The sequence below is a fragment of the Chionomys nivalis genome, chromosome 18 (genome assembly GCF_950005125.1).
Source record: "Chionomys nivalis chromosome 18, mChiNiv1.1, whole genome shotgun sequence".
NCBI lineage: Eukaryota > Metazoa > Chordata > Mammalia > Rodentia > Cricetidae > Chionomys > Chionomys nivalis.
Window position 1 is genome coordinate 9,763,508 of NC_080103.1, and position 130,399 is coordinate 9,893,906.

Genomic DNA, 130,399 nt, shown 5'->3' on the forward strand with positions numbered 1-130,399 from the left:
CGTCGCCGCTGCCGCTGCCACCGCCGCTGCTGTTGCTGTACAGCTCCAGCGCAGCCCTCACAAGAGGAGGGTGCCGTGGGTCTGGTTCCTTACAGGCTGATTCTACAAATGAAATCTTTTCACAGGGCAAAGCCTAAGTCACACACTTGAGCCTGAACTGCAGTGGAGCTTAGACGAAAGAGTTTTGACCCCAACAGGGAGGAGAAAAATTTGTAAAGTGAGGAATTCTCCAAATGGAGGCAGGAGGACCAGGGATTCACGGTCAGACTGTGCTACAGGAGGTTCTGTGTTCAAGGGGCAGGAAGGACAGCGATTATAGGAGCACACGCAGCTCCTTTTCAGGGTCTAAGATCAGCTTCCAGCCCAGGTCAGGTAGATAATAGCCACCTATAACTTCAACTCCAGGGGATCGGACGGGATGCCCTCTCCTGGTCTCCAAGGACACCTGGACTCATATGAACATAACTCACAGAGACACTCACATATACACAATTAAAGTAAAATAAATCTTTTTTTTTTTTTTTTTTTTTTTTTTTGGTTTTTCGAGACAGGGTTTCTCTGTGGTTTGGAGCCTGTCCTGGAACTAGCTCTTGTAGACCAGGCTGGTCTCGAACTCACAGAGATCCGCCTGCCTCTGCCCCTCCCCCCAGTGCTGGGATTAAAGGTGTGCGCCACCACCGCCTGGCCAGTAAAATAAATCTTTAAGAAAAAATATATATATTCATATTTAAATATGATGGTCAGTTTAGATGTCCTCATGGTTTGTGTTTGTATTTCTTTAATGTATCTCTTTCAAAAATATATACACGATAGTCCTCAAGATGGCTGAGCAGGCAAAGGCGCTTGCCGCTGCATCTAAACTCAGTCTCTAGAGCCCACATGGGTACAGGAGAGAATCTTCAAATTATCCTCTGACCTCCACATGCACACTAGGACACAGATTCACCCACCACACACACACACACACACACACACACACACGAGCTTGGTTAGTTACTGACGATTGCTGAAACAACCTAGGAGTTCCAAGGGGCACCTCATCTTATTACTTTCTTGTCTTATATTTCAAGGACAAGGTTTCATTTAACTCAGGCGGGCCTGGGACTGGCAATGCAGTAAGGCAAGCCTTGAACTCTTGATCTTCTTGCCTCTGCCTTCAAAACTGCTGGGATTATAGGCGTATCACGCCATCTCTGCATAAATTAAAGTCATTGCTTGAGATAGGTCGTCCCCAAATGCGCTCTAGGCCCAGGCTCAGTCGATCCGTGACGATCCTGCCGCTGAGCCTCCTGTGAGCCTTCACATAAATAGTTTGTTTGCTTTTATATTTACTTTTTAAGTTTTGTGTTATGTGTTAGTGCCAGAATGTATGTCTGTGTGCCGGGTGCATACCGGATGTGTGAGCAGACCAGAAGGCATGGGATCCCCTAGAACCAAAGTTACAGATGGTTGTGAGTCACCACGTGGGTGCTGGGAACCAAACCTGGGGCCTCTGCCAAATCAGCAAGTGCTCTAAACCACTGAGCCCTCTCTCCAGGCCTGTTTGTTTTGAAACAGTCTCTTGTGGCTTGAGTTGGCCTTGAACTCATCTTCTTCCTGCCTTCAATTCTGGAATTGCGGACGTAGACCACTATACCAGGCCTGAATAAAATTTTCTATTTTAACATTTTAAATTTTCAAATAGAAAAAAAAAATCAGTAGAAGCAAAATTATAAGACCAGTGGAAAACAGAGAAGGCAGGGTCGGGTACAGCGCTGCCAGGGGTTACTCGCCAGAGCGCAGTGAAAACCCCGCAGACTGCTAAGAAAGGCACTGAGATTTGAGGAACCCAATCCAAATATCTTTAAAACTAAACTTTTCCATTTCAGAACCGACATTGTGAATTAAACGGATCATCAAAATGATGAGGGGTTGGAGGATAACCTCGTTCTACTCCCCACTGACGTCGTTCTATGATGGCCTCTACCCGGCTGCTCTGATCAGCTCCGTGCACTCACGTGGCTCTTCGGTGAGAGAGGGAAGGCGCTGGAGGCAGCTGCTCGCTCTGTGCTGAGGGCTTCACACGAAACCGAAATGAAAGTTCACTTCCTCATCGTGGATGCTTCATGTGACGAGCTCCATTTCTTCTTAAAGTCGGCTCACCCAGCCTGCCGCCGCCTGGGACGTCTTTGGAGTGAGGACCACACTTCCGGGGACCATGGGGACTCTTGCCCGTGCTGCCTTGTATGTACCGTCTGCTTTTTCATTTCGATTGTTCACATATTTGGTCTTAAACGTTCTCTATCTTTTCATCAGCCAGGCTGCCAGGTTTTTAAATCTTTGCTTTCAGGAAGTAAGCTGAAAACAAAAGTCCCCACGGGCCTCTTGTTTTTCTGATTCGGAAGGGTCTATTTGGAGAGGTCCCTGGAACCTGGGTTTCTGTGAGCGTGATCCAAAGGCTCGCATGGTTAAAATCCCAGCTCTTCTGAATGGAAAAAATCCAGTTCCAGGCGACTACTGGATTTCTGTCAAATATAGAAACAGAGGGGGTGTTGGGCATGCTGTCGTTTAGAGATAGGATCTTACCTCTTAGATTTGACTGCCGACGGCAACTGCGTAATATTACCCCTGCCTCGCCTCTGCCTCCAGAGTGTACACAAGTGTAGGCCTCCACACCTGGTGAGAAAATGCTGTCTGGGGGTACTCACTTTGAGACAGATTTTTTTTTGGGGGGTGCCCACTTTGAGACAGATATTTGATTTATTGGGAAGAAAAGTGGAGAAGGAAAATAACCTAAGGCTGTTTGATCTAAAAGCTGAGTTGTCTCTTAGCTGTCTCTCAAGGTGTCTGGAACTTTCTTTTCCAGGAAAAGCGTATCTGTTTGGTTGTTTTGGTGTTTGGGGTCAGGCCAAGGGTCTCACACCATCGCTGGACAAGCGTTCTGTGGCAGACCACTAGGTGTTGATTTTGGAGATGTGATCTAGCTATGCTGGCCAACAGGCTTTGAACACCTTGTTCAAGCAATCCTCCTGCCTCGGCTTCTTCGGAAACTGGGAGTACAGCCGCCTGTCGCTGCACCTGGCTTATTTTTGAAATTAAGTATTAATGAGGTACTAAGTGGTGTCTCAGTATATGCGCACACTAGGGTGTAGTGATTTAAATATTTAAATGGATGTTTAAGACAGAGGAATGTCCTCAGAAGGAAGGTTTCTTTGTTTTGTTTTTGTTGTTTTTTGATACAGGTTTCTCTGTGTAGCTTTGGCTGTCCTGGAACTCTTTCTGTACCAAACTGGCTTTGAACTCTCTCTGCCTCCTGAGTTCTGGGATTAAAAGCATGTACCATTGCCCAGCGGCAGGTCCCTTCCTGAAACAGTAAAAGTATTAATGTAATATTAAAAGTATTCAGAATAGAATTTTGGACATAATTCCTTCTTCCGCCTGCACATTCTCAGAAGTTACTTGTATTACAGGAATTTGTTCCTTTGGTAGATGTCACACGGTTACTTTCTGTTTTGAGACTACATTGCCACATCCATGGTGGTGGTCCATACTTGTACCTCCAATCCCAGCACTTGGGAGTCAGAGTCAGGCAGATTCCTACAAATTCAAGGCTAGCCTGGGCTTCATGGTTGAGTTCCAGGTCAGCCTGAGCTATAGAGCGACAACAAACGAAGAAAAGGGACCTGTGTGATGAAAATCGTTGCCTCTGACTGACTGCTGTGTTCCCTCTGCCCCCTTCTCTTAAGCAGAGTGAGATGGCTGCTCTGTGTGCCCCTCGTGTGTTCCCTGGCAACGGAGCAACTGCAGAGAGACCCTACCCTGGACCATCACTGGGATCTCTGGAAGAAATTCCATGGCAAACAATACAAGGAGAAGGTAGATGGGGCAGCTTCTCAAGCCGGACGCTTTTGCACGGTGCTCTTTCCCCATCCCAGGCGACGTCTGGGCAAGCGGGGTTTTCTGAAGTGCTGCATGCTTATTTCTGGCCAGATGCTGCTTTGCATAGAAACAAAGCACATTCGTGTGACTTGGAGCTCATGCGGCAGTGTGAGAGACAGGACACACCAGTCAGTGAGCAGACACAGCGTGGTCGATGGTGAGAGTGCTGTAGGAGGGTGAGGGAGGGCCCCACAGATAAGGTGACATTTCAGCAGAGGGCTGGCAGAAACAGGGCAGCAACCAGAATGGGTGGCAGACCCAGGGGACGAGGACAGGACTCTGAGGAGAGATCACACTTGGCACGTTTGAGGAACAGAAACTCTTGGCTGTGGAGACAGCTCAGTGGGTAAAGTGCTTATCACACATATGAGGAACTGAGTTCGGATCCCCCGGAGCTGAAGGAAGACTGCATGCAGTAGTGTGTCCTCCTAGGGAGGTGCATAAACAGCTTGTGAGCCATCAGCCTGGCACACGCAGGCTCAAACAAGAGACCCTGTCTCACAGGGTAGAAGGGGAGACCTCTGACTTCCACATGAACACTGTGGCATGCTCACACCAGCACGCACGCACGCACGCACACACACACACAGAGTTAAAAATAAACTTTTAAAAAACGTATGTGGATGAGTGTTTTGCTACATATTCATCTGTACACCATGTGTGTGGTACCTTCACAGGGCAGAGAAGGGCAGTTGAGATGCCAAGTGGGTGCTGGGAATCAAACTGGATCCTCTGTAAGAGAGGCCAGAACTCTTAACTTCTGAGCTATTCCTCCAGCCCAATTTATTTTCCTGATTAGTATTTTTATTTTATGTGTATGAGCGTTTTGCCTGCATGTGTGTGTGCACTACATGCACACCTGGAGGCCAGAAGGTGTCAGATCCCATAGAACTGAAGTCATGTGTAGCTGTGAACTGACGTGCAGGTGCTGGGAACTAACCCTGGGTTCTCCACAAGAGGAAGAAGCGTTCTTAGCCACCGAGTCAACTCTCCAGCTCCCCAAATAAAATCTTTTATTTTATTTTTAGGTATGTGTCAATGTGTCTGTATAGGCACGGGAGTGTAGGTGCCTGGAGGCCAGAGGCTTTGGGTCCCCAGGAGCTGGAGTTATAGGTGCTTAGGAGCTGACTGGTTTTGCAGCTGGATCCAAACTTGTGGCCTCTGGAAGAGCAGCAAGTGTTCTTACCCATTGATCCATCTCCCCATTTCCATAAGTAATATTTTTAAAACTCCTATTACAGTCCCTGGCCCACAAAAGTGCTTCAAGGCAGATTTTTTTTTTCCTTTTTAGTGGAATCTTAACACACAACCCCAGCTGCCCTGGAGCTTGGCCTTGAGCTCACAGAGATTTGCCTCTGCCTCCCCAGCTGTGTGAAGGCACACACTACCACGCCCAGCGAGCTGGGGATTCCTGAGTCTCACTTCTCACTCTGTTCTTTGACTTTATTTCAAAATACACTTATTGATTGTTCTTAAAACATTAACCATAACTTCAAATAAGTAGGCCCTGTAACTGTATAATTTTTTGCAAGTTAGCGAATTAAATTGAGATATACAATAGTTTGACGTTAGTCCTAACTCCCACATGCCACTCACTCAGCTGACTCCTCCCACCTGAGAACCATGCCTTGACCATCATCCTTCGGTCTTTCATCCGGATGTGCTACCCATCACTCTACTTTCTACTTCTATGAGTTTGGCTTTGTTTTAAATCTAGTTGTTTATTGGTGCTGTGGATGGTACCTAGGGACTCAAGCAAGAAAGGCGAATGCTCTGTGTGTGCTATGCTCCAGGTAGTGTCTTTCCGGGCCTGGTTTATCCAGTGTAGTGTGCAGCTTCGGAGCCTGCCCCGGACCTAGCTTTTGTAGACCCTGTAAGAGCAGTAAATGCTCTGAAATGCTGAGCCTCGGCTCAAACCCAGGTTGGTTTTTTGTTTTCTTTAAAAAATGTTTTAGTTTTTGTTTGGTTGTTTTTCTTGATGTGTTTGAGACAGGATCTATTTACACAGCCCTGCCTGTCTTGGAACTCTCTGTGTAGACTAGACTGGCCTTGAACTCACAGAGATCATCTGCCTTCAAGTGCTGGGGTTAAAGGCATGTGCCATCACACTTGGCTCAGTTTTACATTTTTTTCTTCCTTTTTTATACATTTTTTATTGATATTTATTGAGCTCTACATTTTTCTCTGCTCCCCTCCCTGCCTCTCCCCTCCCCCTTCAGCCCTCCCCCAAGGTCCCCAATTTACTCAGGAGATCTTGTCTTTTTCTACTTTCTACTTCCCATGTAGATTAGATCTATGTAAGTCTCTCTTAGTGTCTGCATTGTTGTCTAAGTTTTCTGGGATTGTGGTTTGTAGGGTGGCTTTCTTTGCTTTATGTTTAAAAACTACCTATGAGTGAGTACATGTGATAATTGTCTTTCTGTATCTGGGTTACCTCACTCAAAATAATGTTTTCTAGCTCCATCCATTTGCCTGCAAAATTCAAGATATCATTATTTTTTTCTGCTGTGTAGTACTCCATTGGGTAAATGTACCACATTTTCCTTTTCCATTCTTCTATCGAGGGGCATTTAGGTTGTTTCCAGCCTCTGACAATGACAAACAAAGCTGCTATGAACATAGTTGAGCACATGTCCTTGTGGCACAATTGAGCATCCTTTGGATATATACCGAAAAGTGGTATTACTGGGTCCTGAGGAAGGTTGTTTCCTAATTTTCTGAGAAATTGCCACACTGACATCCAAAGGGGCTGTGCCAGCTTGCATTCCCACCAAATGCAGAAGTGTTCCCTCCTCCTCCTCCACCCCCCCCCCCGTACTCTCCAGCATAAATTGTCATCAGTGTTTTTGATCTGTTTTTTTTAAAAGGTTTATTTCTTTATTATGTGTACAGTATTCTGCCTGCATATATGCTGGCAGGCCAGAAGAGGGCATCAGATCTCACTGTAGATGGTTGTGAGCCACCATGTGGTTGCTGGGAATTGAACTCAGGACTTCTGGAAGAGCAGGCAGTGCTCTTAACCGCTGAGCCATCTCCCAGCCCCCGTCATCAGTGTTTTTGATCTTGGCCATTCTTTTTTTTTTTATTCTTTTTTAATTAAAATTTCCACCTCCTCCCCGTTTCCCATTTCCCTCCCCCTCCTCCCACATATTGCCCCTCCCCCCACTCCCCTCCCCCTATCCCCACTCCTCTTCTCCTCCCCCCACTCCATTCCCCCTCCCTCTCGATACTGAAGAGCAGTCCAAATTCCCTGCCCTGCGGGAAGACCAAGGTCCTCCCACTTCTATCTAGGTCCAGGAAGGTGAGCATCCAAACAGGCTAAGCTCCCACAAAGCCAGTTCATGTATTAGGATCGAAACCTAGTGCCATTGTCCTTGGCTTCTCATCAGCCTTCATTGTCCGCCATGTTCAGAGAGTCCAGTTTCAACCCATGCTTATTCAGTCCCAGTCCAGCTGGCCTTGGTGGGCTCCCAATAGATCAGTTCCACTGTCACAGTGGGTGGGTGCACCCCTCGTGGTCCTGACTTCCTTGCTCATGTGATCTTGGCCATTCTTACAGGTGTAAGAATCTCAGAGTTGCTTTGATTTGCATTTTTCTGATGACTAAGGATGTTGAGCATTTCCTTACATGTCTTTTAGCCATTTTAGATTCCTCTGTTGAGAGTTTGCTGTTTAGGTCTGTACTCCATTTTTTTTATTGGATTATGTGTTCTTTTGGTGTCCAATTTCTTGAGTTCTTTGTATATTTTGGAGATTAGACCTCTGTCTGATGTGGGATTAGTAAAGATCTTTTCCCATTCTGTAGGCTGTTGTTTTGTCTTGTTGACCATGTCCTTTGCTTTACAGAAACTTTTCAGTTTCGGGAGATCCCATTTATTAATTGTTTCTCTCAGTGTCTGTGTTGCTGGGGTTATATTTAGGAAGTGGTCTCCTGTGCCAATGCGTTCAAGTGTACTTCCCACTTTCTCTTTTATGAGGTTCAGTGTGGCTGGCTTTTTGTTGAGGTCTTTGATCCATTTGGACTTGAGTTTTATGCATGGTGATAGATATGGATCTATTTCATTCTTCTACATGTTGATATCCAGTTATGCCAGCACCATTTGTTAAATATGCTTTCTTTTTTCCATTTTATATTTTTAGCTTCTTTGTCAAAAGTCAGGTGTTTGAAGGTGTGTGGATTAATATCCGGGTCTTCTGTTTAGTTCCATTGATCCTCCTGTCTGTTCTTATGCCAATACCAGGCTGTTTTCAGTAGTAGAGTTTGAAGTCAGGGATTGTGATGCCTCCAGAAGTTCTTTTATTGCCCAGGATTGTTTTGGCTATCTGGGTTTTTTGCTTTTCCATATGGAGTTGAGTACTGTTCTTTCGAGGTCTTTGAAGAATTTTGCTGGGATTTTGATGGGCATTGCATTGAATCTGTCAGTTTTACGTTTTTGTTGATTTATACACATGCACTATGGCTCCTATGAGACACTCAGAAAGCAACCTGGGGGCGTTCTCGCTTTCCACCACCTGGTTCTGGGTTGTCACTCTTGGCTTCAGGCGCCTTTGCCCACTGAGCCATCCCACCATCCTGTTTTTAATCCTTTGATCAATTGTGGACGATCCTCGTACATCAGGGCGGGACCCAGTTTCAAACTTCTGTGCGCGAATCACAATTCCCACACTGTTAGAGCCACAAGGTCATCTTTTCCCAGTCTGTATTTTGAGCATTTTTGTCAAAAATTAACTGACGGTAAACGCACCTGCTTGCTTCTGGGCGCTCCGTCGTTCACGCTCTCGACCTGCGTGCTTCCGTCACTGTGGACCGTGATGCCATTGAGGTCAGGTCCTGTGATGTCCCCACTTTGGTTCTGTTGCTCGAGACTTGGAAGTTTGAAGTCAGTGGTCCACTAAACTTTCAGGACTGTTTTGTGTGTTTGTGAAGAATGCTGGTGGGATTTTGGCAGGGATTATATAAGCTGTTGGATAGTTTGGGCATTTCAGGAATCTAATTCTTCCAATCTCGTGTACTACTCTGAATTTCTTGGGTTTTTTTGTTTTGGGTTTTTTTTTTTTTTTTTTGGTTTTGGTTTTTTGAGACAGGGTTTCTCTGTGGTTTTGGAGCCTGTCCCGGAACTAACTCTTGTAGACCAGGCTGGCCTCGAACTCACAAAGATCCGCCTGACTCTCCCTCCCAAGTGCTGGGATTAAAGGCGTGCGCCGCCACCACCACCCCGGCTACTCTGAATTTCTTTCGCCACAGCTTGACAGTGTTTAGCATCCAGCTGTCTCGCCAGATCTGCATGTTCTGTATTTATGGATCCAACAAGCTATGGATTAAAAATATTCTTTTTAGCTGGCCACAGTAGCACACACCTGTGATCCCAAGTACTCAGGAGGTAGAAGCAGGAGTTCCAGATCAGCCTTGGCTGTGTAGCGAGTCTGAAGTCAGCCTAGGGGGCATCACACCCTGTCTTAAAATACCAAAAACGGAGTCAATGGCCACAGTGGAGAGTGACTGAGGAGGACTCTCAGTGTCCAGCTGGGTCACCAAATAGAGAGAGAGAGTGAGGAAGAAATCTAAAGTCTACCTCTGGCCTGTACCACCCCACACACACACACACCACTGTTAAACAATCCCATCTACAACTATACAAGAATATTTAGGGACTGAGCAGACGGTTCAGTGGGTGAATGCTCAATGCCACGCAAGCATTCAGACATGAGTTGAGATGTAAACACTGGGTAGGCTCCTCAGCCTGCCTGTAACTGCAGGATCCTGATGGCAGAGAGGAGGGATTCCCCAGGCCGGCTCCCTGTCCAGACTAGTTATACTGGCAAGCTCTGGGTTCAGCTGAGAGGCCATGAGTCTGTGTGTGTGTGTGTGTGTGTGTGTGTGTATGTGTGCGCGCGCGTGCGCCGGGGTGTATTACACTAAGTGCATGTCTGTGAATGTCAGAAGAGACACTGCGTCCTAGGAACTAGAGTTACAGGCAGTTGTGGGCTACCATGTAGGTCCTGAGAGCCAAACCCAGGTCCTCTGCAAGAACAGTAGGCGTTCTTACCACTCTCCATCTCCAAACCCATAACCGTGCAAATAGTTCTGAGACATTCACATAGAAAGCAGCATACAGAAGTAAAATGGGGTGGAGTCTATCCAGACAGCAGCAGGAGACAAGAGAGTCTCCGTCTCCAGACTGCACCTGAGAGCCAGACAGAGTGCTGGATACGTGATACATGAAAAGAAGCAATTGAGAATTTTCAGTTATAAAAATATTCCCAAGTCTTCAAACCAAGCCTAAGGAGGAAAATGTGAAAACCCACACCCAGACACACATAAGGAACTGCAAGATTTGTTTTGTTCATTTGTTTTTTTGGGACAGGACTTCTCTGTAGCTTTCGGGCCTGTCCTGGAACTTGCTCTCGTAGACCAGGCTGGCCTCGAACTCACAAACCTCCGCCTGCCTCTGCCTCCCGAGTGCTGGGATTAAAGGTGTGCGCCACCACCGCCCGGCTGGAAGTGCAAGATTTTTAAGAAAAAAAAAAGCACAACAGCCCAGTTAACAGTGGTACTGGAGCCAGGTGTGGTGACGTGTGCGGACAACCCCAGCTCCCAGGAGGTAGGCATAGGAGGCTGGTGAGAGTTGCTAGTGTGGGCCACATGGCAAGCTTGAAGCCAGAAGAATAAGAATCATCATCACCACCAGCAGCAGCAGGGGCCGTGGTGGACAGCCTGTCACCAGCACATGGTGAAGCAGAAGGGTTATATAGGTTCAAGGCCCCAAACTACAGAAGATCCTCCCTCAAAAAAAAAAAAAAAAAAAAAATTATAATTAGAGGTACAATGCTCAAACTCGTGCTTCCCAGTAATGGTGTGCTGGCTAGTTTATGTCGTTTTGACACAAACTACAGTCACTGGAGAAGAGGGTGCCTCTGTTGGAAAACACGCCTCCATAAACTCAGGCTTCAGACGAACTGGTATGCGAGGCATTTTCTTAATTAATGATTGGGGGTGGAGGGCCCAGCCCATTGTGCGTGGTGCCGTCCCTGGGCTGGGGTCCTGGGTTCTATAAGAAAGCAGGCTGAGCCGGGTGGTGTTGGCGCATACCTTTAATCCCAGCACTCGGGAGGCAGAGGCAGGAGGATCTCTGTGAGTTCGAGGCCAGCCTGGTCTACAAGAGCTAGTTCCAGGACAGGAACCAAAAACTGCAGAGAAACCCTGTCTCGAAAATAAAAAAAAAAAAAAAAAAGAAAGAAAGAAAGAAAGAAAGCAAGCTGAGCAAGTCAGGAGGAGCAAGGCAGTAAGCAGCTCCCCTCTTGGCTTTTGAATTAGCTCCTGCCTCCAACCCAGGTTTCCGTGCTGTCCAAGTTCCTGTCCTGACTTCCTTCAGCGATGAACACTGATGCGGAAGCTAAGCCAAACAAACCCTTTCCTCCCCAAGTTGCTTTGGGCGTGGTGTTTCATCACCTTAGCAAAGTAACCTTAACTAGGACAAATGGATACCAGAAGAAAATGAAGTAACATCTTAAAATAGCTGGAAAAACAGAAATTTATAATCAGTTGACATGCTTTGCAGAAGTGAGAACGAATCTTTTAAGATTTACTTACTCAACATGTCTGAGTGATTTGTTTACACGCATGTATGTGCACCAGCACGTGTGTGCCTGGTATCTGTAGAGATGAGGAGAAGGAGTCAGAATCATTGGAACTGGGCTTAAGGACAGTTGTGAGCTGCCGTGTGGGTTCTGGGAACTGAACCCTGCACCTCTGGGAGACCAACCAATGCTCTTATCCTCCGAGTCACCTCCCCAGCCCCAAGAAAGAATCTTATAAATATCTACAAAGCCAGGTGTCGGGGGCATGCAGGAGGCCAAGGCAGGAGGATTGCTGTGGGTTCGAGTCCAGACTGAGCTACAGTGTGAATTAGTGGGACAGCCAATGCAATATAATAAGACCATGTCTTTAAAAAAAACAAAAAAAAGAAAGGAAGAAAGAAAGAAAGAAAAAAATAAAAAGGAAGAAAGAAAAAGAAAAGAAAAATCTAGACAGATTAGAGCTTGTTACCTATTAGGGACACACATCAAACGAGCTTCTAAAGTTTGGAGTGTTAAGAAGCAAATTCACACTAAGCAAGAAAGAAAAAAGAGAAGAAAATCCATTACATATATCATAAATTATATATTCATAAACAAAAATTAAGAGCAAGAATTTAAATTAAAACGTGATTTTAGCAGTTTTTTTGGAAAATTAATTTGTTTACATGCGTCTAGATATACCCACATTTAGTAGAATACTACTTAGGACCCTGGAGAGACGACTCAGCAGTAAAGAGCACATGATGATCTTGCAGAGGATTCCGGTTCAGTTCCCAGCACTAGCCACCTGAAGCTTCAGGTCCACAGAATCTGATGCCCTCTTCTGCTCTGTGGATACCTGAACCCACAGGCTCACACACACATGCACACACACGTGCACACAGAGAGGAGAGAGAGAGAGACGCACAGAGAGAATATTAAAATTAATAAAATTAATTCCACTGGCATGCACTTTCCTTCTGTTTCAGAATGAAGAAGACGCACGACGTCTCATCTGGGAAAAGAACCTGAAGTTTGTGATGCGTCACAATCTGGAATATTCCATGGGAATGCATTCCTATGACGTGAGCATGAACCATATGGGAGACATGGTAGGTAAACCACAAACAGTCCCTACTTCACAGCTGGGCAAGTTTGGCTTCTGTGTCACCAACAGTGATCTGAAGGCACACTGGGAGGACAAGGATAAACAACAGGACAGCACTGGCTGTCCTTCCAGAGGTCTTGAGTCCAGGTCCCACCACCCACACTGCAGCTCACCACCACCCATGATTGCAGTCCACGAGATCCATTGCTCTCTTCTGGTGTGCAGAGATCACGCACCATCACTTATGCCCCGGCAACGCCTAAACACGCATGGGCAGCCTATTTATGGCGGTTCTCCAGCTGTTCCTCTCCTGGGCAGTCCTAGATGCGTGTGTCCTTGTCATGCCCAAGGTTCCACAGTCTTGTGAATATATACATGCAGACAAAACATCCATATACAAAAAATAAATAAATCTTTTTTACAAAATGAGAAAAAAAAGTAAAAGAGAAAGAAGATGGGGAGTCTGTGAGATGGCTGCAAACATGACAGCCGGAATCTGCTCCCTTGGTCTCACGTGATGCCAGAAGAGAACTGACCTCCTCAGGTTACCCTTCCATCACCACGTGTGCTGAGGTGTGAAATAAAAACAGCTTCCTCCCCTCTTGCTTGGTCTAACAGCCTCAGGCAGCCGAGGCTGGACCGGTCTGCGTAACTGAGAATGACCTGGATCCTTTTTCTCCCCCTACCTTCATAATGCTGGGGTTAGAACTACACACCACATCCACCAAATTCCTTCTTTACAGGAAATACTGAGGCCAGCCTGGTCTACAGAGTGAGTTCCAGGATATCCAGGGCTAGGCAGAGAAACCCTGTCTTGAAAAACAAAACAAACAAATAGCAACAATAAAACCAAACCAAAACAAAATGAAAACCAAAAACACTGCCACCAACAAAAAGGTATAATACAATCAAAGTTAAGAATCACAATACTTAAAAATAAAGACTAAAGCCCTACATAAGAAAATGAGTCGGTGGGTGAGGGCTTGCTGTGCAGTGTGCAGAGACAAGGCTATCCTGCAGCTACTGTGCAGGGTGCAGAGACAAGGCTATCCTGCAGCTGCTGTGCAGGGTGCAGAGACAAGGCTATCCTGCAGCTGCTGTGCAGAGTGCAGAGACAAGGCTATCCTGCAGCTGCTGTGCAGTGTGCAGAGACAAGGCTATCCTGCAGCTGCTGTGCAGAGTGCAGAGACAAGGCTATCCTGCAGCTACTGTGCAGGGTGCAGAGACAAGGCTATCCTGCAGCTGCTGTGCAGGGTGCAGAGACAAGGCTATCCTGGTGGCCTGCAGGCAGCTGGTGTAGGTGAAAGAGTTCAAGATTAATGAGAAACCCTGTCTCAAATAATAAGGTGGAAGGTGATGGACACTGACGTCAGCTGCTGGCCTACACACACACACGCACGCACGCACGCACACACACACACACACACACGGAGTGCTGGAGCAGAAAATAAAATCAACAAGGAAAAAAAATAATCTTAGTAGGGAAGGAGACATCCTTGAAAACCAATTTCTACTTAGATGTAGCACTATCCTTCATTTTGTTGTTGTTTGTTTGTTTTTGAGACAAGGTTTCTCTGTAACTTTGGAGCCTGTCCTGGAACTTGCTCTGTAAACCAGGCTGGCTTTGAACTCACAAAGATTAAAGGCATGCATGCATTGACCAGCACTGCCCAGCTATATGCAGCAATATCCTTTGTAGTTCTGAGGAAATGCAGCCTGACTTGCTTTTTCACACTACTTTGTAAGAGTCTGTCAGCTCCACAGAAGTTCCCACAGTCAGCTCCACAGACAGTTCCCACAGTCAGCTCCACAGACAGTTCCCACAGTCAGCTCCACAGACAGACAGTTCTCACAGTCAGCTCCACAGACAGTTCTCACAGCTCCACAGACAGACAGTTCCCACAGTCAGCTCCACAGACCGACAGTTCTCACAGTCAGCTCCACAGGCAGACAGTTCCCACAGTCAGTTCCACAGACAGTTCCCACAGTCAGCTCCACAGACAGACAGTTCCCACAGTCAGCTCCACAGACAGACAGTTCCCACAGTCAGCTCCACAGACAGACAGTTCCCACAGTCAGCTCCACAGACAGACAGTTCCCACAGTCAGCTCCACAGACAGACAGTTCCCACAGTCAGCTCCACAGACAGTTCCCACAGTCAGCTCCACAGACAGTTCCCACAGCTCCACAGACAGTTCCCACAGTAAGCTCCACAGACAGACAGTTATCACAGTCAGCTCCACAGACAGTTCCCACAGTCAGCTCCACAGACAGTTCCCACAGTCAGCTCCACAGACAGACAGTTCCCACAGTCAGCTCCAAAGACAGACAGTTCCAACAGTCAGCTCCACAGACAGACAGTTCCCACAGGCAGCTCCACAGACAGACAGTTCCCACAGTCAGCTCCACAGACAGTTCCCACAGTCAGCTCCACAGACAGACAGTTCCCACAGTCAGCTCCACAGACAGACAGTTCCCACAGTCAGCTCCACAGACAGTTCCCACAGTCAGCTCCACAGACAGACAGCTCTCGCAGTCAGGCCCACAGACAGTTCCCACAGTAAGCTCCACAGACAGTTCCCACAGTCAGCTCCACAGACAGACAGTTCCCACAGTCAGCTCCACAGACAGACAGTTCCCACAGTCAGCTCCACAGATAGACAGTTCCCACAGTCAGCTCCACAGACAGTTCCCACAGTCAGCTCCACAGACAGTTCCCACAGTCAGCTCCACAGACAGACAGTTCCCACAGTCAGCTCCACAGACAGTTCCCACAGTCAGCTCCACAGACAGTTCCCACAGTCAGCTCCACAGACAGTTCCCACAGTAAGCACCAGAGACAGACAGTTCTCATAGTCAGCTCCACAGACAGTTCCCACAGTCAGCTCCACAGACAATTCCCACAGTCAGCTTCACAGACAGACAGTTCCCACAGTCAGCTCCACAAACAGTACCCACAGTCAGCTTCACAGACAGTTCCCACAGTCAGCTCCACAGACAGACAGTTCCCACAGTCAGCTCCACAGACAGACAGTTCCAACAGTCAGCTCCACAGACAGACAGTTCACACAGTCAGCTCCACGACAGACAGTTCCCACAGTCAGCTCCACAGACAGACAGTTCTCACAGTCAGTGCCACAGACAGACAGTTCCCACAGTCAGCTCCACAGACAGACAGTTCCCACAGTCAGCTCCACAGACAGACAGTTCTCACAGTCAGCTCCACAGACAGACAGTTCCCACAGTCAGCTCCACAGACAGTTCCCACAGTCAGCTCCACAGACAGACAGTTCCCACAGTCAGCTCCACAGACAGTTCCCACAGTCAGCTCCACAGACAGTTCCCACAGTCAGCTCCACAGACAGACAGTTCCCAAAGTCAGCTCCACAGACAGTTCCCACAGTCAGCTCCACAGACAGACAGTTCCCACAGTCAGCTCCACAGACAGACAGTTCCCACAGTCAGCTCCACAGACAGACAGTTCCCACAGTCAGATCCACAGACAGTTCTCACAGTCAGCTCCACAGACAGTTCCCACAGTCAGCTCCACAGACTACAGTTCCCACAGTCAGCTCCACAGACAGACAGTGCCCACAGTCAGCTCCACAGACAGACAGTTCCCACAGTCAGCTCCACAGACAGACAGTGCCCACAGTCAGCTCCACAGACAGACAGTTCAAACAGTCAGCTCCACAGACAGTTCTCACAGTCAGCTCCACAGACAGTTCCCACAGTCAGCTCCACAGACAGTTCCCACAGTCAGCTTCACAGACAGACAGTTCCCACAGTCAGCTCCACAGACAGTTCCCACAGTCAGCTCCACAGACAGTTCCCACAGTCAGCTCCAAAGACAGACAGTTCTCACAGCAAGCTCCACAGACAGACAGTTCCCACAGTCAGTTCCACAGACAGACAGTTCCCACAGTCAGCTCCACAGACAGACAGTTCCCACAGTCAGCTCCACAGACAGTTCCCACAGTCAGCTCCACAGACAGACAGTTCCCACAGTCAGCTCCACAGACAGACAGTTCCCACAGTAAGCTCCACAGAGAGTTCCCACAGTCAGCTCCACAGACAGACAGTTCCCACAGTCAGCTCCACAGACAGACAGTTCCCACAGTCAGGCCCACTGACAGTTCCCACAGTAAGCTCCACAGACAGGTGTCACAGTCAGCTCCACAGACAGACAGTTCCCACAGTCAGCTCCACAGACAGACAGTTCCCACAGTCAGCTCCACAGACAGACAGTTCCAACAGTCAGCTCCACAGACAGACAGTTCCCACAGTCAGCTCCACAGACAGACAGTTCCCACAGTCATCTCCACAGACAGACAGCTCTCACAGTCAGCTCCACAGACAGACAGTTCCCACAGTCAGCTCCACAGACAGACAGTTCCCACAGTCAGCTCCACAGACAGACAGTTCTCACAGTAAGCTCCACAGACAGACAGTTCCCACAGTCAGCTCCACAGACGGAGAGTTCCCACAGTCAGCTCCACAGACAGTTCTCACAGTCAGCTCCACAGACAGTTCCCACAGTCAGCTCCACAGACAGACAGTTCCCACAGTCAGCTCCACAGACAGTTCTAACAGTCAGCTCCACAGACAGTTCCCACAGTCAGCTCCGCAGACAGACAGTTCCTACAGTCAGCTCCAAAGACAGACAGTTCCCACAGTCAGCTCCACAGACAGACAGTGCCCACAGTCAGCTCCACAGACAGACAGTTCCCACAGTCAGCTCCACAGACAGACAGTTCCCACAGTCAGCTCCACAGACAGACAGTTCTCACAGTCAGCTCCACAGACATACAGTTTTCACAGCCAGCCCCACAGACAGTTCCCACAGTCAGCTCCACAGACAGACAGTTCCCACAGTCAGCTCCACAGACAGACAGTTCCCACAGTCAGCTCCACAGACAGACAGTTCCAACAGTCAGCTCCACAGACAGACAGTTCCCACAGTCAGCTCCACAGACAGACAGTTCCCACAGTCAGCTCCACAGACAGACAGTTCCCACAGTCAGCTCCAAAGACAGACAGTTCCCACAGTCAGCTCCACAGACAGTTCCCACAGTCAGCTCCACAGACAGACAGTTCCCACAGTCAGCTCCATAGACAGTTCCCATAGTCAGCGCCACAGACAGACAGTTCCCAGAGTCAGCTCCACAGACAGTTCTAACAGTCAGCTCCACAGACAGTTCCCACAGTCAGCTCCACAGACAGACAGTTCCCACAGTCAGCTCCAAAGACAGACAGTTACAACAGTTAGTTCCACAGACAGACAGTTCCCACAGGGAGCTCCACAGACAGACAGTTCCCACAGTCAACTCCACAGACAGGTGTCACAGTCAGCTCCAGAGATAGACAGCTCCCACAGTCAGCTCCACAGACCGACAGTTCTCACAGTCAGCTCCATAGACAGACAGTTCCCACAGTCAGCTCCACAGACAGACAGTTCCCACAGTCAGTTCCACAGACAGTTCCCACAGTCAGCTCCACAGACAGACAGTTCCCACAGTCAGCTCCACAGACAGACAGTTCTCACAGTCAGCTCCACAGACAGACAGTTCCCACAGTCAGCTCCACAGACAGACAGTTCCCACAGGCAGCTCCACAGACAGACAGTTCCCACAGTCAGCTCTAAAGACAGTTCCCACAGTCAGCTCCACAGACAGTTCCCACAGTCAGCTTCACAGACAGACAGTTCCCACAGTCAGCTCCACAAACAGTACCCACAGTCAGCTCCACAGACAGTTCCCACAGTCAGCTCCACAGACAGACAGTTCCCACAGTCAGCTCCACAGACAGACAGTTCCCACAGTCAGCTCCACAGACAGACAGTTCCAACAGTCAGCTCCACAGACAGACAGTTCCCACAGTCAGCTCCACAGACAGACAGTTCCCACAGTCATCTCCACAGACAGACAGCTCTCACAGTCAGCTCCACAGACAGACAGTTCCCACAGTCAGCTCCACAGACAGACAGTTCCCACAGTCAGCTCCACAGACAGACAGTTCCCACAGTCAGCTACACAGACAGACAGTTCCCACAGTCAGCTACACAGACAGACAGTTCCCACAGTCAGCTACACAGACAGACAGTTACCACAGTCAGCTCCACAGACAGACAGTTCCCACAGTCAGCTCCACAGACAGTTCCCACAGTCAGCTCCAGAGCCAGTTCCCACAGTCAGCTCCACAGACAGACAGTGCCCACAGTCAGCTCCACAGACAGACAGTTCCCACAGTCAGCTCCACAGACAGACAGTTCCCACAGTCAGCTCCACAGACAGACAGTTCCCACAGTCAGCTCCACAGACAGACAGTTCCCACAGTCAGCTCCACAGACAGACAGTTCCCACAGTCAGCTCCACAGACAGACAGTTCCCACAGTCAGCTCCACAGACAGTTCCCACAGTCAGCTCCACAGACAGTTCCCACAGTCAGCTCCACAGACAGACAGTTCCCACAGTCAGCTCCACAGACAGACAGTTCCCACAGTCAGCTCCACAGACAGACAGTTCCCACAGTCAGCTCCACAGAAAGTTCTCACAGTCAGCTCCACAGACAGTTCCCACAGTCAGCTCCACAGACAGTTCTCACAGTCAGCTCCACAGACAGACAGTTCCCACAGTCAGCTCCACATACAGACAGTTCCCACAGTCAGCTCCACAGACTACAGTTCCCACAGTCAGCTCCACAGACAGTTCCCACAGTCAGCTCCACAGACAATTCCCACAGTCAGCTCCACAGACAGTTCACACAGTCAGCTCCACAGACTACAGTTCCCACAGTCAGCTCCACAGACAGACAGTTCCCACAGTCAGCTCCACAGACAGTTTCCACAGTCAGCTCCACAGACAGACAGTTCCCACAGTCAGCTCCACAGACAGACAGTTCCCACAGTCAGCTCCACAGACAGACAGTTCCCACAGTCAGCTCCACAGACAGTTCTCACAGTCAGCTCCACAGACAGTTCCCACAGTCACCTCCACAGACAGACAGTTCCCACAGTCAGCTCCACAGACAGACAGTTCCCACAGTCAGCTCCACAGACAGACAGTTCCCACAGTCAGCTCCACAGACAGACAGTTCCCACAGTCAGCTCCACAGAAAGTTCTCACAGTCAGTTCCACAGACAGTTCCCACAGTCAGCTCCACAGACAGTTCCCACAGTCAGCTCCACAGACAGACAGTTCCCACAGTCAGCTCCACAGACAGTTCCCACAGTCAGCTCCACAGACAGACAGTTCCCACATCAGTTCCACAGAAAGTTCTCACAGTCAGCTCCACAGACAGTTCCCACAGTCAGCTCCACAGACAGTTCTCACAGTCAGCTCCACAGACAGACAGTTCCCACAGTCAGCTCCACATACAGACAGTTCCCACAGTCAGCTTCACAGACTACAGTTCCCACAGTCAGCTCCACAGACAGTTCCCACAGTCAGCTCCACACACAGTTCCCACAGTCAGCTCCACAGACAGTTCCCACAGTCAGCTCCACAGACAGACAGTTCCCACAGTTAGCTCCACAGACAGTTCCCACAGTCAGCTCCACAGACAGACAGTTCCCACAATCAGCTCCACAGACAGTTCCCACAGTCAGCTCCACAGACAGTTCTCACAGTCAGCTCCACAGACAGTTCCCACAGTCAGCTCCACAGACAGTTCCCACAGTCAGCTCCCCAGACAGACAGTTCCCACTGTCAGCTCCACAGACAGACAGTTCCCACAGTCAGCTCCACAGACAGACAGTTCCCACAGTCAGCTCCACAGACAGACAGTTCCCACAGTCAGTTCCACAGACAGACAGTTCCCACAGTCAGCTCCACAGACAGACAGTTTCCACAGTCAGCTCCACAGACAGACAGTTCCCACAGTCAGCTCCACAGACAGTTCCCACAGTCCGCTCCACAGACAGACAGTTCCCACAGTCAGTTCCACAGACAGTTCTCACAGTCAGCTCCACAGACAGACAGTTCCCACAACCAGCTCCACAGACAGTTCTCACAGTCAGCTCCACAGACAGACAGTTCCCACAGTCAGCTCCACAGACAGACAGTTCTCACAGTCAGCTCCACAGACAGACAGTTCCCACAGTCAGCTCCACAGACAGAGAGTTCCCACAGTCAGCTCCACAGACAGACAGTTCCCACAGTCAGCTCCACAGACAGACAGTTCCTACTGTCAGCTCCACAGACAGACAGTTCCCACAGTCAGCTCCACAGACAGACAGTTCACCTCACCGTTAGGTCCCACAGACAGTTTGTTTCATAGTCAAGCTATATCTACGCGAGGGCCACTACCACTCATTTTTTAGTTTAAAATGTATTCATGTTTACAATCCCTAGTATTAAATAAAACAGATAGGCAAGCATCACCAGGGAAAGGCACTTGCTGTCAAAGCCTGACAGCCTGAGGTCAACCCCGGAGACCCAGACGGTAGAGGAGCCAACCCTTTCCTACAAGATGTCCCCTGATGTCCCCATGTGAGCCGTTGTGCATGTGTCTTCGTCCCTGCAAAGGCACGCACAGAGGAGAAGGGAGGGAGGGAGGAGGGAGAAGGGGAATGAAAGGCTCTAGGTGAAACGTGCGATTTACTTGCTTTGCAGACCAATGAAGAGATCTTGTGCATGAGGACCTCTCTGAGAGTTCCTCGCAGCCAGCCGCGGAGAAACGGCACCTACAGGTTTAGCTCTAAACAGAACTTGCCTGATTCTATGGACTGGCGAGAGAAGGGGTGTGTCACGGAAGTGAAATACCAGGTGAGCGTCATCAGCCCCTGAACCTGGCCCCAGTGCTCCCCTCCTGCATCTAACTGCAGGAGAGAGGTGATCCTCACTGTTTCCTGGCTGCTTTCTTACTGTTTTTAATATTCCCATCTTCCCAACTAAATTCTAAGGGTTTTGTTGTTGTTTGTTTTGCTGTTGTTTGTTTCTTTTTACATATTTCTTTATTTGGCTTGTCTACATAGTCCAGGCTGACCTCTAAGTCACAGCATCACAAAACTAAGTTCACGCCGTATTTTGGATCTTAGCCCTTCATCAAATATGTAATTTGTATGCTCAGCCTACAAAATATTTTTTTTTTTGAGGCAGGGTTTTTCTGTATAGTCCTGGCTGTCCTGGAACTCACTATGTAGCCCAGGCTGGCCTTAAACTCAGGTCTGCCTACCTCTGCCTCCTGAGTGCTGGATTAAAGGCGTGAACAATCAACACTGCCCAGGTGATCAAAAAAACATCTAAGCATAGAAGCTCCAGAGTTGGTCCAGCAGTGGAGAGCACTTACTGCCCTTCCAGAGGACCAAAGTCTGGTTCCCAGGACCTACAACAAGCAACCCACAAACTGCCTGTAACATGAGCCTCAGGAGATCCAACACCCTCTTCTAGCCTCTGAGGGCATCTGCACATCCATGAAACACGTACATATATGGAAATAAATATTTGTTTAGATTCTATGATAATAATGTTTGAAAACAGTCACCCTAGTGTTAAAGCTCTTTCACTTGAATCATCATTTTGTGACAGAACACTGGAATTTGTGGGTGCCTGACTTCGCAGATGTCGATGAGCAGGAATAGGAACTGAATCTTTTTCAAATTTTAAATATTTTTTGTAATGATTTTCTTTTTTTTTTATTGAAAAAAAAATTTTTTCCGCCTCCTCCCCGCCTCCCATTTCCCTCCCCCTCCTTCCACCCCTCTCCCCCTCCCCCCACTCCTCTTCTTCTCCTTCTCCAGTCCCAAGAGCAGTCAGGGTTCCCTGCCCCGTGGAAAGTCCAAGGTCCTCCCCCCTCCATCCAGGTCTAGGAAGGTGAACATCCAAACAGTCTAGGCTCCCACAAAGCCAGAACATGAAGTAGGATCAAAACCCCGTGCCATTGTCCTTGGCCTCTCGTCAGCTCTCATTGTTGGCCATGTTCAGAGAGTCCGGTTTTATCCCATGCTTTTTCAGTCACAGTCCAGCTGGCCTTGGTGAGCTCCCAATAGATCGGCCCCACTGTCTCAGTGGGTGGGTGCACCCCTCGTGGTCCTGACTTCCTTGTTCATGTTCTCCCTCCTTCTGCTCCTCACTAGGACCTTGGGAGCTCAGTCCGGTGCTCCAGTGTGGGTCTCTATCTCTATCTCCATCCATCGCTAGATGAAGGTTCTATGGTGATATGCAAGATATTCATCAGTATGGCTATAGGATAGGTTCATTTCAGGTTCCCTATCCTCAGGTGCCCAAGGAACTAACTGGGGACATTGCCCAGGGCATCTGGTAGCCACTCCAAGTTCAAGTCTCTTGCCAACCCTTAGGTGGCTCCCTTAACTAAGATATAAGTTTCCCTGCTCCCCTATCCAACCTTCCTATATCCCCATTCATCCCGTTTCCCCAAGTTCCCCTCATCCTCTCCTTCACACTTTTCTCTCTCCATCGCCCCTTACCCCCATCCCACCCCACCCCCAAGATTCCAATTTTTTGCCCGGCAATCTTGTCTATTTCCCATAGCCAGGAGGATAACTATATGTTTTTCCTTGGGTTTACCCTCTTGTTTAGCTTCTTTAGGACCACAAATTATAGACTCAGTGGCCCCCTATCCATGGCTAGAAACCAATTATGAGTGAGTACATCCCATGATCTTCTTTTTGGGTCTGGGTTACCTCACTCAGGATAGTATTTTCTATTTCCATCCATTTGCATGCAAAATTCGAGAAGTCATTGTTTTTTTACCGCAGAGTAGTACTCTAATGTGTATATATTCCACACTTTCTTCATCCATTCTTCCATTGAGGGACATCTAGGATGCTTCCAGGTTCTGGCTATTACAAATAATGCTGCTATGAACATAGTTGAACAAATGCTTTTGTCATATGATAGGGCATCTCTTGGGTATATTCCCAAGGGTGGTATTGCTGGGTCCAGGGGTAGGTTGATCCCAATTTTTCTGAGAAACCGCCACACTGATTTCCAAAGATTTTCAATGAGCTCTCTGTATTTCTCTGCTCCCCTCCCTGCCTCTCCTCCCCTTCAACCCTCCCCCAAAGTCCCCATGCTTCCAATTTACTCAGGAGATCTTGTCTTCTACTTTTCATGTAAATTAGATCTATTAAATCTCTTTTAGGGTCCTCATTGTCATCTAGGTTCTCTGGGATTGTGATTTGTGGGCTGATTTTCTTTGCTTTATGTTTAAAAACCACCTATGAGAGAGTACATGTGATAATTGTCTTTCTGTGTCTGGGTTACCTCACTCAAAATGATGTTTTCTAGCTCCATCCATTTTCCTGCAAAATTCAAGATGTCATTATATTTTTCTGCTGTGTAGTACTCCATTGGGTAAATGTACCACATTTTCCTTATCCATTCTTCTATCGAGGGGCAGTTAGGTTGTTTCCAGCCTCTGACAATGACAAACAAAGCTGCTATGAACATAGTTGAGCACATGTCCTTGTGGCATGATTGAGCATTCGCTGGATATATACCCAAAAGTGGTATTACTGGGTCCTGAGGAAGGTTGTTTCCTAATTTTCTGAGAAATCGCCACACTGGCATCCAAAGGGGCTGTGCCAGCTTGCATTCCCACCAGCAATACAGAAGTGTTCCCTTTTCCCCACAACCTCTCCAGCATAAGTTGTCATCAGTGTTTTTGATCTTGGCCATTCTTTCAGGTGTAAGATGGAATCTCAGAGTTGTTTTAATTTGTATTTCTCGATGACTAAGGATGTTGAACATTTCCTTAAGTGTCTTTCAGCCATTTTAGATTCTTCTGTTGAGAGTTCTCTGTTTAGGTCTGCACTCCATTTTTTTTATTGGATTGTTTGTTCTTTTGATGACCAATTTCTTGAGTTCTTTGTGTATTTTGGAGATCAGACCTCTGTCTGATGTGGGGTCAGTGAAGATCTTTTCCCATTCTGTAGACTGTCATTTTGTCTTGTTGACCGTGTCCTTTGCTTTACAGAAGCTTCTCAGTTTCAGGAGGTCCCATTTATTAATTGTTTTTCTAAGTGTCTGTGCTACCGAGGTTATATTTAGGAAGCAGTCTCCTGTGCCAATGTGTTCAAGTGTACTTCCCACTTTTTCTTATATGAGGTTCAGTGTGGCTGGCTTTTTGTTGAGGTCTTTGATCCATTTGGGTTTGGTGCATGGTGATAGATTATGGGTCTATTTTCATTCTTCTACATGTTGATATCCAGTTATGCCAGTACCACTTGTTAAGTATGCTTTCTTTTTTCCATTTTATATTTTTAGCTTCTTTGTCAAAAGTCAGGTGTTTGAAGGTGTGTGGATTAATATCTGAGTCTTCTATTCGGTTCCAGTGGTCCTCCTGCCTGTTCTTATGCCAATACCAGGCTGTTTTCAGTACTGTAGCTCTGTAGTAGAGTTTGAAGTCAGGGATTGTGACGCCTCCAGAAGTTCTTTTATTGCCCAGGATTGTTTTGGTCATCCTGGGTCTTTTGCTTTTCCATATGAAGTTGAGTACCATTCTTTCGAGGTCTGTGAAGATCAAATTTTAAAATTTATTTTGTATGTACACGTTTTGCCTTTGTGTGTGTGTGTGTGTGTGTGTGTGTGTGTGTGTGTATGTACTTGCACCACATGCATGCAATCCCTGTGGAGGTCAGAAGAAGGCATCAAATCCCCTGGAACTGGAGTTCCAGAAGGTTGTGAGCCACCATGTGGATACTGGACACAACAACCTGGTCCTCTGCAAGAGTAGTGAGTACTCTTAATCACTAAGCCATCTCTCCAGCCCCAGGAAATGAATCTTTATGCTACATTTTATTCTGAGAGTTGGTGGCCTGGGAAGGCAGTAGATGAATGTTCTGGAAATCTGCCTTACAACCCATCTCTGGGCAGCAGGCTTTATAGGGAGTGAAACGAAGGCAGTCAATCTTTCCAAAGTTGAGCCTTGGCCTCTGGGTAGGGTCCGCCTTGTCTGCGCCTTGTCTGTGAGACTCTTGGTGTTAGTGACCCCTCCCCATCACCTCCTGAGCATGTCTCCTTCTCACCTCTCTGGACATCTGGTTTGCCTGCTTCCCAGGTCACTGAGCCTTGCAGTCCTCACCTGCAGGTAGCGTCACCTGGGCTAGTGCATTGACTCTGACTAGCAGCAAGTCATTCACTGTGTGTCCTGGCCGCACTGTTTACAATGTGCACTAACGGCTCCTTTCTACAGCATGAGGTGCACAGAATACAAGTGTGTTGTTTTAACGTTGGCACAGTGACTGAGCCTCAATCTACTGCTATTTCAGCCAGCGATGACAACTCTGCAGGTACTGGCCTGCTTCCCCAGCAGCGTCCTGGCTGCTCAGGCTGCAGCCTGGTAACAATCCTGCAGGCACTGGTTCTGTCACTTCTCTAAAGGTAGCTTTAGCAAAATCTCTATTGTTCTATTTATAAATAAGATTCGCGATTCAAAGGCTGAGGTGAAAACCTGCTAGCTCAGAGAGACTGAGTTGCAACTAGCTAACCTCTCCTTGTTGGTGTCTCTGCAAACCAGAAAAGGCTGCACCACTCCAAATCCCTCCCTACTATCCTGTGTCTCTCTGTCTCTTCCAGATGCCTTCTGGTGCACTATGATTGCTTTCTGTCAACTAGTAGTTAATGCAGCCTCCTGACCCAAGGTTAAGTTTATTTAATTAACACAAATGCAAACTTGGGGTTCGCAGTGTGATCAGAAATCCCCCAACAAAAGTGCCTCTGTCTGTCCCTCCGGTTCAGCTTAGCTGCCCGAATTATTCTGTCTCCTCTCAAATCACTTTCCTGTTGCATGACAAAAAAAGAGAGAGAGAGAATTAAAAAGGGAAGGAGATGGCTGCTCCTAGGTTTGGTGGAGGAGAAGGTTTTGGGCAGGGATGCCTAGAAGAGTCCAGAGAGAGCATGACCCTGAGCTCGGCTATGTGAGCAGGGAGAGGGGAGAGCCAGGAGAGTAAAGGTGAGACAAAAAGGGCCGGTAACCAAACGTCTGGATTATATAAAAAAAGACAACTGGGGGAAGGGTAGCCTAGCCCCTGGGCTGGAGAAGTTAGGGTAGGGGATGGGGTTTACCAGCCACACCCTGTATTAGGTAGAGACTGAGGGATGCTGGGAGAAGGTGGCGGCCAGATCTGCTTTGATACATTAAATAGGCACCTCAGCCACTTGTCCTGGATTTGAGACCCTAAGGCCTGTGGCCTCTGTTTTCCTTAGAGGGGAAGATAGTTGGGACTTTGCACATGTTTGGTGCATACTTTCAGTGCGCTCGAAATATCAGATGTGATGCAAACTCTCGACGGCTTCCTTCCTTTCGTCTGAGAGAGAACTAGGCGTCAGTTCGGAAGCGAGCTCTTCCTGGCAGAGCTAGAGCCGTCTTTGCGCTATGGAAGCTATGGAAGCTATTCTTACTGATTCTGAGACCAACTTCTCTATTTCAGGGTCCTTGTGGGGCCTGTTGGGCTTTCAGTGCTGTGGGGGCCCTCGAAGCGCAGCTGAAGCTGAAAACGGGGAAGCTGGTGTCTCTCAGTGCACAGAACCTGGTGGATTGCTCAACCACAGAAAAATACGGAAATAAAGGCTGCGGGGGTGGCTCCATGACCGAGGCCTTCCAGTACATCATCGACAACGGCGGCATCGAATCCGACGCTTCCTATCCCTACAAAGCCACGGTGCGTCTCACTTGTCTCGTGTGACTCCGTTCCCCCCACTGCCACACGGGCACCACCAACGTGACTGCTTGATCCCTCTGAGAACCCATCAGCAGCTCTTCAATATCAAGAGTACTCTTTGGGACGCGGTGACCTTCCTAATCTACCCGTGGGAGTTTGGGTCGTTGTTTGTTACGGGTCTCATGGTGCAGTCCAGGCTGTCCTCCAACTCACTTTGTAACTGAGCAGGCTCTGAATTTCTGTTTTTTTCTGCATATGTATATTCCTATCCCTATTCCTATCCCTATCCCTATCCCTATCCCTATTCCTATACCTATCCCTATATCTATTCCTATACCTATCCCTATACCTATTCCTATACCTATTCCTATCCCTATCCCTATGCCTATGCCTGTACCTCACAAATGCTAGATTATAGGGTTTTACCGCCAAGCCCAAAGCAGAAAATATTTTCAAACAAGCAAGTAACATTCATATTTAAATACAGGCTTAAAGAAAATATTTTTTAAAGCCTTCCGTGTATTATCTGATATTTAGCTTTTCAGTCCTGTAACCTCCAATGGTTAATGATATTCTCAGGCCATCAGCAAGCTCATCCTCCCACCTAAAAGGCTCAGTGTTATCCTCTTTGCCACAAGATTTTTGCTTTGTTTTCGTACAAATTCTGTTGAGTAATATAACAAAAAAAAATGGAGAAGAAAAATGATTCCTCCAGGCTGGTAAGATGGCCAGTGAGTGCCTTGGTAAAGGCACCTGTGGACAAGGCTGACAACCTGAGTTCGATCACTGCTCCAACGTGATAGGAGAGAACCAAGTCCTCTAAGTCATCCTCCGACCTCCACACTCATAGAAATAAATGCAATCAAATCACATTTTAGGGGCTAGAGAGGTGGCTCAGCGGTTAAGAGCGTTGGATGCTCTTCCAAAGGACTTGCGTTCAATTCCCAGCAACCACCTGGCAACTCACAAGTGTCTCTAACTACAGCTCCAGGGAATCTGACACCCATGGCAAAACACCAATACACATTAAATAATTTTTTAAAAAATCACATTTAGCCAGGCACTGTTGCTTTTAATCCCAGTACTCGGGAGGCAGAGGCAGGTGGATCTCTAGTTCAAGGCCAGCCTGGTCTACAGTGGCCAGCCTGGTCTACAGTGGCCAGCCTGGTCTACAGTGTGAGTTCTTAGACTGCTAGGGCTACACAGAGAAACCTGGTCTCAAAATATTGTTTTGGTTTATTTCTTTCAGCCTCTTTTTTCTGCTATGATTTTAGAGGGAAACACGGTCATATATTCAACAAACATTTATTTGTAACCTCTTGATTTTTTGTTTATTTTTTGCTTTTGAGACACAATCTCACTACGTAACTCTGACTGGCCTGGAACTCACTCTGTAGACGAGACTGGCCTTTAACTCACAGAGATCCACCTGCCTCTGCCTCCTGAGTGCTGTCTGTGTTTGTTTTATGCTATCTCATACGGCTCCAGTTGGCCCAGAGCTTGGGTTGTAAACCTACGCTACCACACCCAGTTTGAGACTGTTTTAACAAACAAATGGAAAAGCCCAGAACAAAACAACAAAGAGGGGGTGGAGAGGGAGAGAGCGGGAAGAGCGGGAGGATCCTAGCCAGCTGAACAGGGCACAGTGAGAGGGAACTATATCTGAATCCAGGAAACTGGAGTAGACTTCACGCCTGCTTTTATTTTTAGGATGAAAAGTGTCACTATGACCCAAAAAATCGAGCTGCCACATGTTCAAGGTACACGGAGCTCCCCTACGGCGATGAGGAAGCGCTGAAGGAAGCGGTGGCCACTAAAGGACCTGTGTCTGTGGGCATCGATGCCAGCCATTCTTCCTTCTTCTTCTTCAAAAGCGGTAAACATGGAGGCTCTGGCCTCGACTGAGCATCCCATACCTCGTTCTAATTGGTGAATCCCACTGCTCAAAGCCTATTAGTACCACCTACTAAGTTCTTCATAGATCTCATCTCATTTCATTTGCACGGTGACCCTAATTTACACAGGAACACTGCGTGTCTGCCTTGGGGGTGCAGAGTTGGCTCTGTGGTTAGGAGCACTAAGATCCCACCTCCTCAGGCGCCAGTCAGACATGTAGTACGCATCCAGGCAAAACACTCACACACATAAAATAATAATAATAATAAAAATCTAAAAACAAAATTAAAGAAAAAGGGTTAGCCCGACTAAGTCACTCAGCCTGGAACTGGTGGCACTAGGGTTAAAGCCTAGCAGTTTTATGCAAGGTTTAATTGCATTTCATGCAAATGAAAAACCATGTTACAGGTCATATAATCTGTACACAAAAATGAGTTGCCACTAGGTGTGGTGGGTGTGTCTGTAATCATCAACACAATAAAACATCATCAGGGGCTGGAGAGATGACTCAGTGGTTAAGAGCATTGCCTGCACCATGTGGGTGCTGGGAACTGAACTCAGGACCTCTGGAAGAGCAGTCAGCACTCTTAACCTCTGAGCCATCTCGCCAGCCAACACTATGAAAACTTAAAGGAGGGCACATAACACTTCTCTAAGGTTGACACTAAAAACTATATGCCATCATACTAAGCTCGACGACAGAGACCCTGAGCATCCACTAATGGCAGAACTCTGCATTATACACGGTAGAAAGCTACAACATGCACTAAGGAGCATTTAATTTAGAAAAGGCTCAAAGTGGACAAAACAATTTACGAGCTTATACAAAGAAATACAAGAAATACGGTTGATTGCACATAAATCGGGAGAATCCGAAAAATGTGCTCAATGAATATAATAAATGTTCTGGATCGATCTCAAACTTGTCAGGGAAACGAATAGTACTGATGTCAAACAATTGTGACATCCAAATCACTTCGTCACATCTCCAAGACCCTAATAAAAAGCAGTCGGATGTCCATGAATGTTTTGCTGGCCCATAGCACTTGTCTCTTCTCCGTCTGTGTTTTATGCTCAGGTGTCTATGATGACCCCTCCTGTACTGACAACGTAAATCATGGCGTACTAGTGGTTGGCTACGGGACCCTTGATGGCAAAGACTACTGGCTTGTGAAAAACAGGTAATGTGTTTGCACGTCACTGTCGGTTCCATTGTCAGGACTGGGGGAGGGGATGCGTCAGCAAAACTGCTCTTGCTGTTAGGATGCTGGGCACCATAGCAACAAGGAGGACCATGTATAGGAATTACTCACTGCCCCACTGCAGTGGTTTTTTATAAGAATGACTTAGCTTTCATGGAGTGGCACTATTTGAGAAGGATAAAAATGATTAAGAGGTGTGGCTTTTTGGAGGAAATGTGTCACTGGGGATAGACTTTAAGCTTTCAAAAAGCCAGGCCAGGCCCAGCCCCCTACCCCGTCTCTGCCTGCAGATCAGGAAGTAGCTCTTGGCCACTGTTCCAGCACCATGTTGTTGCGCATGCCCCCTCCCACGATGACTGGACCAATCCTCTGAAACCGCACTCGAACCCCTAACTACCTGCTTTCTTTCACGAGCTGCTGTGGTTGTGAAGCCTTTTCACAGCGATGGGACTGTGACTGAGACACCGGCCTTCATCTTTGTTTCTACGATTGGGCCTCTGTAATACTCTTCATTCTGTTTTATATCACTTGGTGTTTTGAGATAGGGTCTTGCTAGTACTCCTGGGCGGCCTGGAACTCACCACAAGTTCCAGACTGGCCTTGAACTTACAGCCGCCATCGTCTCTGGGCCTGAGTGTTGGGATTGCAGGTGCACACTGCTACTCTCAGCTTGCTTTCCCCATCATCCCTTGTCTGCTCCTTTTATGGTCTGTGAAATATTATGGTTGTAAGTTTCGTTCTGCAGCGTTAGGGCTTAAGCCCAGGGTCACGCACATGCTCCCTGTGCTCTGCCTCTGAACCACGTCCCCAGCGCTGTCAGCCCCTTTTAGGGACACCGTTCTTCTACCTGGCCCCTGGCGCTGGTATCCTCTGCTGCCCCAGGGGTCCAGATTACTGCTGCTATCTTTGTCTACACCATCCAACTCATGATTGTACTGCAGCCTGTAAGCCGGGGCCTTCAGCTCCCCCCCACCCTGTGTGACACTGGCCCAGAACGCCACCCTCACCCAGTCATAGCCACTCGCTGGCATTTACTTCTCCAGACTCGGCGAGGCCAAAGAATTCAGTTCTCTCTCCACCACGCTGTTCCCTCCAGAATTTCCCATATCAGTAAATCATATCACAGAACACTGTTACCCAAAAGGTGCTGTAGAGTTATCCCAGACCTCTCCAACGCCAATCAAGTGACAAGTCAAACCAAGTTTGCCTCAAGTTGTCTTGGATTCTGCCCCTTTCTCGATCTGTCTCTGGTTCAGCTAGCTCTCACCCGGCCCTGCTCTAGGCTCTTCTCTCCTCTTCACGTGTGTCTCTTCTCGCTGCGCGTGTGAAAGTGCACGGTGTGTGCGGGTGTGCGTGAGTGGATGCCTGGATTCTGGGACGAGCCCAGGTCTCCAGGCTGCCTGGCAAGTCCCTCACTCACTCTAGCGGCTACTACTCTGTAGCTATGATCAAACGCATGAGCAGGGAAGGGTTTATTTGGGTCTATGGTTCCAGAGGGAAAAAAATCCCCCGCCATCACAGCAGGGAAGTGTGGCAGCAGGCAGCATGCATGGCTGCAGACAGCATGCATGGCAGCGGGAACAGCCAAGAACTCAAATCTTGCACTATGTGCAGGAAGCCATGAGAGCAAACTCAAAATGGTGTATGTCTTTATGCTCTTAAAACGCGTCCTCGGTGACACAAGCCCTGCAGCAGGGCCACACCTCTTATGCCTGTCAAAACTCTGTATGGAGACCAGATTCGCCTCCAACTCAGAGATCCACCTTCCTCTGCCCCAAGTCCCAGATGCTGGGATTAAAGGTGGTGCCACTACCACCTAGCATAATAATTTCTAATTAAATATATTTCAGTTGAAAAATAACTGCTGGGCAGTAGTGGCGCACGCCTTTAATCCCAGCACTTGGGAGACAAAAGCAGGCAGATCTCTGTGAGTTTGAGGCCAGCCTGATCTACAGAGCTAGTTCCAGGACAACCAGGGCTGTTATACAGAGAAACCCTGTCTCAAAAATTAATTAACTAGTTAATTAATAATAAAAATACCGCAGTATAGTGGCACATGCCTGCAATCCTGGCATTGGGCAGTAGAGGCAGGAGGGTCAGGAGTTTAAGACTAGCCTTTGGTACATACCAAGTTCAAGGCCAACCTTCTGTCTCTCTGTCTCTCTGTCTCTCTCTCACACACACACACACACAAAAGATGGAAAGGAAAAACAGGTTGTGTACTTCCCCAGCTTTCTCAGTTCTCACATGGCTTCACTTCACTGTGTTGCCTTCAGTCCTGCTGGATTAAACTGGCCTAATGACTTCATGTTAATCTAACTAATGATGGCTCCGGTGCCCCTATTTCCAGATAAGGACACATTTCTCATTGTGATGGGCTAACAGATGGTAGTGTTCATATGGTCCATTGCAAAAGCAGCTAAGACACTGAACTGATTTACCCGCTCACCTCAATGATCAGCTTATTGTGGAACCATCTTAACTTTTTTTGCTCCTTGAACTTCTTTTGTATTTGTCGTTTTTTAACACACACCCTTTTTGGCTTGTTTCTTCAGTGACAGAAACAATGTTTTCTCTCGTAGCTTACTGAGTTTCTAAAGGACCCTCCTAAGTCATGTTCCAAATTCCCCCATCCCTCCATGAAAGCCCCTTTTCCTCCTGGTTTTGCTTGTTTGTTTGTTTGTTTTGAGACAGGCTCACGCACAGCCCAGACTGGCCTCAAGTTCATTATGTAGCCAAAAAGGACCGAGAACTCCTGATCCTCCTGCTTCCATCTCCACGGCGTCGAGTTTAGAACCGTGTGGTGCTGTGTGCCCAGGCAGACGCCAGCTTACACAGCAAGCCTGGAAGCCTCTATCTGGTGCCAGGCAACACATCCCTCACAACGTAGGATACTCTGGCTTTGGGATGTCTTTAAATCAGAAGGCATCTCATCTATTTCTGGGTCATTTACAGCTGTATTATTTATCATTTACTATAGAATTCATTGCTATATAATACTTTCATGATAGTAGCTCAAAAATCCTTCTTAGAAGATTTCTCTAGAGAAATGTGTTTGCTGCAAAGTCATTACCCTTAAGACACACGTTGTGACACGTGACGCCTATAGTCCTAGTCCTCAGGAGGTGGGATCCCAGGGATCAAGTCTCAGTACATAGTAAGTTTAAGGCCGGCCTGGGATACATAAGATTCTTATCTTAAAAAAAGGTCATTACCTATGACCCTATTGTGCAAAAACATTTAGAGCTGGAGAGTTATAAATTCCATACTCATCCCTTACAGAAGGCAAGCTTAGAAAGCAGGAATGGATCTTATATTATTATTGTTAGATGTGTCTGCCCAGCAATATGGAACTAGTGTATGTAGTGGCCCACACCTGTAATCCCAGACCTGGAAAGTCAGGACTGGAAAATTGCTGTGAGTTTAAGGTCAGACTGGGTGACATAGCAAGACCTTGTCAAAAAAAAAAAAAAAAACCACTAAAAACAAGCCTTTAATCCCAGCACTCTGAATACAGAGGTAGGTAGATGTCTGTGACTCAGTCTAATTCACATAGGAAGTTCCAGACCAGCCAGGACTACATAATCAGATCCTGCATTAAAAATATACAAATGTAGAGTGGAGAAGAGGATCAATGGCTAAGAGCACTGACTGCTCTTCCAGAGGACCCGGGTTTAATGGAGGAGTTACTTTCATTTAATAAAGAAACTGCCTTGGCCCATTTATAGGCCAGCCCTTAGGTGGGTGGAGTAAACAGACAGAATGCTGGGAGAAAGAAGCCGAGTGAGTGAGTTGCCATGATTCTCCCACTCCAGACAGACGAAGGTTAAGATCTTTCCTGGTAAGACAGCTTGTGGTACTACACAGAATATCAGAAATGGGTTAGATCAATATGTAAGAGCTAGCCAATAAGAGGCTGGAACTAATGGGCTAGGCATTGTTCAAAAGAATACAGTTTCTGTGTAATTATTTCGGGGCATAAGCTAGCCATGCGGGTGGCCGGGTGCCGGGGACGCAGCCCTACCGCTCTTATTACATCACACATAGCTGCTCACAACTGCTGTAACTTCAATTCCATGGGATTCAACAAAAAAGACATACATGCAGACAAAACACCAATGCTCATAAAATAAAATGAATTAGTTAATTAATTAGAAATATGTAAGTCTTTTGGGAGAAGCAAGGAAATAAAAATAATGATAATACGGTTTTATTGTATTAATTTATAATTTTATGTTGTTTCTCTTTTTGTAGCTGGGGCCTTAACTTTGGTGATCAAGGATATATCCGAATGGCAAGAAATAAGAAAAACCATTGTGGGATTGCTAGCTACTGCTCTTACCCAGAAATCTAAACACTGTCTCCTTTTTCTAACAAGTCATGAAGGCGAAATACACTCTTTTAACTTAATTTTACCCACTCTGCCAGAAGAAACAACTGTGTATTTAATATACTAACTAGGTTATAGTCTGTTCACTTTGTAACTTTATCTCTCTCTGAGAAGTTTCTAAACAAGTTAAGAACGTATTGTAGCTGGAACTCCATCAGAGTCCCCAGGATATTCATGTTTGCTCTTTCTATATCTTACTCTGTCGTTTTTATGTTTTCTAATAACCATTTATAACATAATATCCCTAAATTGCTTAATAAATCAATCATTTCAAATCTCTATTTTTGTTACATGCCATTTTTTCAAGTTGTTCTTTAGTGACTTTTATATCCTATCATGAACATGGCTATGTTAGTGATGACCTGTAGCCACGGTGATGAAGAAAATATTATAAAAACTTAAAAAAAATACTGGGTGTATTGGCCCATGTGTTTAATCTAAGCACTTGGGAGGCAGAGTTTAAGGCCAGCCTGATCTACAGAGTGAGTTCCAGGGCTACAGAGAGAAAACCTGTCTTGAAAAAAAAATACCAACAAAATGATGTTACATTATAAAATGTCCAGAAGACTACATTGTATTTTGATTCATAAGATTATTTAATAAATCTTTTAAAATTGAAGCATATAAATGATTAAAAGTAAAACTGGGCTTTTGTATTTTTGGAAGATGGCTCCGTGGCTGAGAGTACTTGCTGCTCTCGTAAGGGACCTGGGTTCATTTCCCAGAATCCTCCTGGTAGCTCTCAGTTATCCATAATCCAGTCCGGGTGTCCACTGCCCTCTTTTGGTCTCAGTAAGCACCTCACACACAAGATGCACATAAATATGTACAGGCAAAACACTCATTAAATCTCTTTTTGTAAAGTCAAGCTGTTTTTGAACACCTGTGAGGAATTAGTTACTTATTTCTGTGGTATTGGTGATCAGACAGGATCTCTCATATGCCAGGATCTCTCATATGCCAAGTAATTTCTCTACCAGTGAGCTATGCCCTCAGGCATGAGCCTGGGGGGGGGGGGGATTTGCAAAAGCATAAAGACAGTTCTACTGACTGAGAATGCAGAGAGCGTGGGACCTCTTTCATAAGAATGGTTTTGGAGGGGTTCAGGTGAAGGCTGGCTCCATGGCATAGCAGAGATCACCAGGCCACCAGGCAGCTCCATCAGCCTTCCAGGTGTAAAGGTGTCATTCCCTTCCCTTGAAGAAGAAACCATACCTGCTTTCTATAAACTGTGCCCTTTACACTCACTAAGCCCTGGAGTTTATTCCCAGTGCTCTATAAATTGTGTGGCCACATGTGGAGGTCGGAGGATGGCTGGCTGGAGTCAGTTCCCTCAATATGCCAGGCTATATTGGAATTTAATATGCCAGGGTTTGGTGGTATAGAGGCTCCCTCTGCCCACACTGATATTTCTTGTGGTTGTGGGAAAACCAACTTTGCCTAAGTCTATTTTTTTCATGTTTTAAAAAAACAACAATAGCCAGGCAGTGGTGGCGCACGCCTTTAATCCCAGCACTTGGGAGGCCGAGGCAGGTGGATCTCTGTGAGTTCGAGGCCAGCCTGGCCTACAAGAGCTAGTTCCAGGACAGGCTCCAAAGCTACAGTTAAACCCTTTCTTGAAAAAAACAAAACAAGAAAAAGAAAAAAGAAAAACAGAGAGGTGGGGGAGGAAGGGATGGGGGTGGCCAGAGCAGGAAGAGAGAATGCAGGAAGGGGTGATACCTGTCTCTCTCACAAGGTTCTTAGAGAAGAGATGTAATATTTGAAAACTCTTGGAAGTTTTTAAACGTGAGTAAAAAACATGGCAAACATTAGAGTAAGATTTTCAACATTTTTGATCCTGAAAACAAGATTTTAGTCTTCATTCTTCTTCATACTGAACTGTGGGGGTGTCTGAGACCACCAAGACCAAGTGTTGGTATACGAGAGGAAAGAAGATAGGTCCGTTCAAAATGACTCAGTAACTGGTGTTGGTTCAAACTTCGATAGTCTGACAGCAGGTAGTTAATTTTTGGCATATTTAAGTACAGCACAATTTGGAGCAAAGCTTTCTATTGATAATTAATCTGATGTATACAAGAAAGCTTAGGACATGACTACATCAAAATTCTTTGTAAAGCACAAGTGATGTCTTCCATAATGATAGGTTAGCTGAGGAAACAGGCTCGAGATAAGGGTCTGGGGGAAGATGATAGCACTGCTGATGAAGTGAGACAAGCCCAGGATAAGGGTCTGGGGAGCTGGTGTGGCCTGGCCACACAGATAGTGCAAAGTTCACCACGTCTCTTCCTAGCCTTCTGGGTGGAAAACAGGTTTACACCTCTCCCTTTGAAAAGACAGCCCGTGTGTTTAACACGTCTGTTTTCCCTAGTGCTTATCTGTGAGCTTATCCTGTGAGCTCCATGCCTCCTACACTATAACTTTGGGCAGCCTTTCCCTATCTGTGGTGCACATTTCCCCTTGAAACTATGTCTGTCAACGTCTATGAGAGAGTACACAGTAAGGGAAGAAGCCTGCACTGCCTGCCATACAGTCTCCAACTACACGACATCCTAATGCTTTTTCTATGCTTAAAACTGCTCTATTGGGGTCTGGAGAGGGAGAGATGGTTCACTGGGCAAGAGCACTGGTGATCTCACAGAGGACTTGGGTTCACTTCTTGACACCCACATAGTGACTCACAACCATCCGTAATCTTTGTTCCACGGCATCCAATTTCCTCTTCTGATTTCTAAGAGCACCAGTCACGCACGTGGTGCGCATACATACATGCAGACACTTACACACACAAACTAGTAAAAGCTTTGGAGTCTGTTTATAGATGGCCGTTAACGCTAGTCAATAAGTACTGATATCCCCAAAGAAGAGCTCAGAGCTCTGTGACAGAGACTGCTGATCCACCGAGAAATAAAGTCGAACAAAGCCATGGCCGTGCTGACTGAAGCCTGCCCTGCTTCTTGCAGAACGAAACCACAACTGACACATGGCAGATGCCGTTCCAACTGTGAGAGCCACAGAGTCTCCATGTAGAACCTCCCACCCACAGACGCATCGGTTCCATCAGCCTTCTCAGACAGCTTTTACCCTCTAGAACGGTATCATCTTCCCTAATCTTTATTTATTTGCCTGTGTGGGCACCCACGCTAAGGGGCACATGTGAAGAATCCTTTCTCTTCTCTCACTTGGTGGCTTCCAGGAATCCATATCAGTTTACCTCCCTTGGTAGGACGTGCCTTTACCCAGCTGAGACATTTTGACCGCCTGGGAACTGTGTTTTCAAAACAGTTGTGGGAAGCAGTACTGGGGTCCTCTGGGTAGCCTGAAGGACCAGCAGTTTGGCAACCACCCACAAACCTGAATGCCAGAACCGGCCACTCCAAAAATAGAACTTAATTTTATTTCTAAATGAGACATAAATTGTTTTCAAAGCTACCCACTGCCCCAGTTAGATTAGAAGAAATACCTAAGTAAAGGAAGATGGTGCCATAGGGCTGGACACCCAGTTACAGGGGAGGGAAAAGCAGGGAGGACCATTGGAGAACAGCTTCGGATACACGGGGAGAATAAGTCTCAAAAATAAAAGTCCTGGGGTGGATGAGACGGCTCGGCAGGTAAAAGCCCCTGTTGACGAGCCTGACGACCGAGCTAGATTCCTGGGCTCCACACGCTGGAAGGGGAGAACTGGCTTCACGTCAGCCTTTGATTCCCACGCGCGCTGCGGTCTGCACGCGCGCATATTGTCCTCTGGCTCGTGTGTGCACCAGGGCGCACACACGCAATAATAATTCTAGAAATTATAACAAAATCTACAGCCAGAAAACCACCAAAGCCAGAGCAAATGGTGTCTGGAGACACTGTGGCCTCCCGAGGAGAAGCGCGTGTCGGGAAGGCCTAAGCGCCTGCTGGGAACAGCGCGACCGCGCCGCCCGCGAGCAGGGCTCCCAGCTGGCCTCGCGCAGGGCTCCCGGCTGGCCTCGCGCAGGGCTCCCGGCTGGCCTCGCGCAGGGCTCCCGGCAGGCCTCGCGCAGCCTTTGGCGGGAAGCGCGATCTCGCCTGAAGGTCAAAGGGCGCGCCACGTGCCCGAGACAGTTGAGGCGCATGCGCAGAGCCCACACGTTGAAGCTGAAGCGACTGTCGTGCACCGCGCCTCATCTTGTCGTCGTCGTCGCCCGGTCTCTCATGCTTTGCGTAACTTATGTTTACTTTGGGCTCGGGTCTCTCAGCTTTTCCACCCCTTCGTCCCCTCCCCGCGGCCCCTCGCCCTCCCAGGGTCCCTGTGGTCGGGAGGCTGTGTGTGCGCGCGCGTGACCCCGAGGTTCCTGAGGGGCGACGGTGGCCGGCGCCATAGTGCTGACCGTTCGCTTATTCAGTGCCCACGGCTGGTTGAATTATGTTAACAGATGAGCTGGGACCAGAGTGCAAGGAAATTTAAGTCTGTTTTCTGAGACAGTTGAGACTTCAGAATCAGCCATTAAAAGAATTTAATGGGCAGGCGGGTTTTAGGCCACTGTGGTCTCCGCAGCGAGCTGCAGGCTAGCCAGAAACCGTGTCTCAAAATATAAATAAAAGTAAAATTTTAGAATAAATGATGCATGGTGGCACTGGGGAGGTGAAGGCAGGAGGGTCAGAAACTCAAGGTTAAGCCCAGGGAGGCAAATGCTAGTGTGTCTGTGAGTTCAAGGCCAGCCCGGTCTACAGAAGAGTTCCAGGACAGCCAGAGCTACACAGAGACCCTGTTTAAAAAAAAAAAAAAAAAAAAAAAGGGTTCAATATCTTTCTCTACTAGCTAGAGGAGTCCAGCCTGGGCTACATGAAAGTCTGTCTCAAAAAAAAAAAAAAAAAAAAAAAAAGGATTTTTTAAAAAATTACTTCTGAAAAAAAATATTTCTGTTGCCTTAAAAATGTTTATGTTACATTTTATGAGGGGGGTGGCATACATCGTGCTATGGAGCGTGGTGTAAAAGTCCAAGGACTTGTGGGAATCTCTTTTCTCCTATCTTGTTGGTCCTCCCAACTTGGGTCATCAGGATAGAGGCATCCTGTATCCTCCCTGTTTGCCATTTTATAGCTCCAGAGTAGACAGTGTATACTGAGCTCTGATAAACGAATCACCTGATTTAAATATTTTTTGATATATTTTTTAAATTATCAGGCAAAACCCCTGCCCCCAAAAAAACCCAGGGTCTCAGGTAGCCTTAATTGGTCTGCAGCTTGCTAACTAGCCAAGGATAAACTTGTACAGCCTCCCAAGTGTTAGAATTACAGGGATATACTACAATCCTGGAACTATACACTGTCATTTTTAAAGATTCTATTTTAAGTAAATTTCTGAAATTTATTAAGATAAAAATCTCATGTAGTAGAGTTCTAGAGGTAACAATTAAAGCTGAAATTAAAATTTGTATTTGTGTTACATGGTTGAAGAAAACATTTTCTTGGAAGATGGCCACGATGCAGTTGCGGAGGACAACTTCCATGGTATGATTTCTCATGACTTACAATGTATTAATTTAGCTAAGTCACTTTCTTCTTTTCTTTTTCTTTTGTTTTTTGCTTTGTGTTTTTAGACAGGGTTTCTTTGAGTAGCCCCAGCTATCCTAGGACTAGCTGTGTAGACCAGGTTGACCTCAGATTCACAGCGATCCATCTGCCTCTGCCTCCGGAGTGCTGGGATTAAAAGCATGCACCACCATGGCCTGCTTTAGCTGAGTTTCTTGTTTCTTGAAGCCATAAATATTTTTCTGTTTAAAAGAATTCGATATTTGAGGCTTTAATGATATCAGGACACCTTAAAATGGAAGAAGTGAGCTGAGAGATGGCTCAGAGGTTAAGAGCACTGACTATTCTTCGAGATACATGCAGGGATACATGCAGGCAGATGCTGTATACATAATTAATAAATAAGTCTTTTTTTTTAAAGGAAAGAAGTAATGTAGAATTCTTTTGGACATTTGGTGTGTTATGGCAAGCGGTCCATTCAGTGGCATCCCCTTTTCTCCTTGGAGCTCACCAGCCAAGCGTGACAGCTGTAAAGTCCAAGTAACATGTGTTTGAGCGCTGTGCTGGGCTTTGCTTTAGGGGATTTTTTTTACATAAAAATGCTGTTTAGCTTCTATTTATGAAGAGAGTGAATACTTAAAAATGTGCCACTAATGAGAGAAAATCTATCTAAGAGAGTGCATTATTATTTAAAGATTTATTTATTATGTATACAGTGTTCTGCCTGCATGTATGCCTGTGTGCCAGAAGAAGGCACCAGATCTCATGATAGATAGTTGTGAGCCATCATGTGATTGCTGGGAATTGAACTCAGGAGAATTGAACTCAGGACCTCTGGAGGAACGGCTAGTGCTCTTAACCGCTGAGCCATCTCTCTATCCCCCACTATTATCATTTTAGACAGCATCTCACTATGTAGCCCTGGCTGGCCTGAAACTCTCAATATAACCAGACTCCACTTACAAAGATCCATCACTTACAGAGATTCTCTGCTTCTTGAGAACTGGGATTAAAAAATGCATATGCTACCACATCTGGCTCAAAATGCATTTCTTTTCTATTTATAATAATATACATGTGGTTTGTCTGCATATATGTCTGTGCACTATGTGGGTACAGTGCTGTCAGATCTCCTGGAACTAATGTTACAGACAGTTGCTAGCCACCTTGTGGATGCAGGGAATCAAACCCGGGTCCTCTAGAACACAGCCAGGGCTCGGACTGCTGAGCCATCTCTCCAGCCCCTAAAGTGCATTTCTTTACAGAGTTTATCATACTATCCTTTGGACCCTTTGCCTGAAAAATTGAATCAAGTCTCAAATAATGTGTCTTCATTTGTATCCTGAGTACTCTAGTTGTAGGCCAGTATTGTATTATACCTCTGTGGATATAAAATAGATACACCTGCTGTTATATAAGCTATGGTGACCATGCTTTGCTAGAGCTACTTTGGTTTTAGAGCTACTATTTTTTTTCTTTTTTTGGTTTTTTGAGACAGGGTTTCTCTGTGGCTTTGGAGCCTGTCCTGGAACTAGCTCTTGTACACCATGCTGGCCTTGAACTCACAGAGATCCGCCCAGCTTAGAGCTACTTTTAAACGTATTACTCAGGATGTTTTCTTTGCAGATGATGATTGAGGAGATAATTTTTTAAAATATGGTGCCAGATATCACAACAGTTAATTATTATTTTTCTGAAATTTTGTTTTTTACTTTGTTTTAATGGACATGCTACAATTTTCTTCAGATCACTACAGAACCTGAAGAAGCTCTTGTTGCTTTAGATGCATAACATGCCACTATTATTTATCTTTTAATGTAAATATGGGTCTGTAGATATATATATATATAATTAAAATTTTTGAAAATTTTATATGTGCTGTCAACTTAAGAGAAAAGCATCCCAGTTTACTTTGTACTCTGCAGAAACTAACAAGCTGGACTGGTCTAGATTCATTGATTTTTTTTTTCAATTGTACAGGGTTAAGTATATAAGGTCTTATCTACATGGGCTTGATTATAGAAACTAGGAAAATATTTGCTCAATTTAAAATGTTTATCTAGCTAAGCATGGTGGCACATGCCTTTGCTCTCAGCGTTTGGGAGACAAAGACAAGTGGATCTCTGAGTTTGAGGTCATCCTGGTCTTCATAGAGGGCCAGCCAAGGTGACATAGTGAGACCCTCTCTCAGAAAACAGAGCAAACCACCATGCTCATTCAAATTTAGTTTATATTAGATATTAATGAATGTTATTCCACTGCTTTTATGAAATTGTTTATAGCAATCCATACTAGGAAAATGTCTACAACTCAGAGACAGAAAAATTAATAGTGTTTGCATAGAATCTTGCATTATTCTTAATCTGTGTTCATCCTAGTCAATGACTAAAGAATTAATATTATCTACTCTGACATTTGCATTTTCAGTTAATCTCGAGGATTCTTTTCAAAACAAGGTTTTTCTGTATAACAGCCTGGGCTGCTCTGTGGAGAACAGGCTAGCTGCCTCTGCCTCCCAAGTGCTGGTATTAAAGGCATGTGCCACCATACCCATCAAATCTCAAGGATTCTTAAGACCGTTAAGCATTTTAGGCTTAGAGAAGCTTTGTTTTCAACAAATGTGACTTAAGATGCTTTAATTTCCCTTGAATTTTAGAGTGCATTGGTATTTCCTAGTAAGATAGCAACTGAGCATCAGTCTTTGATGTTTGTGAAGAGGCTCCTAGCCGTTTCCGTATCCTGCATCACCTATTTGAGAGGGATATTTCCAGAACGTGCTTATGGGACAAGATACCTGGATGGTAATTTATAATTATTATTATTATATTTATATTATTATTATATTTAAGAACTTCTTTGTTTTTTACTTAGAGAATGTGATTTTGATAGTAATTTTATTGATGTAATTCACATAACCTGATAATTCACCAATGTGTTTATTTCAATAGTTAAGTGCTCACAGCAGTATGCAATTACCACCATAATTTTAGAGCATTTCACCACTGCCCAACTTGGAGTCAGCTCTCGGGAAGTGAAAGCTGAAGGATCAGAGAACACTAGAGAGACTTTTACTTCTCAGACGGAAGGGGCGATCCTGTCCTCAGACTTAATCTCCAGACTCCGTCTGTCTCCACCAAAACTCAGACTGCACTGAGTCCTGTCTCCTCCCGCCTTATATTCCTCTCTCTGCCCAGCCACATCACTCCTGTCTCCACCTCCCTAGTGCTGGGATTAAAGGTGTGGGATCGCCTTTGTGTGAACTTGGTCAGACTGGATCAATTTTGTGTAGCACATGGTGGCTTTGAACTAACAGAGATCCCTCTGCCTCTGTCTCCAAAGTCCTGGGATTAAAGGTGTGTGCCACCACTCTCTGGCCTCTAGTGACTTACCTCTGCACTCTGATCTTCAGATTGTTAAAGCACAAACATGATATCACTACATGTAATGCTAATAAATATAATTAAATCAACTATTTATAAATACTTCTATATTTAATTTTTTATTTAGATCTTTGTGTCAAAATTCTAAAAGAAGATAAAAATTGTCCAGGTTCTTCACAGTTAGTGAAGTGGTAAGTAAAAGAATGCCTAAAGGCAGATAATCACTACTTTTCTTTTCTTTTTTTTTTTTTTTTTGGTGTTTTGAGACAAGGTTTCTCTGTGTAACAGCCCTATCTGTCCTGAAACTAGCTCTGCAGACCAGACTGGCCACAGAGATCCACCTGCTTCTGCCTCACACATGCTGGGATTAAAGGCGTGCACCACCACCATCCATCCAGGCTTTTTTTTTGCTGAAGGAGGTGTGAGGACTACTTTTTGTACATTGAATACTTTTCAATGTAGTGACTAACCTTTTAGCTCTGGGTACTATGTTTTTAGTTCTTTAAATATAGGCATTAATTTTTTTATTTCATGCTTCATGTAAATAGAATTCATTCTCCTATTATAGCTCTACAAATAGCTACTGGATATTTTATAGTTTTCTTTCTGTCCTCCCATCTCCATATTTCTGCTTCATTGTTACGGTTTTTCTTTATTTTATTTTGTTTTGTATTTTAAGACAGGGTTTCCTCTGTGTAGCCCTGACTGTCCTGAAACTCACTCTTTAGACCAGGCTGACCTCTCTGCCTCTGCCTCCCGAGTGCTGGGAAAAAAAACTTTTATGTGTATGTGCATGAATGCATGTATGTGCACCATGTGAGTTCAGAAGTCCAAGACGAGCAAAAGAGAATGTAACTGTAGTTATAGGCAGTTGTGAAGTGCCTTATGGGTGCTGGGATCAAAACCCAGGTCCTCCAAAAGGGCAGTAAGCACTGTCAGCCACCAGGTCATCTCGCCAGCCCCTGTTATAATCTTTTATTTTGTTCAGTTTTAAGCTAGTTAATAAGTAAGATGCTTTAATTTGACTATTAGTTTTATTTTGTAAGGGTAAATATAGAGATTTGTGAAAAGTATTTTCTGAAAATGCATTAAATATAAAAGCAAATCTTTGACTTTTTTTTTAGGATGCTAGGATCCTATGACGCTTTACAGAAGAAATACGTAAGTCTTTCACTCTCTCTTCTTCCCTTCCCTAGAGCTACAACAGGAGTTGTCAAGTAGTAAGATGGTAATTTAAACTAACTTGATATAGATCAGTCTCAATTACTAAAAAATTGAGCATTTGAATAATTTAAAGATTTGTTTTTATTCATTTTTATGCATGTGTACATGTGTGTGCTCATGTCTGATGGTGCCCATGGAGGCCAGATAAGGGTGTTAGATCTCACAGAGCTAGAGATACTTGCTGTGAGCTACCCATTATGACTGCTGAGAACCAAACTCTGGTCCTCGAGAACAGCAAGCATTCATAACTGCTCTTAACTGCTGAACCAGCTTTCCAGGCCCACATTTGAATTTTTTTTTTTTTTTTATTTTTGAGACAAGATCTCACTACATAGTTCTGACTGGCTTGGAACTTGCTATGTACACCAGACTGACCTTGAACTCACAAGAAATCAATCTCTCCCTTTGCCTCCTTCACTGCTAATATTAAAGACAAAGACATGGGTCACCATACCTGGATGCATTTGAATATTTTAAAATCCAGTCTTTAATTCATTTAAACTAATGCAATGAATACTAAACAATTTTTGCCAAGCTAGGTTTAACAAATTAACACTCATTTATTAGCATTAATAGCACATATTAGCTTACAAAAATGAACTTAAATGTTTTAAAATATTGTATTAGTTTTTCATGTGTTCTATATCCATGCTTATACTAGTATTTTAATAATTTGTTCTGGTTTTAATTTTTTGAGACAGAAAAGAAAAAAGAAAGAAGAAAAGAAATACTTTTGTACACTCTTAATCCTAGCACTCTAGAGGCAGTATTAGGCAGATGTCTGTGAGTTCAAGGCCTGATAGGGATACACTGTGAGACCCTCTCGCACTTGATAATGATAATAATTATTACTTAGTGCTAACCATGATGGTACATGCCTACAAACCTAGAACATGGAAGGCAGAGACAAGAGGATCAGGAATTCAAGGCTGTTTTCTATCATGTAATTATTGCCAGGATGGGATACAGCGGTATTTCCTTCTTTTACCGAATGTTTTGCTAACCATTGCTAGCTTACCAACATTCCTATGTGCCAGAATGTATATGGTGTTTCACATTTATTGTCTTAATGGAAAAGCTAGGGACTAGGGATAAAAATTCACCTCCAAAATTCTGCTAGAACTAAACTTCTCTGTACATATTACTTTAAATGATACTATGTAAAAAGGCGTGTAGTCTATTGTAAAATCTTAATTAAAATTTCATTGTGGGGCAGTGGTAGCACAGCACCAGGGATGCAGAGGCAGGCAGATCTCTAAGTCTGAGACCAGCCTGGTGTAGAGAATGAGTTCCAGGACAGCCAGGGCTACACAGAGAAAACCTGTCTTAAAAAAAATCCATAAATTTCACTATTTTCACATACACCATTAGTTCATGTCCAGCCTGGGCTATATAATGAGTTCAGGCTAACTCTGGCACAGAGTGAGACCCTGACTCAAAATCTGAATGTAAATTTAACTATTTCAGAATCTGTGCCAACTTAACTTGAATTACATAGGAACATTTATTTTTCCTGTGCTGAGAACTGAATTCAGAGCCTTAGACATGTTAGATAAGTACTCTGCCACTAATATACAGCCTCAACCCAAGGAAACTTATTTTTAGATTTTAATTAAGAAATATTGCTGGGCAATGGTGGCACAGGCCTTTAATCCCATAATTTGGGAGGCAGCGACAAGCAGATCTCTGTGAGTTCAAGACCAGTCTGGTCTACAGAGTGAGTTCCAAGACAGCCAAGGCTACATAGAGTGACCCTGCCTCAAAAACAACAAAAAGAAATAAGTTCTTTCCAATAGTATGAAATGCCATTATAATTTTTAGAGAAGCTGTAGGGAATTAGAACAACTTTAATTATTTCTTTATTTTTAAAGATTTATTTATTATGTATGCAACATTCTGCTTCCATGTATGCCCACATGACATGGTTGTGAGCCACCATATGGTTGGTGGGAATTGAACTCAGGACCTCTGGAAAAGCAGCCAGAGCTCTTAACCACTGAACCATCTCTCCAACCCCCAAATTATTTCTTTTTTGAGTCAGGGTTTCACTTTGTAGCTCTGACAGCCTGGAACTCACTATCGACACCAGGTTGGTCTCAAACTCAGTATTCTGTCATCTTCTGTCTCTTGAGTGCTGGGATTAAAGTGTGTGCCAGCACACCTTCTGTAGCTTTGGTACCTGTCCCGGAACTAGCTCTTGTAGACCAGGCTGGCCTCGAACTCACAGAGATCCGCCTGCCTCTGCCTCCTGAGTGCTGGGATTAAAGGCATGCGCCACCACCGCCGTGCTCCAGCACACCTTCTAACTAGCAATAATGTTCTATTTGATTAAGTCAGTGAAATAAAATGCTGACATGAATCTTAGCCATCAGAAAGCCAAAGAAATTATTTGGGAAAATAGGCATGATTTGAAGTGTATCTTCCACAATGGTTACTTGTTTTTAGAAATAAATGTTGAAGCCAGGCGGTGGTGGCACATACCTTTAATCCCAGCACTGGGGAGGCAGAGGCAGGTGGATCTCAATGAGTTCAAGGCCAGCCTGGTTTATATAGTAAGTTCCAGGACAACCAAGGCTACTTACTGAGACTCTGTCTCAAAAAGCGCCACAACCTACCCCCTACAGACACACACACAGAGAAGAAAGAAATGTTGAGATAGGACAAAAGTTCCTCCTTGGGATGGTGGAATACTAAAGATGGAGCTCAGGGTCTCACATGTACTAAGTGTGTGCTTTACTGCTGAGCTATGCTCTAAGCCCCTGAACAGGTACAAAGAATTTTTATGATCCATCATAAAAATCCATTTTACAGAATACAGTTAATTAATTTATTTTCTTGTATTTCAGCTACGGATGATCATTCTAGCTGTAAGTACTTTTAAATTGTATCTTTTAACACTGTCAAATTTTTCCTTTACTTAGTGATACTGAAACTGTCAGATTATTTCATTTTATTTAATCAGATGACATACCCAGTGGGAAAAAAGAAGTTCACTTTTTTAGGATTTATTTTTATGTGCATTGGTATTTTGCCTACATGTATGTCTGTGTGAAGGTGTCAGATCCTCTAGAACTGGAGCTACAGACAGTTGTAAACTGCTGTGTAAGTGCTGGGAATTGAACCTGGGTCCTCTGAAAGAACAGCCGGTGCTCCTAACCACTGAGCCATCTCTTCAGCCCTAGAGAAAAAGAAGTAATTTTTTCTATTTTATTTTATTATTATTATTTGTTGTTTTTTGTTTTTCAAGACAGATTTTCTCTGTGTAGCCTTGGTTGTCCTAGAACTCACTCTGTAGACCAGGCTGGCCTCGAACTCACAGAGATCCACCTGCCTCTGCCTCCCGAGTGCTGGGATTAAAGGTGTGCACCACCACTACCTGGCTAGAAGTAAACTTCTTATTAGAAGGATCATTCTGTTTTTTTTTGTTTTGTTTTATTGAACAACTCAAGACTTTAATGTCCAATTTTGTTCTTTCTGAATGCTTAGCCTCACTTAATGATAATGCATTTTTACATAGGTATACACCAATCCAGAAAATCCTCAGGTAAGTGTGCTTGAGTTAGAAGTTTTAGAAATGTAATGCTTCTAATATCCAACCACAAATTCTTTTTATAATTAATGATTCTTGGTTTTGTTTGTTTTTCTTTCTTTCTTCCTTTTTTTGAGACAGTTTCTTTTTTTTTTTTTTTTTGCTCTTAGACACTTTTTTTATTGATATTTATTGAGCTCTACATTTTTCTCTGCTCCCCTCCCTGCCTCTCCCCTCCCCCGTTCAGCCCTCCCCCCAAGGTCCCCATGCTCCCAATTTACTCAGGAGATCTTATCTTTTTCTACTTTCTACTTCCCATGTAGATTAGATCTATGTATATCTCTCTTAGTGTCCTCATTGTTGTCTAAGTTCTCTGGGATTGTGGTTCGTGGGCTGGCTTTGTTTTATGTTTAAAAACCACCTATGAGTGAGTACTTGTGATAATTGTCTTTCTGTACCTGGGTTACCTCACTCAAAATAATGTTTTCTAGCTCCATCCATTTTCCTGCAAATTTCAAGACTTTTTTTTCTGCTGTGTAGTACTCCATTGTGTAAATGTACCACATTTTCCTTATACATTCTTTGGTCGAGGAGCATTTAGGCTGTTTCCAGGTTCTGGCTATGACAAACAAAGCTATGAACATAGTTGAGCACATGTCCTTGTGGCATGATTGAGCATCCTTTGGATATATACCCAAAAGTGGTATTACTGGGTCTTGAAGAAGGTTGTTTCCTAATTTTCTGAGAAATCGCCACACAGACATCCAAAGGGGCTGTACCAGCTTGCATTCCCACCAGCAATGCAGAAGTGTTCCCTCCCCCCCGCCCCATACTCTCCAGCATAAGTTGTCATCAGTGTTTTTGATCTTGGCCATTCTTACAGGTGTAAGATAGAATCTCAGAGTTGCTTTGATTTGCATTTCTCTGATGACTAAGGATGTTAAGCATTTCCTTAAGTGTTTTTTAGTCATTTTAGATTCCTCTGTTGAGAGTTCTCTGTTTAGGTCTGCACTACATTTTTTTTTATTGGATTATGTGATCTTTTGGTGTCCAATATCCTAAGTTCTTTGTATATTTTAGAGATCAGCCCTCTGTCTGATGTAGGGTTAATGAAGATCTTTTCCCGTTCTGTAGGCTGTCGTTTTGTCTTGTTGACCGTGTCCTTTGCTTTTCAGTTTCAGGAGTTCCCATTTATTAATTGTTTCTCTCAGTGTCTGTGCTGCTGGGGTTATATTTAGGAAGTGGTTCCCTGTGCCAATGCATTCAAGTGTACTTCCAACTTTCTCTTCTATAAGGTTCAGTGTGGCTGGCTTTAGGTTGAGGTCTTTGATCCATTTGGACTTGAGTTTTGTGCATGGTGATAGATATGGATCTATTTTCATTCTTCTACACGTTGACATACAGTTATGCCAGCTTGTTAAATATGCTTTCTTTTTTCCATTTTATATTTTTTGCTTCTTTGTCAAAAATCAGGTGTTCGAACATGTGTGAATTGCTATCTGGGTTTTTATTCAGTTCAATTGGTCCTCCTGTCTGTTCTTATGTCAATACTAGGCTGTTTTCAGTACTGTAGCTCTGTAGTAGAGTTTGAAGTCAGGGATTGTGGTGCCTCCAGAAGTTCTTTTATTGCCCAGAATTGTTTTGGCTATCCTGGGCTTTTTGCTTTTCCATATGAAGTTGAGTACCGTTCTTTCGAGGTTTTTAAAGAATTTTTTGGGGGATTTTGATGGGCATTGCGTTGAATCTGTAGGTTGCTTTTGGTAAGATTGCCTTGAGACAGTTTCTTTGTGTAGCTCTGGCTGTCCTGGAACTCACTCTGTAGACCTGTAGATTGTCCTTGAACTCACATAACAAAAAAGAGGATCTCTCTTGCCTCTGCCTTCCAAGTGCTGGGATTAAAGGTGTGCACCACAACTGCCTGGCATGCTTTTGTATTTTAATCAATATACTTCCATATTTTTTTCATGTTTGAACCTTGTAAAACTTCTGAGGTGAGGCATGGTTTGTGTTTTTATATTTTAAGAGAGAAATATATTCACTACGAGAGATGTTTGTAACTGATTTTAGCCCATGAGCCTAATAAACTGAATAATAACCTATGTTGCGTGACTTCTGACTCCATCCAATATTCTTTACTGTTGAGATAAGGTCTCCCTGTGTAATCTAGGATGGCCCCAAACTTGCTTCGTAGCTGAAGATGACTTTGAACTTCTGTTCCTCACACCTCCTGAGTGCTGGGATTTACAGATTTGTGCTACCAAGCCAGATTTCCTGTATCATAGCAAGCCCTCTATCAATGAACTCCAACCTCAGCGCCTTCCCCATCTTTTGTTTTTTTCGAAGCAGGGTTTCTCTGTGTAACCCTGGCTGTCCTGGAATCAGCTATGTAGACCAGACTGGCCTTGAACTCCTGGAGAACCATCTGCCTCTGCCTCCCAAGTGCTGGGATTAAATGCCTGTGCCACATTTCCCTCCCATCTTTATTAAAGACAGAGACGTCTTCCATAGTGCAGACTGGCCTGAAACCCAGTATGAAGTCCACGCTGCCCATGAACTCACTGTGATACTACTGCCTCTTCCCTCTGGGATTACTCAGTTTTGGGGGGGTTTATTTGTATTATTTTCTTTTTATTGTGGTTTTCAACTTGTGGGTCAAGACCCCTTTGAGGGTTGAATTACCCTTTCTTAGGGGTTGCCTAACACCACTGTAAAAGACAGATATTTACATCATGATTCATGACATAAGTAAAATTACAGTTATAGCAATAAAAATAATTTTGTGGTTGGGGGATCACCAAAACATAAGGAATTGTATTAAAGTGTCCAGCATTAGAAAGATTGAAAACCACTGCCTTAACCTAACTATATTTTTAAGATCACATTCCTTTCCTCTAGATAGTCAACTATAATCTAGTTGTATCAACTCAAAACAGAAACTTTGGTATTTGATTGCCCTATCTAGTGGGGTCTTTTACATCAATAACAAAAATGCTGTAGATTTGATGGGTGTCTACCCAGTCCTGTCTTTTTGCTTTTGTTTAACAGTAGTTGATCAGATTGGCTTCAACTGCTTTTAATGATAAAACAAGCATCCTAGATACTGCGCAAAATCAGTGTCAAGAACTGTGACTTCGTTGGGCGGTGGTGGCCCATGCCTTTAATCCCAGCACTCGAGAGGCAGAGGCAGGCGGATCTCTGTGAGTTCAAGGCCAGCCTGGTCTACAAGAGCTAGCCTGGTCTACAAGAGCTAGTTCCAGGACAGGCACCAAAGCTACAGAGAAACCCTGTCTCGAAAAACGAAAAAAAAAATTGTGACTTCAATTAAAACAGTCATCATTTTTTGGTTCCAGGAAAAAAAAATCCCATTCCTCAAATTGTTGCAATAGGGACTTAAGTTTTCAATACATAAACTTTTCAGACAATTCAGACCACAGCCCTTACCCACTCTGCTGAGGTGTGGTTCCTTCCCAACTTGCCTAGTGAAGCATTCCTACCGTTTAGTATCTATAATAGGTATTGTAGTGAGTCGGGGACTCTCTCTCTCCAAAAGTGAACTACCAAATCCCAGACTATTAGCATCAACTATGAGAACTTAAAAGACCAATAGGTGCCGGGTGATGGTGGCGCACGCCTTTAATCTCAGCACTCGGGAGGCAGAGGCAGGCGGATCTCTGTGAGTTCGAGACCAGCCTGGTCTACAGAGCTAGTTCCAGGACAGGCTCCAAAGCCACAGAGAAACCCTGTCTCGAAAAAACCAAAAAAAAAAAAAAAAAAAAAAAAAAAAAAAAAAAAAAAGACCAATAGGAATTAACACATTGGGGAAAACTAGTGACTGCATGTTTAAAGTCCTATGGCAGGCAGAACTCTGCATCAGTTATATAACTGCAATGTTTTCTATTTAAGACAATTTCAGAATGTTACCAGTTTAAGTTCAAATACACCAAAAATGGACCAATCATGGACTTTATAAGGTATTGCTCTTTAGTTTTATTTTTATGTTATCAGTTGTCACTTACTATTTAGCTGACTCCAAGGTTATTTCTGAAACTTCTCAAACTCCCAATTAGCAATTTGGCTTTACAAAATGGAGTAGTGGAATGTGCGATCAATGTGGCTGTGACATCTGTCAACCATTAGTTAGTACCCAGGATTAATTTGACTGTTCTGACTGCCTAGCTTGTTGCTTCCTTCCTTTATCACCTGTGTGGGTGATTCCTTCCCAATGCTTCACACTCGGTCAAAGAGGATGACCTTCTTTGATAGTGAAGGATCGTTCTTCATTCAGGGTTTGTGATTTTTCTGCTAGAACTGCTAAACAAGCTCTCAAAATGGAACAGAACTTAGAATGCGACAAGACAAGATTATGTTCTAATTGTATACTATTTTAATTACAAGAAAGGGAGTTGAGAGGTTAGAAATAAAATCTATCATTCATTTCTTTTAAACACTTTGAATAAAAGGCGTATTTGTTTTACTTGTATAAAATTTATATTTAGCTTATAATGATGCTAATAGTCATACTAAATTTTTATAATAGTGACATTAAAATATTTTGTGGTAATTTTCAAACTAGTTATCTTAAGTTGTTAAAATGTGAAATAATACTAGAAGGCACAAGTCTTATTAAAGAAATTGACTTCTGATTCTTTTCTAGCAAAAATCAAAACAATAAATCTAGTACAACATCTGCTGAAACCAAGAAAGCAAGTATTCTCCTAATTCGGAAGATTTATGTCCTAATGCAAAATCTAGAACCTTTACCTAATGATGTTTGTTTGACCATGAAACTTTTTTACTATGATGAAGGTACTACTTTCAGTATATCTTATTTTACTTTTATATTTCAAAAATTAGTTTCCACTTAATAAATATTTTGGCACCTATATTGTTACAGAGTCTTTGAGATTAAAAACTTGCATTTAATATGAGTATTTGAAAAAGAAACATTGGGGACTGGGCATATGATTCAGAGGTTAAGAACATTTGCTGCTCTTGCAGCAATTGTTGGTTCCCAGCACTGATTATGTCAGGTAACAGAATTGCCTGTAACTCCATGTCCAGGGCATGGCCTTCCCAAGCATATAGACAAAGACAGGCAGGCAGACACACACAAAATGAATAAAGATAAAATGAATATTGGAAAACAAAACTGTTGCCAGGTAGTAATGGCACACACCTTTAATCCCAGCATCTGGGAGGCAGAGGTAGATGGATCTCTGGCAAAAGTCAGATTTAAAATGGATTTCTTGGGGCTGGAGAGATGGCTCAACAATTTAAGAGCATTGCCTCCTCTTCTAGAGGTCCTGAGTTCAATTCCCAGCAACCAAATGATAGCTCACAACCATCTATAGTGGGATCTGATGCCCACTTCTGGCCTAAAGTCGATAGAGCACTCATACATAAAATAAATCTTTTTTAAAAATATATTTCTCTAGTGATAGAAACATCTGTAGGAAATGTAACTTACTCATAATTAAAGAAATGAACTAGAAATGCTGCTTTTTATTTACCAGATTGGCAAAACTTGTGAACCCATAATTGAGAAAATATGTGCTCTTAAACCTTCTTCAGAGAATGCATACAGGAACAACATTTTCAGAAGACATTCTGTCAGTATCAAAAAAAAAAAATGTTGGTTTTCAACATAGCACTAAGGAGCTGGGCAGGTCAGCCAGGACACACTCGAGTTCCTACATTCTAAGTATCAGCCACCCTTGTTTTGCTCTCCTCTCCATTAGTCATGCTGAAACACCTGAGCTCGTTACCCACACAGTGAGTTAATATGGTGTAGAAGCCAGCTGAACAAATGTTTCAGGGAATTTTTTTCTTTTTGCAATAGTTGAGTTTATCTGTGGGTATTTGGCTGAATGGCCTGTCTGTATAGTTATAGGCAGATTTGCTTTCTCATGCTTCCCAACACTTGCTCTGTGGCCTGTATTGCTCTGTGGCCTGTATTTTGCGAACATCCCCCAAATATTTACCATAGGCTTAAACTGCCAAGTTTTGTTTTGTTTTTTGAGACAGGGTCTCTCTCTGTGTAGCCCAGGCAGTACTCAAACTCTCCATGAAGACCAAACTGACCTCAAACTCACAGGGCCTCCTGCCTTTGCCTCCCTAATGCTGAAATTAAAGGCATACACTTCCACATGTCCAGCAACACCACACCTATGTCCTTTTTTATTGTTGTTTTTGTTTTTCCAGGCAGGGTTTCTCTGTAGCTTTGGGGCCTGTCCTGGAACTAGCTCTTGTAGACCAGGCTGGCCTTGAACTCAGAGATCTCTGCCTGCCTCTGCCTCCCGAGTGCTGGGATTAAAGGCATGTGCCACCACCACCCGGCTCACCACCTATGTTCTTATAGACAGCTGTGTAAAGATTTAGTTGTCTGTGTTTTATTTCTAATCTGGTTGTGTTTTAAAAGTATTTTACATCATTATTTCATAATTTTGTTGTAGACAACAGAAAAATAAATATGCAGTGTTTCTTTCAGGTATATACAATGGATAAACACCTCATAATTGGAAAAAAGGATTTGGCTTTGTGGTGCTGGGGCTTGAATTTAAGGCTTCGTGCATGCTAGGCAAGCATTCTACTATGAAGCCATAACTCTTACCCCAAATTTTAATATTTTAAGTATAAATTATATACCTAGAAAAATATTTTGAGAATAGCTTGCACAAATATTCAAAGATTATATATTTATAAGAAATTTCATTATAGTAGTGGTTAAAATAGGAACAAAGTATAAACAAACAGAATGTCTTCCTTGGAGACTTGAGTAAGTAAATTATGTTACATCCTATTAAAAAAAAACAACTATATGAACTGTTAAAATCACAGAGGGGCTGCTGCAATGCTCTTGTTACTGACCATCCCTTGCACTTACAGAGTACTGAAAAAAAGAAGTTAGGCATGTTCTGCCTGAATTTTGTTTTGTTTTTTTTTGTTTTGTTTTTCTAGACAGAGTTTCTCTGTGTAACGGCCCTGGCTGTCCTGGAACTAGCTCTGTATTGTAGGCTGGCCTTGAACTCACAGAGATTCACCTGCCTCTGCCTCCCAAGTGCTGGGATTAAAAGCGTGTGCCACCACTGCCCAGCTCTCCCTGATTTTTTTTTTATTGATTTTATTGAACTCTACATTTTTCTCTGCTCCACTTCCTTCCTCTCCCCTCCCCTTCAACCGTCTTCCATGGTCCCCATGTTCCCGATTTACTCAGGAGATCTTGTCTTTTTCTACTTCCCATATAAATTAGTCCATGTATGTCTCTCTTAGGGTCCTCTTTGTTGTCTAGGTTCTCTGGGATCTCCCTGAATTTTTTTTAAATATTTATTTGTTATGTATATAATATTCTGCAAGCCAGAAGAGGGCACCAGACCCTCATTACAGATGGTTGTGAGCCACCATGTGGTTGCCGGGAATTGAACTCAGGACCTTTGGAAGAGCAGGCAATGCTCTTAACCACTGAGCCATCTCTCCAGCCCTCTCCCTGAATTTTTAAAGTTGTTTAAGGATATATATTTCATAAAATGTACATAAACATGAAAGATTACTAATATTTGTATAATGTTTTCTATATAAAAATAAAACATTCTTTTTAATCCATGTATGATATTTTTTAGAACATAAAACAGCAACAATTAACACCTTTTAACTCTTACTCATGTGCTTATTCAGTTCAGAACATTTAACTCTTTACTAATTTATATCCACAGCAACCTCTTGTGGGGAGGTGTTGTTACTTTCCCCATTTGACAAACCAAACTAAGAATGATAAATAATTTTCACACAATCCTGCAACTGGTTAAGAAAATGCATGTTACCCTTAAGGAATGAGGATTTTTATATAGGAAGTGCATCTCTACATTTCATCTTAGGTTTCTCTATCTGAATTTATTAAGCTTACTGTGTTTCTATATGACTAGTTCAGCTTCTTCAGTTTTATAAATGGTATGGTTTATACTTCCTTTTTTTGCAGTTACTCCCCCAGATTACCAACCTCCAGGTTTTAAGGATGGTGATAGTGAAGGAATAATATTTGGTGGGAACCCTACATACTTAAATGTGGGAGAAGTCCCAACACCTTTTCACACCTTCAGATTAAAAGTGACCACTGAGAAAGAACGAATGGAAAATATTGATTCGACCATATTAACACCAAAACAGTCAAAAATACCATTTCGAAAAATTGTAATGGACAAAGATGATGCAGAAGATGACAATCAGGTGAGCGTGAACATATTTAAAGAAATGTAATGTACAATAGTAGCAGACATTGCCTTTGAGGACTTCTATAAATATTTAGAGATCTTACTTATAGAAATAAGTACGGTAGTAAAATCAAAAGGTTGGAAGAACTTATATTCTAAGACAGGATCAAATGGCTGCTTCTACAGATCAGGTTCTGACTGCTAGGCCTGTTCCTTGAGTACTTTATCTGCTGCGCCGTCTCACAGGATCTTAAGAGACAGGATTCAGGCTAGCTGCTAACTTGCTGTGTGACTGAGGCTACCATTAAACTCCTAATCCTCCAGCCTCCACCTCCTAAATGTTGAGACTGCAGGTGTGAACCACCATGCCAGCTAGGATTTTTGTAGCATTCTTTAAAATATTTGAGTCTCAGAATGAGAGAAAAGTTTCAGTGAGTAAAGTTCTTCTGCACAAACATAAAGATTTATATGATCAGCTTCCTAGAATCCATGTCAGAACTGCATGAGATTGTGCAAATCTATAACCCTTGCAGTGGGTGGGCTGGGACTAGAAACAGGAGGGTTCCAGGAATGTGCTGGCCAAAACACTTAGCTCCAGGTTCAGTCAGTGATAGACTCTGTCTCAAAAATGTATAAATAAGCTTGGCATGGTGGTGCACACTTTTAAATCCCAGCACTTAGGAGACAGAGGTATATAGATCTCTGAGTTCAAGGCCAGCCTGGTCTAAAAAGCAAGTTCTAGGGCAGCCAGGGCTATTACACAGAAAAACACTGTCTCCCAAAACAAAACAAAATTTTGAAATTTGCCTCATGGTGTAATTCTAGCATCATTTTCTTTCTAGCAAGCTTAAGATAGTTGTATTTAACCTTTACATAAAGCAAATGTGTTCATTAATATTCCTACCTAAGTGTTTTCATTTAGTCTTAAAATATGTTCAATTTTTCTTTATATTTATATAGAATAATTTTGACATTAAAAATAAAATGGATGAACAGCAAGAAAACCTGGGAGCTTCTGAAATTAAAGGTAAGAAGTTAACAGAAATGTTTATAAACTACCAATTCAATTTTACACCATTTTAACTTGTTTTTGCTTTTGCTTTTGCTTTTGTTTTTTGTTTTGTTTTGTTTTGTTTTTCGAGACAGGGTTTCTCTGTGGTTTTGGAGCCTGTCCTGGAACTAGCTCTTGTAGACCAGGCTAGCCTCGAACTCACAGAGATCCACCTGCCTCTGCCTCCCGAGTGCTGGGATTAAAGGTGTGTGCCACCATCGCCCGGCTCACACCATTTTAACTTCCTTTCTTTTTTTAACAGCACCAAATTTAGATTGTATGGAGGAAGAAATTATGCAGTTCAAAAAAACTCCAAGTCCTGCAATTTCTCATTTTCAGGTAGCTGGCTTTCAGTTTTATTTTTTGTCTTGTTTTACTTTGCCTGTTTCAAATAGGTTCTTAACCAGGTGGTGGTGGTGGCAGCGCATGCCTTTCAGGTGAATCTCTGTGAGTTCGAGGCCAGCCTAGTTTACAGAGGGAGTTCCAAAACAGCCAAGACTGTTACACAGAGAAACCCTATATTGAAAGAGAGAGAGAGGGTCTTACAATGTAGTCTAGTTGGCCTAAAAATCACTATGTAGACCAGTCTGGCCTCAAGCTTGCAGCCATGTTCCTACTTCTGCTTCTTGAGTACTGGGATTATATATGTAAATCATTACATCTGGCCTTAAATTATTTTTAAATTTGTTTATTTTATGTGCATGAGCATTTTGCCTATATATTTATGTGAACTATATGAATGTCTGGTGTCCATGGAGGCTAGAAGAGGACATCAGATCCCTTGGGAGTTGTGAGCCATCATGAAAGTGCTATGATCCCTTGTCTTCTGTAAAGAGTCAGTGCTCTTTACCTTTGAGCCATCTGTCCAATCCCTGCTTTAATTTTTTAAAAGATGGTTGTCTATATTCCTCAGATTTTTTTATGTATTATAGGATAAAAGTATGTATTTTGATAAATTATTATGGATTAAAATATTACATATTAAAAGGTGAATTTATTTAATAATAAATCTTAAGATGTTTGTAGAGGGCTGGTGAAATGACTCAGAAAATAAAGGGACTTGCCACCAAACCTGATGACTTCTGTTTGATTCCCAAGACTCACCTGATAGAAGGAAAAAAAACAATTCCTTCAAGATGTTCTCTGATCTTTAACATATGCACTGTGGTATACATTCGTCTTTCCCCAATAATAAATGTAAAATAAAATTAATGTTCATAGACTAAGAATTTCAGAGCTAGATAAAATCTTACAAATTTTTGTTAGTTTGTTTGAGGAATTGAGAGAGGGTCCTATTATGTAACCTTAGCTAGCCTGGAACTTTCTAGACTAAGCTGGCCTCAAACTTATGGCAGTCCTCCTGCCTCTTGAGTGTTGTGAATAGAAGTGTAAACCATGCCAGGCAGTGCTGGTGCACACCTTTAATCCCAGAGGAGGCAGAGGCAGGTGGGTCTCTGTGAGTTCAAGGTCAACTAGGTCTACAGAATGAGTTCTAGGACAGTCAGAGATACATAGAGAAACCCTGTCTCAAAACACCAAAAAGGGGGCTGGAGGAATGGCTCAGTGGTTAAGAGCATTACCGGCTCTTCCAAAGGTCCTGAGTTCAATTCCCAGCAACCACATGGTGGCTCACAACCATCTGTAAAGAGGTCTGGCGCCCTCTTCTGGCCTTCAGGCATACACACAGACAGAATATTGTATACATAATAAATAAATAAATTAAAAAAAAAAACACCAAAAAGGAAAAAAAAAGTGTGAGTCACTATCTAGCACAAGATACTAACCATTATATGATTAATATTTTGAACCCCACTTACTATGTTATATGGTTGTGTGAAATATCTTTTCTAGGTTGAACAGTTAGTCAGTAAAACATCTGAACTTGAAGTGTCTGAAAGCAAAACAAGAAGTGGAAAAGTCTTTCAAAGTAAAATGGTAAACGCCCTTTGTAATTCCCCTTCATGTGTGAACTTAGTTTTCTATATTTTTTGGTTGGTTGGTTTGGTTTGGTTTGGTTTTAAGACAAGGGCTGGCGCTCTCTCTCTCTCTGTCTCTCTCTCTGTCTCTCTCTCTCTCTCTCTCTCTCTCTCTCTCTCTCTCTCTCTCTGTGCACATACGTATATAGACTGTCCTGGAACTCACTATGTATGCCAGGCTGAATCTCAGGGATCTGCCTACCCTTGCCTCCTGAGTGCTGGTCTTACATGCATTCACCACCTCTTCTGGTTATTTTCCAGTATTTTGTTCTTTTTTTAATGATTTATTTACTTTTTTATTTTATTGCCTTGATGTTTTGTCCTTATGTATGTCTGTGTGAGGGTGTCAGATCCTCTGGAACTGGAGTTATAGATAGGTGTGAGCTGCCATGTCAGTCCTACAGATTGGACCCAGGTCTTCTAAAAGAGCAGCCAGCACTCTTAACAGCTGATCCATCGCTCCAATCCTATATTTTAAAGCATTTCTTAAGTAGTTATTTATTGTGTATCAGGTACATACTATGTGCCAGGGACACACACACATATTTAGATGGATGATGGATGGTATGTAGATGGATGGATGGATGGATAGATAGATAGAAAGAAGATAGATAGATAGATAGATAGATAGATAGATAGATAGATAGATAGATTGATTGATAGATGATGGTGAGATAGATGGATGGATGGATGGATGGATGGATGGTAGTGATGATAGATAGATAGATAGATAGATAGATAGATAGATAGATAGATAGGTAGGTAGGTAGGTAGATAGATAGATAGATAGATAGATAGATAGATAGATAGATAGATGAGAGAGAAATAGAACAATAATACAAGGTCATTATAGAAGTTTTAATAGATTACATGTAGGTACAAAGAAAAGATGAAAATTTTAGTCAAAATACACTAGAAAGAAGAATCTGAAAAAAGTTCTGAGAAATGATATCATCTAGACTCTTAAGAGAAGTATTCTAAAATACCAGAAAGTATTCATATTCTATCTTGTAAAATGATTATTTAAAAAAATTGATTACATTAAAATTGATTTTTTTGTAGCTATCTTGCATAAAATATTAAGACAAAAATCAGTTTTAGTTTCCGTAACTAATTTTACTAAATAGCAGTTCAGATTTGATTTGATTTTTCAAGACAAGATCTCAGGTCACTCAAACGGGTGTTGAGTTCACTGTGTAACTGAAAATGACCTTAAAATTCTTGCTCCTCCTGTCTATGCCTTCAATGTACAGTGAGTATAGCTGCATACTCCATGCCCAGCTTGTATTTTATTTTAGACATTTAAGTTACTTTCAAAGATTTAGGAGCAGAAAAAGAGCATTCTATAAAATATATGCAAAGTTATGGAACAAAGAATCTACTTTGTCAGTGCTATGCTAGAACATAGCTTCCTGACATCTTGTTCAGTGACATCATAATTAGACAATAGGAATATTCCACAGCATGAAAATCAACATATGCCTCAGGATTTCTCCCATAGAGCTGATTATAAAACATCTCCCAGAGTCGAAGTGATTATACTACTTCGTTTACTTATCTTTTTCTCCCCCACATTTCTCAGTAGGAAGTTAGAACTAGCTAAAGGCAACATTCAAACTGGAATGCTGATGAAACCAAGAAACAGAAGCGTAAACTGGGTGTGGTGGTGCACACCTGTTATCCCCGCACTTGAGAAGGGGGTGCAGTAGATAGCTGTGAGTTTGAGTTTGAGGCCACCCTGAGCTACATGGTTCATTGCAGGCCAGCATTAGCTACAGGATAAAACTTTGGGGTGGTGGGGGGACTTACAGAAATTAGAAATGTTGAGAATTATTACTTCCAGCAGCAAAACATTCAATTTGGGATGGATATCTTTCACTAAGATATAAGAAAAGGCAGAAGTCGGGCAGTGGTGCTGCATGTTTTTAATCCCAGCCCTTGGGAGAAAGAGGCAGGTGAATCTCTGTGAGTTCGAGGCCAACCTAGTCTATACAGAGAGTTTCAGGAACCAAGGGCTGTTACACGAAGAAGCCCTGTCTCAAAAAAAAATTAAAAAAAAAAAAAGAACTTTAGCACTATTGGGAATCCAGGGCCTCACACATACAAGATAATGAGCCTCGCCGGGCGGTGGTGGCGCACACCTTTAATCCCAGCACTTGGGAGGCAGAGGCAGGCGGATGTCTGTGAGTTCGAGACCAGCCTGGTCTACAAGAACTAGTTCCAGGACAGGCTCCAAAAACCACAGAGAAACCCTGTCTCGAAAAACCAAAAAAAAAAAAAAAAAAAGATAATGAGCCATGCATCCAGCTGAAAGGGCAACCTGTAATTTCAGCACTCAGGAGGCAGAGACAAGAAGATTGTAAATTTTCAGCCAGCTGGGCCACATGGCAAATTTGAATCTACATCTACTGTCTCCAAATTTTTTTTTGAAAAAATTCTGTTAAATAATGTAAAACAAGAAGTATGGCTGGGCAGTGGTGGCGCGCACCTTTAATCCCAGCACTAGGGAGGCAGAGGCAGGCGGATCTCTGTGAATTCGAGGCCAGCCTGGTCTACAAGAGCTAGTTCCAGGACAGGCTCCAAAGCCACAGAGAAACCCTGTCTCAAAAAAAAAAAAAAGGATGTCTTTTTAGAGAAAAGTAATATTGACAACAATTTTTCACTTTCCAAGATTTATTTTAATAACTATGCATAAAACATTAATCACTATTGTCAAGAAGTAGAAAAACAGATAACTGCATAAACAGTTATAGCCACACAATAGAATTATTCAGCCATAAAAGAATAAAGCATTGTACATGCAACAACTAATTGAAAGAAGCCAACCACAGAGGCCACATACCATTATTTTGTTCATATGAAAGTCATCAATTACACAAAGAAACACTGTCTCAAAAAAAAAAAAAAAAAGTAAGTCTGAATTTGAGGCTGGACATGATGGTGCATGCCTTTAGTCCTAGTACTAGGGAGACAGAGGCAGGCAGATGTCTGTACGTTTCAGGATAGCCAGGACTACAGAGAGAGAGATGAGCTACTTTCAAAAAACAAGTCAGAATTTGGAAAGCTATTGAAACAAAGTATTAGGAATGGCAGGAGATTAAGGGATTGGCAGCGACTGATATCTCAAGGTGAGTCTTCTATAGGAGCTCTAGAGTGATGAAATGTTCTAATACTATAGTAGTAAATTCTACAATTCTGAATAATCTTAAAATTATTGAATTGTCTGTGAGTTCGAGGCCAGCCTGGTCTACAAGAGCTAGTTCCAGGACAGGCTCCAAAACCACAGAGAAACCCTGTCTCAAAAAAACCAAAAAAAAAAAAAAAATTATTGAATTGTACACTTAAAATAAGAAAATCATATAGCATCTGTATTATGTGCCAGTGCATAAGGTTTAAAAAAAATCAACTGTTGCCTGGCAGTGGTGGCGCACGCCTTTAATCCCAGCACTCAGGAGGCAGAGGCAGGCGGATCTCTGTGAGTTCGAGGCCAGCCTGGTCTACAAGAGCTAGTATCAGCCGGGCGGTGGTGGCGCACGCCTTTAATCCCAGCACTCGGGAGGCAGAGGCAGGCGGATCTCTGTGAGTTCTAGACCAGCTTGGTCTACAAGAGCTAGTTCCAGGACAGGCTCCAAAACCACAGAGAAACCTTGTCTCGAAAAACCAAAAAAAAAAAAAAAGAGCTAGTATCAGGACAGGCTCCAAAGCCACAGAGAAACCCTGTCTTGAAAAAACAATCAACTGTTGTCTGTTTTTGAGAAATAAATAATGAAATAGTAATTTTTCTGTCTTTAGGAGGTAAATGGAAATCAGCAAGTACAAACTTCTAAAGAAAATCGAAAGAGAAGTCTTCGTCAACCTGGGAAAACAGTAAGTCTAATGATAGTGTATGGATTGAATAAAATATCTGAATGTCATGACTGTCGATTAAGATAACAAATTTTATATTCCTGAACATACTTCAAAGATCTGATACTCAAAACTTGTTCAAATATCTGAGGCTGCTGGGTGTGATAGGTCCTTCCTGTAATCCTAGTTCTTGAGAGACTAAAACAGTAGAATTACCAGCAGTTCAGGTTCAACCAGGCCTACATAATAAGTTCCAATCCAGTTTGAGCTATAGTATGAGACATTGTCTCGAAAAAATAAAGATTTATAAATGTAAGTAGCTCCTGTCCATTCCATGAGCAATTCAGTTATGAGAGAAATTTATAAAATAAAAATCCATATCTGGAAAAATGTACGTACAAGAATACAATGACCTGGGGCTGGAGATATGGCTCAGCGGTTAAGAGCACTGATTGCTCTTCCAGAGGACCCGGGTTCAATTCCCAGCACCCACATGGCAGCTCACAACTGTCTGAAAATGCAGTTCCACAAGATCTGACACCTTCACACCAATGCACATAAAATAAAGTTAAATAAATCATTTAAAAAAAAAAAAAAAAAGAGCCGGGCGGTGGTGGCGCACGCCTTTAATCCCAGCACTCGGGAGGCAGAGGCAGGCGGATCTCTGTGAGTTCGAGACCAGCCTGGTCTACAAGAGCTAGTTCCAGGACAGGCTCCAAAAACCACAGAGAAACCCTGTCTCGAAAAACCAAAAAAAAAAAAAAAAAAAAAAAAAAAAAAAAAAAAAAAAAAAAAGAATACAATGACCTAAGAGTATTCAGGACATTTGGGCAACACAATTGAACAGAACTTTTTGGATATCAAAACTAAGAGAAATCACGAAGTTGCCATATCCACACGTTTCTTGAAAATATAGTATCTCAGGAGAAAGGAAACTACTTACCTAAACTCTGTAGTTGTTTTATTTTTGGAAACTTACTTTACTGAGTCAAATAATACATTTGTCTACAAGAGCTAGTTCCAGGACAGGCACCAAAGCTACAGAGAAACCCTGTCTCGAAAAACAAAAAAAAAAAAAAAAAAAAAAAAAAACCTTATATTTTACCTAGTATTTGAATATTTTTAATTAAAATTAGACAACTTAAGGAATGGGATTTGGGTAGTAAAGTGCTTGCTTAGTAATTGTGGGGATTTGAATTTGATTTCCAAGGACAAAAAGAATTTAGACAAAAGAAATCTTAAAACTGAAATGATGAAATGTTTAAAAGATAACCTAAACTATACAGGTGGTTAATTAATGTTCTTTGATTTAGAAACAGGCCTATATAGCCCAGGTTGTTCTTGAACTCCCCAGGAGGCCTAGTATGACATTGAACTTATTGTCCTCCTTCCTCCTGAGTATTTGGGAATACAGGTATGCACCATCACACCCAGTTTATTCAGTGACGGGGATAAAACCCAGACCTTCCTGTGTGTTGGACAGGCTATATAAGGTTTCTATAGCTTTACTGACTGATCTACACCCCTAACTGATATTTAAAAGCAAAACAAAAAAGGTTTTATTACATTTATTTATGCATTCATTCATTCTGAATATGTGTGTGCATGTGTATATGATGTGTGTGTATTCATTTGCCACAGTACCCATGTACTGTGAGGTCAGAGGTCAGAACTTGTAAGGCTCGGTTTCCTTTTTCTACCCTGTGGATTCCAGTGATCAGACTTAGATGATCATGCTTAGTGGCGAGTGCCTTTACTTATTGACATTTCACCAGCCCCCACCCCATCCACAGATAGTTTTTTTTTTTAATTATATGTGTATGGATGTTTCATCTGTGTATGTGGCTATACACCACATACATGAAGTACCTATAGAGGCCTGAAGAGGACATCAGATCTCCTGGAACTGGAGTTACAGACAGTTGTGAGTCACCATGTTGGTGCTAGAAATCAAATCAGGGTCCCCTAGAAGTGCATCCTGTGCTCTTAACCACTGAGCCATTTCTCCACATCCTCTGTGTCTTTTTGATTTTTTGAGACAGGGTTTTTCCATAGTTTTTGGTTCCTGTCCTGGAACTACCTCTTGTAGACCAGGCTGGCCTCGAACTCAGAGAGATCCACCTGCGAGTGCTGGGATTAAAGGCGTGCGCCACCACCGCCCGGCTCTCTGTGTCTTAATTAGGGTTTGTAGTGCTGCAATGAAACACCATGACCAAAAAGCAAGTTGGGGACCTTTGGAAGAGCAGGCAATGTTCTTAACTGCTGAGCTGTCTCTCCAGCCCTAGCATTCTTTCTTATAGTGTTCAGGACTACCAGCCCAGGGATGGCACCACCCACAGTGTGCTGGGCCCTCCCCATTGATCGCTAATTGAGAAAATGTTTTACAGCTGGATCTCATGGATGCATCAAATGAGGCTCCTTCCTCTCTGATGATGACTCTAGTTTGTGTCAAGTACACCCTGCCAGTTAGTATTTATAATTTACATCATTTCAGAAGGGAATGGAGCAGGATGAAGTGACAAACTTGAATTTCTCTCAGCAGTTGAGAAGACAAATCAGAATGACCATGAGTTTGGGGCCATGTTGCATTCCCTGGGCTACTCAGTAAAAAGAAAGAATGAAATAACTTGACATTCCACTAAGACATTAGGTTTCTTTCATTTCTCCATTTTTTAAGATTTATATGGGGAGGTGGTGATGATGCACACCTTTAAGGGAGAGATAGGCAGGCGGATCTCAGTGAGTTCAAGACAAGCCTTGTCTCCTGGTCTACAAAGGAGTTCCAGGACAGCCAGAGCTGTTAAACAGAGAAATCCTGTCCCAAAAAAAAAAATGTGTGTGTGTGTGTGTGTGTGTGTGTGTGTGTGTGTGTATTGCCTCCATGTATACTAATGCTTCTGGAAGTCAGAAGAGAGTATTGAATTCCCTGGAACAGAAGTTATGGATGATTATGAGCCATGTGGATGGTGGAAACTGAAATTTCTTAACCACTGAACATCTCTCTATCCTCCCAAAGATATATTTTCTGTAAAACATATGTATGTATTATATATGTATGTATAAACTGGCTTGGAGGCCAAGCCAGTTTATATAGTGAGTCTCAGGCCATCCTCGTCTATACAGCAAGTTCAATGCTAATCAGGGCTATAGAGTAGACCCTGTTTCAAGAAAAAAAAAAAGAAGAAGAAGGAAAGAAAAAGAAAAAAAAATAACAGCTGGCCAGTGCTAACGCACACCTTTAGTTCCAGCTCTCAGGATCAATATGAGTTCAAGGTCAGCATGGTTGACCTAGTGAATTCCAGGACAGTCAGGGCTATGTAGAGAGAACCTGTCTCAAAAAAAAAAAAAAAAGGATGTTTCTGTTTGTGCCTCTGCATGGATAAATGTATGTAAATGCCAGTGCCAAAGAAACCCGATGTCCTGGACCTGGAATTACAGGGGGTTGTGTGCCACCTGACATAGGTGCTGAAACTGAAATTTAGGTCCTGAAAGAACAGTTCACCCTTTTAACCACTGAGCCATAGCTCCAGCCTTAATTTTTTTCAATGTTTTAAGCCTTGATACTTGATACTTTCTTAGAAACCACAATCCAATTTGTCATTATACTTTAACTTTTCAGAAAACGAAAGTCCAACAAAAGAAATTATGTTAGAAGTTCTCTAATTCATTCTTCCATTTTTTCAAACTTATGTTCTGAAGCTGAGAGTATTGTACTTACCTTTCATTTAGGGTTAGGCTTAGGTTTTCATCTTCGGCACTGCAAAAGAAAAAGAAGACAAAAAAAACCTGGTGCACTGAATGTCTAATTTTTATCAAGATATGATGGGGGTGGGTTAAGTGAGACCTTGTAGATGAGTCTGGTCTTGGACTTGTGATCTTTCTGCCTCTGCCTACCAATTGCTGTAATATAGGCATGAGCTACCTTAAAATATGGGCTACGTTAAAAAATTTTAAGAGCCGGGCGGTGGTGGTGCACGCCTTTAATCCCAGCACTTGGGAGGCAGAGGCAGGTGGATCTCTGTGAGTTCGAGACCAGCCTGGTCTACAGAGCTAGTTCCAGGACAGGCTCCAAAACCACAGAGAAACAGAGAAACCCTGTCTCGAAAAACCAAAAAAAAAAAAAAAAAAAAAAAAATTTAAGGCATGAGTCTGCCTTAAAATATGATTTAAATCTTACATGGTCCCAAAGTAAAATGTTCTCCTATTGTGATTAAAATCTTTATTCCCTTTTCATTTCTCCAATTTTTTTTTTTACTCTTTCAAAGATACAATGTATGGTCTACAAGAGCTAGTTCCGGGACAGGCTCCAAAGCTACAGAGAAACCCTATCTCGAAAAACCAAAAAAAAAAAAAAAAAAACAAAGATACAATGTAACAATTATTTTTTTCCTTCTAACTCTATCTACAACAACTCAAATTAATATCTTACCTTTTATAAGTATATACTTTTAGCAGTTATTCATACGTAAGTTGTATGTCAATAATAAATTGTACTCTACTTTAAAAAATATCCTGGGTATCCTATCTTAGTAGAAAATACCGCTGGGCGGTGATGATTCATGTCTTTGATTCCAGCACTTGAGAGGCACAAACAGGAGGATCTCTGTGAGTTTGAGGCCAGCCTGGTCTACAGAGAGAGCTCCAGGATGGGCCCCAAAGCTACTGAGAAACCCTGTCTCGAAAAACAAGAAGGGGGGGAGGGAGGGAGGGAGGGAGGGAGGGAGGGAGGGAGGGAGGGAGGGAGGGAGGAAGGAAGGAAGGAAGGAAGGAAGGAAGGAAGGAAGGAAGGAAGGAAGGAAGGAAGGAAGGAAAAAAGGAAGGAAAAAAATACGGGTTGGAGATGAGGCTCAGTTAGTAGAGTGCTTGCTTAGCATGCATGGAACCTGTGTTAGACCACCACATCAAACCATATGTAGGAGCACATCCCTGTGATCTCAACACTGAGTATATGATGGGAGACGAGTTCAAACAAACCTCTGCTACATAGTGTATAGGAAGCAATCCTGGGTCATGTGATACTCTGTCTCAAAAACAAGAAAGAACAGTATGGTGGAGACACACTCCTGTAATCCCAGCCATTGGGAAGCTGAGGCAGGCAGATCTCTGAGTTTGAGGCCAGTCTGGTTTACAGAACGAGTTCCAGGACAGCAAGGCTTCACTTGAAACACTGCTCCAAAAATAAATGAATGAATGAATGAATACAAACAGAGAGAGAGAGATTTAAACTGGAAAGTCTCTAAATAGTTGTTTTCTTTTGACAGGTCCTTCATCTCTTGGAATCTTCTAGTCAAGAGTCAGTGACAAAAAGAAAGAGAGTTAGTGAACCAAAGGAACACACCTAAAACTTATTTTTCTTATGCAGACTTGCAGGCTCAACATTTAAACAAAACATGCTGCATTATTATTTGAAGATGTACTTTCTGTATCTCTGAAAATTATTTTGTGGTTCACACAGTTATTGCACTAATTAAAGTTTTAACTACTATATCGTGTTTACCTGAGCTAAATCCAAGGAAACTTTTGACTAAACCTAAGTACAAATGTCACCACTGATTCTGCTCATTATCCGCTAAATACAATCTGCCTTCCATTTTTAAAGAAAGTTTTTTAAAACTATGTATCCTTCCCCCCCCCCCTTTTTTTTTTCCTGCACCACTACCGCGCCGCCTAAAAACTATGTATCCTTTTAAGGCTCTCTAAAAACTACTTCTGAAATGTTTATTCTGGCATTAAAATTTTGTAAGGATTAACTTTTTACTTTTGTTGAAACTGTATCATTTAATTGGTGTTATTAAAATAATGTTTGATATTTTGATATAGTGTGTTATTAACATGATATATGACATTCACCCTTTAAGCATGTATTTAGGACAAAAAGATGACTGAAAGCAATGGCTTATAAAAGACATTTCACTAGCATGATTAAGATACTCAATGTGCAGGCTCTTTCATAGCCTCTAATTTTTATTTAATTAGCAGAACGTGTTTAGCTATTAATTTTGAGAGAATTTAAGTATTATCTTGGAAGAGTTTAACACACTTAGAACTTTTAGCGGTAGCCTGAGCGATTGCTTTGATGGGACCTAGTTCCAGCCTTGCCATTTATTTCTTTTGCTTCAGAAAAGGAAGACTTAAAATTTGATTTGTTTGTGTCTTGTAGTTTCAGCAGCCATATTCCAAAACATACAGTAAGTAGACACAGGATTATCAAAGTGCCCCATAGGGCTATTATTATGTGTTGTCGGTAGGAATGTACCCATCCTGTTTAGTGTAAACAGGGTATAACGTCCACAAACTGGTCAGATCAGGTTTTTCTAGAGTCTGGGTTAAGATATCGAGGCGCAGGGGGAGGGATTTACTCTTAGCCTTATTGCTTGGATGCCAACAATTCCTACCCAGTCGTGCCAATACTACAAAAAGCCACAAAAACACACCTGCTACACTGAAATGGGCCAACGGAATCCTTTCGTGATTGGCAGCATTTGTTGTCTCACGGGAGACTTTGATTGGGTAATTTCATTGGGGTTAGGCGCAGCCTTTTCCTGGCCTCCACCGAGGTTCCTTCATTGGATTGACCAGCTGTCAGGTTGAACCCAAACCTGCCTCCTTTTGGTGATGTTTGTCTGGATCGCAACACAATAGCCGGGAGGTCCTCCCCTCGTAGGCTCCGATTGGCTAGACTCAACCTTGGGGGGTTCTGATTGGTCCAATGAAGAAGCACCAAGGTAGGTTGCCTAGTGATCCTGAGGAAGCTGATGTGTTATTCCCTCTCTGCATCGAAGGATCAGGAAGTTTGTGCTCTCTGCGTGGCTGAGAAGTTTTTCACCTACTAGTACCGGACTGGGGTAAGGAGGGAAACAGGTGCCCTCCAAAAATAGAGTGCGAACTGCAGCCTACGTCCCACTGCAGCCCCGGAGCAACGCCAGGTAAGGAACAGAAAATAACACTTCTTAACGTCCAACAAGCTGCTCAGTATTTTACTTTAGAGAGAAAGGGTGGTTTTTAGTTATGTATTGTTGCTCGCCATGTCTTCAGATAGGGTAATTTTAACTAATAAGTGTTCACGGGGAGATGATAAATTCCTCAAAGAAAATTGTCACCATTCCCATGAGGATGAAAAGTTTCTTGGGTTGGTTTTGTAAATAACCCCGATTCAATGCCAAATAAAATTAGTACCCAAAGACATTATTCCGTGTTCTGTTCCTTCTTTTCTTTCCACCGAAAATTATATTTGAAATGGACCCTTTTACGAATTATTTGTAAGATACTTGGTGCATATCTCTATTTTTAATTATCACAGTCCTGAGTATCCATTTTAATGAGTATATATTTATTGAACAGTTACAACGTTAAAGATATTGTACTAGTTGCTATGGAGAATATAATAGAGATATTGTCAAGATGACAATATCCCAGCCCTCAAGAAGTTTAAATTAACATAAGCCATAACGAAAGAGAGACTATAATAAATATTTAAAGGGAGTAAGTATAAATAAATTTCTGTTGGAGTAGAGCTGAGAGAGAAATCAGTTCTAAGCTTGGGCCGTATGCATAATGGAGAGATATTCACCTTAAGGCCTCTCAGTGAGTCCTTGTAGGCTTTCAAAGGCTGGGCAACATTTAGGGAGGAAAGGAAAAGGGAGAGAACCCCAGAATAGCAAGGATCAGAGGCAGAAAAAAAACAAGACACCCTGAGAAAAATGTTATAGAGTAGAACTAGGCACAGCCATAGCACCTATTAAATATTCTTTTGATCTCAAGAATGTATAATTGCTGATATTAAGTACTTATTTTTAATGATAAATATTAACGTTTCTATTTGTATAAAATATGCTAACTTTAAGCTTTATTGCAGGTGATTTGGAATGTAATACTGAATTTAAAAAGGTGTATGCTCTGATTTTTTTTTCCTATTGCTGGGAATGGCACTTAGGACCTTGTACATTCTAACACATGCGATAACACTGAGTCACATTCCAGTCCCTTTTTTTTTTTTTTTTGAGAATTCGATAATCTTTTAACAGTCTTGCTGAGTTTTTTGTTTTTTGTTTTTTGTTTTTTTTTTTTGGTTGTTGTAGCTATTTGTGTATTCACAAGATAGCCAGATACCAGATAGAAAAAGGATGTTAAATTACTATACTTGATATTCACTTAAGTGTTATACTCTAGTGATTTCCAAAATGAATTCATGAAATGAGTTGTTATGATAGAAGAAAGCAAACATGGCTAGAGATTGGACTTAGTGGTTAAGAGCACATGTTCTTAGAAAGGACCCGAGTTTGAGTCCCAGCACCACTTCCTCAGGCACCAAGCATGCATGCAGTACACAGACATACATGCAGGCAAAAAACTTAAAATAAATCTTTAAAAGAAAATATTAAAACATAGGCATAGAGAGATGACTAAGTGGGTAAAGGCAATTGCTGCACAAGCCAAGAGACCTGAGTTAATCTGCAGAACCTGTGTAAAGGTAGGAGCGAGGGCTCCAAAAAGTTGTCCTCTGACTTCCACGTGTGAAAATGGCACCCTACCCACAAATATTATGCACAAAATAATTTTAAAAATTAAAATGTGGGGTTTTGTTATCTATATTCTTGTATATGTTTCACAGTGTGCCATTAACTGTTTATAGAAATTATAAATGATATGTATTCAGGGCCACATGCTCATGAGGTTTTGTTATTCCATTGTGTTAACTTGGGGACCCATTTTAGGAAAGAGGAGTAATAGTGGTAAAAATTCCGTCTTGGGTTATAAGTGAACTAATCTCCCTGAAAAGATGGCCATTTCTGATGGGCTTTTAAATTACTGGTGATCACTTTCATTACTTTTTGGAATTTAAGCTGTTATGCTTTGAAAAAGAGAGCATGTTATTCAGTGTTTCTATTTACTACCTCATTCTGTGTTTGCACTTCTATATTTTCCCAGATGTATAGTGTCTCTGTGTGTGTGTATGTATGTGTGTGTGTGTCTTCTGTGGACTTATATTTATTTACTAAAACACACACAGATTTTTCACATCTCTCCATAAACAAGGTGAGAATGACCACATTAACTCACCGGACCCGTCGAACTGAAGTCAGTAAGAGCTCTGAAAAGAAAGTAGAAAGTGAGGAAGACACTAATCAAGAAAGGAGTCCAGATAATGAAGACCCTGGAGACTCTAAGGATATCCGCCTCACTCTTATGGAAGAAGTATTGCTCTTGGGACTAAAAGATAAAGAGGTAATGACATTAGCCAAGTTTAGCTCAAAGACACAAATCTTAGAATGTTTTAGGAAGTAAACTCCACCCACATTGGAATTGGAGGAACATGGGAAAGAATATCTACAAAGGGGGCTGAAGAGATGGCTCAGCGGTTAAGAGCACTGGCTACTCTGACAGAGGTCCTGAGTTCAATTCCCAGCAACCACATGGTGCCTCAGAACCATCTGGAATGAGATCTGATGCCCTCTTCAGGTGTGCAGGCATGCATGTAGACAGAACACCGTATACATAATAAATAATAAAAAAAAATTTTAAAAAGAATATCTACAAAGTAAAATCCAGAAATATAATTATTTGAAGTATAATTTAATTGCAAAATTATGAAGAACAGAGATGGATAAGATAGTGTTAGTACTTGTAGTTTTTCAGCTCGGTTTTATGATAGAGTAATGATTTCTTATTAAAGTGAGAAAGAGACCCATTCTTTCTTAAGCCTGGAAAAGAAGTCTTTTGTTGTTGTTTCTAAATAGGGTTTTTCTGTGTATACTTGGCTGTCCTGGAACTTGCTCTATAGATTAGGCTGGCTTCGAACTCAGAGATCTGCCTGCCTCGGCCTCTGCCTCCTGAGTGCTGGGAGTTAAAGGCGTGCACCCCTACCGCCTGTCTACGAATCTTAAAAGACAAAAACAACAGCAGGTTGTGGTAGCACACACTTGTAAGCCCAGTACTAAGGAGATAAGGGCAAGAGCATTCCATAATTCAAGGCCAGCCTGATCTACCTAATTAGTTATAGGCTAATCAGGGCTATGTACAAGACACTATCTCAAAATTAAACAAGCAAATTAAAAACAAGGAATATTTGTGACTATCTGTTTTATAAATGATGACTGAGTTTCTTAAAGTAGAAATAATATTTTTCAGCCCAGGATTGATGGTATACCTCTATAATTTCAGCACTGGGGAGGTGGAGGCAAGAGGATCAGGAGTTCAAGGTTATCTCACCCACACTGAGTTCAAGGATAACTTGAGGTACTTGATAGTTTGAAACCTCGTCTCAAATATGAAAGGGGATCCACCTGTAGTGTGCACACCTTTACCCCAGCACTTAAGAGACTGAGGGCCTCTGTGAGTTCGAGGCCAGCCTGGTCTGAAGATCCAGTTCCAAGACATCCAAGGCTACAGAGAAATTCTGTCTCAGAAAAAAAAAATACCCATAAGAGAAGTGAACCTATTAATTTTAACTTGGTGATAATTTTTTTTTAATTTTTCAATTAGTTTGTGTGAGTTGTATGTATATTGTTTGTGTGTACACATGAGTATGTGTGCATTCCTCAGTGTACATGTGGAGGTCAGAGAACAATTTATGAAAGTTGGTTCTCTTATCCTCTGATGATATCTTTGTTTACATTTATTCAGAGTGTGTGTGGTTATCTCCTCCACTATGTGGGTCCCAGGGATGAAATCTAAGTTGTCAGACTTCGTGGTAAGCACCTTTACCTACTGAACCATCTCACTACCCCTTCTGGTGACAATTTCACTTCAGAGTCAAGTGTGGTTGCTCACACCTATAATTTCAGCACATGGGAAGCTAAGGCAGGGCTACATAGCAAGACCCTATCTCAGTTAACCAAAACTTGGGTAGGAATGCAGGTCAGTTGATAAAGTGCTTGCTTAGTATGCGGGAAGCCCTTGGTTTGACCCTAAGTACTGCAATCCCAGAGCACACAAGAAGTGGAGTAAGGAGGATCAGAAATTTAGGATTGTCCTCGTCTCCAGAGGGAGTCTGAGGTCGGCACATGTTACATGAGACCTGTCTCAAAAATTTTTTTGTAATGAAAATTTTTTAAAAATTAAAAGTCTAATTTTTAGGTCACTACCTGCTTTTTCCTTTTGGTTTCCTGGTTGTGTAGAATGAACCCTGAGTCTTACTCATTATGAATAGTGCAGGTATATTAGAAGGGCTCATTTGCCTTGGTGTGTGCACTTTACATGGGCCATTAAAGAAGAAGAACTTTGTCTTGTTCATTATTATATCCAGCTTTAAAATCCAAGGAAATGAGCCAGAGAGCAAAGTCCTATTTTGACAGTAGGAGAATAAAGCTTAAGCTGCTTCCTTAGAGCCTCTCCTGGGTCCTCCTCCCAGTCCTGTTTTTTTTGTTTTTTTGTTTGTTTTGTTTGCTTTTTTTTTGTTTTTCGAGATGGAGAGTTTCTCTGTAGCTTTGGAGCTTGTCCTGGAACTAGCTCTTATAGACCAGGCTGGCCTTGAACTCACAGAGATCCACCTGCCTCTACCCCAGATTGCTGGGATTAAAGATGTGTGCCACCACCGCCTGGCTCCTCCCAGTTCTAAAATACATACTGTTTTAAAATACATGATACCAAATTAAGATAAAGCCACCTACCACTTAATATTGGGCCTTTGACTATACCCACTAAGCCTATAAATTTACTGTGAGCCTTTTATCTCCATCATAGCTTGATTAGCTTCAGTGTTTTTTAATGCTTTGTACCTTTTCTTCCTTGATCCTGCAAAGAATTCTCTCTTTATGAGAGTCAAAGCAAATTGATTATGTGGCAATTTATTGGTGGAGTTTACATAATTTGTTCTAAGGAGCTTGAACACAAATATCACACAAACACATAAGTATTTAAAGATTTATTTTTTGTGTATGAGTATTTGTCTGCATATATGTCTATCACCGTATGTCTGCAGTACCTGCAGAGGCCAGAAGGCGGCACCGGATCCCCTGGAACTGGAATTACAGATGATTAGCTGCCATATGGGTGCTGGGAGTCAAACCCAGTTTCTCTGTAAAAACCAGTTCTCACTAGGCCGCAGTGACACACACCTTTAATCCCGGTACTCGGAAAGCAGAGACGGGCAGATCTCTGTGAGTTCAAGGCCAGCCTGGTCTACAAAGCAAGTTTCAGCACAAGCTCCAAAGCTACAGAGAAACCCTGTCTCAAAAAAAAAAAAAAAAAAGACTTCAGAATTTCCTTCCTAATAGTGCCACTCAAGGTGGGTCTTCACAGGTGATTCTAGATTATGTCAAATTGACAATCAAAATCATACAAGAGCTAGTTCCAGGACAGGCTCTAAAACCACAGAGAAACCCTGTCTCGAAAAACTAAAAAAAAAAATAAAAAACCCAATAATCAGGGATGGAGGGATGGCTCAGCAGTTTAGAGCACATACTGCTTTTCCAGGTGACTTGAGTTTTGTTCTGAGCATCCTCATTGGGGAACTCATAGCAGAGTTCGGCATCAAGGCCTGTAGTACCAGCTGTCTGCATGTTAAAGGCCAGCCTGTTTTACATAGTGAGTTCGGGCCAAACAGGAGTTACATAGCCAAACCCTCTATCAGAATTTAAAAAAAGAAAAGAAAAGAATCCTGCTTTAAAGTAGAGAGGATTGAATTATGTTACCTTCCCAGCACATTCAACTTTATTATAAGCATTTTATAAAATTTGGAGTGAGGGTTAAAAATATTTTTTTAACTTTTAATTTATGTATATGGGTGTTTTGCTTGCATATTATGTTTTTGTACCAAGTATGTGCAGTGCCTGTGGAGGCCAGAAGAGAGTGTTGGATCCCTGGAGACTGGAGTTACAAGTGTTTGAATCACCATGTGGGTGCTGGGAATCGACCTCAGGTTCTTTCAACTACTGAGCCATCTATCTCTCCAGCCCCAGTTGGATTTGGGTTTTTTAAATGGTCTCACTGTCTTGGAAATCACCATACAGCTCAGGGCAGCCTCTGTTGTGTGGGGTTGTTTCTGAGACAACTTATAGCAGAGGCTGATCTTGATCTCTGTAGCCATGGTGACCTTGATCATTCTGCCCCCAGTCTTTAGTGCTGGGGTTGTAGATGAGCAGCACCTCCATCCTTAGCTGGGTGCCTGGTTTTCAATGATGCTTTAGTTTTTGGCTTTTTTTTCCTTTTCTTCCTCATTAACATTTGCCACCCTCAACTGCCAATTCTTTAAGATAGGTAACATTCATGGTTGTTTCAAGGTGTGTCTTCCAGGATGTTTGACTAAGGAAGGGCACTTTGAATACTTGACTAATTGAAAATTCCGCGTTAAGTGTTGACTCTTTGTATGAATGGACTCCTATTGGTCAGGCTTTTTACAGTAGCAAAATTATCATACATATGTATAGTCTTTAACTAAAATGTTTCTCTTAGGAGTTTGTTTAGAAACACACTGACAAAAGAATATTACCTTTCTTTTCATCTTTTTTTTTTAAAGACAGGTTTTCGGTTTTCGTTTATACCAGTCTGGTCTCAAAATCACAGGGTAGATGACCTTGACTTTCCAGTCCTCCTGCTCCTACTTCGCCAGCACTAGAATTACAAGCAAGAACCTGAATCCAGTTTGTTTTTGTTTTTTTATGCAGTGCTGGGACTCAAACCCAAGCTTCTTGCATGCTAGACAACAGCCTGCCAACTAAAATCCATGCCGAGCACTCCGTTTTTCTTTTTTGGTATACAAACATATGTTAAATTATAAAAAAATTACTCACTAAACTATTTATAATAGTCACCTGAAGGAGATTTCTTTTTTATTTTCTTTTTGCAGGGGGTGATCAAGACAGGGTTTTTCTGTGTAGCTCTCTAGCTGTCTGGTTGGCCTGGAACTCACAATATAGAGCAGGCTGGTCTCTAACTTAGAGATCTCTCTGTCTCTGTCTTCCAAATTCCGGGATTAAAGTTCTGGGCCACCATACTTAGTTTAGGCTTTTACTTTTTAAATCATATGTTTTAATGTGGGCTTTTTCTTTTTAAAAATTACCTAATTTTCAGTACAAAACAAAATTACTACCCAAAGATCTCATTCTGACCAGGTATTGTGTTATATGCCTGTAATTTCAGCACTCAGTAGTTAGAGGTAGTGGGATAGTTGTCCATTGCAGCCTGTTCTGAATGATAAATACAAGGGTAGCCTGGGCTGCAAGTGAGCCCGTCTCAACCCTTCACCCCAAACAGTAGTTCTCCTGTCAGGTGTCCTAGGATGGTCCCCAACTGGTACTGAGGCAGTGTGCAATTCCCTTTCTTTCTCAGAAGCCCCAAAATATTTTCTTTTTTCTTCCTCATATTTGTAGCTATTTTAGTGATTCAGTGGTGACCTTTGTGTTTGGTGGTTCTTTTTGCTCGGGCATACCAAAACATTGGCCTTTTAACACAGATTCTTTGATATGGGTAGTTTGAGATTTCACCAATCTATATATATGAAGAGAAAAGAGCCTTGGAAATGTAAGGAACGATATTTTCCTTTCACCCAGGCTCCTCTACATCTGCTTATGACACAAATGTACTCTCTTCTAAGATTTTACCCTAGTAAATGATAGGATGAACTGTATTGTCATCTGTGGTCCTTATTGATGGGACATATGCCTGACCCTTTTTCTTTTCCTCACTCATTATCTTTTCTAAATTGATGTTACAGTTCCATGAATTTTTTTTTGTTGTTGTTGTTTTGTTTTTCGAGACAGAGTTTCTCCATAGCTTTTGATTCCTGTCCTGGAACTAGCTCTTGTAGACCAGGCTGGCCTCGAACTCCCAGAGATCCGCCTGCCTCTGCCTCCTGAGTGCTGGGATTAAAGGCGTGCGCCACCACCGCCTGGCAGGTGCTTTTAATTTTTAAACTAAATATGTTTTTACACCTTTTTCTAATGCATATTAATGAGTTTAATGACTCATTTGGAGAGTTTTACATGTTTTGAGATGCTATGATGGGAAAGAGTTATATTTAAAGAGTTCTTACGAGCCTAGAGTATAACTCAGTTGGTAAGAGTCCTTGCTGAGTGTTCACAAAGCCCCGAGTCCAATCACCAGTAAATAGTGGTGCATACCTATAATCCAGCATTCTAGAGTAGAAACCTCAACTATAGTGAATTCAGGGTTAACCTGGACTGTCTCAAAACAGACAAAAAAATCTACATCCTGGTTGCACTGTGTCCTTATTTACGGTGTTTCTCTTCTGTAATTCTATTGGCAATCTGAATTGTCCTTGGAACAGAAGCTACGTGTGGCAAGGAAGAAATGGACACGGAAAACTTCCCTCCAGTTAATTCTAGTCACGATGTTTGCACACCTGTTAGGGTTATATATGCTGTGCCTGAATCAACCGTCTGTTCTGAAGTAAATTATTGTTTAACAATCTAAGTGAGTAGCTAAATTGTATAAAAATCAAATATTAAGCTGAAAAGTACTCTATACCCTCCTTACAGAGGAATCAAGTGTGTCCCTGGGGTGGGCATGGCTTGGGCAGGAGAGGAAAGTAACCCCTGTCTTGGGTCAAATATCTCAGGCAGAGATATCTTATGAATGTTTATGACTTTAGCTAAGGTTTTTGCAAGCTAACGTATTTGCTTACTTGCTTTTTTACTACTTTAGATTTTTTTGACACATCATCTCATGTAGCCCAGGCTGGCCTTCAATTCCTGATCTTTCCATTTTCCAAGTATGTGTGCCACCATGCTCAGCCCTAACAAACACTTCTTGAATTCATAATTTTATGATTGAAAGTTTGTGCCTTAGGTTTCATCCCTACCTTTATGGGAAAAATAATTTATTGAGCAGATAATATCATAAAGGATGTCATTCCTTCTGTCTGTCTGTCTGTCTCTCTCTGTCTCTGTCTGTCTGTCTGTCTCTCTCTCTCCCTGTATCTCTTTCTGTCTCTCTCGCATCAGGCCTGGCTTTGTACTCATAGAGATTCACTTAAGTGCTAGGATTAAAGGCATACATCACCATGTCCAGCAAAGACATTCTCTTAAGGTACAGTAAGAACAAACAGGCTAATCATGATATAATGGAGGTTAGAAAAGGAGTGTGTGTGTAGGCACACTCAGGTAAGGGACGTAACCCAGATGATGGAATGTAGAGAGAAACGACATTAGAAGAATGTTACACAGAAGATGTGATATCCTGATCTGTATAGCATGACCCTTTCTTTCTTTTTTTTTTTTTAAAGATTTATTTATTTATTATGTATACAACATTCTGCCTTGACGTATGCCCGCACGCCAGAGGAGGGAGCCAGATCTCAGTACAGATGGTTGTGAGCCACCATGTGGTTGCTGGGAATTGAACTCAGGACCTCTGGAAGAGCAACCAGTGCTCTTAACCTCTGAGCCATCTCTCCAGCCCCTAGCATGACCCTTTCAAGGGGGGAAAAGTCAATTGATAAATATAAATAAAATTGTTAAAAATATATAGCAAAATGTTGGGTTAGAGAGATGGCTCAGCAATTAAGAGCACTGACTGCTCTTCCAGAGGATCTGGGTTCAATTCCCAGCACCCACGTGGTGGCTCACAACCAGGAGATCCAGCACCCTCTTATGGCCTCTGTGGGCAGCAGGCATGCACATAGTACCCAGACATACATATAAGAAAACCACTCACATACATAAATAAATGAATATAAAGAAAAACACTTAAAATAATTGATGATGGCTAAAATATAATGATACAGAAGAGAGAGCAGCTGTTGGTAAGAATGAAGCCTTGACAGGATCCTCAGGACTATAAAAACTGCATAAAGTTAGTATGGTGGCTCCTGCCTCTGGACATTGACGCAGAAGAAACTTTTTTTTTTTTTTTGAGACAGAATTTCTCTTGTAGGTAAGATTAAAGGTGTGTACCGTCATGCCCGGCATAGGAAGAAACTTTTAGGCTACATAGTTTGAGGCCAGCCTAAGTTGCATTAGACCCTGTCTCAAATATAACTAAGTAGGTGCTAGAGACATAGTTCAGCCATTAAGAGGACTTGTGGCTCTTGCAGAGGACTCAGGTTTGGTTCTCAGTACCCACCTCCCAAGCATCCATAGCTCCAGTTCCAGAAGGTCTGATGCCCTCTTCTGACTTGTGTAGGCACTAGGTATGCACATAGTATACACACATATAAACAAGCAAAACACTAAGACACATAAATAAATCTTTGCTTATTTTGAGGGGTTTGTTCATTTATGATTTTTATTTTATGTACATTGGTGTTTTGCCTGCGTATATATCTGTCGTGAGGGTGTCAGATCCTCTAGAACTGGAGTTTCAGACAGCTGTGAGCTGCCATGTGGGTGCTGGAAATTGAACTCTGGGAGAGCAGCCAGTGTTCTTTTTTTTTTTTAATATTTATTTATTTATTGTGTATACAATATTCTGTCTGTGTGCATGTCTGCAGGCCAGAAGAGGGCACCAGACCTCTTTAAAGATGGTTGTGAGCCACCATGTGGTTGCTGGGAATTGAACTCAGGACCTTTGGAAGAGCGGGCAATGCTCTTAACCACTGAGCCATCTCTCCAGCCCCCGCAGCCAGTGTTCTTAACTGCTGAGCCATCTCCACAACCCCATTTTTGGTTGATGATTTTGTTTGGTTTTTCGAGACAGGGTTTCTTTATAGAATAGTCCTGGCTGTCCTGGAACTAGCTCTGTAGATCAGATTGGCCTCAAATTCACAGAGATCTGCCTGCCTCTGACTCCTGAGTGCTGGAATTAAAGGTGTGCATCACACTACCTGACATACATAAATAAATCTTTAAATAAATAAAAACCAAATAAAGAAGTAGAGGCTAGAGAGGAGACTAGCCAGCAGCCTTTTGGGTTGATTTAGACTCAATCCTGAAAACTGAGTAGAGCCATTCAAAGATATCTAGACCTAGGACAGTTTGCCAGGTAGCTGATGCTAGCCTCAGACTTGCTATATAGCTGAGAGATGACCTTGAATGACTGACCTTCCTGCTTTCAATTCTCAAATTCTGGGGTTACAGTCATGTGCCACCATGCCCAGCTTTGAAAGTTTTAAAATGAGGATTAGCAAGATAGTTTAACAGGTAAAAGCACTTGCTACCAAGCCTGCTGCTTTGAATTTGATCCCGGGGTTCCCACATGGAGGAGAGGTGATTCTGAGAGTTGTTCTCTTCATAGGCATTATAGTATGTGCATGTGTATATTCTCACACATACAAATATAGTTCTTTGTATATTTATTTTGGTGTAAGAGGTACAGCAGTCAAAAGACAACCTTTGGGAGTTGATTCTCCTTCCACCGCATGGGTTGTGGAGCTGGAATTCAAATCATCTGGCTTGGCAACAAGCACTCGCTCCAACCTGCTGAGCCTCTCGCCAGCCACTGAGCAGTTTATAATGATTAGGTCCTTCAATGCTAACCATAACTCCTCGATCAAAGCCTTCGGGATTATTTGCCTTTTATTTGGAAGTTCAAAGCCTGACCCTACCCAGCTTGGATCTCAGAATTTTTCTTTAAAACTTTGAGTTAAATAATCTCAGCACCAGGAAATAGAAACAAAATTAGGAGTTCAAAGCCAACCTCTGTTACATAAAACTCATCTCAATAAACAGCAGCAGCAGCAACAAAAACAAAGCCCTTGAACTTGATCTCCATAAATGTATCTGAGATCTCTGTTATTTATAGTGAAGAATAGGAGTTGGATGGTTTTCTTGAAGAAATTAAACCTACCCTTTAATCCCCAGCTCAGGGCCTGTAGCCTCAGCCTTTCTGTGCTCTGACGCCTGTGTGACTTAGAGAACTGTCATACAAACTAAACTTTTATCGGTGTTTAATAAGCCTGTCTCTTCTATTCTTTCAGTTCAGCTTTTATTTAAGTTTTCAGCTAGATTCTTGGCTCCTTTATGTAGTAGCTGTCTTACATCTTCGTGTATTCCCTGTATCTCCCAGAAAAGATAACTAACATGTATTTTTGTAGTTCATGCCCTGTGCTCAACCCCTTCCTCAAATAGTTCATTTTATTGAGTCCTCACAACAATTTATAAAAATAGGTATTAGTGTCCCCATTTTACCTATAAAGACATTGAATTTCAGAAAGGTCAAGTAACATACCCAGGGCCTTTAACTAATTGATGGTTTGTCCAGTGTCTGCATCAGAATAGTTTGTTCAGATGGAGATGTAGCTTAAAATGTACACAGCCCTGAGTTCAGTCACAGTGTACATGCACACACACAAAGGGACAGGGAAAGTTTGCAAGTAATGCAAAACTAGATGTTGTGGGATATTTGTATACTATGTGAAATGTATTTGCTGTGATTGATGTAGTAAAAAGATGAACAGCCAATAGCTAGGCAGGAGGTATAGACAGGATTTCCAGGGAAAGAAAGGAAAAGGAGGAGAATCTAGGTACACAGGATGCCAAGATACATGGAGAGGAAACAGGAGGTGCAAGATGAAAGAGAGGTAACACCGTGTAATAGAACGTAGATGAATATAAATGAGTTAGGGCTGGAGAAGATGGCTTAGAGACTGAGCACACTGGCTGCTCTTCCAGAGGTCCTGAGTTCAATTCCTAGCAACCACATGGTGGCTCACAGCCGTCTGTAATGAGATCTAGTGCCCTCTTCAGGCATGCAGACATACATAGAGGCAGAATGGTATGTGCATAATAAATAAATAAATCTTTAATATATATATATAAATGGATTAATTTGTTATACTAGTTAGGAACAAGCCTAAACTACAGGCCAAGCGTTCATCATTAAACAAAGTCTCCGTGTCATTATTTGGAAGCTGGCTGGTGGGCAGAGAAAGACTCGTCACACTTAGATCTCTAGGAAGAGCAACAACAAAACAATATGTTGTAATAGGAGCGGCGCCCCCGGCACCCGGCCGCCCGCATGGCTTATGCCCCGAAATAATTACACGGAAACTGTATTCTTTTAAACACTGCTTCGCCCATTAGTTCTAGCCTCCTATTGGCTAGCTCTTACATATTGATCTAACCCATTTCTGATATTCTGTGTAGCCCCACGAGGTGGCTTACCAGGGAGATCTTAACCTGCGTCTGTCTGGAGTGGGACAATCATGGCGACTCCCTGACTCGGCTTCTTTCTCCCAGCATTCTGTCTGTTTACTCCACCCACCTAAGGGCTGGCCTATAAATGGGCCAAGGCAGTTTATTTATTAAATGAAAGTAACTCCTCCATCAACAATAGATGTAGCTTGTGCTTTCATTTCTACCTTTCCTGTGTACTGCTCTGCAGTTCAGGGCATCTTGCAAACCTTTTCAGCCAAAACTCCTGCCATGAAGATGGTTCAGTGTGGAAAAGCAATTTAGTACCAATCCATGTGATCCTCAGGACCCACATGGTGAAAGGAGAGAACCAGCTCCTGAAAGTTGTCCTTAGACCTCTGCATGTACATACCTCACCCTATAAATAGATAAATAAATGTAAGAAAAATATTTATTTCAAACCAGAGCTCTTCTCAATTGAAATCAAAGTTTAACATACCAATTGTTGTAGAAATATCAAGTCATAGAAACTCACTAAATAACTCAAAAGTCAGACAAAAAAAAATAGTATGTTGGGTGTTTAGATTAAGGCAATTGATGAACTAGTTCAACAGAGAAAGGCGCTTGCTGCCAAGTCTAATCCCCAGAGCCTACATAGTGGAAGGTGAGAACTAACTCCCAAATTGTCCTTTGACCTCTGTAGACTCACCATGGTTCTAATGTAGAATAAACAAAGATAAATATAATAAAAATTAGATTTCAGTGACTAATGAAATATTCTGGTGGTTTAGGGTTGGAGCCCAGTCGTAGAGCACTTCTTAGTATTTGTAAGGCCCTGTGTTCAGTCCCAAGCACTGCTCAAACAGCAACACAACATGCCCTCATCTTATTCTGTACCTTGCTTTGAGTTCATGCAGTATGATGTGAAAGGAATCAAAAATATCACACCTCGCCGGGTGGTGGTGGCGCACGCCTTTAATCCCAGCACTTGGGAGGCAGAGGCAGGTGGATCTCTGGGAGTTCGAGGCCAGCCTGGTCTACAAGAGCTAGTTCCAGGACAGGCACCAAAGCTACAGAGAAACCCTGTCTCGAAGAAAAAAAAAAAATCCCACCTTATTCTTAAGGTACTGGCTGAAAGTCAGTATTACTTTCAGAATATTCTTTGTTTTCTTTTCTCCCTCCTAGGGCTACACATCTTTCTGGAATGATTGTATATCCTCTGGGCTTCGAGGAGGCATCTTGATAGAGCTGGCCATGCGGGGTCGAATCTATCTGGAACCTCCCACCATGCGTAAGAAGCGACTCCTAGACAGAAAGGTACAATATCCTCTGAATTGTGGAGAGTCAAATACCAACAGTACATTTTGAAAGAATAAGAATATTTGAGGGCTGAAGAGATGGTTTATTTTAGCATTTTTGTTCTTGCAGAGGAACCAGGTTTGGTTCCCAACACCCACATGGCAGCTAATAACTATCTCTAACTCCAATTCTAGGGATCTTAGCCTGTTCTGGCCTCCACAGGCAGTGTATACACTCGTACATCTGTGGTGCACAGAGTACATACATATAGGCAAAACATTCATATACATAAAAGAAAATTTGAATACTTAGATAAGATAAACACTGGCTCAGCTGTCTCATTGTCTAGTTGATTTAGTTATGTAATTTATTCAATCTTATTTTTCTGTACAATAGTGTGAAGGTGTCAGATACCCTGGAACTGGAGTTTTGGACTTTTGTGAGCTGTCATGTGGGTGCTGGGAATTTAACCTGGGTCCTCTGGAAGAGCATCCAGTGCTGTCAACCGCTGAGCCATTTCTCCAGCACCGATTTAGTTATCTTATAGGGGAAAAAAATTAGATATGCTTAGTGAATCAAAGAAACCTGGTTTTGTCTTTTTTTTTTAAAGATTTATTTATCTATTATGTATACAGTGTTCTGGCTGCATGTATGCCTGCAGACCAGAAGGGAACACCAGATCTCATTACAGATGTGAGCAATCATGTGGTTGCCAGGAATTGAACTCAGGACCTCTGGAAGAGCAGGCTGTGCTCTTAACCACTGAGCCATCTCTCCAGCCCAGTTTTGTCTTTTTCTAACATGGAAAAGTCACATTTAGGATACTGTTGATTATCTTTCTCTCTCTATGTATGAAATAAAATATTATGTAGATTGAGGAAATCATGACGGCATTTGGCCTTTACTTCTCCATTCCTAATAACCAAGTATCAGTTTGTGTCCTGTCAGGTAATTTTTTCTTTCTTTTTGTTTTTTGGTAAAGATTTATGTGTTTATTATATATACAGTGTTCTGTCTATATGTATCAGATCTCATTACAGAAGGTTTATTATATATACAGTGTTCTGTCTGTAATGTATCAGATCTCATTACAGAAGGTTTCGAGCCACCAGGTGGTTGCTGGGAATTGAACTCAGGTCCTCTGGAAGAGCAGCCAGTGCTCTTAACCTCTGAGCCATCTCTCCAGCCTGATTTTTCTAGCTTTTTGGAAATGCCATTTACTTCTTTAGCTGTGTCTATTACCTCCAGGAAATTCACTTCCAAATTTGTACACATTTCTTTAGCTTTAGCTTCCAGGAACATACTAATTATTGGCTAGACATTTCAACTTGGCTATCCCAAAGAAATCAAAAGCCAGGCTTGATAACATTCACCCAAATTGCCGGGCGGTGGTGGCGCACGCCTTTAATCCCAGCACTTGGGAGGCAGAGGCAGGCGGATCTCTGAGTTCGAGACCAGCCTGGTCTACAAGAGCTAGTTCCAGGACAGGCTCCAAAGCCACAGAGAAACCCTGTCTCGAAAAACCAAAAAAAAAAATTAACTTACTTTTCTGAACTTCCTGCCTTTATTAGTGGTTTCACAAGGAGGTTTTCCAAACTCAGAAAGATACTATGGAATGTTTTGTCCATTTTATTTATAGCATTTACTACTAGGTCCCACTTCAAATGTAATTTTATCTTTCTACTATGAAGTCATACTACATATTAAACTCTTCCATGACATGGGCAGTATATTCTGCTTCCTCCCACCTTTTAACCAGCAATGTGTATATTGTACACTGAAGGCTTTTTCATCTGAGTAAACAGTGTTCTCTGTTTCTTTAAGGTCCTGCTAAAGTCAGACAACCCAACAGGTGATGTTTTGCTGGATGAAACTCTCAAACACATCAAAGCAACTGAGCCAACAGAAACTGTCCAGACATGGATAGAACTACTCACTGGTGAGATGGCTAAAAATAATGCCCAAATCCCACCCTTGGTCATCTTAGCCTACTCGTAAGGTTAGAGGGAAAGTAGAGAAGTGCAGCATGCTAGGTATGGTAAGTGGTTAACTAGCACCTACAGCTTTCCAAGCACATGCTTATCATCCGCAGTCCTACAGAACCTTATATAGCCCAGGCTTGCCTTGAACTTGCTGTGCAGCCAAGGATGACCTAGAACTCTTGATCCTCTATCCATCAAGTACCAAGTATGGGACAAGCATGTGCTGTCACATTCAGCCTATGAGAACTCTTCACAGTTTTATTTTGTGGGCTCTCACTATATAAACTGAGGTGGCCTAGGACTCTGAATCCTCCTGCTTTAGTGTCTCTGCTACTGAAAATATAGGTAGATACAGCTTAACCGTGTGCTTCACTAGGTGGCTGGGAATTTTGAGCCCCAAACTCAAAAAGATATGCCTCCCAAATGCTGGGACAGAAGGTGTGAGGTATGCACCACCTTATCCAGACAAGGAACTTTTTTTGAGACAGCATCTCATACGTCCCAGGTTGGCCTCGAACTTGCTATGTAGCCAAGGATGCCTTGAAGTTCTAATCATATTGCCTTCACCTCCCAAGCGCAGGGATTATAGGCATAAACCATCACCCTAGTTCATGAGGTGCTAAGAATCAAATCCAGGACTTCAAGGATGCCAGGCAGCACTTGACCAACTGAGCTTTATCCCCAGACCTTTCCAAGAAATGTTGTATTTATATATTTTTATGCATTGTGTGTATGTGGACTGACTTGTGAGAGTGCACATGTAGAGATCAAAGGACAGCTCTTTAGAATTAGTTCTCTCCTTCCATCTTTATTTGGTCTCCCAGTATTAACTCAAATTGTTAGGTGTTTTTACCTGCCAAACTATTTTACCAACCCTTTTTTAAAATAAGCATTTTTTAAAGTTTATTAAACTTTTTAAAAAATCTCTATTAGCCAAGAATGGTGGTATATACCTATAACCCTAGCATTTGTATAGCACAATTAATTTAAACCCAGAGACACAAATTGTGGTTCAACCTGAAGATCAGAAAAGCAAAGCAGCCAACCACTGGCTCTTACCTCTGCCTCAGTCCAAAATGACAATCCTGCCTTCAGGAATCTCAGAATGAGACTGTGTGTGAGAGCTGTCTCCTCCCATTTATAATCCTCTCTAGTGCTGGGATTAAAGACTTTTACCACCCGGTTTCTATGGCAAACTACTGTGGCTCCTGAGATTATAGGTATGTGTCTCTAAAGCTTACTAGTGTGGCTGTTTTACCCTCTGATCTTCAGGCAGGCTTTATTTATTAAAATACAAATGAAATGCCACTACACACTTGTGAGGCTGAGGCAGAATTACTGATAGTTCAAGGCCAATCTAGGCTACATTTGAAAACACCATTTCAAAAACACCAAAAAATGAGTTCAATTCCCAGTACCCTCCCCCAAAAAACATGTACATAAGAAACTAAAGTACAACTTGGGAGTCTGCAGAGATGGTTCAATGGTTAGAAAGACTACTGCTGTCAAAGAGGATGCAGGTTCAGATACTGAACCCCTGTAACTTTAGCTCCAAAGAATCTGATGCCCTCTCTGGTCCCTTTGGAAGTGCACATGCCCACAAGAGCGCACATACAAACACACACACACGTGCATACTATAAATTTTTTTAGGTAAAAAAAAATTAAGCCAGCTGTGGTAGCAAAGGTTCATAATTCTACCATGTGGGAGGCTAAGGCAGAGAGGTTCAAGATAAGCCTGGTGTTGATAGTAAAACCTTATCTCAAAATAAAATAATAGTTATTGAGATGACAACTAGGACATTGACATAGATAAAATCTTTCTATCTTGACTTTCCCAGAATTGTCTGCTTTTACAGCTAATATTTCAAGAATTTGTGTACATTTGTTTGGCCATTTAGCTGATGGATATTTGAGTTTGCTGCTGGGACCTAGGCTACTATAAACATTTGTGAACAATTTAAATCTTTTTTCAGTTTGGTATGCATGCCTTTAATCTCAGCACTCAGAAGGCAGAGGTAGGCAGATCTCTATGAAGACCAGCCTGGTCTACATAGTGAGTTCCAGGAAAGCTAGGGCTGTTATACAGAGAAACCCTGTCATGGAAAAAAGAAATTTTCTTGCTGTGTTTTTTATGCATGTAAATGCCCGTCCCCCAGCCCCACTACTGTAATGCACATGTGGGGGTTAGGGGACAACTCTGAGGAGGTGCTTCTCCTTTTACCAGCTGGGTCAGGGGATTGAACTGAGGTAGTCAGGCTTAGTTGGCAAGTGCCCCATTTGTACAACCTTCTGAAACTGTGTCTCAAAAAATAAAAATAAAAAAATTAAGTAATTCCTGATGTGGTGGCACACTTTCAATCCTAGTACTCAGGAGGTGGAGACAGGTGTGTTTCAGAACAGCTAGGTCTACATAGAGAGACGTTGTGAAAAGAAGAGAAGAGAAGGCCAGGCGGTGGTGGCGCACGCCTTTAATCCCAGCACTCGGGAGGCAGAGACAGGCGGATCTCTGTGAGTTCGAGACCAGCCTGGTCTACAAGAGCTAGTTCCAGGACAGGCTCCAAAACCACAGAGAAACCCTGTCTCAAAAAACCAAAAAAAAAAAAAGAAGAGAAAAGAAAAGAAGGCTTTTGGCTGACAGTTTTGTCAGTCAGTGCTTTGAAATAATCATTTTACTTTTCTGTTCTTCTGACTAAGTCAGCTGTTGACCTCACTACAGCTTTGATGTGACAAGTCATTTTTCTCAAGCTGTCTTCCTAGACTGCTTCTTAGTGCCTGGCCTTAGATATTGTTCTCTCTACATGTATCCTGTGTGGGGTTCATTGAGCTCAAAATGTATAGGCAAGTGTTTTTTTTATGAAATGTGGGATTTAGTATTCTGCTTTTTTTTTTCTCTCCCCTTTTTTCCATCATCTTTCTCTCTATACTTTTACACGTGTACGTCCTAAGTGCACCTCACATTTCTCTGAAGCTCTCTCCAGACAATGTAACCTCATTTTGTATTGTTGAACAAGATTTCACATAGTCTGGGGTAGCCTCAGACTTACTCTGTGTCAGGAGATAACCATAAACTCCTGATTCTTTTACCCAGGAGCTGGAGTTACAGGTGTTCTTCACAATGCCCACCTCAAACTACATAATCTCTATTGTTTCAACGACTGCTGATTCTTTTGCTAGCTCAGTTTTGTTGAACTTTTAAATAAATTTTTTATTTTGCTTATTTTTCTCCCAAACTCCAGAATTTCTGTATGGTTTATATAGCTTTCAATATCATTGTTGAGATTGTTTTTCTAATTTTTATTTTAATTATGAGTTTGTGTCTGTATGTGTGTGGAAATAGTCATGTGAGTGCCAATGCCTACAAAGGCCAAAGGAGAGTATAGCTGTTGTTATAGGCAGTCATGAGCCACTTGACACGGTGCTGGGATCCTCTGCAAGAGTAGTATGCATTTAGCCAAGTGGTGGTGGCGTGTAGTGATGAGGCGAGCAGGCCTGCTTTTTGTCCCGCCCGGTTACCGCCCAGCTAGCTTTACACCCTAAATAACAACACACAAATTGTATTCATTTAAACACTGCCTGGCCCATTAGTTCTAGACTCCTATTGGCTAACTCTCACATCTTGATTAACCCATTTCTAATAATCTGTGTACCACCACAAAGTGGTGGCTTACCGAGAAGATTCTAACCACCCTCCATCTTGGGTAGGAGAAGCATGGTGTCTGACTCACTTCCCTTCTTCCCAGCATTCTGTCTTGTCTATTCCACCCACCTATGTTCTGACCTATCAGGCCGAGCAGTTTCTTTATTAATTAACCAATGAAAGCAACACATAGAAAGAAGACCCACCTACATCAGTTGTGCACGCCTTTAATCCCAGCACTCAGGAGGCAGAGGCAGGCGGATCTCTGTGAGTTCGAGGCCAGCCTGGTCTACAAGAGCTAGTTCCAGGACAGGCTCCAAAGCTTCAGAGAAACCCTGTCTCAAAAAAAAAAAAGAAGAAGGAGAAGAAGGAGAAGAAGAAGAAGAAGAAGAAGAAGAGGAGGAGGAGGAGGAGGAGGAGGAGGAGGAGGAGGAGGAGGAGGAGGAGGAGGAAGACGACGACTTTATTTTGGTGAAAGTTTTGACAGGATACTGTAAACAGAAACTGTACTTTTGTTTTCCTGCTGTCCAGACCCGAATAATCACACAAAAACTATATTAATTACAACACTGTTTGGCCTATGGCTCAGGCATATTTCTAGCTATCCCTTATATCTTAAATTAACCCATTTCTATTAGTCTATGTATTGCCATGTAGCCATGGCATTACCTCATTTTTTAATTTTTTACATGTCTTGTTTCCTCAATGACTGTCTAGCTGCTCCTTGACTCCGCCTACTCTCTATATATCTCTGAATTTCACCTGGCTTTACTCTGCTAAGCCATTTGCTGAAACAGCTGTATTCATCAACCAATAAAAGCAACATGTATACAGAAGGTTACATCCCACATCAGGATACTACTGTCCATCCTAGCAGGGGAGGCATAGCATTGGGAGTGGGAGGCAGGAAGCAGAGAGATGAATGCTGGTGTGCAAAAGACTTTCCTTTGTCTCCTTTTATTCAGACCAGGTACACATCCAGTGTCTAGGGATGGGTGTCTCATTTTCAGCTAAACCTCTTGGATATGCCCTTACAGACATGCCAGAGGTATGCCTTCTAGGCAATTTCTTTTTATTGTTACTAAAGTTTTATTTATATAGTTGGTATGTGGGGTATGCACAAGAATGTACCACTTACACATCTGGAGGTCAGAAGACAACTTATAGGAGTCAGTTTTCTCCCACTATTCAGGTCAGAGTCCATACTCAGATTGTCCAGCTTGACAGCAAACACCTTGACCCACTGAGCCATCTCAATGGTCACCCCTTATTATTAGTGTGTGTGTGTGTGCGCGTGTGTGCACATGCTAACATGCTACTTACTCATGGGCAGGTGAGAGGACAGCTTTCAGTAGTTAATTCTTTCCTTCCACCATAGGTTTCAGGGGTCAGCCACAGGTCACCAGACTCTCACAGCAAACACTTTTTACCTACTGCACCTTCTGGCCAGCCCTCTCCTGGGATTCTGCATCAAGTCAGCAATGAAGAGTAACCATTGAGTGTTTGCCTACATGTTGATTAATACACTACATGTGTGAAGAGCCTGTAGAAGTGAAAAGAAGGCTTTGAACTTTGATATTTTCTCTCAGCATCCTGGCAATTGTTCTGCACCAAAATGTCCACGGTTTTCAACACATTTAGATTTAGGATTCTTTACACTTGATGAAGTGGACATCTCAGGTACAGCTATGGAACCCTTCCTTCAGGCTTTTAGTCCGCTTCTAGTGTGTAATACCCTGTTGTTAGTGGAGTAGCAGCCTCTCATCCTCTTGGCTTTCATTTTCTAGTCAGTGACCTCTACTCTTTTTTTTTTTTTGGTTTTTCGAGACAGGGTTTCTCTGTGGTTTTGTTTTTTTGTTTTTTTTTGTTTTTTTTTTTTTTTTGATTTTTCGAGACAGGGTTTCTCTGTGGCTTTGGAGCCTGTCCTGGAACTAGCTCTTGTAGACCAGGCTGGTCTCGAACTCACAGAGATCCGCCTGCCTCTGCCTCCCGAGTGCTGGGATTAAAGGCGTGCGCCACCACCGCCCGGCGTCCTCTACTCTTCAAAGAAGCTAGAATGGGGCAGTTTGAGCTCCAATTGCCAGTCCACGACTCCTGGATAGACCTTCCACCTGATAAATAGAAGGGGATCTTAGTCCTCTCAATTATATTTTATTTTTAAATATGAAATGCTTCATAAATTTACGTGTCACCCCTGCTCAGTGGCCATGCTAATCTTCTCTGTATCATTCCAATTTTAGTATATGAGCTGCCAAAGCAAACACAGTCTTTTCAGTTTTACCAACCCAGCTAGAACACATGTGATATGGAAGAGAAGTCATCCCGGAAAAACTGATATCTTGAAGAGAATGGCAAAAAAAAAAAAAAAAAAAAAAAAAAACAAGAATAAATGCTAGAGAGAGAGCCTAATCAGTAAACTATTTGTGTTGCAAACATAAGGACTTGAGCTTGATCCCCAGAACAGAGAGAGAGAGAGAGAGAGAGAGAGAGAGAGAATATGAATAATCTAGGCCAGATATCTGCATTTATGATCCCAGTGGGGAGGCTAGCTTGATGACCAGCCAAACCAACCAGCCTTCTTGGCAAGCTCCAGGCACATGAGAGACCCTGCCTGAAAGAAAGAGGGTAAGGTAGGGCTGGATGACCCTTGAGGCTATTCTCTAACATCCATGTTCACACACATCCAAAGTGTTTATCCAGAAATGATTAACAACATCACAGAGACTTATATATGAACTGAAATAAGGGGTCGGAGAGATGGCTCAATGGTTAAGAGTGCTTCCTGCTCTTCCAGAGGACCTGAGTTCAGTTCCCAGAACCCAGTGGCTCACAACCATCTCTAACTCAGTTCCAGGATATTCAACACCTTCTGTTGACCTCTATGGACACCTGCATATATACATAAATACAAATAATAACAACAAAAAAAATTTATGACAAAAATAAAAAATCTGGAAGACTGTCAAAATGGTTTTATCAAGTAAAGGTACTTGCTGCCAAGTTTCACAACCTGCATTTGATCCCTAGAAGCTACAAGGTGGAAGGAGAAAACCAGTTCTGACCTCCACACACACGCCATAGCACACATGCTGTGAGTACTAGCATGGAAATCCCTGATAGGTGTTCTCACACGCGCACACACACACGTGTGAGGACAACTTTTGAGAGTTGTTTAATGTAAAATATAGTTGGAGTCAAAACCAACACATAAGGCACAAAGTACGGCTTGAAAAAGAGTTGACATTGTTCCCTCATGGATGGAAATTGTGCTTTTAAATTTTAAACACAGTTCAAATAACAAACTGGGTCTTTCTATTTGTTTTCCTCTGTTTCTCAAAGGTGAGACGTGGAACCCCTTCAAATTACAGTACCAGCTTAGAAATGTGCGAGAGCGGATTGCCAAAAACCTAGTAGAGAAGGGCATTCTCACCACAGAGAAGCAGAACTTCCTGCTGTTCGACATGACCACTCACCCAGTGACCAATACAACAGAGAAACAGCGACTAGTGAAAAAACTTCAAGACAGTGTGCTAGAACGGTGGGTAAACGACCCTCAGCGCATGGACAGGCGAACACTGGCACTCCTGGTTCTGGCCCATTCCTCTGATGTGCTAGAGAATGTCTTCTCCTGTCTGACAGATGACAAGTATGATGTGGCAATGAATCGAACCAAGGACCTTGTAGAACTGGACCCCGAAGTGGAAGGGACAAAGCATAACGCCACAGAGATGATCTGGGCTGTGCTGGCAGCCTTCAACAAATCCTAGAGCCAGCAGGCTGCTGACTTCAGAGACCCCATCACTGAGCTTTGTGTAATAAGATATTGTCATCATTATTTCCTCTATTTTGACTTGGGGAGGACAACCTCAGGGCCTCTTCATGGGCCATGAGCATTCTAAGCAGATTGTTTTCTCCTCATACTGCATTCCACATCCGAATGAAAGGGGTGAGCTCACATGCATCCAATAAATATCTCCTATTTCTGGTTTTATTTTTAACCAGTGTACTTTTGGATCAACAGGAGTATCTGCATGGGGAATAGAGCTTTCCAGCAACAAAATGTGAAGATGAAGAGTAAACTGTACATTCATTCTTTTCACCCTTATTTTTTCACTCCATTTTTTCTCCCTTATCACATTTTCTCAGCCTTTATCTTTCTGACACTGGTACACAATGATACTTACTGACATCACTGTCTCTTTAAATGAAGGGCAGTAAAAGAAATAAGACTAATTTTTGAAGCAAATGGTCCCTGAGATTGTACCTCCTGCCTGTGATTTTTCTCGTCTTTATCTAATGAAAACACTCCAAATTTGATGACCTGACTCCCATAGTTCTAGAAGCAGAAATGTATTCCATGATCTATTTTAGCACTATCTTTCCTACTTCCACAATCATTAAAACAAAGTCTGAATTTAAAAAGCAATGTGCCTCAGTCACCTCTTTCATGCAGCCAGTATTAGAACTTAAAGGAAAGGGAGGCAACAGAAAAATTCTCATCTTTGAAGTCGGGTGTTGGGGGACACACTTGGGAGCTGGTGGCAGAAGGATCTGGAGCTGATGATCAGCCTTAGCTAGTGTAGTAAGTTCAGGGCTATATGAGACTATCTCTCACTCAAAAATTAAAGTCTTTTCTTCTTTTAGCATGTGTCTCTACTATGATTAAATTAAAGGAATTATAAGTTTCAGTTCCCAGATAACAACACAAGGTAGCCAAACTCCATATCTTCATAATCACTGTTTTTATTTCCTGTATTAATAGATAAACTTCCTATATTTAAGGACTTTGACAATAATTCAGTCTATATTTAATCTACAAATACCCTCCAAATTGTGTCTTCTTTCAACACAGCCATCATTGTAGCCAAATCTCTTGAAATGTTTTTGCTTCAGTAGTAAGGGTGAAGAGAGACTTTGTTAGAAGAGATGCTATTTAGATGGGTAGTTGAGTGTCAATGGCAACTGATACAAAGCCTAGGTTTAGGGGCTTTGAAGAGGCCAGCACTGGCTTGTGTTGATTTCAAGCTCCCTGTTGACTGCTGGTGAGAAACAGGCTGCCACACAGCCAATAGAGGTGACTCGAACTCATACCAAATCCTCATATTCAGAAGTAAATTGCTCTAACTTCATCTCCTCCCTGAACCTACCTAGATCCAGGAAAGTTTTCTAATTCATTTTTATTGTTTTCATTTCATGTGTCTCTTAGATGAGATACAAGTTGTAATTTGAGAAGCAAGTAGAGTCTTAGTCTGGCTCTCTATAGAAGTGCAAAGCCAGCCCATGTGATATCTAGCAGCTTAGCTTGTCTTCCAATTGGAACAATTCAACATGAATTGAAACCAGGTTTTCCTGTGGAAAACTTCAGCCTGATTGGGGAATAGAAGTTGAGTGCTTTCCTGCGGCTCTCTGTGTTTATTTTTATATGTCCATAAAATGAGGGTGTCTTCACTTGAAATCTGTGTAATGTTCACTGCCAAACACTCATGTAGTGTATAATTGCCATCACATTTCTGTATAATAAAGATAAAATAGTTATGCCTCTGGTCTCTCTGTACATGGTTTATAACCTCATTAATTATGGTATGTATTGACAGGGCATAGCAGTGCTGACCAGGGCTCCAGCTAACATCCCAGTAGGGTCTCCATCTCAGTCAAAGTAAGTTGCCCAATAATACCATGTTACCATTGAAGAGAATGAGGATGACTTCTCTGAATATGCCACAAATGACTTGAGTTTATCTAAGAGATGAACCTAACAATGCACTTGATAATGTACTAACTCTAACCATTAGCTCATAAAAATGTAACTGTAGTTATAATTGGCTTATTATTCTTCCCTCCCTTAGAACAGCACAAGAAACAGGAAAAAATATCTTTATTTGGACTGGCTGTACTTTGCTATGTAAAATGAAGCATGTCATGAGCTTTAGCAGCAAGTGCCTTTATCTGCTGGCCATTTCTCTGGTCCTGATTCCTTATTTTTAACTTACTGCTTCTATAGATAGTCAACTGGAGAAACATAGCTTTCTCATTCTTTGTATTCAAACCATTGCTAAACTAGTAAATCACACACACGCACATGCACAATTGTGGCCATTGATTCCCAGACCCTCTTTATTATTTTAAAATCTTTTCACTTGGGAGGCAGAGGCAGGTGGATCTCTGTGATTTTGAGGCCATTTTGGTCTACATAATGAGTTCCAGGACAGGCTTCAAAGCTACGCAGATAAACTTTTCTCGAAAAACCAGAAGGAAAAAAAAAAAAAAAGATTTATTTTGGCTAGTGGTAGTGGCACAAACCTATAATCCCAGAAGACTGATCTCTGTGAGTTTGAGACCAGCCTGTTCTACAAAGTGAGTTCCAGAACAGCCAGAGCTACACAGAGAAACCCTGTTTTAAAAAAGCTCTTAGCTACCACATTTCTAGGTTAGTCCTAATTATCTCTTACCTAATGACGGCAGTAGACTTGGGCTAGACTGCCCATCTCTAGTGCCTTTCTGCCTAAATTTCTGAACGTTTGTATTCATTACCACCAAACTAACCTCCTAAAGGTCAGTTCTACTTTTTTTTTTTAAAGAATTTTTTATGATGTATAGACAATGGTGTAAAGGTGTCAGATTGCCCTGGAATTGGATTTACAGTCACTTATGAGCTGTCATATGGGTGCTGGGAATTGAACCCCCGATCCTCTGTTAGAGCAGTCAGTGCTCCTAACTGCCCAGCCATCTCTCCAGTCTCCAGTTCTGCTTCCCATTTAAGAAAACCTTTTCAGAGAAACCCTGTCTCGAAAAACCAAAAAAAGAAAAAAAAAAAGAAAGAAAGAAAGAAAACCTTTTACTGATTTGTCCTGGTATTTCTAAATGACCTTTGTCAAGAACACGTCTTTTAACCTTACACTGCCTATGGGTCCTTTTAAAAGTCCTATACAGCATTATAAACATTTCTTTTTTTTTTTTTTTTTTTTTTTTTTTTTTTGGTTTTTCAAGACAGGGTTTCTCTGTGGTTTTGGAGCCTGTCCTGGAACTAGCTCTTGTAGACCAGGCTGGTCTCGAACTCACAGAGATCCGCCTGCCTCTGCCTCCCGAGTGCTGGGATTAAAGGCGTGCGCCACCACCGCCCGGCCTATAAACATTTCTATTATGCTTACCAGACTTTGCCTCGTATAATAATACTCTGTGTGTTGTAGTATTTCTCAGATTGTCCCATGAGAAGTAAACCTAATGCTATGAGAAATGAACAGGTGGCTCCCAAACCTATCTCACAAGAAGTTACCCCCCCCCAAAAAAAAAAATATTGTCACAAACCTTTAATCCCAGCACTCAGACGTCAGAAGCAGGTTCAAAGTCAGTCTCTGTCTACAGAGTGAGTTACAGGCCAGCCAGAGCTACACAGTGAGACCCAGCTTCAGAAAAAGAAAAAGTGGGACTGGGTGGTGGTGGCACACATCTTTAATCCCAGCACTTGGGAGGCAGAGGCAGGTGGATCTCTGGGGTTTGAGACCGGCTTGGTTTTCAGAGTTCCAGTACAGCCAAAGCTAAACAGAGAAACCCCTATCTGGGGGAAATGGGGAGAAACGGGAGTGGGGGTGAATCTGACAGTGTTATTAGACTGTTTCTGTTTGGGGAAATTTAGTATACCACAAGAGAGCAGTGGGATGTTACTATCAAGACAGTGTATGTTGCCATTATTCCTTGTTGGTTTTTTTGTTTGTTTGTTTTTCTTTTTCTGTTTTGTGTCAGGGTCTGGCTTTGAATTTAGATGCAGTTCAAAACTTCCTGTCTATGCCCCTCAAGTATAAGAATCACGCATGTGGTCTAATGCCGAGCTCTTAGTGTAAACACTGCAGTTCGGATGAAAGATATCCTGGCAGTTGGGAGCCAAGGAATACCACGAATTCACCAGGGACAGGTTCCCCCATGTAACAGCTCTGCTCCAGCAGGAGCGTTTCCAAAGCTCTGCTCTACTCCTCTTGGGCGTTTGGGCTTCACTACACTCCTACAAAAGAAGGTCACCGCCCAAACCTCATTAAAGAGATCTTTGGGAAGGAAGAACCCAGGAGGGTGGCTGCCTCTTGGGTGAAGTGACAGCAAACTGAACAGGATACAGAGCTTATATAGAGTTCCTTGGGGGACAGTGGAGCTTTTCAGGGTGGTTTGGGATTACTGTTGCACTTAGGGATTGGTGGTAGTCGATGCTCAGGGACCTCAGAGTTTGTGGGACCTCAATCCCTGTTCCCAAGTCGGGGTCAGGGTGTTTTTCCTTGGCCCTTTCCACCCTACAGTTAGACCAATTATTCAAAGTATAAATATGTGCCGGGTGGTGGTGGCACACGCCTTTAATCCCAGCACTTGGGAGGCAGAGGCAGGTGAATCTCTGTGAGTTCGAGACCAGCCTGGTCTACAAGAGCTAGTTCCAGGACAGGCTCCAAAGCCACAGAGAAACCCTGTCTCGAAAAAAAAAATATATATATATATATATATATATATATATATATATATGTAATACTTTTTGACTAGCACTCTTAGAAGACTTAATCTTGAAAATTAAAATGCTTTGAAGGACAGAGGCTGACATATATGTGTGTGTATTCCAATAAAAGTAATACAGTGCTTTCTACTGACAGATGCTGAAGAGTTATTCCATATTTTTGGTTGTATTTGTTTTTTAAAACAAGGTCGCACTGTGTAGTCTCAAACTCAAGAGATCCTCCTGCTTCAGCGTCCTTTGTGCGGGTATTTACAGGCAAGAACCACCATATACAGGTTAAGAACTGTTGTTGAACTATGATTCTGTTAACATGTGTTTAATATGTGCCAAATGTTTATCATGTACCTAGGGCTGCACTCCTAATTTCAAGTATTTACGTCTCCATAGAATGAATTCTTTTGTTTTTTTGTTTGTTTGTTTGTTTTTGTTTTTGTTTCCGAGACAGGGTTTCTCTTTGTAACAGTCCTGGATATCCTGGAACTAACTCGCTTTGTAGACCAGGTTGGTCTCGAGCTCACATGCCTCTGCCTCCCAAGTGCTGGGATTAAAGGCGTGCGCCACAGAATAACTCTTAACAATTATAAGTGGAAGAAAAGCCATACAAGGCAGTCTTATACAAGCTAGCACTCAGTCTCAGAAAACTGCTTAATAAAAATTGTCCTCCAATTTTTATTTCTGGACGTCGGAAACTTCCTTCGTAACATCCCTCAAAGCTTAATCCTTTGCACCAGTACACGGTGGCTTTTCGGTTTCTTCAGCCTGCCCAGGACCTGGCGAAGAAACTGAGGAAAGCGCCTGCCCACCCAAGAAGCAAAAATACCAAAGCTAGACGTCCTGCCCCTAGGCTCCCTGAAGGCTTCTAATTGGCTCTTGTGGCTTGCTCTCTTTCCCAATTGGTGTTCTAGCTTGCCTGTCGGCTCTGATTTTCTCCCCGCCTTCAACCAACGCTTATTGGCGTGTCGTTACGTCATTGCCCCATCAAGCCCACTCTCATTGGCTCTTCTAGGAGGGGGTGGGCTGAACGTCACGGGCTCGGGCCGCCATTTTGACCGAGCAACCATAGTGACAGGAGCCGAAGCAGCAGCTCAGGTTGTCCCCGTTTCCCCTCCCCCTTCCCTTTTCCGGCTGACTTTCCGGGCCCTGCATTTCACAGTCCCGGTCCTGCCATGTCCCAGAAACAAGAAGAGAACCCTGCGGAGGAGACTGGCGAGGAGAAGCAGGTGAGAATAAGGGGAACGGGGGGTGGCCGCGCGGGCGGGATCCGCCCCCGCCGCCGCTGATTGGCCGCCTCTGCCTCAGGCTCCGTAGGGGTTGGCCACTGCTTCTGTCGCACAGGCTGCATTTCGGCGCGGCCTGGTGCCCCGATGTCGATTAGTCAAGTCGATTGTCATTTTGTGCGATCCGCTTTCTTATTGGCCAGTAAGCCTTCCTTTCAGCCTGGAGAAGCTGTTCTATAATAGGCCGAGCTCTGGCGTGGGCGGGTGTTTGGAAAGATGAGGCGAATGAAAGGGGGCTGGCTGGTGGTCCTGGGGCATAAATGAGCTGTGTGATTAGTAGAGATAAGTGACCCAATCATCAGAGTGGAACTCAGTCTTCATCCACAGAAAGATATAGGTCAAGATGAAGACGTTTAAAATAAGCCAGAATTGGGGGAAGGGAGAAGAGTAATGATACCTTGGCTAAGTTCAGGTGACAACTTCCTGAGGCCTGTTTTGATAGGGGTGGTTTGTTGACCGTCAGTGACTTGCAGATCCCCTTGAGTTCCTCCGCAGTGGGATATAGTCCACCCACCATCGCATGATGAAAACACTAATGCCAAATAAACCCCTTCTTGGGCTCTATATTTGAGTTCTTAACATTTAACTAAAAGATTCATTAAATACACTTCGTGTTATATCAGTACCTGATTGTCAAGAGAAAAATCCACTAGCTGGACGATGGTGGTGCATGCGTTTAGCTTGGGAGGCAGAGGCAGGCAGGCAGATCTCTGAGTTCGATGCCAACCTGGTCTATAGAGCGAGTTCCAGGATACACAGAGAAACCGTCTGGAAAAACAAGAACAAGCTGGGTGACGCAAGCCTTTAATCCCAGCACTTGGGAGTTGGAGGCCGATGGATCTCTGTGAGTTCAAGGCCAGCCTGGGCTACAAGAGCTAGTTCCAGGATAGGCTCCAAAGCTACAGAGAAACCCTGTCTCAAGAAAAAAAGAAAAAAAGAAAAGGAAAGAAAAAAGAAAACAAAAAGAAAAACAAACAACCCAAACAAATTATAAGTAAGTAAGTGGTAACTGTTTTTGTTAGCATAGCCAGGCTTCTTGACCCAGTACCAAAAAAAGAAAGAAGAAAGCAGCCATGTGTGGCACACCCAAAGGCTGATTCCAGCCCTCCAGAAGCTGAGGCAGAAGATTTCGGCAAGTTCCAGGTGGCTTGGTCATCAGAGTGAGACTCTGACACCCCCCCCCCCAAAAGAAATAAACAAATAGATGTGTTCACAAGAAGCAAGAGACGGTGGCACACATTTTAAATCCAGCACTAGGGACCAGAGACAGGAAAATCTATGAGTTAAGGTCAGCCTGGTCTACATAGAGAGTTCCAGGCTAACCAGGAGTACATAGGGAGACTATGTTTTTAAACTGTCCTGTTTTTAAAATGAAGAGGAAGAAGAGACAGAGGTGAGAACCTCTGTAAATGCTTTGAGCCTTGATGTTTCCCTAGACTTCCATCACCTACCCCAGTAGGGTAGGTGTTAATCTTTTTATTTATTTCTTTTTATAAGACTGATATATGAGGGCTGGAGAGATGGCTCAGAGGTTAAGAGCATTGCCTGCTCTTCCAAAGGTCCTGAGTTCAATTCCCAGCAACCACATGGTGGCTCACAACCATCTGTAATGGGGTCTGGTGCCCTCTTCTGGCCTGCAGGCATACACACAGAATATTGTAATAAATAAATAAATATTTAAAAAAAATAAAATAAAATAAAAAAGACTGATATATGAATACCATAGTGAAATTAGTTTCTTCTTTTCTTGAGGTTAAAACTAATGTCACATTAGCTGTTTACGTCTAGCCTGCCTACATTTATGGAAGTGGATTACTCAGGTGGATATCTTTGGAATAGACCACATGCCTAGCATCCTCCACAGTGAGGCCAGATGGCTTTTTAGAGTCTGAATGAGGGGGGAGCCTCTCAGAAGATTCAACTCTCCCACTTACCTGTTCTTGCTAAAAGGCCTGCCAGTTCCTTTTGTCTTTCCTACTGTTGGTGCTGAATGAGCTCTATGAGTCAGGTGTCGCATTAGATATCCTTTAGCCTAGTATGCGCAGGTCACTAGGGCGGCTCCCTGGGTATAGAGTAAGAACTAGCTTGTTCTTTCCTTCGCTATATACAGTTATCTTGAACCTTGGGGATTTGAACAAAGGTCTAACTTTAAGATCAGAGGAACTGGAAAGGTGGCTCAATAGTTATGAGCAGTTACTGTTTGTTTGTTTGTTTGTTTGTTTGTTTGTTTGAGACAGAGTTTCTCTGTGTAGCCCTGGCTGTTCTGGAACTCACTGTAGACCTGGCTAGCCTTGAACTTAAAGATTCACGTGCCTCTGCCTCCCAAGTGCTGGGACTGAAGGTGTGTGCCCTACTGCCTGGTTGTACCTGTTGCTCTGCAGAGGACCTGGGTGTGGTTCCCAGCATCCACATGGTGACTCACAATCATCTGTAGCTCCAGTTCTAGGAGATTTGATGCTCTCTTCTGAACCCTGAGGGCACCCAGGAATACATATAGAACACATACATACATACATACATATGTACAAAACACATACACATAAATCTGCCGGTGGTTGCACATACCTTTAATCCCAGCACTTGGGAGCAAGGGGGCTACTGCCCTTACCAAGAGATCTCTGTTAGGCCAACCTGGTCTATAGTGTGAGTTCCAGGACAGCTAGCGTTACACAGAGAAACCCTGTTTCGAAAAACCAGAAAGAACTCTTTAAAACATACACATTCTAAAAAGAGCAGAGTGGAGATGGCGTGTTTACAAGCTGATAGAGCTGCAGGAAAAAGCAGAAAATACAAAGGTTGTCAGATACTAGAAGTCATTGTTTTTCAGTCCTTAATTTCATTTGGCTTGTTTTCTTCAGGACACACAGGAGAAAGAAGGTGTTCTCCCCGAGAGAGCTGAGGAGGCCAAGCTAAAGGCCAAATACCCAAGCCTAGGACAAAAGCCTGGGGGCTCCGACTTCCTCATGAAGAGACTCCAGAAAGGGGTATGGGGCAGCCTTGACCGCGGTCCTTGCATGAAGTCTGTAGAGGTTCTGCTGCATGTTTTTCTGTGGTTGGTTATTGGGCAGTGTAGATAGGAGTTAGAGGAAAGCGGGTTATTGTGAATCCCTACGATGATGTCAGTTCCCTTCTGGTCATAGGAAATGAAGGCTTAATGCTGGGCATTTGGGTGGGTGGGCAGTGCAGGAAGGGTGGCAGGGACTGGAAGGGCATCGTGTCCTCTGCTCATGCATCTGCCTGGGGGAGTGGTGGTGAGGTAAGGGCTGTGCCCCTATTAAGTCTTACAGACAAATTTTACAACAATTGATTTCAGAAGATCCAAAAGCCTTCACCTCGAGCAGTAGGTTTCTTTAGACTATTGATACCAGCACCAGACATTAACTATACTCCCTCGAGAAACTTAGTTTAGCTCGGTGTGATCCCAACCCCTAAGCTGGAGCAGGAAGATTACCACAAATTCAAGAGCAGCTGAGTCTACATAGTAAGTTTTAGGACAACCTAGACTAAAATGAGACCCTGCCTTTAAAAAGAAAAGAAAAGAGAAAAAGAGGCTGGGTCAGCAGCTATAGAGCAAGGGGGCTACTGCTCTTACCAAGAGAGAGCCAGAGCTGTTTCCAGCACCCACACCAGGCAGCAGACCATTGCCTGTGACTTCAGCTCCAGGAGAATCTGACCCCTCTCTCGCTTCTGTGGACACATGTGCACACATAAATGATTTAAAAAAAAAAAAAAAAAGCACACGCTTAGGCTGCAGAGATGGCTCAGTGGTTAAGAGCACTGGCTGTTCTTTCAGAGGACCTGGATTTAATTCCCAGCAACCACAGTGTGACCCAAAGCCATCTGTAGTGGGATCTGATACCCTCTTGTGGCATAAAGTTGTATATGCAGATAGAGCACTCATATACATAAAATAAAACTTTTTTTTAAGCCGGGCGATGGTGGCGCAGGCCTTTAATCCCAGCACTTGGGAGGCAGAGGCAGGCGGATCTCTGTGAGTTCAAGACCAGCCTGATCTACAGAGCTAGTTCCAGGACAGGCTCCAAAACCACAGAGAAACCCTGTCACCAAAAAAAAAAAAAAAAAAAAAAAAAAGTACATGCCTTTAATCCCAGCACTGGGGGAGCAGAGGTTGACAGATCTCTGTGAGACTGAGGCCAGCCTGGTCTAAAGAGTAAGTTGTAAGACATTGAAGCAACATAGTGAGACCCTGTTTTAAAAAAAAAAAAGTAAATAAAAGTATAAACAAAACAGACAGTTCTTTTTCACGTTCAGAATGATAAGAGATGTAGGCCCACAAGAAAGTGCTTGTGCAGCTTGGGTTCAACCTATAAGCCTATAAGACCTCAAAAGTTTACCAGCCAGAATGGCCTTCCCGGCTCCCTCTCAGTTGGGTGTCTGCTGGAGTGGGGAGGGAAGTGGCTTCCTACAGAGACTCCAGGGCCTCAGTCTTAGTCACAGCTGCTGGCGTGGTGCTGATTTGCAGTTTAGCTCGCCTCAGGCAAGCCGGGCGTAGGCAGGCTGTCTCACCAGGGAACACGTGTAGGAGTGGTGGGAGTCCAGAAAGCACACTGCCTCATGACAAGTCAGTTCCTATTCCTGGTCCAAGAGTCATTTCTAACGCAGAGAGCTGGCTTCAGTGGTCTCTGGTACTGGGAGCCCCAGATCAACCCTTCTTTGAATCTTACTCATTTGTTTCCCAACCCCAAGGTATTGCTTTGTCACTTAATAAGGTCCTCATTAAGCTGTTATGAATGGGCCCGGCCGTGGTGGTGCAGGCCTTAATCCCAGCAGTAGGGAGGCGGATAGGCGGATCTCTGTGAGTTCGAGGCCAGCCTGGTCTACAAGAGCTAGTTCCAGGACAGGCTCCAAAGCTACAAAGAAACCCTGTCTTGAAAAACCAAAAAAAAAAAAAGCTCTTACAAATGAAGCAAGTGGTTCTGATTGAACCATCCTGTGCCAAGTAAGGTCCAAAATGTGTATGCGCCGTCACCCAGGTTCAGAGACAGAACCGTCCCTTAAACTGCAAAGGTGCAAGTTTCTTCTAGGATGAGGTCAAAGCATGCTAGGAGATGTCAGAGCACGTGAGCGGTGTGGACTGCACATGAGAAGCGTAGACAGCTGGGGTGCATGAGATCCTGTGCTGATGCTGGAGTCGAGTCTGCCTTTGAAGAGCCCCAGAGCTTACATTTATCTGGACCTCCCTCCTGTCTCTTAGCAAAAGTACTTTGACTCAGGAGACTACAACATGGCCAAAGCGAAGATGAAGAACAAACAGCTGCCGAGCGCAGGGCCAGACAAGAACCTGGTGACCGGCGACCACATCCCCACCCCACAGGACCTGCCCCAGAGAAAGTCCTCGCTCGTCACCAGCAAGCTTGCGGGGTAACCTGGGCCCCTCTCTTCCCCTTCCTCACCCACTGGACTTCTATATATTATAGGCAGGGAATGGGCACCTAGTCAGAGCTCAGCTTGCCATCCAGGGAAGACATTCTGCTGGAGGCTTAGGTTGAAGAGGGATTCTGAGTTCATTTCTTTGGGTAAATTGAAACTTCTACACCCTTACTGTAGCCCAGTAGAGACCCAGAAGTAGGAAAGTCTAGGACCGGATAGCACTGCAGCTGTTCTGTGCTGAGAAGCGTGGAAGATGGGAGTTCTCCTTTTGGAGGAGCAAGCCCTCGGGCAGGCTGAGTCTGGGAGCAGTGTGGCAGGTTCAGTGTCCCAAGGCTGCACTGACATGTTGGGAAGGGAGACGCTGTCTGTGCTTCTAAGTGTGTCGTCCCTTAGGCCTCTGTGCTTTGTGTTCCCATTGTGGGTGTTTAGGGAACCTTCAAAGAAGAGAAGGGATTTGCTTGCCTAAAACCACAGTGCCCACCTAACCTCTCTGCTGTGTCCCTCCAACAATTGCCCTGCTTCTCAAGGAGTGGAAAGCTTGATCTTTTCTCTTCCAGCATGTAGCTTTGGAGCGTGTGCCGGGACAGTGGGAAGAGTGTAGGGTCGGAACACCCGGCTGCAGTGCTGCTCGTGCCCAGCAGCACTGGCTTATGAGCTTGGCTGGGTCGTGTGGCCTCTGAGTCTGTTCCTCATCTCTGCAGAGCAGGAGCCATGTAGGCTAATTCTCACTAAAATCCTACACCTGCCCTAACCACCGTTCATCCTAAACCCAACCGAGGCAGGCCCTTGCTAAGCCTCAGCTCTGTAAAGCTAGAAGTCCAGGGGAACAGGGGGGGTGCTTTATGGGAAGAGAGAAAGTTTGAGATTTAAGGGCCACACCTTCAGACAAGGCCTTCTTGAGGGAGGGGGGGGAGAGAGTAAGTCTGAAGAAGCCAGCCCTGGAAGTGTTTTGACTCTCCCATTTTCCTGGTCTACAGTTGACCCTAGCTGCTGCAAACCGCCCTGGCAGCAGACTGGATGGGCCTGAGGAAACACTCGTGCTTCAGGTGGAATCCGATGCTAGCTGTATGTTAGGCATGGAGGAAGAAGGGATGAACGGAGCTGGCCCCAAGGAGTTAGTGCTCCCGCCAGCTGGAGCATCTGGGCCTTAGCAGATGATTCACTGGTGGAGGCGGAGAGTGGGGAGGGCGACAGCAGCCTGCCTTGCTGTGTCATCACTAGTTTGGCCTGGATCTTACTGAGTGCCACCTGCTCGGTAACAGCAGAGAGGACCTGAGTGAGAACTGCTCAAAAAAGCAGGATGATGCAGTCTGTCTCCCTTCACAGATTCCGGTGTGCCCGTAGAAGGTCTGACGAGTTTGTCGCTGTGTGTGTCGGGAAAAGGTCTAAATATGCTCTCCTGTTTGACTGCTCGGGTCTCTGGCTGTCGTTCAGATTGGGTAGGAATAGGTTGGTGAGGAAGGAGTGGAGAGAGCAGGACCCCTGGTCTCCCTGGCCCCCAAACTCCTTGACTCATTGTAATTGTATATAATTTTTGTGTTTTTTGCTCCATTTTCTCATGCTGTCATCCTTAATCTAAAGTCCATGTGGGAAGGGGACAATGCTGAACATCACTGTATAGTTTCTTCAATGTCCCAGCCATGTTGTACATAGATATGTCATGTTATTATATATATAAATATATATATAATTTTGTACGTTTTCTTCATCTCCGATCTTCTCGAATTCTGTACCTTTTCCTCTTGTCTGAGCTGCCTTCTCTATTGGTCGGTTTTGTGTCTTCAAGGCTGCTGTTCATGGCAAATCTGTTTTTAAGGAAGGGACAGGAGGAATAGGGAAATCAAGCTAGCGTGTAAACCCAGCTCTTCAGAAAGCTGAGGCATGATTTGCTACTTCAAAGCTAGCCTGGGCTACAGAGTGAGTTCAAAGCTGGCCTTGAGTTAAAGACAACCCTGTCTCAAAATAAAAAGAGAAGGCTAGAAAATATGGTTTAGATGTACGGTGCTCTCCTGTCGTGCAGGAGACCCTGGTTTCAGCCTCCAATGATACATACAGCAGCTAGTGGGTACACGCATGCACACGCACACACTCCTGAGCAGAGGTGGGGACAGAGATGGGGAAAGGACATTAAAATCAAAAGCAAACTATCAGTCTCTCTATTCAGTGCTAAGGAAGCAAATAAGCTTCTCTTCTCAGGCTTGTTTCTTAGCAAGGAAGGGTCATTGCATTTGATTAAACCCAGGCTGTTTGGTCCCCACCAAGCAAGTGTGTTCTGACCCTTGTATCTGTCAGTCACCACCTCACTGCTGTGCTTCCTGCTCCCCTGCTGCCAGTTGCTGTGCCTGCAGGACTCCTGAGGCAGACATCTGTGTCTCCCCTTATGTCTCAAGAATTGTTTTTCTGTTTTCCATGAGTATATCAAAAAGACAGAAACATCCTGTTTGTGAATAGGAAAAGACTAATTTTTTTCAACTTCCTTATGATTAATATGCAGGCACATGTCAGGGAGAAGTCATGGGGTCGAGACTGGGATGGAATTCAAGAGATTTTCCCCTTTTACTTGACAGTGTTTTTTTGTTTGTTTTTTGTTTCTTTTTCTGTTCATCCACAGTGGCCAAGTTGAATGATGCTGCCTGGGGCTCCACCAGATCGTGAGACGCTGCCCACTTGGGGTCCTGTGCTGGCTCCTGCCCCTTCCTGCTTTTGCAGCCAGGGGTCAGGAGGTGGCCCAGGTGCAGGCTAGAGAGGCAGAGATCCCTGCCCACTGGTGTCCCAGCGCACGGAGCCCCTTGGGCTGAGCACCAAGACCTTGGACTTTTTTTTGTTTTACATTTTTTTCCAAATAACAGTTGGGAGAAATTTCGTTGAAATCCCAAGGGTGGGGTTAAGGGAGTGGAGTGGAAGCTGTGGGGGGAGATGAGCGAGGGTTTGTAGCTGATGAAAAAGACAGTTTCCTACCGTTCTTCTTAAGCACGGGTGTGGGATGGTTCTAAGTGAAGGGGTTGTCAGCAGACTTCGAGGTCAGCTCTGAAGAGAGATGCATTGTTTAATGTGGCTAGTGACCTGGAGTCAGAGAAAAGGAATTGTGTGCTGTAATTTCTCTGGTTCTGCAGAGCAACCAAGGAGTCAGTGTTACTTGTTCCTTTAACAAAAGTGTTGTCCTTGAGGCAGGTTTGCTATGGGAGAAGGGCAGTGAGTGGGGAGCCCCACAGAGCCCTGGGGAATTTTTTCAGTATTTGAAATAAAACAAGAACAACAAAAAACACCCGTGGAAAAAACCAAACCTAGAAATACTCTGAAGCAGTTGGTGTGTTTTATTGGGGTTCGGGAGGGTGAAAATGTGATTGGGGGGAGATCGGTGTGGTCCCTGAGTTTGCAAAAAGCACAGGGCTCTCTCGGGGTAGACAGTCTGACCTCCTGACTGTCACTGGGGAGAGAGCAGAATTGGTGTGCACAGGTAAGGCTAGCCACTGTCTGTCCTTGTAGCTAATACAGAAGGTACACTGCCCTATAAAGCGAGAGCTTCAGGGTTCTAATGAACCCTGACACCCAAAGCTTAGTCCAGACTCAGCAAAAACGGGGCCCTGTTCTTACTGTTCCCCTCAGTTTCTTTTCCTGAGTTCCATGTCTGTGTGGGAGAAATGTGAATTCTTAGTAATAAGCAAAAGAAGCTTGCCTTTCTGTTTCTGGCCAGCAGAAAGCGAGTGACTTATCCCCACATGATATCCTACCCTGCCTTCTTGAAATCATGCCACTGAAAGCCTTTTGAGAGAAGTGCAAGAAACGGCTGAGTGAATCACCAGTATTCTGGGGTGGGGGTGGACTGCACTAGAGAAGAAACCTTGCTCTCGGTATCTATGACATTGTTTTTCTTAGTCAAGCTTGTCAGGTGAATGTGTAGCTGTTGGAGATGCTCTGGCTCTCTCCTCTGGTTTAATACATCCTACAAGTTTGTCCTGCTCAACAGTGAGCCAGCTGAATGAAAGCACTGAAAAGTGTGCTGAGCTGGAATACTGCCACAGTCCTAACATCCCAGCCTTCGGGAGATGAAGGCAGAGTCTTCATCAGCTGCATAAACATTAAACAACACCTGGACATGGTAGTGCTTACTTGTACAAGTAAGAGGCAAAGGACCACAAGTTCAAGGCCAGCCTTCTCTTTGTAATGAGTTACAGGTCAGTGTTATGTGGTAGCACTTTGTCTCAAAACAAAACAAAATTGTTTGAGGGGTTTTGCAACCAAGCTTGAGTTTGATTTCTGAAACCCACAGCAGAGAAGAGAACTTATTCTCAGCACCCAGTAGAGGGCACTGTCACATACACGATGACGTGTACACACAACAAAAACACACAAAAAAATGTGTTATATAGCTGAAAGAATAACGTGAAAAAGTTGGGTGCTTTGACCAGAATCAACCGAAAGCTTTGTATTCCTAGCATGAGCTGTGGCACTGCCGCACGGAGTCTGAGATGCCTTGGTTCCGTGCCGTTTCCCAAACACATTAGGTTTCTGTCCACCAGTGCATATATCTGGGGTGGGAAAGCTGTGTCAGAGTGTCCAGGCAGTCGAGTTCATTTCCATACAGGAGGAAGTTGAGGTATGGAAATAAGTTGCTTGGAAAGCAGCAGGCCAAGGAAGAGCTTTCGTTAGTGCCTAACCTGTGATAGTATAACCTCCCTGCTGGTCGGGAGACCCTGGACCTTAGTTTTAAGCTGTAGCCTTAAAAATCCCTGGGTACCAAGCAATGTTTTGGGATTCTTACATATGAGTTTTAAATTTTGCTTTTCGGAGCCAGGCTATGGTGGTGCACACCTTTAATCCCCCAGAGACAGAGATAGGTGGAGTTCAAGGCCAGCCCTGTCTAAGTAGTGAGTTCCAGGACAGCCAGGGCTACACAGAGAAACCCTGTCTACAAAAGGAAAAAAAAAGACAAAAATTGCTGTTTGTCAGGCACACAAGCCTGACAACCTGGTCAATGCCTAGACCCCACAGAAAAGTGGGGGCAGAGCACTAACTCCTCAAAGTACAGGCAATACAGTTGTTTTAAAATAGGGTGGAGTTTGGCAAGGTGGTGCATGCCTTTAATCTCAGCGCTTGGGGAGCAGAGGCAGTTGGTTCTCTTAGGAGTTTGAGGCCAGCCAAGGGCGACAAAATGAGACCTGTCTATGAATGAATGAATACAGGACTCAAAAGTAGTTGTACGGCTTCTAACCTGTTAGTTGGGAGGCAGAGGCAGGTAGACCTCTGACCTCTGAGTTCAAGGTTAACCTGGTCCACATAGTACCAATACAACCAAACAACCAGTGAGACTCAGTCACAAATAATTTAATTATTACCATTTATTCTTTATACAAAGACCCAAGCAACCGAGGTAAACAAATTCTGTAACCAACATTCTTTTCAAATACTTTTCTTGTGTAACCCAGCCTGGCCCAGAACTTGAGCCTTGCCTCCTCCTCCTGTGTGCTGAGGTTGGAGGCACACTGCCACAGCTACATGTGGCTGTACTGACTGTTTCAGCCCGTGTCTCTGAAGTCTCCCTCTCAGAAGAACTGGGTGAAGGTTCTTGCACTGCCCTGGCACAACAGACCTGTCACCTGAGCCTTTGTGTGTACAGAGTGGCAGGAATCAAGTCACTGGTCCACCAGGACTGAACTTTGACTAGTGTACCTACACACAGAAGACAGTCATGGGCCAGACACGGTGGCACACAGCTGTAACCCTAGTACTCTAGAGACTGAGGCAAGAGGATTGCCACAAATTCAAGGCTAGCTTAGGATATGTAGTGAGACTGTCTCCAAACAAAAAACAAAACAAAATATTGGTGTATGCATAATCTTAGCACTAAGGAGGTAGAGGTAGAAAAATTGTAAGTTCAAGGTCACATGCCAGTAAACCAATTCTCAAAGGCAAAGGTAAGAGGTGGGCTACAATAGCTAGTTCCAGGCCAGGCAGGACGACATTGCAAGGTATGCCTGCTCCAGCAGCTCCTACAGCTGCCTGGGAATAAACCAGAAAGGGAAGGTCTCTGAATGCCCAGAATATGCCAGGCACTATGCTAAAATACAAGGTTGATGACCCATGCCCCCGCTCTCTGTGGCACTGGTGGAGAAACTGCAGGGATAAATGACATGGTCATGTCACACTTAGTGGTGGTCCATCTGCACAGGGAATACAAAACAAGCCAGTGTTTCTCCTCGCAGGCTTTCTTGAACCGCCAGTCCCTAAATCATGACACAGAGACTTAGTTATGAATGTTTGGCCTTAGCTTACTTAGACTTGTTTCTAGCGGGGAGGGTTTTTTTGTTTGTTTGTTTGTTTTTTGTTTTTTTTAGCAGAAATTAACCCATTTCTATTCATCTGTGTGCTGCCCTGAGGCTTGTTTGCCTCCCCTATATACTGTCCATCCTGCTTTCCTGCTTCCTCTGTGTCTGGCTGGCTGATCCCCAGCTGACTGTCCCTCCCCCAAAATTGCCTGGCTCCCCTTTTCTCTCTGCCCTCCAGCTTTGTCTATTCCTTCTCTGCCTAGCTATTGGCTGTCCAACTTCTTATCAGACCAGTCAGGTGCCATAGGCAGGCAAGGTGAAACAGCAACACAAACGCAACACATCTTCACATGGTTAAAGAAATAGTCTGTCCCACAATAATTTTCCATATAGTTTGAGCAGTGTTTTCAAGCACCATGCTAAGTAGATAATTAGGATCGATTCATTTAATCCTCAGTTCTATAATGTAAATTTTGTTTTGCCTTGGTTTGGAGTGTCTCATGTCCCAGTTTCTTAATTCCAGTTCCAGGGGATCCTATACAATTTTCTAAGTTCATAGGATCAGGCACACATCCAGTGCACATACATATGTACAGGCAAAGCACTATATACAAAATAAATAAGGAAGCCGGGCGGTGGTGGCGCACGCCTTTAATCCCAGCACTTGGGAGGCAGAGGCAGGCGGATCTCTGTGAGTTCGAGACCAGCCTGGTCTATAAGAGCTAGTTCCAGGACAGGCTCCAAAACCACAGAGAAACCCTGTCTCGAAAAACGCAAAAAAAATAATAAATAAAATAAATAAATAAATAAATAAGGAGTAGGGGTACCTGCATGGTGGTGCATACTTGTAATCCTAGCACTTGGGAGGCTGGAGGCTGAGGCAGGAGGAGTAAAAGTTCAGGGAGGCTACAGTGTAATAAGACTATCTCAAACCATGTGTGGTAGCAAATGCCTGTATTCTAGCACACAGATCACAGAAGCAGGAGGATCACAAGTTTGAGGTCAGCCTGGTCAACATAGCAAGTTCAAAGACAGCTGGGTCTACTTATGTATCAAAGTGAAGGGGGGGAGCACTGTCTGCTCTTCCAGAGGTTCTGGAAACCATGTCTGGTGCATGCAGACAGAACACTGTATGTAATAAATCTTTAAGGCCTGGTGGTGATGGTGCACACCTTTAATCCCAGCACTCCGGAGGCAGAGGGAGGTGGATCTCTGTGAGTTCAAAGCCAGCCAGGTCTACAAGCGAATTCCAGGACAGGCTCCAAAGCTACAGAGAAACTCTGTCTCAAAAATCAAATAAATTGCCGGGTGATGGTGGCGCACGCCTTTAATCCCAGCACTCGGGAGGCAGAGGCAGGCGGATCTCTGTGAGTTCGAGACCAGCCTGGTCTACAAGAGCTAGTTCCAGGACAGGCTCCAAAGCCACAGAGAAACCCTGTCTCGAAAAACCCAAAAAAAAAAAAATCAAATTTTTAAAAAGCGAAAAGGGTAAGCTCAGCACGTGTGAGCTCCAGGCATACAGGTATGAGTGTAGAGGGAGAGTGTATTGGGTTAGCAACGGGAGCAGAGACTTCGGCAGACCGAGAGGATGAAGACTTTTGGTAGAGGTAGGTACAACACACAAGGGAGAAACAGCCTGGACAGTCATGTGACTGCAGACTGTCCTGGGGCCATACAGGGTGTCAAAGGAGTCAGCTCCCAGAGGATAGTGTGTCAGAGCCACCAAGGGGATTCCAGGCAGAGATCTGCTCCCATCTGTTTTAGATGGGTCCGTCCCAAGCTGTGTGGAACAGAAATGTATTTTTCGTTCATTTGGCTGAGGTGCCCTCGTGTGTGTGCATGCACTGGGTGTGTGTGCGTGTGGAGGGCAGAGGTCAACTGCAGCTTATCAACCAGCTAGGTTTTTTATTACATTTTATGCATTTAATGGTGGTCGGGGAGGAAGGAAGTGCACAGTGCGCTAGCAGAGGTCAGAGGACAGTGTGTGGGAGTTGGCGCCCTTTCTGCTCAGCTGGCCTTGAACTTTCTAGAACCTGTGCCTCCCAAGTGCTGGAATCAACAGGCATGTGCCATCGTGCCCGGCTAAAGAACAGGGTTAATGGCAGTGTGGCAGTTTGGTTTTAAATCTTAGTTTTGGTATTTTGATTTGGGGGTGATGGTGAATATATGTGTAGGTGTGCATGTACATGGGGGGCGGACGTCAGCTTCTGGTGTTGTCCTGTCACTCAGACACAGATCACCACGCCCACCATCCTCATGCTTGAGCAGCAAACACTTTATGCACCATGTGCCTATGGGCATTTTACCTGCATATATGTGTGTGTACCATCCTTAAGCCTGGTGCCCAGGGAGGTTAGAAGAGGGCATTGGAGTCCCTGAAAATGGAGTGATGCCAGTTATGAGCCACCAAGTGGGTGCTGGAATTTGAGCCTGGTTTTTTGGTTTTGTTTTATAATTTTATTTGTGTGTGGTGTGTGTGTACAGGAATGGGTACCACTCCATGTATATGGAGTCAGCAGCGAACAACCGTTAGGAGTTGGTTCTCCCCTCTTCCATGTGGATATCAGGGGTTTAATTTAAGGAGTAAAACTGACAAGTGCCTTTACCATCTCACTGGCCCAGGGTTTGTTTTTGTTGGTTTTGTTTCCCATTACTCAAGGCAAGTTTCAGTTGTGTAGAGTGATGAGGGTCCCATACACAGTGGATGAGTAGATTAATGCTGCAGCGGAAGGCGCTCCAAGGACTCTTCAGTGGGGCTCAGGTTCTCAAGGACTGGCTGCACTATCTATGGGAATGTCATAGACAGATCTGAGCTGGGGGATAGCGCAGTGGTAAAGCACTAGTCTTGCATACACAAAGTCCTAGGTTCTGCAATCATGAGAACCTGAGTTCAAATCCCCAGGCATGACTGTGCCTCAGCTTTGGGGGGCCGAGATTGGCAGTCCCCAGAAACTGGGGCCAGCCAGCTGAGCAGAAATGCAGCCCACTGTTTCAGTGAGAGACCCCGTGTCTGCCCAGTAAGGCAGAGAACAATAGAAGACCACGACCCCAGCGTTCTGCTCCAGCCCCCACATGCGCATGACATGTACACAAACAGAAGAATGCAGAGCCTCCGTGCTAGCCCTGGAAGGAAGCAGCTTGCTCTGAACACGTGCAGAGGCAGGCGCCTTCTCACTCTGGGAAGCCGTGCAGAGAGCAGAAAGACGTTTTTTTTAAAAGGTAGGTCTTGCCGGGCAGTGGTGGCGCACTCCTTTAATCCCAGCACTTGGAAGGCAGAGGCAGGCGGATCTCTGTGAGTTCGAGACCAGCCTGGTCTACAAGAGCTAGTTCCAGGACAGGCTCCAAAAACCACAGAGAAACCCTGTCTCAAAAACCAAAAAAAAAAAAAAAAAAAAAAAATGTAGGTCTTTCAGTGCTTCAGGCTGGGTCTGAGGTTACAGCCTCAAACCGTGGACAAGCTAGGAATTTCAAATCCGATTCTGGAAGAGCCGAGGCAATGAAGATGCAGCCTGCCTATGGTGACTGCTTGTCATGAGCCAAGTGGACTCGGAATGCTGAATGAGAGCGGAGATGGCACACTAGACCAGCAGTTTCTTGGAAGAGAGCTTTGGAGCCACTTGAAGGGTGCACGTAAGATGTGCTGAGAAGGTATTTCATGGAGGTTGTAATCCAAGTGCCACCCTTGGAGCCGTCTCTGTAAGTGTCAAAGAGCTCGTGTTAGGTGAGCTGCGATGGAGAGGCACTGAAAATGTCACAGTCTATGTAGTGCGTGCTCACCAAGAACTCACTGGCTGGCCCTGGCTGGCCCTGACTGGTCCTGGCTGGCTCTGATCTCCTTATCCTCTTCCTGGCTCCGCTTCCTGGTCCTGAGATTACAGGTGTCACTTCCTCTTGTGGATCAGGAAAACCCTTTCCCAGACGGTCTATTGTAGCTGCGGATGCTGCTCACAGTGAGTGCTTGCCTATCAAGGCCCCGAGTCTCATCTCAGAAGTTCCAGTTCCCCTTGACTACACAGGGGGTTCAAGTTCAAGAAAGGCTTCGACTACACGAAGCCCGTCCTTTACACATGCGTTTCTAAGATGAGATGTGAAGGCAGAGTAGGAGGGGAGCTTCCGCATATGCAGACATTGGAGCAGGATGTCATCAAGGAGAAAGGACAGACATAAAATGATTCAGAGCTATTACCTTCTGCAAACCAAAAATAATTTATACACAGGGCAGGGCCAGAGACAGGAAGGAGGAAGCAAGAGACAGATCATAAATGGACTTTGAACTTCATCCTTAAAGCAATGAGACTGTATCTAAAGGTCTTGGGCTAGATTGGCACCCGCCAGATGTGACACACGCCAGATGTGGCACACGCTGTCATCCCCGCGCCCTGGGGGAGGGTTGCAAATGTGAGGCTAGCCTTCACTAGACATAGTGAGCTTCCAGACCAGCCTGGGCTGCAGAGACTGTCTTTGAAATGGGCATGGAGGTTGGAACAGAAGGATCACAGTTGCGGGGCTGCAGAGGCTCAGTGTAGCCGCACTGGCTGCTCTTGCAGGGGATCTGCCAAGAACCGCAGAGGTTCCCAGCACCATGTCAAGCAGCTCACAACTTCCAGTAACTTCTAGACCCAGGGATGTGACTTCTCTGCCCTCCCGAGGACACGTACAGACATAACACGTAATAAAATCGTTTATTTAAACTTAAACGTTGTTTTAAAGATGCCGGCCTGGGGTAGAGTGAAGCTGCTAAAGATACAGTTTACTTGGTAGAGTGCGTGTCTAAAATACTCAAAGCCTTGGCTTCAGTCTCCAGGACCAAACTGTCCCCATCATCCTGTTCCATGTGCATGGCTTCAGCTCACCAGTCTATTGAAATTGACTTATTATTCTGTTAGGAAGGCCAGAAGTTACAGATCAAGTAGATACTCAGTCCAGGAGGCTGAAGTGGGGAGATCTCAAACTGAAAGCCGATCTGACTACTTAGCAAGTTTGAAGCCTGCCTATCTAGGAAAGGGGGGTGGAGTGAGGGTAGACACATTTGAAGGATAAGTGGACATTGATGCTCATCCCTCAGTGATAGTAACCCAGTGCTGAGAGGAAGAGTGTGGATGTGAGCACCAGGTGAATGTGGCTCGGTTACCTCACGCCTCTCAGCAGGCAGCTTCCCACTGTGCGCCAGCTCTCCCGGACTGCTCAGTTTAGTCTGGGTGGGAAGCCAGCTGAGGAAGAGTTAGTTTTAAGTAGAGGGTGCGGCTCTTGTCCCGTCTGGACTGACAGCAGTGTGTGACTGGATGGAGTAGGCAGTTGATGGCTGCCCTTCTCTGGCCACCACTTTTTCAATTTTTATTTTTATTTTTTGGTTTTTTTAAGACAGGGTTTTCCTGTGTAACAGTCCTAGCTGTCCTGGAACTAGCTCTTGTAGACCAGAACTCAGAGATCCGCCTGCCTCTGCCTCCCGAGTGCTGGGATTAAAGGCGTGCGCCACCACCACCCGGCCAGGTGCCACTTTTTTATGAAGAAGCCTGTAGATTGAGCCCAGGCCTCACTTATCCGGGCAGTACTTTACTGCGGAGCTACCAACCTCCCAGCTCTGTGAAGTCAATGTCACTGCTGAATTGCAGTAGAAGTTGGTGGGAGTTTAGAAGAGCAGCCGGAGAAGGGAACAGGAGAAGCCAAGCAAAGACAGCGGGTGAAAAGGACAGAGGACAGCAGGGACGTGTGCAAGCCCCATGTCAGCACTCTGGCGGCCGAGGCCACACATGGGGACTGTCCTCGGACCAAGGAACAGCCTGGAAACCAGGAGTGTGTGAGACAGTGCTGGGGCACAGCTGCCGGGCATGGGCGTGACGAAGGCGCAGTTGCACAGGACCGGGATCGTGACACGGAGGTGGACTGGCCAGAGAGCGAAGGGGTAAAGGTCCCGATGACAGGCGTTCTGAAGACTCCACCTCTTCTGGGTAGATAAGCCTTGGAGGTCGTGATCCAGAGCTCAGTGACTGAAGGATAAATGATTCAGAAATGATGGCAGTGAGCAGACCGGAGCTCTCGACAGTGTCACCAGATGGTGTTGGAATTTGAGACTTAGGAGTTGGGTGGACTGGGTCCATGAGGTGCAAGAGAGGTTAAAGTCGGGCTGGTCCAGTTACTCAGGGGCTTCTCATGTGAGGCTGAGAACTCATATATCTGAGGTTTGTTCTGCTTCTTTGGAAGATGGGTTTTATTTGTTTTGAAAAGAGGTGTCCTGAAGCTGAGGCTGGCCCGGACCTCCTTAAATAGGTTATTTGACCTTGAATGACTCCCACCCCCCACACACACACACTCCACTGCTGAGACCCAGGCTTCCAGTCCCAGCAGTTGTTGGTTGTAGTTCCCCAATGAACCATTAAAATGCCTGATCGGGGCTGGAGAGACGGCTCAGCAGTTGAAAGCATTGACCACTGTTCCGGAGAACCTGGGTTCAATTTTCAGCACCCACATGGCAGCTCACAACTGTAGCTCCAGTTTTAGGGGATCTGACAGCCTCACACAGACATATATGTGGGCAAACACCAGTGCACACGGAATAAGTAAATAAATCTTTTTTTTTTTTAATGCCTAATTAGTAGAGACACTTTTAAAAAGAATTATCTGGGCGGTGGTGACGCACACCTTTAATCCAGCATTTTTTTATTAATCCATTTCAGTCGGTACTAGTGTAGGCACAGGACAGACGAGTAAGAGGAGCTTAGCCTGATGGGATCGACTCTGATGCGGGATGGCCGGGCACGAATGTCCAAGTGCAGAGAGCTGTTCCATCAGCAGAGCCTCTGCCAAGGAGGGCCTGAGTTCAAGTTCCAGGGCTCCAACAAAGAAAAGTATGTTGGCAGAGCCATGGGTAGCAGGTTTCTGTGATCCAGCACGCAGATACAGGAGGTAGAAGGGTCGGCAATTCAGCGTCAACTTTAGCCCTATGGCAGGCTCCAGTCAGCCTGGATTACATGAAACCCATCTACAAAGAAAAAAACCACAGTGGAAATCCAAGTGACTAGAAAACTGATTGCCAAGGCCAGAGTCTACGGGGATGGGAACAAATTGCGCCATGAATCAGTATAAATTTTCCCAAATCTGTAAGACTGATTCAAGCAGGAAGAGAAGCCGGGGCATACTGGGCTTGGGAAAAGACCTGGACACCCGCAGAGCTGAGAAATCTGCCAGAGAAGAGTTGCAACTTCCTCCTGTTGAAGCCACTGAGGACCTCGGCCCCGCCCACATGAAAATTCCAGCCCTTGCTAAGTGAAGCATCGGCTCCTGCGTTAATAAGCTCACAGTTGGGTGCTGTGGTGTGTGCGACTAATCCCAGCTACTGGGCGGTTGAGGCAGGAGGATGGGGGGAGGGCGCACTCATAAAAGTCATTTTAGTACTAGCCACAGAGCCCCTTGGTGCTCACCTCTCAGCGTGCCGAGTGGTGGCGTTAAGTCCCGCCTCTGAGGAGAGGCTGGAAAGGAAGAAGTTTGGGAGGAAAAAGCACAAAAAGCACGTTAACTAGACCAAAACAAATGGGAGAGAACCTTACTCCATATTCAACAAGCCCAAATTGTTTTCATTTACTTCAGATTTACCTGTTTTATGTGTGTGTTTTGCCCGCAGGTGTGTGTGTGCGCACCACAGGTGTGCCTGGCGCCTTGTGAGTGCTGGAACCCAAACCTGGGCCTGCTATAAGAACAGGGCTCTTGACAGCTGCACTCTCTCTCCAGCTCCAAACCTAAATTCTTTTTTGATTTGTTTACTTGGTTGGTTTTTCAAAATGATTTATTTCTTTTATTTTATGTGCATTAGTGTTTTGCCTGTATGTGTGTGTGCGTGAGGGTGTTGGGTCCCCTGGAACTGGAATTGCAGGCGATTGTGAGCTGCCATGTGGTTGCTGGGAACTGAACCCAGGTCCTCTGGAAGAACAGCCAGTGCTCTTAAATTCTTTGGGGGGGGCGGGGGGGATTATGATAGGGTTTCTCTGTGTGTACCAGCCCTGGCTGTCCTGGAACTTGCTCTGTAGACCAGGCTGGCCTCAAACTCACATAGATCTGCCTGCCTCTGCCTCCCAAGTGCTGGTATTAAAGGAGTGCGCCACCACCCAGCTCCAAACTAAATTCTTAACGCCAAACTATTTTGTGTGGCTTTGAAAGTCCTTATAATTATAGGTTCTCTTAGCCCTAGGTTTTGGTGTCTGTCGGAATACTAACAGGCAATTTTGTGTCTCAGATGACTGTGTTTTACATTCTTGGTTGCTTTTGGTTTTTTAGATAGGGTCTCTTATAACTCACGCCAGCCCCAGTTCCCCAAGTACCTAAAGATGACCTTGAACTCCTGGAGTTAGATCGGGGGCTGTACCTTCAACCAGTCCCCCAGCCTGAACCAGGGCTTCCCACAACTGTCTCTGGGGCAGGGAATTAAGAAGCAGTCTTGTGATGAACCAGCTCTTGGTTTATGACCCCTGGCTCCTCCATGCCCTTTGTCATGTCTGTTGTGCTGAACTAAATCACATAAAGGAGAACGTCCTGCCACTCCTGAAAGGAAGGTTTAAAAAGCTCAGATCTTCCCTTTGTTCCGGAGATTTGGGTTTGGAGGCCCTTCAGGGGGATTTTGCTTAGGGAGGTTCTGGAAGTGTCCTCTGCCCTCCACTCATCCCCATACTACCCCCTCATGGTGGTTCTCTCTCGCTTTTTCTATCTCTGTGTGTGTGTGTGTGTGTGTGTGTGTGTGTGTGTGTGTGTGTGTGTGTGTCTGTCTGTCTCTCCCTGCCCCCCCGTCTCTCATTCTTTTTTTTCATGGAGACAGACTCCTTGCTGGCCTGGAACTTGCTCTGTAGACCAGGCTGGCATATATAGACCAGCTAGCCTATGTAGATCCGCCTGCCTCTGCCTCCCGAGTGCGGAGACTAAAGGCATGCGCCACCACCGCCCAGCTCATTTTCTCTTTTTTAAAAAAATTAATTCTTTGAGAATTTCATACAATATATTTCAGTGTATTCACCCCAGTCCTTCCCCTAACTCCCCTTACTTTGTGTCCTCCTTATTTTACTTTATATTATTGTAGTGTATGGACTTGGGTGTTTTGCTTGTTTGGTTTGGGTTTTTCTAGACAGGGTTTCTCTGTGGGACAGCCCTAGCTCTTGTAAAGGTTGTTCCACGAGAACAAGAGATTGTTTTATAGGCTGGCATCAAACTCACAGAGATCCGCCTGCCTCTGCCTCCCAAGGGCTGGGATTAAAGGCGTGCGCCACCACCGCCCGACGGGGCTTGGGTGTTTTGTCTGCACCTCTGTGCACCATTTGTGTGCCTAGCACCCACAGAGGCCCGAAGAGGTTGCACATGGGTGCCGGGAATGAACGCCAGGTCTTCAGGAAGAGCAGCAAGAGCTCCGGGTCACCGAGCCATCTCTCCAGCTCCTCTCTTATTTTCTAATAAACCGTCACCTCTTCTTCATTGCTGTCCAGTTATGCCCCGGTGTGGGGCCATCCATGAGAGCATGGTCAGCCAACAGGAGCCCCTTCAAGAAACCTGTCACCCCCGCCCCAGAAGCCCTCCGTCCACTGTCCACATAGCTCTTCACCTAGGGGTGGGGCCTGTAAACCCCTCCCCACGCCCTGCTGGATTACTAACTGGCTTTGACTTTAGGAAGACCACCACCACGTGCTGCTCTGCAGTCACTGGTGCAGCGGGCCCATCCGTAAGACGTCTCTTTGCTCCTGTCCTCCCTGACCTGTGACTCATTCAGCCTCCCTGAGCCTCGGGAAGGAGTGTGATACAGATGTTCCATTCGTGACTGATAACTCCACTGAGCTCGTGTAGGAACCACTGTGCACCATGAGGAGGTGCGAGAGCTGCCCTTAACCCATGGCTATAAAGGCTTGAATCTAAAGGGTCCTTTGATGCTATATCCATTTAGCAGAATATTAGCCGTATGTTCATCCGGGGGCGTGTGAGCTCCCAAACCGTGGGTTCTTGATCATGCTTACAGTACCAGACATGAGATTCCTCTTGTGAGGGAGGCCTTAAATGCAATCAGAAAGTGATAGGTTACCCCCATAACATCCGTGCCACCATTGTGCCCATCTGGGCACACTTGTCTGTATTGCAGTTTGCAAAGGGCCCAGCTGGGTAAGGCTGTTGACTTGCCCCCCAAAGCCAGAACATGCTAATACTGATAAGAATATGTCTTTAAAACACCCAAAGGCCCGTGAGTGACTGCTTCTGACCTGGCAAGCAGGAGCTGTCCACATGGCCCATGTTGCTCACTGACCTGTGCAAACCTCCAGTGAGGAAAGTGAGCTCTGGCGAAGGACTCTAGCTCTTAGACGTGATGCCGCAGCACCAGACTGGATGCTGGGCTCCCCTGGGAGCAGGACTGGACCAATGACAAACCGTCCACAGGAACCGGTGTTTGTGTGGGCTAGCTGCCTGCTCCTGAGCATGGACTCCAAGGAGCTCACGCCGCATCCGCAGACACCGGCCCAGCCCTGTGCTGCTGCACTGATCACAGCAGCCAGGGTGGAAACAGCCCAGATGAGGGCCTGGAGAATGGCGTATGTGTGCGTAGAGTGGAGCTGATTCAGCCATGAACGAGAATGAAATCATGTCAGGAAAGACAGGGATTACATTTTCTCCCCCCACACACATTTGATGTGAAGGGGCCTGTTTGGGAAGGGGGGGTCAGCAGGAGAGGGGAGGGGGATGTATGTAAGGTACATGTATAATACATGCATGAATGAAAATCCCATAATGAAATCATTGCTTTGTGCAACGAATCTATGCTAATCATTTTATTTATTTTTATTTTGTTGTTTTTTTTTGTGACAGGTTTCTCTGTACTAATCGTTTTAAAAGAAGAAAAATGGACTTCTTTTTTTTTTTTTGAAGCAGGGTCTCATGTATTCTTGTCTGGCCTAGAACTCACTAGGTAGCCAAGGATAACTTTACACTTCTGATCCACCTGCCTCTGCTTCTCAAGGGCTAGGGTTACAGGTGTGTGCACTGTACCGAGTCTGTATGGTGCTGGCACACAGACACAGCGTTTGTGCATGCCAGGCTGGCTAGAGCTGCTGCCTCTGTTAGATTATTATTATATTTATTAAGTCTATTAAAATCTAAACCTTATTAAATCTATTAGAAAATTTAGCTGGGGAAGACTGAGACGAATAGAAGTTACATAGTAGATCAACTTTTCTCAGCTCAGTCCTGGACTCCCTCCTTGGACCACGCACTCAGCATCAGCATCCTTTTGTGTATTTGAAACAAAATTTCAACATTAGCCCAGGCTGGCCCGGAGCTTCCTGTCCTCCCACTCAGCCTCTTGAAGACCAGGAGTGACCATTCCGTGCATCACTAGACAGTATGCATTATTATTTTCAAAATTGCATTTACTTTTAAAATTATTTTTCAGCTTTATGCATTTGTTTGTGGGAGGGGGCACATTCACATACGCGCAGATGCTCTGGAGCCAGAAGAGAGCCGGTGCCAGGCTGCTCAGAGGGGTAGGTGCTGCCATCTGGAACTGGGTCCTCTGCAAGAGCCGTGCCGAGCCATGAATCCAGCCCCTGCAACAAAACCGTATTACATATGCGGTACATTTGTGTGTCTGTGTGTGCGCGCACACGTGTATGCAGCTGTACACACGCGTGCAGTTGTGTGGGAGTGGAGGACAGAGGACAGTCTTGGGGAATCAATTCACTCCCTCGGCCGTGGTCAGTCCCGGAGACTGTGCTCCGTTCTTCAAGCTGGAGGGAGATGACCTTACCCTGAGTTATTCCGATCCCTGCTTATGCTTTTAACTAGAGCCCAAATTCAGATAACATCACAATGGGGCATGGTGCTGCACACCGTAATCCCGGCACTTGGGAGGTGTGTGAGCAGGAAGCTCAAGAAGTCAGAGCCATCCTTGGCTACAGGAAGTCTGAAGCCAGTCTGGGCCCCGTGAAACCCTGGAGAGAGAATTTTAAAACCTATGAAGGAGGGGTTTTTGGCAGAGACCACAAACGGTGACTCAGGCCACCCCATGTGGACGCTACCTCAGCTGTGTAAAGGAAAGTCCTGGCAATACCCAGTTGTCGTGGGTGTCGCTTTGACCTTAAGGGTCATGTCAAAACGCTTTTTATGATTAGGGAGATCTGAGTCATTGTCCCACTTCCCCTGTTGAATTTCTGAGTCACTTCCTCTTCTATTGACCCAAACTTACAAGAAAAACCCTGATGGGTGTGGTAGAACATGCCTGTAACAGCAGCTACTTAGAAGCTGGAGGCAGGGGGATGACTTGAGACCGGTTTGTGGTCTGCCTGGGCAACACAGTGAGGTCTGAGAAGAGAACAGGGGAGGGGCGAGGAGGACAAGGCAGGAGATGCAGAGCTTCTGGCAGTGACACACGAGTCCCCAGGCTCAGTGCCACAGCCGGGGAGTGCTGAGGATGTGGCTCCGTCGGTCAAGTGCCTTCCTGGCATACAGAAAACTTAGAGTCAGCTGCCTGCACCATCTTCTGGGGGTGTTGGCACTCGACTACAATCTCAGCACTCAGAAGGTGGGGCAGCTGAGCTCAGAAGCTTAGCAGCATTGTCAGTTCTAGGCCTGCCCAATAAAGCAGAAAAGCAAGACAAGGGACTGTCTAAAAGTACAGGTCTTTGAGAATTTGGGAACTAGTAGGGGATCAGAGGTCAGAGTCGTCACTACAGATGATGTAAACAAGGTTGAGAAATCACTCCATTGTCGTGGCCTCTGACACGTAACTTCTTCTAACCAGACCCTCTCCCCTAGAACAGCTGACTTTTTAAAATATGTCTACAATTTTATGTACATGTATATATGTATGTCTGTGTTGAAATATGTGTACGTGAGTGCAGGTGCCCTTGGGGGCCAGGAGGGAGCATTGCGTCCCATGATCCTGAGCCGCCACACCACGCTCAAGTCCTCTGGATAGAACAGGAAGTAGCTTAACCATTGAGTTCTCTCTCCAGCCCCTGAATGACTGGTTCAGGTCTGTGTTTTGAGACAGAATTTTGCCCTGGCCTTGCAGCGCAGTCTTGCTGCTTCAGCCTCCGGGTGCTAGAATCACAGACACCCACCGCTGGACCCCAGCTCTGGGTGCTAGAATCACAGACACCTACCACTGGAGCCCAGCTCCAGGTGCTAGAATCACAGATGTCCACCACTGGAGCCCAGCTCTGGGTGACCGCATCCAAGGCAAAGGTAGGCCTGTGGCCTGTGGTGGGAACTGACTCAGGAATTTCTCACTTGATCACATGCTGTACCCCAGGCTTCAGTGTAGTCTACTTTTATTAGAAATAAACCACAGAAGCCAAGCGGTGGCACACGCCTTTAGCCGGGCGGTGGTGGTGCACGCCATTAATCCCAGCACTCGGGAGGCAGAGGCAGGAGGATCTCTGTGAGTTCGAGGCCAGCCTGGTTTACAAGAGCTAGTTCCAGGACAGGCACCAAAAACTACAGAGAAACCCTGTCTCGAAAATCCAAAAAAAAAAAAAAAAAAAAAAAAGAGGGAGAGAAAGAAAAGAAACTGTACAGGGAGCATCTCTTACTGAGCCAGCTGGGATTTGTCAGTCTTTTGATTCCAAGGGCTGCCCTGTGCCCTTCAGGATGTTTACCAACACAACCAGCCGAGTGTGACCGCTCACACCTGCAACCTCAGTACTCTAGAGGCAGAGGCCGGAAGATTGCCAAGTTCAAGGTTAGTCTGGACTACCATCTTCCCAACCCAGCCAGGGCTACAGGACGAGAACCTGCCTCAAGAAAGGGGAAAACCAGAAAAGCCATCAAACATTGCCAAATGTCCCTAGTAAGGGAGTACCTCTGTGCCTGCCTCTCTTCCCACGCCCTCAGGGACCGCCTCACCATCACGCGGGACTTTCCCAAGGCTGTACTGACCCCTCTGCTAGAGGGGCAGGGGTTGATCCCCAGGGCCCACACGGCAGCTCATGCCTGTCACTGCAGTCCCCCGGGACACGATGCCCTTTTCTGGCTGCTGAAGCAAACACTTCCAGACATACATCCAGACATACACCCTTACAGAGAAAAAAAAAAAGAAGATGGAAGTCTCTCCTCTTCCTCTCCTCAGTGGGTGGCCTCGAAAGTGGCAGCTGGGGTGAAAATGGGAAGCCACAGCTTCTGCCCTTCCTCTTGCTCACGCAGGGGATCCCCCAACTGGATAAAAGTTTACATAATTGGTAAAAATAACACAAAGCATTTGCAAAACATAGCCTTACCTGTGAGGGCTATAGATCACAGTCAGGGCCGTGACCCTTCTGGACCGGGTAGTTCATATAGGTCAGCACACAGTGCTTGCCTAAGGCAGGAGCTGGCCTGTGATCCCAGCACTCAGGACACAGAGGAAGGATAACTGAGAGTTCAAGGCTGCTTAGACTACGTGAAATGCCATCCCCCCCCCCCAAAAAAAAAGACAAAGGATGAAAAAGTGTCTTCCTGAGGTTCTGGTTTTGATCCTCAGAACCAGAAAAAAAAAGCCCCTTCTTGCTGTGGGTGTGGTGGCACACATCTTTAATCTTAGCACTCGGAAGGCAGAGGCAGGTGGATCTCTGTGAGTTCTAGGCCAGCCTGGTCTACAGAGCTAGTTCCAGGTCAGCCAGGGCTTTAGAGAGAGACCCTGTCTCAAAATAAACAAAAACAAAACAAAAAAGTACCTACCTTTCTTACCATGAGAGGCTGTAAAGATAGACCAAGAAAACTGCCTTAGATTAGATTATGTAGAGATATAAACTTTTTTCTTCCTTTTTGAGATGATGTGTTACCATGCCCAGCAAGATTTTTGTTGTTTTGTTTTGTTGGAGTTGAGACAGGATCTCATGACTGTGAAGCCCTGACTGGCCTCGAACCACAAAGATCCACCTGCCCTGTGTCCCAAGTCTAGGATTAAAGGTGTGCGCCACCACGCAGGACTCCTGCAAGGTCTGTTAATAAAGGTCTAAGCCTGAGGGCTGAGCGAGGCAGAGGCTCCAGTGAGGTGCATGGGGAGCGGGGCTGCAGGCTCCTCTGGGGCACACACACCGTTTTCCTGTGCATTCTTCTTGACTCAGGAGGACCACTTACTTTCCCTAGCCTGTACTTATTTATGCCCTTGGTCACACTTAAGCAACTCAAGTTGTGCAGTCATAGGAAGACAGGAAACAGATGGTTGCTATAGAGACGTCTAAATACACACTGAAACATGCAGCAGGCTGGAGAGCAGTTTCTGGGTTTTGCTTCGACTTACTTTTCCCCCTCTTGATCTGCTATTTTTCCATCTCTTCTTTTTTGTTTTGTTTTGTTTGGAGGGTGTTTTTTGTTGTTTTGTTTTGTTTCTCTTGTAGCCCTGGCTGTCCTGGAAGTCACCAGGCTGGCCCTGCCTCCTGAGTGCTGGGATTAAAGCTGGACCCCACCACCGTCAGCTTTTAGTCACATATTTTATTGTTGTTCTTTTTGGTACTTTTTGGTTTTTGTTGTTGTTGTTGTTGTTTGGTTTTTCGAGACAGGGTTTCTCTGTGGTTTTGGAGCCTGTCCTGGAACTCGCTCTGTAGACCAGCTGGCCTCAAACTCACAGAGCTCTGCCTGCCTCTGTCTCCCGAGTGCTGGGATTAAAGGCGTGCGCCACCACCGCCCAGCTTTTATGCACATTTTTATACTTTACATTCCTGACCCCCTGTGCTGGTTCCCAACTCCCTAGCACTGACCTGACCACTTCTTTTCCTTTGGAATCGCAGTTTAAACAGAATTCCTGGAGGTCTGGGAGAGGGAAATTAATAACAGCAAATATAATGAAATACATATATGGAAATAATGAAATCCATTACTTTGCCTGCTAATTAAAAAACAACATGTGGAAGCCAGAAGTAGTGGCGCACGCCTTTAATCCCAGCGTTTAGGAAGCTGGGGTGGTGGCGCACACCTTTAATCCCAGCGTTTAGGAGGCAGAGGCAGGCGGATCTCTGAGAGTTCCAGGCTAGCCTAGTTTGCAGAGCAAGTTCTAGGACAGTCAGAGCTATGTAGAGACCCTTTCTCAAAACAACTTGGGCTAGCTATGGTGGCACCTTCAATCCCAGTACCACAGAAGCAGTCTGCATAGCGGGCTTCAGAGCAGCCAAGCATACATAGTGAACCCTGCTTTGTTTTGTTTTATTCAAAAAAAAAAAAAAAATTAAAGGCCTGGCGGTGGTGGCGCACGCCTTTAATCCCAGCACTTGGGAGGCAGAGGCAAGCGGATCTCTGTGAGTTTGAGGCCAGCCTGGTCTACAAAGTGAGCTCCAGGACAGCCAGGACTGTTAAACAGAAAAACTCTGAGCCCTGTCTTGAAAAAGCAACAAGAACAAAAAAACAAAGTCAACAAAAAAGCATTAATTAGCCAATAGTTGTGGTGCACACTTTTAATGCCAGCACTGCAGAGACAGAGACGGGATTCTGTGAGTTGGAGGCCACAGAAGGTGTTTCAAACAACTCAGGGCTCCATATAGTGAGGCCCTGACTCAGAACAAGCGTATGCGGCCTTCCCTACTGGTGGTCTTTATAAGTTTCTGACTAATGAACTCACAGCCACTCTCTGGGAATCCCGGATGGACCTAGCCAATGTCCATCATCCTGGCCAGGAATTAATCAAGTTTGCTTCAAATTTGACTAAAAATCAAAAGCATTAATTAACTGGACGTGTTGACTTAGGCTTGCACTCCCAACCCTCAGAGGTAAAGGCAAAGGATCATAAATTCAAGGTCCAGGCAGCAAGATCTCTCAGCATGCAGAGTCACTCACTGGAGCCTGAGGGTGTGAGTTCACCCCTGAACCCACAGAGTAGAGTGGGGACCCCCACCCAGTCAGTGGCGCCCTCCTCGCACACACAGCAGACCACTGAAAGGACATTCTGGGCTACAGGGAATTTGGGGCTCATTTGGGCTATGTGACCTCGTCTGAAAACATGTCACTCTCTCCTGCCTACAGAAGGGGACAAAGGGAGCAACATTTTTCAGGGTTGTGGCTTTTGCACTGTACAAACCCTATTCAAGGGGCCGGCTGCATGCATAGCAGGCTGTTACTGTACTACTGCAGGGTTTGTTGGTGTGGCGTCTATGGAAGCTTTTAGAAAATCAAACACACCAGGTGGTGGTGGTACATGCCTTTAATCCCAGCACTCAGAAGGCAGAGGCAGGTGGATGTTTGTGAGTTTGAGGCCAACCTGATCTACAAGAGCTAGTTTCAGGACAGGCTGCAAAGCTACAGAGAAACCCTGTCTTGAAAAACAGAGAGAGAGAGAGAGAGAGAGAGAGAGAGAGAGAGAGAGAAAGAAAATCAAACACATAATCTTTTTGTGTGTGTGTGTATTTTCTTTCTTTGGGAGGGGGTGGGCAGGGATTTTTTTCTTTTCTTTTTTGGTTTTTTGAGACAGGGTTTCTCTGTGTAGCTTTGGAGCCTGTCCTGGCACTAGCTCTTGTAGACCAGGCTGGCCTCGAACTCACAGAGATCTGCCTCCTGAGTGCTGGGATTAAAGGCATGCACCACCACTGCCAAGGGCAGGGACGTTTGTTCCCGTTTAATAAGGTCCCACATAGGCCAAGCTGGATGACCTGGAGCCTCCGAGCCTCTTGTCTCCATCTCTCCAATCCTGGGATTCCAGGCATATGCTCCCATACCTCATTATGGAACGCTACAGGTCAGACCCAGGGCTTCCTGGATGCTAAGTGAGCGCTCTTCCTGGAGCACCGCAGCACAGCCCTTGTATTTCATGATCCCAGCGGACAGGTAACTCCACCCTAGAAGCAGGTTAAGAGTTTCTCTTCTTCAATTTGATGACCATCTGTGACTAGGCCTGGAAAGCGTCTGGACACTGGAGGAAGGAAGAGGGAGGGACAGGAGTTAGGCTTGATAAGGGAGATTGTTTTACATGCAAAGTGTTCACGGGGAGCCAGTGAGGCTGCTTAGCATGGAGAAGTGCTTGCTGCTGAGCCTGATGACCTGGGTTTGAGCCCTGTGACCACCCACATGGTAGAACTCGAGAACCAACGCCCACACATTGTCCTCTGCACAGCCTCCATGCATTCAGTCTTGTGTAATAAACTTTTAAAAATTAAAACGTCTGTTTCAGCTGTGGAACCAAGACATACAAGCATGACTTCCAGCGGGAAACACAGGCAGCAATTAAGATTTTCAAGACAAATCGTCAAGAACTAGTTCCAGAAGTCCTGAGCCACTTTGTCCATTTCAAGGGGGAAAAAGTAACTTTCTTTTTGCTTTTTCTCTGAGACAGCATCTCACTCAGTGTCCAGATTGGTGTAGAACTCACGATGGAGCCCAGACTGGCCATGATCTTCTTGCTCCAGCCTTCTGAGTGTTGAAAGTTTAGACAAGAGCCACCAAGCTTGGATCTTGGGTTGCAAGCCTATAATGCTAACCCTTGGAAGACTAAAGCAAAGGATTCAGGGCCAGCCTGTGCTACACAATAACCAGATCCTAACTGAAAGCAAAACAAAAATGTTCAAGGGTTGAGGGTGTAGGCTTAGCAGTAGAACTCTTGCCTAGCGTGTTTAGATCTCTGGGGTCAACCTCCTCGTGCACACACAAGCTCCCTTCAGAGACAAGAACTCCAAGCTAATCCCTAGGAGAAACACAGAATGATGCCTGAGACTTTCTAAAAGACGAATGGTATGGGAAATTTAAATAAAGGCCAAAGAGCCGCAGAGC

At 44.1% G+C, this 130,399-nt stretch overlaps 4 protein-coding genes and 1 non-coding gene across 10 annotated transcripts; 4 read left to right on the forward strand and 1 right to left on the reverse strand.

The window, feature by feature from the left end:
* The first annotated feature begins 2,075 nt into the window (after window positions 1–2,075).
* Ctss (cathepsin S) lies at window positions 2,076–34,973 on the forward strand. Of its 2 annotated transcripts, none has more exons than XM_057793285.1 (8): window positions 2,076–2,223; window positions 3,726–3,855; window positions 12,465–12,587; window positions 21,196–21,348; window positions 26,976–27,206; window positions 28,917–29,082; window positions 30,181–30,283; window positions 34,559–34,973. In XM_057793285.1, the coding sequence occupies exons 1-8, from the start codon at window positions 2,198–2,200 to the stop codon at window positions 34,656–34,658; spliced, it is 1,032 nt and encodes a 343-aa protein (XP_057649268.1). In that variant the 5' UTR covers window positions 2,076–2,197; the 3' UTR covers window positions 34,659–34,973. The 2 variants fall into 2 exon arrangements, with proteins under 2 accessions (XP_057649268.1, XP_057649269.1); XM_057793286.1 differs by having other exon boundaries at window positions 2,077–2,223; window positions 3,729–3,855.
* A 5,163-nt stretch (window positions 34,974–40,136) lies between these two features.
* Hormad1 (HORMA domain containing 1) lies at window positions 40,137–68,899 on the forward strand. Of its 3 annotated transcripts, none has more exons than XM_057793991.1 (14): window positions 40,137–40,172; window positions 42,850–42,994; window positions 43,701–43,764; window positions 44,698–44,734; window positions 47,644–47,664; window positions 48,315–48,341; window positions 52,230–52,297; window positions 52,981–53,132; window positions 56,299–56,552; window positions 57,491–57,557; window positions 57,844–57,920; window positions 59,433–59,516; window positions 63,353–63,424; window positions 68,665–68,899. In XM_057793991.1, exons 1-14 carry the CDS (start codon window positions 40,137–40,139, stop codon window positions 68,743–68,745), a joined length of 1,185 nt encoding a protein of 394 aa, XP_057649974.1. In that variant the 3' UTR covers window positions 68,746–68,899. The 3 variants fall into 3 exon arrangements, with proteins under 3 accessions (XP_057649974.1, XP_057649973.1, XP_057649975.1); XM_057793990.1 differs by having other exon boundaries at window positions 56,299–56,546; XM_057793992.1 differs by lacking the exon at window positions 47,644–47,664.
* Window positions 68,900–70,145: 1,246 nt separating this feature from the next.
* Window positions 70,146–95,816, forward strand: Golph3l (golgi phosphoprotein 3 like). 3 transcript variants are annotated; one of them, XM_057794258.1, is made up of 5 exons: window positions 70,146–70,329; window positions 72,414–72,628; window positions 84,559–84,690; window positions 86,497–86,611; window positions 93,633–95,815. In XM_057794258.1, exons 2-5 carry the CDS (start codon window positions 72,446–72,448, stop codon window positions 94,058–94,060), a joined length of 858 nt encoding a protein of 285 aa, XP_057650241.1. In that variant the 5' UTR covers window positions 70,146–70,329; window positions 72,414–72,445; the 3' UTR covers window positions 94,061–95,815. The 3 variants fall into 3 exon arrangements, with proteins under 3 accessions (XP_057650241.1, XP_057650240.1, XP_057650242.1); XM_057794257.1 differs by having other exon boundaries at window positions 72,440–72,628; XM_057794259.1 differs by lacking the exon at window positions 72,414–72,628 and having other exon boundaries at window positions 93,633–95,816.
* On the reverse strand, window positions 92,451–92,557 carry LOC130890291 (U6 spliceosomal RNA). The gene has a single exon (XR_009058728.1). It is a non-coding gene; the product is annotated as a U6 spliceosomal RNA (small nuclear RNA).
* Window positions 95,817–99,814: 3,998 nt separating the features above from the next.
* Ensa (endosulfine alpha) lies at window positions 99,815–108,734 on the forward strand. Its single transcript, XM_057793436.1, has 4 exons — window positions 99,815–100,001; window positions 102,917–103,042; window positions 105,274–105,440; window positions 108,061–108,734. The coding sequence occupies exons 1-4, from the start codon at window positions 99,948–99,950 to the stop codon at window positions 108,074–108,076; spliced, it is 363 nt and encodes a 120-aa protein (XP_057649419.1). The 5' UTR covers window positions 99,815–99,947; the 3' UTR covers window positions 108,077–108,734.
* Window positions 108,735–130,399: the final 21,665 nt, after the last annotated feature.

Bases quoted from the DNA above. Each gene is read 5' to 3' on its own strand.
- Ctss (XM_057793285.1), top strand. From the start codon at position 2,198: ATGGGGACTCTTGCCCGTGCTGCCTT. The intron at 12,588-21,195 runs GTAGGTAAACCA...CTTGCTTTGCAG, and splicing joins TGAACCATATGGGAGACATG to ACCAATGAAGAGATCTTGTG. The intron at 30,284-34,558 runs GTAATGTGTTTG...CTCTTTTTGTAG, and splicing joins TACTGGCTTGTGAAAAACAG to CTGGGGCCTTAACTTTGGTG.
- Hormad1 (XM_057793991.1), top strand. From the start codon at position 40,137: ATGGCCACGATGCAGTTGCGGAGGACAACTTCCATG. The intron at 57,921-59,432 runs GTAGCTGGCTTT...TATCTTTTCTAG, and splicing joins CTGCAATTTCTCATTTTCAG to GTTGAACAGTTAGTCAGTAA. The intron at 63,425-68,664 runs GTAAGTCTAATG...TTCTTTTGACAG, and splicing joins TTCGTCAACCTGGGAAAACA to GTCCTTCATCTCTTGGAATC.
- Golph3l (XM_057794258.1), top strand. From the start codon at position 72,446: ATGACCACATTAACTCACCGGACCCGTCGAACTGAAGTCAGTAAGAGC. The intron at 72,629-84,558 runs GTAATGACATTA...TCTCCCTCCTAG, and splicing joins TGGGACTAAAAGATAAAGAG to GGCTACACATCTTTCTGGAA. The intron at 84,691-86,496 runs GTACAATATCCT...TGTTTCTTTAAG, and splicing joins AGCGACTCCTAGACAGAAAG to GTCCTGCTAAAGTCAGACAA.
- Ensa (XM_057793436.1), top strand. From the start codon at position 99,948: ATGTCCCAGAAACAAGAAGAGAACCCTGCGGAGGAGACTGGCGAGGAG. The intron at 100,002-102,916 runs GTGAGAATAAGG...TGTTTTCTTCAG, and splicing joins AGACTGGCGAGGAGAAGCAG to GACACACAGGAGAAAGAAGG. The intron at 103,043-105,273 runs GTATGGGGCAGC...CCTGTCTCTTAG, and splicing joins TGAAGAGACTCCAGAAAGGG to CAAAAGTACTTTGACTCAGG.